Here is a 144,179-nt window from a genome sequence, read left to right as displayed (position 1 = left end):
AGAACATGCAAACTCCGCACAGAAAGGCCCTCGCCGGCCACGGGGCTCGAACCTGGACCCTCTTGCTGTGAGGCAACAGCGCTAACCACTACACCACCGTGCTGTCTCTCTCTCTCTCTCTATATATATATATATACACTAGTGCATCTCAAAAAATTAGAATACCATGAAAAAGTTCCTTTTTTCATAATTTAATTCAAAAAGGTAAACTTTCATATATTCTATATTCATTACATGTAAAGTAAAATATTTAAAGCCTTTTTTGTTTTAATTTTGATGATTATGGCTTATAGCTCATGAAAATCAGAAAGCCAGTATCTCAAATTATTAGAATATTCCCTAAGATCAATTAAAAAAAAAGGATTTACAATACAGAAATGTCCAACTTCTGAAAAGTATATTCATTTATACACTCAAAACTTGGTTGGGGCTCCTTTACCATAGATTACTGTATCAATGTGGTGTGGCATGGAGGTGATCAGTCTGTGGCACTGCTGAGGTGTTATTGAAGCCCAGGTTGCTTTGATAGTGGCCTTCAGCGTATCTGTATTTTTGGGCCGGGTGTTTCTCATCTTCCTCTTGACAATACCCCATAGATTCTCTATGGAGTTCAGGTCAGGCAAGTTGGCTGGCCAATCAAACACAGTAATATCATGGTCAGCAAACCATTTGGTAGTAGTTTTGGCACTGTGGGTAGGTGCTAAGTCCTGCTGGAAAAGGAAATCAGCATCTCCAAAAAGCTCGTCAGCAGATGGAAGCATGAAGTGCTCTAAAATCTCCTGGTAGATGGCTGTGTTGACTTTGGACTTGATAAAATACAGTGGACCAACACCAGCAGATGACATGGCACCCCAAATCATCACAGACTGTGGAAACTTCACACTGGGCTTCAAACACCTTGGATTCTGTGCCTCTCCACTCTTCTTCCAAACTCTAGAACCGTGATTTCCAAATTAAATGCAAAATGTACTTTCATCTGAAAAGAGGACTTTGGACCACTGAGCAACAGTCCATTTCTTTCTCTCCTTAGCCCAGGTAAGACACTTCTGACATTTGTCTCTGGCTCAGGAGTAGCTTGATATTAGGAATGTGAAAGTTGTATCCCCTTTCTTGAAGATGTCTGTTCGTGATGGGTCATGATACACTGACACCAGCCTCAGTCCACTCCCAAGTTCTTGAATCAACTTTTCTTGACAATCCTCTCAAGACTGCGGCCATCCCTGTTGCTTGTGCACCTTTTCCAGCCACCCTTTTCAGCAATGACCTTTTGTGACTTACCCTCCTTGTGGAGGGAATCAGTGATCATCTTCTGGACAACAGCCAAGTCAGCAGTCTTCCCCATGATTGTGGTTGTGTGTACTGAACTAGACCGAGATACACTGTGTTCATACTGTTTTACTCAAACTCAAAATGAAATATTCTAATATTTTGAGATGTTTTTTTATGCTTTTGTACTGTATGCCATACTGATTAAAATTAAAATAGAAAAATGCTTGAAACATTTTAGTTTATGTGTAATGAGTCTATAATATATAACATTTTCACTTTCTTAAATAACTGATGGAAAATATTGAACTTTTTCACAATATTCTAATTTTTTGAGATGCACTAGTATATATACGTATATATATCTATATATAAGAAATTGTTGCGGTTTTCTCTTTTTGTGATTAAAATTGAGTGATATGTTAAATATTGGGCGGCACGGTGGTGTAGTGGTTAGCACTGTCGCCTCACAGCAAGAATGTCCGGGTTCAAGCCCTGTGGCCGGCGAGGGCCTTTCTGTGCTGAGTTTGCATGTTCTCCCCGTGTCCGCGTGGGTTTCCTCCGGGTGCTCCGGTTCCCCCACAGTCCAAAGACATGCAGGTTAGGTTAACTGGTGACTCTAAATTGACCGTAGGTGTGAATGTGAGTGTGAATGGTTGTCTGTGTCTATGTGTCAGCCCTGTGATGACCTGGTGACTTGTCCAGGGTGTACCCCGCCTTTCGCCCATAGTCAGATGGGATAGGCTCCAGCTTGCCTGCGACCCTGTAGAACAGGATAAAGCGGCTAGAGATAATGAGATGAGATGTTAAATATTAAGTTATTACTGAAAAACTATTGATTAAAAAAACAAAGACACTGAGAAATGGTCCTATAAACAACTTTACCACTATAAAAGATTATCAGGACTACAAAAATGCAGAAAAATAGGCTTTACTTATCCAAATGCACCTGTTGGTTCAAAAGTTAAAGTGCATAGAACCTCACAGCACAACATGAAGTTACCTTAAAATATAATATAAATGCCTCAGCTTTCATGTAAGAAAAAAAAACTATTAATACTAATACTGCGTGCAGGCAGTCTCTCCTGAAGACTAAATTAAACAATAATTATAAACTAATAAAATAAATGGCTCAGGCTTCATAGAAGAAAAAAAAACAATTTGAACAGAATCTCACAGTATGATGCTGAAGCTGCCTAAACAATGGAAAATAACATACCATTTTGGCAAAAATGTTGGCATCCATTAATTTCTTGTATTAAGTAAAAAAAAAAATGTAAAGTGCACACAGTCCTTCACTGTAAACATAGTGTAATGGATTGGTAATTAATCAATATGTAGTAATAATTCAAAGTATAATCAGATACCCCTACACATTTTTTTTGTTATTCTTTTGATTGAATTCTTTCCTTACTAATATGACTAACAGACAATACCCCTTTCCAATGAGATTTAAGCTTTTCTTCGCTAGTTATATACCACACCTCTAGATGGCACTATGCCAGCAGTGATGGGGAGAAGCCTTGATTCTGACAGGGAGAAATCCAAATCATTAAAGGATTCGTCAGAACAACTTCTGTATAAACCTGTGTCCGGCTGTCTCCTTATTTTATCACTTATTTCAGGTGGGTAATCTCACTGAATACGACACGGGGTAACTGTTAAAGCATTTAGGAAGATGCAGAGACTGTGGTAAATGCATATCACGTTTGTGTAGTCATTATTTTGAAGTCCTATGAATGTTAATGTGCTAATGAATGCCCGCAAACGATGGTATGCTAGTACTTGGAACAAAAAAAAAAAAAACAGGTTTACTAAGGTGAACAAGAGAATCATTTTGAAGTTATTATTATTGCAACCTGCAGGAGTGTACCTGCTGGTGCCTAAACTTAACGAGTTGGAATGCCAAAAGTGTCATGTTTATTGCACCGTTCTAGCGCCAAATAATAAGAGTGCGTCACAGTTTTAAAATGGCGTCCCCCGTGAACTTTCATGCACGCCATGTATGATCAGTTGAAATGCTGTCTTTGTACAACATTGCAATGTTCTGAAAGCAAGAGTCACGCATTTCTTAGTGAAGAGTTAAACAATATTCCATGTTTTACTGCTCAGTTATTTGAATGGGTGTAATGTTACTGGTTTATGTTTGATGTGATGGCACTATTGGTCATATGTAAAAGCTAAGTTAGAGAATGATGTTAAAGGGAAATAAGACAGCAAGCCACAGGAATTTATTATTTCAGTTTATTATCTGATTTGCATATTCTAAAGAAGATGGGATCAACTTAAGTAGAGATTGTGCCCTTGTGAGGCTGTGTACTGAAGAATGGACTGATGATGAGGAAGAATGCTTGTTAAATTGATGAGTTATAGGGAGAAATCAAATGATTAAAGGATTCGTCAGAACAACTTCTGTATAAACCTGTGTCCGGCTGTCTCCTTATTTTATCACTTATTTCAGACAACCTGGCGGAGAGAGGTAACAATAACACACTTTCAGTAACAGAATTTAAGCCTATATAAACACTGACTCGCACATGCAGTGTTGCCAGATACTGCTGACATTTTCCTGCCCAAAATATGTTCAAAACCGCCAAAATGCACTTAAAACCTCCCAATCTGGCAACACTGCGCACATGCTGCTTCTCTTGAACGTATACACCGAAGTAAGGCAGAAGGTAGTTTGTCGACATCACCTCAAGACGACGCCGACGATTGGTCAAATTTGCGGGAAAGTTGCGGTGATTGGATATAATTGCAACACCGCCCTGAATTCATGGGGATTGGCTGAATTTGCGTTGAAGTTGCAAATCGCAACATCACAAAATCCTGGAGGGTCTGAAAAAGAAACACAGTAGTAACATGAGGAGAGATGAGGGACAAAAAAGAACACCCCCCCCCACTATGCTCCTGTCAGGAGTACAGTGTGGGAACATTTAAAAAACCTCCGCACATAAGCACACAATAATACAAGTACACTTTAAAACATGGGACTTGGGGGGGGAAGGGAGGGTGCAATCAGGGGTGGAGGGGAGGAGGTAGAGGTAACCCAGCGCAAGCAAGCAGCCGTCCGCTCCTGCAGCCATGAGGGCGCTGGTCACGCACCCGCTTGTCACACTGGGGATGAAAACGGCAATCGCGGAAAGTTGGACAAGGAATGCGAGAGCGTCTCCCAGCAGTGACCTTCAGGGGGAAATGTTGTCTTAGCAACAGCCTTAACCGAGGCCGGTGCTGTCTCAGGGAGCCGAATGTCAAGAAGATAGAAATTGTTTGGTCTTTCCAGATGCAGTCTTTGCACATCCACACCGCTCGTGCATATCTGTCCATTCTGTCGGTTCTGTTCAAATTGGTCTCCAAAATACTTATTCCTTGCAAAGCCGAAAGCTTCTCCAAGATAACAACCATATTGTGGTTCAAGTTCTGAATAGCCACAGTCTGAGTGCCGACAGCTTTGCCCACCGCTTCAATCATATCGGGCAGCTTTGTGGGGCTTTGAACAGCTGTCACCGTTGTCTGATTTCCTCGATATGCCAGGGCAATGCCTAATCCAATCAGCAAAAGTCCTGTAATCATGGTTCCGAATAGGTAGATATCTTCAGTGTCCTCCATAGAAAGAATCGCCAGGCACACAACCCGCCACCGCTCCCACGCGTCCATCGTGTAACCAGCCGCGAACGTTCCGGCAGGACTGGCGGGTTCCCCTGAACACAGACTTCTCGTCGAGAAAACTGTGTCCATTTCGTTAGGAGACCAGTTTATCAATTCCATGCTTTTTTTTTTAAGTTTAGAAAGTAATGCAGGGAGACTCTCTTCAAAAAGTACAGCAGACGAGACGAGACAAAGAAGCACAAGCAGGGAAAAAAAGGAGAGAGAGGGAGAGCAGAGAAAATGCAACCGCCTTCCATGGAAGCACGGAGAGAAAAATTATATTATATATAGATAGATATGAGATAATTATCTATTATATATAGATAGATTTTTTATATATATATATATATATATATATATATATATATATATATATTTTTTTTTTTTTTTTTAATTTTTATATATATATATTAAAAAAAATATAGGGGCGGCACGGTGGTGTAGTGGTTAGCGCTGTCGCCTCACAGCAAGAAGGTCCGGGTTCGAGCCCTGTGGCCGGCGAGGGCCTTTCTGTGTGGAGTTTGCATGTTCTCCCCGTGTCCGCGTGGGTTTCCTCCGGGTGCTCCGGTTTCTCCCCCAGTCCAAAGACATGCAGGTTAGGTTAACTGGTGACTCTAAATTGACTGTAGGTGTGAATGTGAGTGTCAGCCCTGTGATGACCTGGCGACTTATCCAGGGTGTACCCTGCCTTTCGCCCGTAGTCAGCTGGGATAGGCTCCAGCTTGCCTGCGACCCTGTAGAACAGGATAAAGCGGCTAGAGATGATGAGATGAGACACACGTGTGTGCGTGCGTGCGTGCGTGCTTTTCTTGCTACCTCAAAAACTTACAAAACATGCTGAAAGTTCAGCTTTAACATAATCATATAATTATATTCAAACTCACATTGTTGCATTTTAAAAATTGGAAAGAAAATAATAAAGGTTTTTCAGTACAGGTAAATGTGCATAATATGTAACATTACATTTTTACGTGAAAACAACCTAATTATTCAGGATTATTCCTTACTTCTGTTAAAGAAATTAATATTTTCACAATTGATCAATAAAGAGCGATCATTCTACATTAGACTGCAAAGTTATCTTATTACGTTAAATATTTTAGCAGATACATGTAATTTTGTATGAATAACATTATATGTATGTGTACATGTGAATAAAATATAATGTGATTGTGCTAAAAGGTCATTCTTATGCATGGTTGATTGCGTATGCTTAGTTTTTATTAGGGGGCCAGAACGTACTGTTAAGCTGGGCATACAGTGTGCGATTTTTTCAATCGCGGTATTCAGCTGCTGCTCACACTGTACGAGTGAATCACAGGGGTAAACAGCACGATTCCTGTTCTCACACTATACGATCAGATGCTCGGATGCGATCTGACTGCTCACACTGTACTTCGATACACGACTCGTCGGATTCTTGTATCTGGAACAGCAACGTGAAAAAGAAGAAGAAGAGGAAACCGGAAGTCTCTGTTTTCTCTTCCGTATCTGTGTTCGCGCATGTGTAGTGTGACAGGTTGAGGTAAATTGGCTCGTGACACTGCTTCAACAGTGCAATAGCCTCACAATGGGCGACCAGGATTTCAAACAGGTTTGATTTTCATCCGATCGATCGAGAGGAGGTCGTGAGGTGTTAATCGCTTGTCGTTACCCCATGTATACTACACGATCCGAGATGCACGATTGAGCCAAAACTCGGCCCAATCTCCAAAATAGTCGCACGAGTGAAAATCGTGTTAAAATCGGGCCAAAAATTGCACAGTGTATGCCCAGCTTTAGGGGTGGTGAGATTAAGATCCAGAAGCAGAACACACAGGCAGTCCAATAAATAATGAGATTTAATCCAGGGAAAGGGCGTGGCAAAAAAGGTAAACAAACAAATGGCAAAAATAGCCCAGGGCCCTGTACTACGAAGCGGGTTTTCTGGCTTACCAGGGTAACTTCGAGAGTAACTTGATCACGTGCAGCGTAACTTCCCGATTAACCCATACTACGAAAGTTGGCTATGTTCAAACCGAGGTATGCTGCCATGGCAACTTACGCTGCATCTCAAACCTGCTCGTCTCAGGTTATGTTCTTGGTTAACCCAAGGTTTTCGATTAACCACACCCTTTTTAAACACCACCTCTCCACTGACATTTCCTCTAGAGACAATGCCAGTGTACCTGGATGGCCCGTGCGATATCGGAGTGCAGATTAGAGATGGGATTTATGGCTCTTTGATGGGATCCGCATCTTTGTGATCCGTTCTTTGAAAAAAGCCGTTCAAAAGACTGGCTCATTTGGCTCTTTTTAAATATTTATTCAGTTTTAAGAAGACAGCATCTAAAGAAGCCAGATCCCTCTGCTTAGACAGTGACATCAATATTTCTGGACATACCTTTTATATAAAGCAACCTAGACTTACATTATTGTAACCCCTAAACACTCATAAATAACCATTAAAAAACAATGAGGGCTTCAATGAATGTCCATGCAGAACGGCTTTTCTGTAAAAAAAAAAAAAAGAACCCACTCAAGAACATAGTTACCAAGAACGCAAGAATATTTTGTAGAAAAACACTTGTTTTACAAAAATATTTAAGTCTGAGATACAAAATAGATACAACTACAATAAATATAACACAAGAACTAGTTATCACACAAGAACATTTTAATAGAAAAAAACAAACTTTCTATATTAAAAATATTGAAATTATAACAAAAATAGATACAACTAAACAGTCAGATAAATAGATAGTTATAACAAGAACACGATTATTTTAATAGGAAAAAACAAACTATTAATGCAAAAAATATATTAGAAAAATAGATACAACTAGACAAACAGATAAATAAATAAAATACACAAAAATAGAACAAACAAAATGACGATAGAATAAATTAAATGAACGTCCATGCAAAATAGTTTTCCCACAATATTATCATTAATATCACACAACATTATAAACTATATACAAAACAATTTGAACCATTAGGCAAACAGATAAAACTTGAATAAATAAAAGGCAAATGAATGCTTGCACGCGCGCGCACACACCATTATGAATGATGTTTTTATATTTCATTTTCACCTGTTGCCAGGTGCGTTTGGCACTGCTGTTGCCTCTGAAATGTTCACAGGACATACACCAACTTAGTCAAAGGGACTGAACAGTCAGTCATCCTAATTCATGTGACTCGTGCACATATCAGCTTAAGTAGGCTACTCCATGAATTTACCATACCAAATTTTATTCAGGATTTTTCGGACATTAAACAAGCTATATATGACTGGGGCCATGTCGAAGGACCATTTTCTGTGACTTGTGATTGATCATGAAGCTTTCTCTTATCCTATACTTCTGTTCTGGAACATGTAGAAGGGAGAATGTACAGTGGTGCTTGAAAGTTTGTGAACCCTTCATAATTTTCTATATTTCTGCATAAATATGACCGAAAACATCATCAGATTTTCTCACAAGTCTTAAAAGTAGATAAAGAGAACCCAGGTAAACAAATGAGACAAAAATATTATACTTGGTCATTTATTTATTGAGGAAAATGATCCAATATTACATATTTGTGTGTGGCAAAAGTATGTGAACCTTTGCTTTCAGTATCTGGTGTGACCCCCTTGTGCAGCAATAACTGCAACTAATGTTTCTGGTAACTGTTGATCAGTCCTGCACACCGGCTTGGAGGAATTTTAGCCCATTCCTCTGTACAGAACAGCTTCAACTCTGGGATGTTGGTGGGTTTCCTCACATGAACTGCTCGCTTCAGGTCCTTCCACAACATTTCGATTGGATTAAGGTCAGGACTTTGACTTGGCCATTCCAAAACATTAACTTTATTCTTCTTTAACCATTCTTTGGTAGAACGACTTGTGTGCTTAGGGTCGTTGTCTTGCTGCATGACCCACCTTCTCTTGAGATTCAGTTCATGGACAGATGTCCTGACATTTTCCTTTAGAATTAACTGGTATAATTCAGCAAGCATAATGATGGCAAGCCGTCCTGGCCCAGCTGCAGTAAAACAGGCCCAAACCATGATACTACCACCACCATGTTTCACAGATAGGATAAGGTTCTTATGCTGGAATGCAGCGTTTTCCTTTCTCCAAACATAACGCTTCTCATTTAAACCAAAAAGTTCTATTTTGGTCTTATCCGTCCACAAAACATTTTTCCAATAGCCTTCTGGCTTGTCCATGTGATCTTTAGCAAACTGTAGACGAGCAGCATTGTTCATTTTGGAGAGCAGTGGCTTTCTTCTTGCAACCCTGCCATGCACACCATTGTTGTTCAGTGTTCTCCTGATGGTGGACTCATGAACATTAACATTAGCCAATGTGAGAGAGGCCTTCAGTTGTTTAGAAGTTACCCTGGGGTCCTTTGTAACCTTGCCAACTATTACATGCCTTGCTCTTGGAGTGATCTTTGTTGATTGACCACTCCTGGGGAGGGTAACAATGGTCTTGAATTTCCTCCATTTGTACACAATCTGTCTGACTGTGGATTGGTGGAGTCCAAACTCTTTAGAGATGGTTTTGTAACCTTTTCCAACCTGATGAGCATCAACAACGCTTTTTCTGAGGTCCTCAGAAATCTCCTTGGTTCCTGCCATGATACACTTCCACAAACATGTGTTGTAAAGATCAGACTTTGATAGATCCCTGTTCTTTAAATAAAACAGGGTGCCCACTCGCACCTGATTGTCATCCCATTGATTTGAAAACACCTGACTCTAATTTCACCTTCAAATTAACTGCTAATCCTAGAGGTTCACATACTTTTGCCACTCACAGATATGTAATATTGGATCATTTTCCTCAATAAAAAAATGACCAAGTAAAATATTTTTGTCTCATTTGTTTAACTGGGTTCTCTTTATCTACTTTTAGGACTTGTGTGAAAATCTGATGATGTTTTAGGTCATATTCATGCAGAAATATAGAAAATTCTAAAGGGTTCACAAACTTTCAAGCACCACTGTACTTACGCATTTACCCGATCGGCAATTCGTTGCCAACATGCTTGCCGCTCCTTATTGGCAACCGCTGTGTTAGATTTTGCTCTTAATGTTGTTTTGAACTCCTCGTAGCTTTGCATTATGACAGCGCATTCTTCCTCCGTGAAGTACGGCGACCGTGCCATTGTGAACAGTGGTGATTTGCACTGATAACCTCCCCTTTAATGTGAACACGCATTAACCCTGATTAGGTTAACACAGGTTCAACAAATCAACTTCATAACTGGCGTCGTAGTACCGTTTAACCCCAAACAAGATAACCAGGTTTTGTCAACCCCGGTTTAGCGGGGGAACCCTGGGTTACTTCTGGGTAGGTTGACCTCCGTTCGTAGTACAGGGCCCTGGTGCAAAGAGACAAAAAACTTGACAAAAACACGAGACAGACAGGGACAAAAACTCTAGAGCCAGCGCTCGAAACTAACGGTGTCCCGACGTCCCGGGGACCATAAAAAATGTCATCGGGACACAAAATTATCATATCTGGGACAATGGAAAAAAATAGATCTAGAAAAAAAGTTCTACATTAATATTATTTACAAAGCCGTAAACCATACGTAGACATTCACCTAATTTGTCAATTTTAAAACGTTAACAGCGAAAAATACATTAATAGCTACACTTTCGATGCACCTGCATCAGTAGGCTACAGAGCAGCGCATTCTGTTCTAGAATCTTCGTCCGGAGTCCGCATTATATGGACTTGGAATGGAATTGCTACCGCACACGCTGCGCCGACTCTTGCCAGAACAAAAATGCTTAAGTGGTTGAAGCGGACCGCCCGCGGGGAAGAAACTGAAAGCCGAGACATAACGTCTCCGGGACCTTCAGGATCCAAAGTGTCATCGCCTGTCAATGTGGTAAGTTATTTGTGATTATTAGGTTATGACTTATGATGCTATGGTTAGGTAGGAACTACAGTGGATAGGGCTGGTCTGCAGGCAACGCTAGCAACTGAATGAACTTAATGAATACTGTTAGACACGTTATAAAATACAACAGGAATGATGTGGATGATATTGACGGAAGATACCGTTCAACAGAATAAGTGAGTTTTCTTGGTGTCTTTCTAGTTCAGAAAGTTTAGTCAGTCAGCAGCACAACTAGGCTAGGACCTGGCACTATGTTGATGTTGCTAACGTTTGCACCCACGTTTCGGCAGCGAAAGTTCATAAAAATGGATAACGGTAATGGATAACGCAAAGTTCATAAAAATGGATAACGGTAATGGATAACGCAAAGTTCATAAAAATGGATAACGGTAATGGATAACGGAAAGTTCATAAAAATGGATAACGGTAATGGATAACGGAAAGTTCATAAAAATGGATAACGTTAATGGTGAAAATTATAAGTTGGCCTTATAAATGCCAACAGATATTCAAGGTATAAGTAGATGAAATGAACATAAAAGGGGTCTTATTTTCAACTAAAGTGTACTGCAGATGTAGTGAGTTGAAACATTTTCTGAATGAGCTAGTTGGCCCCTTTAAATAAATGGGTATCTATTCATACAGTGAGATCACCAAAGTTTAATAAACTGAAAATGCAATAACTGTAATTTTGAAGTAGATGATGTATAGGACATGTCACTTGTGTTTTGTGACTTTTATTGTAAAAATGATATAAAGGGTTCAAAATCGCATAGTTACAAATATAATAGTAACTTCTTATGATATTAACCACTGGTTATTTCAGAGAGGAAAAAAAATGGGGACACTATTGCTTCCATTCGGGACAATACAACACAGAATTCGGGACCACTGGGGGGGACAAAGAAAAAAAGTTAATTTTGAGCCCTGTCTAGAGCAAAAAAAAAAAAACACAAATAAGAAAAAACCCTTGGAGCAAAAACCATGAACTAGAAAAAAAAACCTTAGTACAAAAACCATGAACTAGAAAAAAAACCCTTGGAGCAAAAACCATGAACTAGAAAAAAAAACCCTTAGAGCAAAAACCATGAACTAGAAAATAAAACCCTTAGTGCAAAAACCATGAACTAGAAAAATAGCTTGAGCATGAAACACAATAAAGGCACAGAAACAGATAGAATAGCAAAACGAAACGTTTTAGCAAAGTCAGGGTCTGAAAACGGCTTATTTGTACACAGCAAAGAGAACCAGGGCCCTGTACTACGAAGCGGATTTTCTGGCTTACCAGGGTAACTTCGAGAGTAACTTGATCACGTGCAGCGTAACTTCCCGATTAACCCATACTACGAAAGTTGGCTATGTTCAAACCGAGGTATGCTGCCATGGCAATTTACGCTGCATCTCAAACCTGCTCGTCTCAGGTTATGTTCTTGGTTAACCCGAGGTTTCCGATTAACCACACCCTTTTTAAACACCACCTCTCCACCGACATTTCCTCTAGAGACAATGCCAGCATACCTGGATGACCTGTGTGATATCTGAGCACAGATTAGAGATGGGATTTATGGCTCTTTGATGGGATCTGCATCTTTGTGATCTGTTCTTTGAAAAGAGCCGTTCAAAAGACTGGCTCGGTTGGCTCTTTTTAAATATTTATTCAGTTTTAAGAAGACAGCGTCTAAAGAAGCCAGATCCCTCTGCTTAGACAGTGACATCAATATTTCTGGACATGCCTTTTATATAAAGCAACCTAGACTTACATTATTGTAACCCCTAAACACTCATAAATAACCATTAAAAAACAATGAGGGCTTCAATGAATGTCCATGCAGAACGGCTTTTCTGTAAAAAAAAAAAGAACCCACTCAAGAACATAGTTACCAAGAATGCAAGAATATTTTATAGAAAAACACTTGTTTTACAAAAATATTTAAGTCTGAGATACAAAATAGATACAACTACAATAGGCAAGGCAAGTTTATTTATATAGCACATTTCATACACAGTGGCAGTTCAATGTGCTTTACAGAAGTAAAAGCAAAACAGTAAACAATAGAGAATAAAATTACATAAAATAAATGGCAAGAAATATAATAAGAATTAAACAATAGTAGAAATAAAATAATAAAATGAAGTAGAAGTTCAAATAGGCGGCATGGTGGTATAGTGGTTAGCGCTGTCGCCTCACAGCAAGAAGGTCCGGGTTCGAGCCCCGTGGCCGACGAGGGCCTTTCTGTGTGGAGTTTGCATGTTCTCCCCATGTCCACGTGGGTTTCCTCTGGGTGCTCCGGTTTCCCCCACAGTCCAAAGACATGCAGGTTAGGTTAACTGGTGACTCTAAATTGACCATAGGTGTGAGTGTGAATGGTTGTCTGTGTCTCTGTGTCAGCCCTGTGATGACCTGGCGACTTGTCCAGGGTGTACCCCGCCTTTCGCCCGTAGTCAGCTGGGATAGGCTCCAGCTTGCCTGCGACCCTGTAGAAGGATAAAGCGGCTAGAGATAATAATGAATGAGAAGTTCAAATAGGGGGAGAAAAAAAAAACAGCAGAATAAAATAGAATAAAAGTTAAGTAAATTTGAAACATGCAGAGACTGTAAAAGTTATAAAACATGTAAAGAAGACAATATTAATTATTTAACAGAAAGCATCTGAAAACAGCTTGGTCTTTAACCTAGATTTGAAGCTGCCAACAGCAGGAGCATTTTTAATGTCCTCTGGCAGTTGGTTCCATAGCTGCACTGCATAGTAGCTAAAAGCTGCTTCACCATACTTTGTTTTAACAACAGGTTTTAATAGTAAATTTTTCTGTTTCGATCTGGTAGATCTGATTGGGTTTGGCCGCTGCAACATATCAGAGAGGTAATTGGGCCCTGTACCCTTTAGAGATTTGTACACCAGCAGCAATGCTTTAAAGTCAATTCTGTAGCTTACTGGAAGCCAGTGAAGGGACCTTAGAATTGCAGTAATGTGCTCTGTTCTTTTTGTTCGTGTGAGAACCCTAGCCGCTGCATTTTGAACCAGCTGAAGTCGTTTGATGGTCTTTTTTGGCAGGCCTGTGAAAAGGCCATTGCAGTAATCAACCCTACTAGAGATGAAGGCATGTATCAGTTTTTCCAGATCATTTTTTGACATAAGTCCTCTTAGTTTGGAAATGTTTTTTAGGTGATAAAATGCCGTTTTAGTGATTGCTTTCATGTGACTGTCAAAGTTTAGCTCGCTGTCAATGAAAACACCAAGATTTTTAACCATTTCTTTAGTTTTAATCCCTTTTGTGTCAAGAATAGTGGTAATCCTGAGTCTTTCATCTTTTTTTCCAAATAGAATTATTTCTGTTTTATCTGTGTTCAGTTGAAGAAAATTTTGTGACATCCAGCTGTTGATTTGATCGATACACTGGTAGAGACATTCAAGGGGGGCATAATCATTAGGTGATAAAGCAAAATAAATTTAGGTGTCATCTGCATAGCAGTGATACAAAATTGAATTGTTATTGATAATTTGCCCAAGTGGGAGCATATAAAGGTTGAAAAGTAATGGTCCAAGAATCGACCCCTGGGGGACACCACAGGTCAAGGACATTGACGTTGAGGAACAATTTCCCATGGTAACAAAGAAGCTTCTATCTTTTAAGTATGAATTTAACCAATTGATAACTTTACCAGTCAATCCAACCCAGTGTTCAAGTCGATATAGCAGTATGTTGTGATCAACAGTATCAAAAGCTGCACTGAGGTCCAGTAATACCAGGACCGATGTTTTGCCTGCATCAGTATTAAGACGTATGTCATTTATAACTTTAATCAGCGCTGTTTCAGTGCTATGATTGGCACGAAATCCTGACTGAAAATTATCAAAACGGCTGTTTGATATCAAGAAGGCAGTTAATTGATTGAAGACAATTTTTTCAAGGATTTTCCCGATGAATGGTAAATTTGATATTGGCCTGTAGTTATTTAATACTGAAGGATCCAGATTATTATTTTTTTAAGTAGGGGCTTTACAACGGCTTTTTTCAGGGACACAGGAACAACGCCAGTCTCTAGGAATGTATTTATAATTTGAAGCACATCTGTAATTATAAGATGAAGAACAGACTTAAAAAAGTTGGTGGGCAGAATGTCCAATTCAGATGTTGAGGAACTGAGATTTTGTACAGTTTTTTCAAGAGTCTCATAATCAATTAAACAAAATTCTGACATTGTGTTGAAGTTATCTATCTGTGTCATTGGTGATTGCAGTTTTTAAATTTTTTGCAACTGAGATATATTATGAGCAATATTCTGCCGTATTTTATTAATTTTACCTATGAAAAAGGATGCAAACTCATTGCATTTATTAACTGAGAGAAGTTCAGGTGCTAATTGTGGTGGGGGATTAGTTAGCTTCTCTACTGTTGAAAATAGCACACGGGCCTTGTTCATATTCCTGTTGATGATGTTGGAGAAGAAAGACTGTCTTGCTTTACGAATTTCATAATTATAATTACAAAGCATCTCTTTATGGATTTGATAATGGATGTGAAGTTTAGATTTGCGCCATTTTCTTTCAGTCTTTCTACATTCTCTCTTTAGCAGTTTAACAGCTGGGTACTGCTTCCATGGTGCTTTCTGCTTATCATTGACTCTTTTGATTTTGAATGGAGCAATATCATCCATAATTTGGGTCATATTTAAATTAAAAATTTCCAGTAAATCATCTACAGAGTCTGACATTTTGGTTGAGTTCTGAGAGAGTGCTTGCTCAAAGAGAGCACATGTGTTGTCTTTTATGACACTCCTACCCATAGTCGTTGAGCTGTTCTAAATGTGAGGAGACATAGAAACATCAGAGAAAACACAAAAATGATCAGATAAGGCCAGGTCAACAACAGTAGTAGAAACAGTAAGACCCTTTGTGATGACGAGGTCAAGGGTATGACCACGAGAGTGGGTCGGCCCCTGTACATGTTGTACTAGGTTGAAGTTGTCAATAAGTGCAAGTAGTTCTTTGGCATAAATGTTATCAGTATTATCTACATGCAAGTTAAAATCCCCAGATATAATAAGACAATCAAACTCTAAGCAAATGACTGACAACAGTTCACCAAACTCTTCAAGAAAGACTTTGGCTGAATGTCTCGGAGGCCTATAAATAGTTAATAATAATATGTTAGGAGAGCATGTAACAAGTGCACATAAGTGTTCAAAGGACGTAAAATCACCAAGTGAGGATTGTTTACATTGAAAAGAGACTTTGAATATATTTGCGATCCCTCCACCTTTTCCCTGTCGGGTAACATTCATAAAATTAAAATTTGGGGGAGCTGCTTCAATAAGGGTGGTAGCACTATTTGCTTGATCCAGTCAAGTTTCAGTTAGAAGCAAAAAATCAAGATTGTGTTTGCAGATAAGATCATTAATTAAAAATGACTTGTTTAAAAGTGATCTAACGTTCAGAAGAGCTAGCTTTACAGAAAGTCTAGAAGTAATATCTGCTTGTGCACTCTGATGTTGTTTTAAAACAGGAAGGAGACTAGATTGGTTTACCCCCTGGGTTAAATGTGCTCTATGTTTTCTATTTCTTATCAACACAGGAATAGAGAATGGCATAGGCATATTGGGTCCCAGCTGGTTTTCAAAACTACACCCATTTGCAGGGACCCAGAGTACATCAAACAAGACTTTCTAAATGTTCCATTTGGTTTGAGGGTGAAAGGATTGGAGATGACATGTATCTTTTGGATGGTGAAAAAGATTTGTAGCCAGCTGAAAGTCCTGGGCGAACACAATTTTGATGAACTGGGTACACTGCTTGTCGCGACAGATTTGGGCTGGAAAAAGAGAGTGTAGCCATTGGGAGCAATTTTTTCATACTATTTGGGAAATCCATGTGGGTGGGAGATGGAGATGGCGCAGTGAAGTCAGAAGAGCGAGAAATTGGTGAGTTCTTTGTATGGCAGTTTGTCTCTGATTTTTGGCAGTCTGTCTTTGAATCTTGGCAGTCTGGCAGGTCAGATGTCTGTGTGTCCTTGATGACGACTTGCAAAGATGATTGTTTTGGCTTTGCAGAGGTATTGTTTTTTGTAACTGTCAGTCTGCGACATCTTATCAACTGTTTTCCTCAATGCTGGCTGAGAAAAGATTGCAAGTCTGTAATGGTCTACTAAGACTTTGGCTCCAATCCAGCTGAGTTCAGTGCTATTTGGCTTGTAGAATTCTCTGCGATTCCAGAAAAGGTTAAAATTGTCTATGAAGTTCATACCAAATGAAGAACAAGTTTTTCCAAGCCAGGTGTTAAGACTGAAGAGTCGAGAAAAAGCAAAACTTCCTCTCGCTGGGAGTGGGCCACTAATAAAAGATTGTATTCCAGTCTTATAGAGCTCAGAAAAAAGTTTTCTGAAATCATCTTGGACAAACAGCTGTTCTCTGAAAACATCATTTGTTCCCACATGCACAACAATACGTTTGATGGTTTTATGCTCGGACATGAGTTTCAAAATGCTGTCTTTGGTGTCAGAGATGGATGCATTTGGAAGGCAGCAAATAATCATCCCATGACCTTTTAATTGTCTTACAGTGGAATCACCAAGAACAAGGGTTGTGGGATCAGGTGGTGTTACGAGCTGCTTTTTGCCTCTTCCCACAGCTCTTCGATCTTGGTGCGATCTCTTTTTACGGTGTGTTTGTCCGCTTGAAAAATCCTCTTCCACATCCCTGAGGCATTCAAATTTGTTCTGAAGCCTTATGGGCTGTGGATTTTCCATAGGATTGTAAATCCTATTGTAATTTGTAGAAAGAGCTGGTGTTGAAGTAATTACTCTTCTGTTTTTATTTTTGGGCTTGCCACCCATCATTTGCCAGTTTTCTATACTCACATTTTGCCCAGCTTGATCGATGAATTCATCCACTCGATCTGCAATGCCATCGGTCTGTCGGAGTGCAATCTCTGCATTCTCAGCCACTGTTTCTGTACTCCTTTCCTGAGATATCGCTTTTAATTTGTCCGTCTTTGGCAGAGCATCAATCTTTGATTCCAGGATAGAAATCCTCTGTTCTAGTTCCATGCATTTTCTGCAGGATTTTTTGCCCCCTGGCATTTTGTTTTAAAAGCTAACTTATCTTATAAAGATGAAAAATAAAATGAAAAAATAGTGGAAATTAAATGAGAAAGTAAAGTATAGAAATAAAGATCAAGAAAGCAGGAGCAAAGCAAAGAAGCGTCCTACTCGCTTGAGTAGGAGGAGCAAAAAAAAAAAAAATACTATAAATATAACACAAGAACTAGTTATCACACAAGAACATTTTAATAGAAAAAAACAAACTTTCTATATTAAAAATATTGAAATTGTAACAAAAATAGATACAACTAAACAGTCAGATAAATAGATAAAGTTATAACAAGAACACAAGATTATTTTAATAGGAAAAAACAAACTATTAATGCAAAAAATATATATTATTATTAGAAAAATAGATACTAGACAAACAGATAAATAAATAAAATACACAAAAATAGAACAAACAAAATGACGATAGAATAAATTAAATGAACGTCCATGCAAAGTAGTTTTCCCACAATATTATCATTAATATCACACAACAACATTATAAAAAAACTATATACAAAACAATTTGAACTTTTAGGCAAACAGATAAAACTTGAATAAATAAAAGGCAAATGCTGTTTAGCCTACTTCTTGTCCTTGGGCAAAAGCTTTTTCATCTGAAACACAGTACAGAAAATGAACGACAGAAAGAACGGCTCCCCCAGCTCAAGACTCGAGAGTCACAACACTAGCGCAGATTGTGAGGGGCTCTCTCCGGAGGGCGAGGGTATTTAGAGACCGCCAGAATCCGTTGGCATACCCGGACGATGTTCTTCATGAACGATATAGATTCTCAGCTGAGGGAATTCATTACCTTTGCCAGCTGATCGAGGCAGACGTCTGCAATGTAACCCGCCGAAGCCAGGCCCTCACAATCGAGCAAATTATGTGCTTGTCATTGCGTTACTTTGCCAGTGGACAATATATGTATTCCATCGGTGATGCTGAAAACCTCAGTAAGAACACTGTATGTCGTATGATTCGCAAAGTGGCGCTTGCCCTAACCAAACTAATATCAAATTGTGTCTGTTTGCCTACTCTCCGAGACAATTGTGACTGACAGTTGATATGACTAACAAAATATACAGGTTTCCCAAGAGTAATAGGAGCCATTGACTGCACTCACATCCGAATCAGTGCACCCCTGGGAGAGCATGAGGGGGATTATGTGAATAGAAAATCCTTCCATAGCATCAACGTACAGGTAAAAGGTCTACTTCATATAGGCCCACATTCAAATAAGTCATGTCCATACCTCAAATCAACCTGTCAGTACTGGTCCCATTTTGCGTTAGGTGATGTCAATTTTTCAGGCAGTAACACAAAATAAAGAAAAGCCAAAATCACCACTCATTCCTACTGTATTTATTTATTCAAGTTCTCCCGTTCCTGAAAAGAAAAGACAGAAAAGCCAGCCAAATGAATGCTTGCTTGCACGCGCGCACGCACACACACACTTACCATTATGAATGATGTTTTTATATTTCATTTTCACCTGTTGCCAGGTGCGTTTGGCACTGCTGTTGCCTCTGAAATGCTCACAGGACATACACCAACTTAGTCAAAGGGACTGAACAGTCAGTCATCCTAATTCATGTGACTCTGTGCACATATCAGCTTAAGTAGGCTACTCCATGAATTTACCATACCAAATTTTATTCAGGATTTTTCGGACATTAAACAAGCTATATATGACTGGGGCCATGTCGAAGGACCATTTTCTGTGACTTGTGATTGATCATGAAGCTTTCTCTCATCCTATACTTCTGTTCTGGAACATGTAGAAGGGAGAATGTACTTACGCATTTACCCGATCGGCAATTCGTTGCCAACATGCTTGCCGCTCCTTATTGGCAGCCGCTGTGTTAGATTTTGCTCTTAATGTTGTTTTGAACTCCTCGTAGCTTTGCATTGACAGCGCATTCTTCCTCCGTGAAGTACGGCGACCGTGCCATTGTGAACAGTGGTGATTTGCGCTGATAACCTCCCCTTTAATGTGAACGCGCATTAACCCTGATTAGGTTAACACAGGTTCAACAAATCAACTTCATAACTGGCGTCGTAGTACCGTTTAACCCCAAACAAGATAACCAGGTTTTGTCAACCCCGGTTTAGCGGGGGAACCCTGGGTTACTTCTGGGTAGGTTGACCTCCGTTCGTAGTACAGGGCCCAGGACGTGAAATGCAGGCTAGATGGAATTCCCATCCCGGATCCGGATTAGCGCTGACCTGGGAGATAAGTAATCTCCGGAGTGGAAGTCCGGACGGAGCATGACAGTTTTGTCTAACTTGGGTTATCTTATTGCTTTTATTCTGTTATGTGTCTGTTGTATTTGCACTGAATGGAGCTACACTCCTAATTACGTTGTTGACAATAAAGCCATTTTGAGTCTCATTTTAATTCTGATTCTAATTCTGATTCAGTTGCCCCGAGCAACAGGCTCATTCATGTGAACACTGGTTTCTACGGAACTAAAGTGAGTACAACGAGTTTGTTTGGACTTCACACAACAGTGAAAAAGCAAACATGGACAAGTCGCCAGCTGCAAATAAAAGATTCGAGTTTAAAGCTGAAAAGATGAGGAAAGCGCTCTTTTTGACCGCGCCATATGTTTTTCCCATAATGTCCGTAAAGTGATCCTTCAGTGACACCTTTAGATGAATCACAAATTGCTCTGTACTCGCTGTAGAGGTTAGGTGTGCTGCGGATCCTAAACGATAAATACTATTACTAATAATAATAATCATAATTTCACACGTTGTGTAGTGCACTTCGTGTGGAATTTGGGATTCAATGCTGTAGTAACATTGTGGGAGAAATTTAAGGTTTAAAGTCTCACTTGTGCATTTTACTAACTCCCAGAGAGCTCATTAAAATATATGCCATCACCGCCTGAGTCATTTAGTTTGTTAAAGTAACTTTGCTTGTTTCATATAGGTAATGTGTGTTATTTGATTACTGTAGCCTCATCAATCCGGACTAGTTCAATATATCCAATACTGAAGTACGTTTCAGTTCGGGGGGGAATTGCCAAACCATTATTTCTCCCTCTGCGGCAGAAATAATATCATTTCAATAATATTATTAAAAATAATTCATATTTTTTTTCGCAGTCCAAATCCTGCGCTCTGATTGGCTGGCGAGTGGGTATGGACCCCGGTTACGGACCTCTGGTGACTCGCTCATTCAAAACAACAAACATAGTAGTATTTTTTGTCAACATTTATCTTTTTTTATAAGATTTATTTATAAGATTATCAAAAATTGTATAAAATTTTGCCAGCATTTCTCAGGAGAATAACATTAATTTTACATCATGGATAGCGACAAAGACAGCATTCACGGCAAAAGTGAGTTTTACTACCCTGAGGAAGAAGAAATAAAATTAAAGCCGCTAGCGGCCTTGACGGGCCCTCGCACGTGTGGTTCCGCAACCCAGGACATCCCGCCACCCAACAAAATAGTCACATGTCATATATTCATCAAATGTTCATCAGACAGGCCCATAACGGATAAAGAGTATCAGAATCAGAGTCATATTACAAGATATCGAGTTCAACATTCAGCAATATCCTACAGATATCAAATTCAGCATTCAGTAATATCTTGGCATATTATATGTTATAATATTTCAACATATTACAATATATCAAAAATCATTGTGCATTTTGTCTGCAACAAAATGACCAGTCTGCAGCTTCTCAACCCATTCAAGCAGCCTGTGATGCACTGTGCATTCTGACACTTTTCTATCATAGCCAGCATTAAAACTTTCAGCAATTTGTGCTACAGTAGCTCTTCTGTGGTTCACCAGTTGCCCTTCCTTGGACCACTTCCTGATAGATAATAATCACTGCATACCAAGAACACCTCCATGACCTACAATTTTGGAGAGATTTTGACCCAGCCATCTAGCCAGTGCAATTTGGCCCCTGTCAAAATGCTAAGATCCTTATGCTTGCCCATTTTTCTGTTTCCAACACATCAACCTTGAGAACTGACTGTTCACTTACTGTCTAATATATCCCAGGTGTCATTGTAACAATATAATCATTGTTGTTCACTTTACATCTCATCTCAGTGCCTTTATAGTTCACTGTTTTGAATCCCACAAAGGCAGTCATCCTCCATTAAAGGACCCGTTGTAGGAATTCAGTTTTATCTGCGCTTTTTGGATCCATCCACCTTCAGCCCACTTGAATACCCATCTATTCATCTTCCACTAAATGGCCTTAAGAGAGAGAAACCACAAGGCAATGATGTATATATCTCCCTTTCATGTATCTCCCTTTCACTCTCCCACTTCTCCATAAATTAATCACATAATCAAGGGGTGGGTGCTTCGGTTCTTATACAGACCTTCTAATAGAAACAGTCTTTGCTGCTGCTGTCCCTGCTTTAGCCTTTCCATGTAGGTACATGGAAAGACAGGAAGGTGAGCTCTCCCTGCCTCAAGGCTTTCCATGTAGGCATGCGGAAGGGCAGGGAGGTCCCTTAATCCAGCATTTCTCAACCATTTGGCTGCAGCCCATTAGTGGGCCGTGAAGCACCATCTAGGGGGCCACATTTTTTTTTCCAAGTTGAAGCTAAGTTTTAGGGTACAGTTGCTGGGTTGCATCTGGCGTCACACTCGCCTCATTAAGCTACGGTCACACTACAGCTTGCGATGCTTTGCGATGGGTTATCGATGAAAATGAGGCATTTTGGTGGCAATGCATGGCAGTAACGGCCACTCCGGAGAGTATGGCGAGGTATAGTCTATGTTGTTCATTCACAGTTAGTTGTTGCAGCTCCTCATATCGCTGAACAAGCCGATTCGCGATTTGCATGTGCGGCCGCAGTTAGGGCAGGCTGTTCCTCCTGGAAGAGTTGGTCTGCTTGGGGCTTGCTGCCTTGCTTTTCGGGCCTGTCTCTTTCGAACAGCATCGTCTATACGTTCGGATTCAAAGGTCTCGACTATTTTGGCTGTTGCCTGGCACCAGGAGGAGCGGTCTGAGGTGAGACTTTCAAAGTCATTTGGCTCGACTTTTCCTTTTTTGAGGTATAATTTCAGAGTGTCTTTGTATCTCTTCTTTTGACCTCCCTGAGAGCGAGTTCCCACCTCAAGCTCTCCAAAGAAGATTTGTTTCGGGAGACGTGTGTCATCCATTCTGGCACAGTGCCCTGCCCAGCGTAGCTGGTTCTTCATGACCATGGATTCAATGCTGGTACTCTTTGCTTCTTCCAGCACGCTGACATTTGTCCGATAGTCTTTCCAGGAGATCCCAAGAATTCTTCATAGGGAGCGTTGGTGAAATTGCTCCAGGGTTTTGAGGTGTCTGCATGGCAATGCATGGCAATATACAGGTGAACTAAAAGTCATGGTCACACAATAGGTGAACACTTGACTGTCACGCCTTTGCACACTTGAGCCTGGTGCAGCTTGAGCGGCCGCGTGCACTCACGGAGCACGTTGTGAACACACTTGGGACCCAGTCATTATGGAGAATACCTGATACTGATTTGAGCGTAATCGCCATGCACAGACATGGAAGCTGTTTTCACAGAGGCTTTGCGAAGGATTATCATTATCACTGTCTCGTTTGTTTCTAGCCATGTTTATAACTGTTTTAAAATACTCTGCTTTCTGTTTTTCTTTTGAAAAAAAAAATGGTAAGATAGCTCTGGACACTTACAGTAATGCATTTATGCCTGAGGACTACAGTTGTCATGAACAGTTTTGCACTCAAGTTTCCATCAATGAATAGTTTATAACCTCAACAAAACAGACTTCATGTTAAAACTATAATGAAGTTCCATGGTTACACAGTTATACTGTGTGATTATATAGGACACAGTTATAGAAGTTAATTATTTATAATCATGCTATCTGTTATCACCCAGATGAGGATGGGTTCCCTTTTGAGTCTGGTTCCTCTCGAGGTTTCTTCCTCGCATCATCGCCATAGGCTTCCTCACTGGGGATAAATTAGGGATAAAATTAGCTCACGTTTAAAGTCTTTAATTTTCTGTAAAGCTGCTTTGCAACAGTGTCTGTTGTTAAAAGTGCTATACAAATAAACTTGACTTGACTTAAATATCACACCTGCTAATCAACACTCTTTCTGCACTTAGATCCATCTACTGCCATCTGTCTTGTAGTGTCCTGATCCCCAGCTCTTTAACCCAGCCACATATAAAAAGTTGTATGCCCTCCATGCTCTTCCAGATTTTCATCTGTTTATCCATGTAGAACTATGTCTGCAGCACCAGGTAGTTTGAGATGTTGGGGAAATCAATAGATGGATAATTTTCCAACTCGTAGGAAAAATCCTTCTTTGTTAGTGTGTAAGGATCTATCCCATTGAGTGGTTTCTATATCCACTTCTTTTGAGTGTACTTCTTGGTTTTAATAATTTGCTTGTTTTCTGTACACAAACATGACACTAAGTTCTTGTGTCAATGGACCAGACTCCACTTTTGGGTCATTAATCCCTTTTGACTGAGAATGCCCTGCATGCATGTTTTTATGTTGGCTTCTGAAACATCCATGCAGTTTTAATAAATATGTACAATTTTAAATACCTACAATTAAAAACAGTCCATTTGTATTGCATTTATTTAATTCCTGGGCTCCCATCTGTAACAGGGAGTGATGTTGCATCCCATTAAAACACATTACAATAGATTATTAGATCCTAATATAATAGATAAGCCAAGATAATTGGGGATCTTTTTTAATGGGCCCTGACTTGTTACAAGTATGAATACTGTACCGGTAGGTGGACCTTGAGGCAGAAAAGGTTGAGAACCCCTGCCTTAATCAATTCTATTTCCATGTTCAATTGCCATTTCAATTAATTCACTACTTCTCCATATTTTTAAAACATTAAAAACTGATAGGGATAAGGAAGGCACATCAATTTTACAATACAGCCCCACTCTGTATAATTTTATAAGACCAGTTTATTGTAGATTTTATAGCTTGTGTTTCAGTGCAAATTAAGGCAGGTTTCTTTATTTTCTTTGAAATGCTGTCATGTCTTAAAACCCTCTACAGGACTTTAAAGAAGAACCTCAGACCACTCGAAAAATCCCACATGTGGAAGCCAGTGAGCATCGGGAAAATAATGTGTACAGGAAGCCTAGACAACAGCTCACGCAGAACAAGAGCTTAGATCCGTCTTTGACATGGAAGATCCTCGGCATGACATCCCCTCAGAAGTGAGTGACAGTCCCCACTGTATTTATTTATTTATTTATTTATTTCTTCCTGTCTGTCTGTCTATTTGCCTTTCTTTCTTTCTTTCTTTCTTTCTTTCTTTCTTTCTTTCTTTCTTTCTTTCTTTCTTTCTTTCTTCCATCCATCCATCCATCCATCCATCTCGTGACATTCATACTTATTGACATCCTCTGTGTGTGTGTGTGTGTGTGTGTGTGTGTGTGTGTGTGTGTAACAGGAGTCTAGGTGGAGGAACAGGAACTGAAGGCTTTAGTGTGAGCTCCTCTGAGAGTGAGGATGATGAACAGACTGAGAGACAAGGGGAGAACCTCACTGACGTTCCCTCTGAGTACTGGCACATTCAGAAACTAGTCAAATACCTACGTAGTGGATGTTCATTATGTCTAACTATTACAAATATTTTAAGTTCGTTTCTTAGACAAGGATATTTTTTAATCTTGTTACCTTGTTGACAGTTTCGGCGAGAATCTCCCGCCTTCTTCAGAAACAGTCACCAGATGTCGAGTGGTGACGTGCCTTATCAGCTGATGTTGCGTGCAGGAGGCATGAACGTCCCGCCCAATTTGACAGGTAGTCCACGCCTCCTGCTGTCAGGTCGCTCCTCCAGGACGGCGCTCCAGGTGTGCGACAGTGCATACGCTCCCTCGTCCCGGTTCATCGTCCTCTGCGCCCGCTTGCGTATCTCCACTGCCTCTAAAATCCAACGCTGGAATCTATTTTCTTCAGCGCGAATGACTCTGGCCTCTTCCCAATTCATTATGTGATTTTGCCGTTTGCAGTGGTCTGAAATGGCTGATTTTAGGTTTTCTTGGTTTGCTTTTTCTTTTTCGGATCTTGTGAGTCTTCTTGTTGTTTCTTTTTCACATTCTAATTGGTGTTCTTTCCTTCGAGTATGGAAGCATCTGCCCGTTTCACCAATATAGACTTTATTACATGAACGGCAAGGGATTTCATAGATGACGTTGCATTTATTGTCCAGTTGTATTTTGTCTTTGGGGTGAACTAGCAGCTGTCGGAGGTTCTTGTATGGTTTGACCGGGGTGTTGATGTGGTATTTCCTCATGGATCGTTGGATGCATTCTGTGACTCCTTTTATGTATGGTAGTGTGACAAAGCCTCGGTTTGTTTTTTCGGTGTTTTTTTTTCTTGTTGTTTATTTTCTTTTATTTGTGTCTGTAATTTCCCTTTCCGAATTGCCCACGGTGGATATTGGCAGTTTTTTAATGCCTGTTGGATGTGTTGTTCCTCCTCCTGTCTGTCTTTCTCCTCCGTAATGTTCTGTGCTCGGTCGTATAGTGTTCTGATTACTGACATTTTGTGTGCGATGGGATGTTCAGATGTCCAGAGAAGATATTGGTCGGTGTGTGTAGGTTTTCTGTATGTTGTAATTCTAATGTTCCCTTCTTCTGTGTGGTGCAGGAGGCGGGACGTTCACGCCTCCTGCACGCAACATCAGCTGATAAGGCACGTCACCACTCGACATCTGGTGACTGTTTCTGAAGAAGGCGGGAGATTCTCGCCGAAACTGTCAACAAGGTAACAAGATTAAAATATATCCTTGTCTAAGAAACGAACTTAAAATATTAGTCAAATACCTCAAGGTGTATACACACACACACACCTCCTTTAAAGCAAATTTAATGTCTGTAAACCACACTCTTTTCCTTGTACAAAGCAACAATCATTATGTTGCTTGACCATGTGTTTTCGAACCATACCTGATCCAAAAGGCCATAAAGTGATGGAAAATCAATAAGATCAGCCGATTTTCACGGAATCTGCCGAGAGTGATCCGGAAGGTCCAAAAGGGGTGTGTGATGTCGCACGTGTAACAAAGATCCTGGTATCAATTTCGTTCATGTGCACAGCAGTGGTTAGACCAGTCTTGATATGGAATCACGTTTTGGAGAGAATTTTGACAGTGATTGGGATTCTTATATGTCGGATGAAGGGGCAGAAGGTTATCAAGGATATTCGAGAGAAAATGGTTATCTTTTCAAGCCCCCAAGATGAGAAACTGCCAGTTCGCTCAGTTCACAACAGTCCCACTCACCGCCAATAGTGCACCACCAGCCAGAGAGAACTGGAAAAACAGATTGGTTTGTGGATTTTTATTCTAAGCTGGCCACTGCAAAATATAGGGAAAATATTTATCTGGACAGTACCTCGATAAATGCAGAAATATAATCTTTAAAAAGTACATTTAATCAGTGTAATTACTAAAAGAAAAAATGAAGTGGGCGATAATAGGGGAATCAACAAACTGTCCAAATGTCAGATCAAATGTCATTTATTAAACAAGTGTTGCCAGGCAAAACAAACCTCGCCTGGTAGCACTTATGATGAATATGAAGGAAGATATTGTGAAAAAAAATTGGTACCCTATGGGTACATGTGGCTACTGCTTATAAATAAAATTGTTTTCTGATACCATGTCCATACAGTAAATATAGCATATATATTTACTCTATGAGGCAGTAGCCACGAAAAATGAAGCGTAATCCAAAAATGAACAATTTAAAAATCACAGAAGTAAAATATACCAAGTGTCTGTACTTTATATTATTCTACTCTTACCTCTTACAGTTTTCGAAACTGAAACCTCCGAACCAAGGCTGACATACACACACTGTCGCCATGACTGAAACTCTTATTTCCCGGAAATGGCCCGGTGCTAGAGCTCAGTGGAACGCACTTTGCCTCTGTAATAAGCATAAACATGTCTGAAAGCGATTTCTTTAGTCCATTTATTTCGAATGGTGAACCGAATTGTATACACTCACCAGCTATTTTAATCAGAACACGTGTATGCGCATGTGCAGTGCGCAACTGTTACACTCTTACAGCACAATGACATAGTGGCTAGCACCTCTATATGAGGAAGTAGCCACAACAAAAATGATTTTGACCTTTCTGGTGACCTTGACTGGATGACCCTCAAAACGTTGGAGGTTCTATTTGAGATCAATGTCCATCTATCCTGAAAGTTTCATGAAGATTGGTCGAGCTGTTTTCCTGTATATCATTAACAAAGAAACCAGACCGAAAACAATACCTTGCCCCCTGGTGGACTCTATCCCGGGTGAGGTAATAAATGGGTTTCTTTTTCTCATCTCATCTCATTATCTGTAGCCGCTTTATCCTGTTCTACAGGGTCGCAGGCAAGCTGGAGCCTATCCCAGCTGACTACGGGCGAAAGGCGGGGTACACCCTGGACAAGTCGCCAGGTCATCACAGGGCTGACACATAGACACAGACAACCATTCACACTCACATTCACACCTACGGTCAATTTAGAGTCACCAGTTAACCTAACCTGCATGTCTTTGGACTGTGGGGGAAACCGGAGCACCCGGAGGAAACCCACGCGGACACGGGGAGAACATGCAAACTCCACACAGAAAGGCCCTCGCCGGCCCCGGGGCTCGAACCCGGACCTTCTTGCTGTGAGGCGACAGCGCTAACCACTACACCACCGTGCCGCCCGGGTTTCTTTTTTGTTCCAGTAATTCCTATGTGGTCGTTCTAGTGGTGATGAACACTTTACGAATCAGATTTATTATTAGTAGGTGACACGAAATCTGCCCGCTTTGTTTGCACAAACCTCACCCACTGTCACTTTATATTAGTGTCATTTCTTGGAAATTCGTGAACTGAATGCCCTGTTGTATATGGATTTGAACATCCAAACAGCACAGCGCTTTCCCATTGTTATTTTTGTAAGATTCCAACAATAATATTGAATTTCAATGAGTAAATAAGCATAGAGTCATATGAATGGAAATTACCTAGATAACCGGGGTTCCACGTGTGACGTAATGCAAGATTAGCCCTGAGGCAAGGCTGCCTTTTTCTGGCATCTGGATGCTGCAATTTATCAATAGTTTTGTGCTTGATAATAAAATAACAAAGAATTTATATTATTTTCCCCTTGCTTTATTAATCCATTTTGGTTGTTACTAATGATGTGTATTCATTTTAAAGCATTACAATACAGCATTACATACACTTTAACCCGGTAAAATAACAAACCCAGTTCACTTCATCATGTGAAAAAGCCCATGTAAAGGCTTGAGTGCCGTGAGCTGATTGTCATCTCATCTCATTATCTCTAGCCGCTTTATCCTTCTACAGGGTCGCAGGCAAGCTGGAGCCTATCCCAGCTGACTACGGGCGAAAGGCGGGGTACACCCTGGACAAGTCGCCAGGTCATCACAGGGCTGACACATAGACACAGACAACCATTCACACTCACATTCACACCTATGGTCAATTTAGAGTCACCAGTTAACCTAACCTGCATGTCTTTGGACTTGTGGGGGAAACCGGAGCACCCGGAGGAAACCCACGCGGACACGGGGAGAACATGCAAACTCCACACAGAAAGGCCCTCGCCAGCCCCGGGGCTCGAACCCAGGACCTTCTTGCTGTGAGGCGACAGCGCTAACCACTACACCACCGTGCCGCCTGAGCTGATTGTATGTGACATATTTCCTTTTAAAACAAGAAGTCAGGAAGGGAGCATTGAAGTTACTCTCATTACTCAACAAGTTCTTATGTCACTTGCAGTTTGTCTCTTGTGGGCGTGGTCTGTTTAGCTCTTAGTGAACACTGCAGTGTACAGTTGGGTCAAGGAATTCACTGGAGTGTTTACATCTGTCACTTTACCACATCATATCTCATTTGAAGAAACTTCAAAATCAAATATGTCACCATTCTAAGAATCTCAAATGATTGCCTTTCTCTTGCTCATGTCAATGTAGGCCAGTGGATCCAGTAAAGTGACCCGTAAAGAACCTGTTTGTAAGGGCTTTGGAAATGTAACATCATAAATAACTACAATAACGTGAAGGACCTCCATTGCACTTTAAGACTTAAAAAAAAAAAAACCTTAAAATTCCAAACAAGGCAACTGTTAAAAATACAAGACAAACCCAGAGAACAAAAACGGAGGATTTAGCGTGGCATGCAGGCAAAGGGCAAAGCGCTAACACCAACAAGACCTCACAAAGAAATGGAGAGACCATTTATGTGTGTGTGTGTGTATATATATATATATATATACACACAGCCTAATTACAAACAAGACTTGGGTGAAGCTAACAAGATACGGGTGCAAAGTATTACAGACTCTAACAGCAAGCCGGAGCACAGTGCAGCAGCCATGTTTTATTACACTGTGCACTGTCTCGTGCTGAGAAGTGATTCATTTTGCCCTGCGTCATGCGTATTTTACGCAATTTTAAAATAAATGATGCAGATGTTTTGCTTGTGGTGCGTATTTTTGACGCAAGGTCACACTCGGAACATCCTCGAGTTACTTCTCTTCATTCAGGATATAGAGCGAAGGGATGTAGCTCGAGGTTGTTCCGAGTGGCAAGGTCCTAACGACGCTATATTTTTCTCGTTCAACGTGACTGAACTGTTATTATAATGCTTCATTTATCGACTACTATAGTCTTTTTTACTTGGCGGGCCTACATTTAGCTTCGTTTAATTCCGTCAGCAACGTGTCGGCAGTTTCATTGGCTGGAAAGCTTCGGCATATGCAAATCCTTTCCAGCCTCGATTTGAAGCAAGTGAAAATAGCTCTCTCATACTAATCGATAAAATTTATGTTTGCCAAAGCATTTCTTTGCGGTAATAAAAGATCGATCTAAATTTGTTTCTACTTACCAAACATATGAATAGCGCCTATCAAATGGGAAATTCAGTTAAAGTTTTGCTATGGTATTCAGTAAAAAGGTTTAGAAATTTAGGAAATATGAATTAATAGTAGAAAAATTCATTGGATGATAAAAAAAGACTGACCAATCGAGATCGAGTTAACAGAAACACTAGGCGGAAGTAGCATCGGTCAACGATAAGGAGTGTTTACATTAACAACGCTACTGCAGTACATTTGAAAACGCATTTAATGTGAAAATCATGCCAAATAAACGCATGAAAGTGCAAAGCAAATTGATTTCTTTGTGGGGTCCGGGAGCAAGTACGTCAAGCACAGACTCGAGTACGATTGACGATGATACAGCGGGCAAGACTGAAACAGAGAGTGAGAGTGAAACTCAAAGTGATGCTGGGAAACCTGGGGTAACAAAGTTGAAAATAAAACGTAAATTCAACAGGAAATGGATGGCAACCTACACGTGGCTCAGGTATGAAAGTGATGAGATGGGGGGATATATGGACTGTCACCTGTGCACTGATAACAACAAGCGAAATGCAGAAACAGACTAACCATTGAAAAGCAACATCACTTGATGAACATAAAAACAAGCATCCTTACTAAGTCAGACATGATTGAGATGAGTCTGGATCACTTGAAAAAAAAAACAAGCAAAGAAGAATTTTCTCAGTGAAGAAATGTTACAGTAGCTAAACCATAAACATGATAAATGTCATTATTAATTGTGAAAAAGTTAATCTTGTCTGATGTCACAAAAGTCAAGTGCCAAAGATATTGACAGTTTTTTTTTTTATGTTTTATTTGAATTCTATTCAAAACAGCCATAATAACTATTCTGTTTAATTCCATACTTTTTTCTTTTTTTTATTCTGAAATTTTTTGTTATTGTTTGCTTAGATGAATAGCTCACACAATTGTTCACATGTTGGAATTAAATGATTTAAGTGTGAACAATGATAACTATTGTGTTTTTTGTTTTCAAAGTGTGTATTGTAATTTTGACTCACTTTGGAAATTTTTGACTCACTGATTTAATATGTGGTGAGTCAGTTTGACTCATAGTCATTAGGAGCAAAATGAATCACTGGCTGAGTCAGGATTTTTGTCCATATTGAGGTGCTGAGAATGACCTCATTGTGCCTGCGTGTTTAGTGTGTACAGATATTCCTGACAGGAAAGAGTAAAAAAAAAAGCCTACCCACATCACTTCTCCAATCCCAATTCCAAAAAAAAGTTGGGACACTGTATAATCACATTAAGGGTTTAAACTGAAGCTGTATCATTTTAAGAAAAACAATTAGGCAATTTTGAATTTGATGGCAGCAACATGTCTCAAAAAAGTTGGGACAAGGCCAAGTTTACTACTGTGTAGCATCCCCTCTTCTTTTAACAACAGTCCGTAAATGTCTGGGAACTAAGGAGACCAATTGCTGGAGTTTTGGGACAGGAATGTTGTCCCATTCTTGCCTGGTATAGGGTTCCGGCTGCTCAACAGTCCTGGGTCGTCTTTGTCGTATTTTTAATTTCATGATGCACCAAATGTTTTCAATTGGTGAAAGGTCTGGTCTGCGGGCAGGCCACTTCAGCACCCTTACTCTTCTACTAGGTCAAGGTCTCAAGGTCAAGGCTTTTTTTATTTGTCATTTCAACCATATACTGTTGGTACAGTACACAGTTAAAATGAAATAACATTTCTCTAGGACCATGGTGCTACATTAACCATCACAGGACTACAATCTACAATACTACATAAAGGGCAAGAGTGCAACAAGAGAAACACTGCAGACAATAAACTACACAAACAACATAAAGTGCAGACACAAAGTGCAGAGTTGAGTGTGAATATTGAGGTAGTATATGAAAAGGGAATAAATAAATAAATGTAAACCTTGTAAATGTGAAATACATTGTAAAGTAATAGTATTATTGTCCACTGTGCAAAGATTGCAGTGTGAGTGGTGTGTTCAAAAGTCAGTGTGTATCAGTCCAGTTCCTCAGAGTTGGAGTCCGATGGCATATGGAAAGAAACTGTTACAGAGCCTGGCTGTGAAGGCCCAAATGCTTTGGTACCGTTTTCCAGATGGCAGGAGAGTGAAGAGATTGTGTGAAGGGTATGTAGGGTTGGCCACAATGCTCGTAGCTTTCTGGATGCAGTGTGTGGTGTAAATGTCCATGATGGAGGGAAGAGAGACTCCAATGATCATCTCCGCTGTCCTCACAATCCACTGTAGGGTCTTGCAATCTGAGACAGTGCCATTCCCAAACCAGACTGTGATGCAGCTGCTCAGAATGCTCTCAATAGTCCCTCTGTAGAATATAGTGAGGGTGGGTGATGGGAGATGGGTTTTCATCAGCCTCTGGAAGTAGAGATGCTGCTGGGCTTTCTTGGCTATGGAGCTCTTGTTGAGGGACCAGGTGAGGTTCTCTGCCAGATGAACACCAAGGAATTTAGTGTTCTTGACATTCTCCATGAGTGAGCTGTCAGTGTACACTGGGGAGTGGTCACTCTGTGTTCTTCTGAAGTCAACAACCATCTCTTTTGTTTTGTCCACATTCAGACACAGGTTGTTGACTCTGCACCAGTCCAATAGCCGTTGCACCTCCTCTCTGTATACTGACTCATTGTTCTTACTGATGAGACCAACCGCAATTGTGTCATTAGCAAACTTCATGTGGTTCGAGCTGTGAGTTGCTGCACAGTTGTGAGTCAACAGAGTGAACAGCAGTGGACTGAGCACACAGCCCTGGGGGGGGCGGGGGGCCAGTGCTCAGTATGGTAGTGCTGAAAGTTCTGCTCCCAATTCGGATTGACTGAGGTCTCTCAGTCAGGAAATCCAGAATCCAGTTGAAGAGGTAGGTGTTCAGGCCCAGCAGGCTCTGCTTTCCAGTTAGCTGCTGAGGGATGATTGTGTTGAATGCTGAACTGAAGTCTATGAACAGCATTCAAACATATGTGTCCTTCTTGTCCAGGTGGCTAAGGAGTTTGCATGTTCTCCCCGTGTCTGCGTGGGCTTCCTCCAGGTGCTCCGGTTTCCCCCACAGTCCAAACCTGTATATACCTTTCAGCATTGATGGTGCCTTTCCAGATGTGCAAGCTGTCCATGCCACAGGCACTAATGCACCGTCATACCATCAGAGATGTAGGCTTTTGAACCGAACGCTGATAACAAGGCAGATGGTTCCTCTCCTTTTTAGTCTGGAGGACGGGCGGCATCCATGGTTTCCAAAAAGAATTTCAAATTTCAGTTCATCTGACCACAGAGGTTTTCCACTTTGCCTCAGTCCATTTTAAATGAGCTTTGGCCCAGAGAAGATGGTGGCATTTCTGGATCATGTTCACATATGGCTTCTTCTTTTGCATGATAGAGCTTGAACCTGCATTTGTGGATGGCACAGAGAACTGTGTTCACATAAAGTGATTTCTGGAAGTGTTCCTGAGCCCATGCAGTGATTTCCATTGGAGAATCATGCCTGCTTTTAATGCAGTACCGCCTGAGGGCCCAAAGATCATGGGCATCCAATATTGATTTTTGGCCTTGTTCCTTGTGCACAGAGGTTTCTCCAGATTTTTGGAATCTTTTGATTATGTTATGTTCTGTAGATGATGAGATATTCAAAGTCTTTGCAATTTTACATTGAGGAGCATCCCAACTTTTTTGGAATTGGAGTTGTCGTTTTATAGCTTATTTTATACCACACCTTTGTGTTGTTGAATTCTCAATTCTGATTGGTCAGTAATTTTCCATTACAGTAGCACAGACAGTAGTGCAGCTATGAATCACAGGCTTCTATCAATACCCTTGGTCTATATTAATACATTGTCATTTTAAATAATATAGTTACAGCTCGGTTAAAAAATCGTTAACATGATTAAGTTTTTGGGGCGGCACGGTGGTGTAGTGGTTAGCACCATCACCTCACAGCAAGAAGGTCCGGGTTCGAGCCCCGTGGCCGGCGAGGGCCTTTCTGTGTGGAGTTTGCATGTTCTCCCTGTGTCTGTGTGGGTTTCCTCCGGGTGCTCCGGTTTCCCCCACAGTCCAAAGACATGCAGGTTAGGTTAACTGGTGACTCTAAATTGACTGTAGGTGTGAATGGTTGTCTGTGTCTATGTGTCAGCCCTGTGATGACCTGTCGACTTGTCCAGGGTGTACCCCACCTTTTGCCCGTAGTCAGCTGGGATAGGCTCCAGCTTGCCTGCGACCCTGTAGAACAGGATAAAGCAGCTAGAGATAATGAGATGAGATGATCAAGTTTTCTGTAAGGAGAAGTGTGTTTATTTACCATTGATGGAAGGAGTCTCTAGTTTTGGCACTTTGTAACATTCAGAGGTAAAGAAAACAACTGTTTATAGCTGCTATCATGTAAGAAAGAATAGGAACTAACTTGTTTTAAGGACTTACTACAATAAGCATGTAACGATATACCATACATACAGTATGCTGAAAATCTATGCTAAGTGTACTTCATGGGCTGTGTACTGATTCACTCGACAGAGAATGTTTATACAGGTTTTACAAGTATCACACAATAGAATAAATCAGTATTATTAGAAATAGATGAATTTGTGACTTATATAAATGAGTTAATATTTGACTTTGAATCTGAATATTTGAACAATAACTGACTTTTTTTTTTTGTGTGTGTGTGCTTATGGCGTACAGGTGCATGGCATCCTTATATAAAGAGTCAGACTGGTCCACCAAACTGGCCGCTGTGAAGGAGAATATCATTAAAAGGCTTGATGGGCCTGCAGTAAGCTGGTCGGATGCTTGGAAAAAACTGAACAAATACTATGACCAGAATGACAACTTCCGGGTGCTCCGGTTTCCCCCACAGTCCAAAGACATGCAGGTTAGGTTAACTGGTGACTCTAAATTGACCGTAGGTGCAAATGTGAGTGTGAATGGTTGTCTGTGTCTATGTGTCAGCCCTGTGATGACCTGGCGACTTGTCCAGGGTGTACCCCGCCTTTCGCCCGTAGTCAGCTGGGATAGGCTCCAGCTTGCCTGCGACCCTGTAGAAGGAAAAAGCGGCTCGAGATAATGAGATGAGATGAATACCAGCCTGTACTTTTGTTAAGTACAGTATATGCTTCACACTTATGACACTGGTTTGAAAACACACTACAAATGATACTGTGCCCAGATTTTCTGTGAGATGCTAATTAATATTCACAACTAAAATTAATCTGTGAGTCAATATAAATTGTGCATATTTTAATGTGTAGATTGATGAAAACACTGTAAGCGGTCAGAGAGAGAGAGAATCACAGCAAAGACCCGTATCCCATCTACACTGTGATTGACAAGCAGTGCAAAAAGAAGAAACTGAACCGAGGTTTGTGCAGATGCAGGGGCGATTCTAGCATCTGATCTTTGGGGGTGCTTAGCCCCCAGAGCTGACAGAGGCACCTGGCTTGAACGACAGTGTTTCCATGTTTATTCCGCATTTAGACTAGACTTAACTAGACAAGAAGACTAGACTAGACAAGACTAGACTTATGTAATGTTTTAACAGAAGCTGACCCAATAAACTATGATATCTACACATTTACAACCACTGACACAAATATTTACGTTATATTTTTAACTAAACAAGACCTACTACTGCATTTGTAATGTTGAAGCTATTCATTTTGAACAGTGGTAATTGTTAATTAATGTGTTATTGTGTAATAAGTGTGTATTATTATGATTTTACATTAGTTTATATTTTTTGTTATATTTGTTATATTTTGGTAGTGTTCTTTTGATAGTCATTTGTTTAATTGTTTGCTTCGTGCATGTACGTTTCACACTCACTGTCCCCCCAGACAATGACCAGGGTTTGGATTTGTGAATGATAAGCAAACGTAAACGCTATGTTACATTAAATAAAATTGACTAACACACGGTGGTCTAGCACCGTAGCACGTGTACAGCTCTGCACAAAAGTATCTTGATATGGATGATAAATGTCGTTTTTATCATTCTGTTCATAGACCAGGGAACATCAATATTGCATTATGCATATTATTGTGTTGTGTTTAACAATTGTAACTCCAGTCCGTACCTTCACATCTCACTATGCCAGTAATACTCAGGTGCTACTTCGAGTTCCTCATCAGCGTGGAATCCAGTTAAAAAAAATACCATGTCGTAGCAAGCACTCGCACGGACAGGCAACCCAATCAGAGGGGACGCAAGGAGGAGAGGTATTTTACTGGTCATAGAACTATCACGTAACAGGTGAATTCAAGAACACACACACGCCCGCGCACACATTCATTGCGCAGTGCGCAAGGGCACTTATTTCTGAAAATTACGTCCAAAATCAGTGTTTTTGAGGGTGCTGAGCTAGGGGGTGCTGAGCTCGTTTTTGGGGGTGCTTGAGCACCCCCAAAAATAGGCTAAACACGCCCCTGTGCAGATGTCTGGTTTGAGGTTGCGCCTCATGAAGCTGGCTACTCCCTCACTGGTGCGTTTGTGGACTCTGTCTATTTTGGGAGTCGGTTTGAAGGACGTTTAGTGAAAAAACAACCTGAGATTGACATGCTGTATCTGCAAGGTATCTGTCATTTCCAGACAACAGAGACTCCAATAACAGTCCATTGTTATCACAACACGATATACTATATCCTCAGAATGATTATTTCTCAGTAGTAATTTGCCTCCAAATACCTTAAAATCTAGCGTAGATTTTTTTTCTTTTTTATTTGACTCTAATCCACTTTTCACTGGTTTGATACAGTGAAATGTATTTTAGAGTCACAGAAAAGGAGTTTTAAGTTAACACATAAGTGAAGCCTATGGCCGAAAGTTTAGAGACATTGAACTGTGACTGAAAGGATGCTGGATTGATTCCCTGGACCAGCAGGAAACATCCTGTTTGAGGATGATGATAGTATTATTTAATAATACTTAGTATTATTTACTATTAACTGCTCCCTGGGTGTTATTGCTGTCCACTGCTCCTTGATCACTACAGCATGGGTTAAATGCAGAGGATGACATTTGCAGTGGTGATCTGCTCATTATGGTGTACAAAAAATCAGTACTTTTTTATTGAAATGTTTTTGCCAGTGTTTCTCTCTGTATATTTGGAACAGACTAAATTCAGACATGAAGATCCACACACAACACATGAAAAATACCAAGCAAGTAAAAAAAAATAAAAATCCTCTCGAGTAAACTACAGACCTGTGCTACTGACCATTATCTCTTCCTCCAGTTGTTTTTACTCACATTAATATTCATAAATGCACGGTCAACTCTTAATGCACTCCCGTGTCCATTTCCCCTCAAATCTAAGAGAACCAACAGCACAGAGGCTGATGTAAACTAACACATAATGAAAAGAGAGAACTGAATCTCATCTCATCATCTCTAGTCACTTTATCCTGTTCTGCAGGGTCGCAGGCAAGCTGGAGCCTATCCCAGCTGACTACGGGCGAAAGGCGGGGTACACCCTGGACAAGTCGCCAGGTCATCACAGGGCTGACACATACACAGACAACCACTCACATTCACACCTATGGTCAATTTAGAGTCACCAGTTAACCTACTAACCTGCATGTCTTTGGACTGTGGGGGAAACCAGAGCACCCGGAGGAAACCCTCACAGACAACATACAAACTCCGCACAGAAAGGCCCTCGCCGGCCACGGGGCTTGAACCCGGACCTTCTTGCTGTGAGGCGACAGCGCCAACCACTACACCACCGTGCCACCAGAGAACTGAATAGAAAATAAATTTATTTTAGCCTGTTGTCAGTTTCTGACCAAAAAAAAAAGGTAATAAAATCATGTCTGTGAAGGTTCTCTGTTTTCTTCAGGTTCTTCATAAGGTCCTATGCAGGGTCTTAAAAAAAATATTTGATCAATCATTCCCTCCTGTTAAATGTTAACCAATGGCAGTTAGAAGTTTTCATGATAATTTATTTTTATTATTCACTAATCTTTTTTTTTCTTACCCCTACCTACAGGTTTGACAAGATGGTATGGACTTCTTTATCGTAAATGAAAAAGCTCTTCCAAACTGATGCATGGTAAAAATGGAGTCATGGACATTACTCCCTGCTTCCCCAAACCGTTCCTTTCTTAAGCCACTTCTGTATGACAGCTTCTTTCCATTCAATGAGTCTGACTCAGATGATTGTCCTCGAAACATCTCTCATGATGCCTTTGATCAGACAAGCTCTGTGGTTATCACCTTTTGTGTACTTTGTGGTGTGTGCTGTTGGACTCTGTGGCAATGCACTGGTCATGTATGTAATCCTTTGGTACGCTAAGATGAAGACTGTCACCAACATCTATATCCTTAATCTGGCTGTTGCTGATGTCCTGTGCATGCTTAGCTTGCCCTTTATTGCAATTCTGCTAGCATTGATTCACTGGCCTTTTGGTGCTGCCATTTGCCGAATTGTCCTTACCATGGACTCGTTAAACCAGTTCACCAGCATTTTCTTCCTGACTGTGATGAGCATTGACCGGTATCTTGCAGTGGTACATCCAATCAAGTCCACTAAATGGCGCAAGCCACGAGTAGCCAAAACTATCAGCCTTGCAATGTGGGGGGTATCACTGCTGGTTAATTTGCCCATTATGATTTTTAGTGGTCTGAACACTAATAAGAATGAAGCATGGATGTGTACTATGCTGTGGCCAGAACCTCAAAATACCTACGAAACTGCGTTCATCTTCTGTACATTTCTCTTGGGCTTCTTTCTGCCACTTATTGTTATTTGCCTGTGCTACCTGTTCATTGTGATCAAGATGAAGTCCTCAGGTGTGAGGGTTTGCTCCAGCAAGCGAAAGCACTCTGAGCGCAAAGTGACCCGCATGGTATCCATTGTGGTGGTTGTGTTTGTGCTCTGCTGGCTACCGTTCTACATGTTTAATGTAGCATCTGTAACTGGCACACTCATCCCTACACCAGTGCTGAAAAGCACCTTTGATTTCGTCGTGGTACTGGGATATGCTAACAGCTGTGCCAACCCCATTCTCTATGCATTTTTGTCGGATAATTTCAAGAAGAGTTTCCAAAATGTTCTGTGCCTCAGGAGAGTGGGCGGCCTGGATGAAATTGAACATAGTGACAGCTGGCTGGACAGGACACGGATGGTCAATGACATCATCACAGAGACTCAAAATGCTGCCCTGCTTAATGGTGATCTGCAGACAAGCATCTAGGAATGGTCAGGAGATCTGGAGTTACACCCAAATGATAACCATGACTACTATAAAGGATAGAAGATCACAATACTTCAGTCTCAGAAATTTCACCGTACTTGATTTCGAGAGACCCAATAAAATGTACAGGAATGGTTAACCCATAAGTAACATGTTTAAATCTGTTCAAATGCCCAAAATCCATTTACAATATTGACTATGAAGAGGGATGATATTCAGTTTGAAAAGGACTACTACTCTTTTTTTCTGAACATATTTGTGAACATATTTTGATGAGACCTGAATGTTCTAGGTCTCAGAGAAGTGATGAGTTTAGGTTGTGAGACTGATTTTTAAATTACAATCATGAAGATACATTTAGAATACCATTCAACCACTGTAGATAACCACATTTGTATGTATTGTGTTTCTGTGCAAAACATCCATAACTGTTACTGTTTATTCATATCTATTGCTGAAAAAAGGTCATTATTCTCATAAGGTAACCAGAAATTAGCTTTAAATGGGCACAATTTTGGCTGACAAAAACTCTTAGTTATGATGTTAATACTTCACGATAGAAGGAACACCAAAGAGACAGAAGTCTAAAATCAAGAATAATGTTGTTGAAACATATGTAATATGTTTCATAATTACACATGTAATCTTAATAATGTGTAATAAACCTGAATAATAAAATGAAAAATCTATTACTCTTCTCAGCTCATTATAACGTTCTCCCTGTGTCTGCATGGGTTTCCTCAGGGTTTCCCCCACACTGTAAAAAAAATCCGTTGTTTTTACGGAAAAACACTGGCAGCTGTGGTTGCCAGAATAATCCTGTTAAAAATACAGTGAAATGTAAACATTACAGAATAACTTGTACATTTCACTGGGAATCCATGTACAATTAATGATAACAATGTAAATTTTACAGGTATTCAATGTACAATAATCAATACATAACTGTTAATTTTACGGATATTCATTGTACAATAAACAATGATTCAAAATGGTTACAAGGAATGATCTAGTAGACAGATATTTTTGGGGGGGGGGCTTTTTTCACCTTCATTGGATAGGACAGTGTAGAGACAGGAAATGAGCTGAAGAGGGATTGGGAAATGACCTTGGGTTGGAATCGAACCCAGGTCCCTGGATTCATGGTATGGCGCCTTAGTCAACTGAGCGATGACGGTGGCCATGTTTTTATTTTTTTAACAGGGCAATGATGTAATTTTAACTATCACATTCTGTTTTAATATTACAGTTTGTCTGTGTTTAAACTACAACAATTTGTAAATTCTACAAAAAAAATGATCAATTCAAGTTTGTGTTTAAATTAGTAGTTTGAATTTTTTGTCGGATCGGATCTTCTCAATTTTGTCATTAAAAAAATTCATGAAATCGTTGCTACTACATACTACAGGTATGCATGCGTCTATAGTGCATTTATTCCTGGCTAATTTTGCTCCAGTATTAAATAGGAAACTCAGATTATTTTTGTTATCTTCTATTAGGGAGGAGAGATATGTTGATCTTGCAGCACTAAGAGCTTTTCTATACTTCAGGAAGCTCCCCTTCCACACTAATTTGAACACTACCAATTTTGTTTGACACCATTTACATTCCAATTTTCGAGTGGTCTGTTTTAATGTGCAAGTGTCATCATTATACCAGGGTGCTAATTTTTTGTCTCTGACCATTTTCCTTTTAAGAGGAGCTACATTATCTAAGGTATGGTGGAATGTTGACTCTAAGCATTCAGCTGCCTGATCAAGTTCTGCAGGGGCTGACAGTGACCCAATCAAAGTTGATAACACTGGGAGATCATTTATAAAGCTCTGTGCAGTAGTTGACATGAATGTACGTTTAATACAGTAGCGTGGTGAGGTGCATATATTATTACTCAGACATAGTTTGAATGAGATGAGATAATGATCTGAGATAACTTCAGACTGTGGAAGTATGACTATATTTTCTACGTTCAACCCGACTGTTAGTTTTAGATCGAGGGTGTGACCACCGTTATGGGTCGGTCCTATGACATTCTGCTTAATCCCGACTGAATCTAAAATGGACACAAACGCTGTTTTTAAAGGGTCTTCTGGGTTATCAAAGTGAATATTAAAATCTCCGACAACTAAAGCTTTGTCTAGGGAAATAACCAAATCTGAGATAAAATCTGCAAATTCAGAAAGAAACTCAGAATATGGCCCTGGGGGCCTGTAAATAATAAGTAATGGAATTAACTGGGTAGACTTATTTTTCGAGGCTACATACATTATACGAGTATGAAGAACTTCAAATGTATTAAATTTATAACCAGGTTTTTTTGTGTTACACCTAGATAATTATTATAAATAACCGCAACGCCTCCTCCTCTGCCAGTTAGACGAGGCTGGTGTATATAACTGTATCCAGGAGGACTCGCTTCATTTAATGCTATATATTCATTTGGCTTAATCCATGTTTCAGTTAAACAAAGTACATTAAACTCCTGATCAGTAATGAGTTTATTAACCATTAGCACTTTAGATGTAAGAGATCTAATATTTAATAGCCCCACCTTTAGATCAAAGGTGCTGGCAGCAGCTGTACAGTCAGTATGATCTAATTTTATATTGATGAGGTTACTGGAACAAACTCTCTGAATATTTCTACCTTTTTGTTGAGCTCAGGGAACAGACACAGTCTCGATGTAGTGGTCCCTGAGTGACGACTCTGTGCAGCTAGCAGACAGTCGGTTTAGCCTGTTCGTCTGCTCCCTGGCCTTGGCTCTGGATTGTCAGAAATTAACTAGGCCTGTTCTGAGACTATTACCTATGCTGCAGGAAACGAGAGCAGCACCTTCCCGAGTGGGATGGATACCATCCCGCCCTAACAGGCCAGCAGTGCCCTCAAAATTAGCCCAATTATCTTTAAAGCCCACATTGTTTTCAGAGCACCACCTGGACAGCCAGCAGTTCAGCGACCATAACATGCTGTAAGCTACATCGCCACACCACATTGGGATGGGGCCAGAGCATACTACAGAATCGGACATCGCCTTCACTAATTTAAACACCTCTACAAAGTTACTCTTAGTAACCTCAGACTGATGAAGGCGTATATCATTAGCTCCTGCATGGATAACTATCTTTGGGAAACCTGTGCTTGCCTTGGACCCTAAGATTACCTGCTATGTCCAGCGCCCTGGCTCCCGGTATACACCTGACTAAAACTGCTGGTGCCCCTAAAGGCTGAGCTAATTCCACATGCCGTATGATAGAGTCCCCTATAACCAGAGCTCTTTCAGGTTTCTCAGTGGGTACATCACTAAGGAGAGCAAACCTGTTCGACACATGACGCGGAGAGGAGTGGTGCTCCCGTGGGCGAGCCTCAGCGGTAGCTTTGGCTCTACGCTTATGTTGCCGAGCTGTCACCCATTCGCCCCGCCGTAAGGGCTCTAATGCCGGAGTTGGGGGATTACAAACTCCACCTAGGGCATCCAGACTTTCCTTTACAGAAACTACACTGTTCTCATTATCACTGACCTTCTCTAAAGCCTGGACACACGCTTCTAGCACTGCAATCTTCTCTGTCAGAGAGCTAACTAATCTGCACTTATCACAAATAAAGCTATCGCTAGCAATGGAGGAAGAATGACTAAACATCCTGCACTCAGCACACTGAACAGGCTGAAGGTGTGCCATGATGAAAAGATTCACGTACATTAATCAAAGATCTGTTGATATTAAAGCAGATCCGATGTGGATGGCCTCCACTTGTGGTCTTTACACAGGAGGAGAAAAAAAAAGAAAAAGAAAGCTTCCGGTCTTGGCGTTCTTCCGAAAAAAAGAAAAAACATGGAAAAAGAAAAGCGAAAGTGGAAAGTACAAAAAGGAAAGCGACAGTACAATAAAAATGATGATACTGGAAAATTATTTGTAGAAAAATTTTTTAAAAAGATTAGTAATTAATGCCAACACTTGCGGGAAAAAAGGACTCGTCGCAAACAACTCAGGAACCAGGAAGTGCGTAGCACAGTACTGCAGCCAGTAAAGTCAGACAAAAAAAAGTCAGACAAGTTGGTTAGAATCTAACGTCTGGTCTGGTGATCAAACCTTCTCAGATATAGGGTCGTCTTGCTGCCGTCCAAAATAGTCCGCCATTCGTCCCTGGCGACCATCGTGACGGACGATCCGAACTTTATTTTGGTGATTTTCTGAGATTTTTTTCTTCGTAGTTTGGCTTTCGCCATTTCCACCAACAGAACTTTGTTTCATCATCACATTCAAGAGAACATAAAGTTAAAGACAAGCAGGTGATAAATGCAGACGCAAAAAAAGAAACAAAATATTTGAGTCTTGCAGGTTCTCTCGCGGGTATCATTAATAGCACCATCTGTATGCTTTATCGGTAACTGCTAAGACATTGGGTGGGCTCAAGTGTGTACCCCACGGCGTACTGAATTCCGCTCAATTCATATGCGCACTTGATCTGTGCGCGCATGCCTCCGGCATTCACTCCAATCCCCCCGTTACGCTGATCGGTGTACCGACCGGGGAATTGGCATATACCGTGGGGTACACACTTGAGTCCACCCATACAATGTCAGACACACAAAAAGCAGAAAGTCAACTATTAATTTTCATCAACATAAACGTATCAAGTTATATATTGTTTTAAATAATCATGTGTAATAAGGGCGGGCGGGAAATTTTTATGTTGTCAGCGGGAGGATTTTCTGAATGTTTCCTAAAGCGGGAGATCTCCCGCCCACAGCAGGAGAGTTGGAGCCTCTGCTATTGTTAGTAAATATGAGTCAGAGTTGCATTCGCATACAAATCTGCCTCTTTCTGTTTCTCCGAGTGTGTGTGTGTGTGTGTGTGTGTGTGTGTGTGAGCGAGAGAGAGAGAGAGGTTTTTTTTTTTTTATATGGCATGCTTCTCAGTTCCAAGGTTTCAATGTTTAGGCTATAAAGGAGCAGGGAAAAGATGTGTGCGCTGGAGCGAGACTCATCATGCAAGATTGCATGATAGCATAATTAAGAATATCATGCATTTATTCTTAATTATGCTATTCTTGAGTCTCCCCTCAGTTTAATGATTCATGGTAAGGGAGCACTCCTACACTGGGGATCCCAGACCCCCACTTGTCTTTTCATCCAGACAGTTGATGAGAATTCAGAGGATGTATGACATCAGGATCACAACAGTATGGAGGTAAATTACGACTAGTTGCATATTATTGTCCTGTAGCAGCAAGACTACCACAATGTCTCAGAGCTGTTGTCACAGTTGAAAAGGCCATAGTAGCCTCATGAGGCATAGTGGGCTATTCAGAGTTATAGCTTCACATGCTGTTTCTGCTTTTCTTCTACAACAAAAACATCTCATTTGCCAGCAGCTTGCTGGCTCAGACACAATGCTGTGTTACTTGAAATGACAGAACAGTTTCACTGTGATATTAATCTTAAACTCTGCAATGCTGTTACCCACTGAGGATGACAGTGAACCTCACTATTGTTACATTCAGAACCAAATCCAAATCACGACCATTGTTTAAAGTCATATAGACAAAACGTCTAAAAGATACAACATGTTTTAGCTGCAGGGAGCTAGTCGATATTGCTATTTTCCTAATAGGTGAAATCAGCTTCCCATAGTGAGAAAGAATTTCCATCAGGACCTCGTCCTTTACAAAAGGGGGGACATTGGAGATAATCACTTTCTTAGAAGGGGCCGCTAAAGGGAGCACTTGGGTGAATGCACCGTCAATTACAACACCATTTTCAACCATGGCGTTTGCCAGATCCACCGTCTCCAAAAACAAAACCACAGCACTATTCATCCGAGCGGCAGAAATTATTTTATCGTGTCCAGCAACCTCCCCTACAGCCAAACTGCAATCTTGGACACTGGCGCTGGAGTTTATTTTAACCCGATGATGCCGCATTAAAGACTCAAACTTTTCTCTGCCCGAGGCCTCCATGCTTCCAGCAAGGCAGGACCTCGGCAAGAAAAAAAGCACACTCCACACAAACACCTAACGTTCAACAAATACACACAATACAGCACACAAACAAAGACAAAGACAAACAAAACATGAAAAAGAGTTAGAAAATGCGAGAAGGATCACAGATCCCGGCACAGCGGCCACACTCAGCACCACTCACTCAGGCTCCGCCCGCTCACCCACACGCACGCGCAGAGAGAGAGAGAGAGAGAGAGAGGAAGGGGGGAGAAAAGGGGGGGGTGTAAGGGGGGTAAGGTGCACAGTCTGAGGTGTATGTATTGTGTTACACATTATGGAGTGAGGTATTGCACATATAAAGTATTGCACAGAGACAGTCACATTATAAATTATTGCACGAGAGAGTCACATTATAAGATAAAATATTACACATTTATGAAGTATTGCAAGGTAAGGTAAGGTGCACAGACTTGGTGTATGTGCTGTGTGTAAGGTGCACAGTCCTGAGGTGTATGTGTTGTGTGTAAGGTGCACAGTCCTGAGGTGTATATGTTGTGTGTAAGGTGCACAGTCCTGAGGCGAATGTGTTGCATTTCACATTATGGACTGTGGTATTGCACATTATAAAAGTATTGCATAGAGAGTCATCTTATAAAGTACTGCACATTATAAATTAGTAATATAGTAAAATAAATAGACTATAAAGTCAGAGCATATCCGAGTTCAGGGCGGTTATGGTTTTTGGAAAGAAGCTGTTTTTTAATCGATTTGTCTTTGTCCTGATGCACCTGTAGCACCTCCCTGAGGGCAACAGGTCGAACAGATCAAAGCCAGGATGGGAGCTGTCCTTGATAATATTCTTAGCTCTGCTAAGGCAGCGGGAGGTGTAAATGTCCATCAGGGAGGGGAGAGGGCAGCCAATGATCTTCTGTGCTGCCTTAACTACCCTCTGGAGCCTCTCCCTGTCTACAGCAGTGCAGCTGCCATACCATACTGTAATACAGTATGTCAGTATACTCTTGATGGATGAGCGGTAGAAGGTCAGCAGCAGGTTGGAGTTTATGTTGCACTTCCTGAGGACTCTCAGGAATTGTAGCCGCTGCTGAGCCTTCTTAATGACTGCTGTGATGTTTGCTGACCAGGAGATGTCGGCGGAGATGAGGACGCCGAGAAACCGGAAGGTGTGGACCCTCTCCACATACACATTGTTGATGTAGAGGGGGGCTAGGTCGGTGCTGTGCTTCCTGAAGTCAACAATGAGCTCTTTGGTTTTCTTGATGTTCAGAGCGAGGTTATTTTCTGAACACCAGGCTCCAAACTTCAGGACCTCCTCTCTGTAGGCTGCCTCGTCTCCCTTTGAGATGAGTACGACCACTGTGGTGTCGTCAGCAAACTTGACGATAAGGTTGTTGTTGTTGTGGGTCGGACTACAGTCGTGGGTGTAGAGGCAGTACAGGAGGGGGCTCAGCACACAGCCCTGTGGAGAGCCAGTGCTCAATGTGTGGGTGGAGGAGAAGTGGGGGCCAAGTCTCACAGTCTGGGGCTAGTTAGTAAGAAAGTCCTTTAACCAGGTACATGTGAGAGGGGGGAGGCCAAGAGTGTCCAGTTTTCTAATAAGGATGTCCGGGATTATTGTATTAAAAGCTGAACTGTAATCCACAAAGAGTATGCAGATGTAGCTCTGGTGCTGCCCCAGGTGATTTAGCGCAGAGTGGAGAGCTACGGCAATGGCGTCCTCTGTGGATCTGTTTGTGTGATATGCGAACTGGTAGGGGTCGAAGTCTGGGGGGAGGTGGTCCTTGATGTGCTGAAGAACTAGTCTCTTGAAGCACTTCATGATTACCGGGGTGAGGGCCACAGGACGGTAATCATTCAGGCTGGTGACGGGAGACTTCTTCGGCACTGGGATTATTGTTGCAGATTTTAGGCAGGGCGGGATGACTGCCTGAGCCAGGGAGAGGTTAAAGATCCTGGTGAAGGTAGGGGCGAGCTGGTGGGCGCACACTCTGAGCACCTTACCAGGTACACCATCTGGGCCGGCAGCTTTCTTGGGTTTCACTGCCCGGAGCACCCGTCTGACATCGTGCTCCTGTACAGTGAATGGAGTGGTGTAGGAACTGTATGGGGGTGGGGGCAGGGCAGGAGCAGATGAATGCTGCTAAGATGTTTCAAAGTGAGCAAAGAAGCGATTTAGCTCCTCTGCTCATGGCGCACTCCAGTCTCCTGTTGGCACATCACAGTCTCTGAAGTTTGTGATGTCCTGAATGCCCTGCCACACCTCCCGTGTGTTGTTGCTGGACAGGTGGGACTCTATGCGCAGCCTGTGGTCTGCCTTGTCTTTATTTATTCCTCTTTTCAGATCATCTCGAGCAGCTCTGTACAGAGCTCTATCACCTGACCTGAAAGCAGCATCGCAAGCCCTGAGGAGTGAGCGGACCTGGCTGGTCATCCAGGGTTTCTTGTTTGGGAAGACCTGGATGTTTTTATCCACCGTCACATTCTAAAGTTCATGAGCCCTTTAGAATTTTCTATATTTCTGCATAAATATGACCTAAAACATCATCAGATTTTCAGACAAGTCCTAAAAGTAGATAAAGAGAACCCAGTTAAACAAATGAGAGAAAAATATTATACTTGGTCATTTATTTATTGAGGAAAATTATCCAATATTACATATTTGTGAGCAGCAAAAGTATGCGAACCTTGAGGATTAGCAGTTAATTTGAAGGTGAAATTAGTCAGATGTTTTCAATCAATGGGATGACAATCAGGTGTGAGTGGGCACCCTGTTTTATTTAAAGAACAGGGATCTGTCAAAGCCTGATCTTCACAGCACATGTTTGTGGAAGTGTATCATGGCACAAACAAAGGAGATTTCTGAGGACCTCAGAAAAAGTGTTGTTGATGCTCATCAGGCTGGAAAAGGTTACAAAACCATCTCTAAAGAGTTTGGACTCCACCAATCCATTCAGACAGATTGTGTACAAACAGAGGAAATTCAAGACCATTGTTACCCTCCCCAGGAGTGGTCGACCAACAAAGATCACTCCAAGAGCAAGGCGTGTAATAGTCGACGAGGTCACAAAAGACCCCAGGGTAACTTCAGGAGAACACTGAACAACAATGGTGTGCATGGCAGGGTTGCAAGGAGAAAGCCACTGCTCTCCAAAAAGAACATTGCTACTCATCTGCAAGTTTGTTAAAGATCACGTGGACAAGCTTTTTGGAAAAATGCTTTGTGGACGGATGATACCAAAATAGAACTTTTTGGTTTAAATAAGAAGCATTATGTTTTTTTTTTGTGGCCCCTGTCCACTGGGGTATTGAGGAGGCTGTCCGATGAGCCCAACGCCAGGACCCCGGTCCTGGGACAGGGCCACCGGGCCTCTTGTACGTCCCACATCAAGCCCGGGCCAAGGTTCTCCAGTGGGGTCACTCTTCCCCTCTCACCGCCCACCCGGGAGCTCGGAGGACCCTGGACTTCCTGAAAAGACGCTTCTGGTGGCCTAACATGGAGAAGGAAGTAAGGTCATTTGTCCTGTCCTGTGAGGTTTGCACCAGAACCAAGAACCCATGACAGCATCCCCAGGGTCTCCTGCATCCTCTGACCATTCCCCGGCATCCCTGGTCCCACGTGGCAGTCGACTTCATCACGGGTCTCCCTGAGTCTCAAGGTAACACGGTCATTTTGGTCATAGTTGACAGATTCTACAAGGCCTGCCGCTTCATACCACTGTGCAAACTCCCCTCTGCTCTTGAAACAGCGAAACTTATGTTTAATCATGTCTTCCGAGTCTTTGGTCTCCCACAGGACATCGTCTCAGACCGAGGGCCCCAGTTCTCCTCCCAAGTGTGGCACGGGTTCTGCAAGGTCATCGGAGCCACTGCCAGCCTCTCCTCTGGGTTTCACCCACAGTCCAATGGTCAGACGGAGAGGCTCAACCAGGACCTGGAAACCACCCTGCGAGGCCTGGCTATGGATAACCCGACATCGTGGAGCATCTGGCTGCCATGGGCTGAGTACGCCCACAACACCCTGCAGTCATCGGCCACCAAGCTGTCACCATTCCAGTGCCAATTCGGGTTCCAGCCACCTCTGTTCCCGGACCAGGAGGAGGACACGGGGGTGCCCTCAGTCAACCAATATGTGAGACGGTGTCGCAATACCTGGAGCAAGGTCAGGAAGACCCTCATACAGACCTCCAGAACCAACCAGACTCAGGCCAACCGCCATAGAAGACCTGCCCACGCTTTCCGCCCTGGGCAGCGGGTTTGGCTGTCCACGAAGGACCTTCCGCTGCGGGTGGAGAACCGCAAGCTTGCTCCTCGCTACATTGGCCCCTTCAAGGTGGTGCGCAGGGTGAACCCTGTCTCCTACCGGCTCCAGTTGCCCCGGACTCTGAGGATCAACCCCACTTTCCATGTTTCCCTGTTGCGGCCCGTACTGACGTCTACGTATGCCCCTGCCCCTAGGAACCCCCCACCCCCCCGCATCTTCCAGGGTCAGACTGTGTTCACTGTGCATCGCCTGCTTGACTCCCGCCGGGTCTGCGGCGGGCTGCAATATCTGGTGGACTGGGAGGGCTATGGTCCTGAGGAGCGCTGCTGGGTTCCTGCTCGGGATGTCCTAGATAAAGAACTGTGTCGGGACTTCCATTCGGCCCATCCAGATTGCCCTGGGAACGTCAGGAGACGCTCCTAGGGGGGGGGTCCTGTTAGGACTGGGACTGTTTTGGCCTCTAGAGGCCGCTGTTATTTCCTTTTCGTGTCATGTTTGTTTTGGCCTCTAGAGGCCGCCACTGTTCCTGTGTTTTGTGTTTGGGTTAATTGCCTGTTTAGTCCTGATTATTTTCACCTGTGTTCAATTTAGTTTGTGTATTTATACCCCCTGAGTTCAGTCCTCTTGTCACGGATTCTTTGTGCTGTTATGTTTATTTCCAGTTTCCTCTGTACTGTGTTCTTTGTTTTGCACTTTGCTTTTCTTTTGGATTTAGTAGTGACTGTGTTTTTGGATCTTCTGAGCTTTTGCATTTTTGCCTTTTCCTTTTTGGACTTTGAACTTTTGGATATTTTATTTTTCCCTTTGTCTTCCCAGTGTTGGATTATACTCTTTGTTTTGTTTTGTTTTTTTGCCCTGGATTGTATATAGTGTATATAGTATAAATAAACCTTTTGATACTTTTTCTACTTCCGCCTCACGCCTCTGCATTTGAGTCATCCCCCTGGTGGCCTAGTGGGGGTTTGCTGGATTATCACACCAACGAACCAGGTTTGTATCCCAGCAAAACCCTAACAGACAATTTGCAAGTAATTGTAATGGACGCTGTAGGAGAGAGGAATAACGTGGTGGGAGAGATAAAAAGTGAGTAACAAAGACCCTAAATATGTTTAGAACTGCAAATGAGCTTTCTTCTTTTTTTTATTTTGCCATTGAAATAGGCCATCACGTCTCAAAATAACTTAATGACATTAGTCAATTTTTTTTTTTTTTATATAGCGCCAAATCATAATACAGTTATCTCAAGGCACTTTCCACGTTACATAAATCAATTTTGTCCTGTATTGTTAAATGTTAGAATATCAAATAGAATCAAAAGACTGTTATGTAGGGTGGAATTGTTAGCTCTACATCCAACCCTCCTCCTTTATTCGGGCTTGGGACCGGCAAAGTGACCCAAAAAAGACATTCTGGCAGAGTCACTTCGTTTTTTTTTTTTTTTTTTGGGGGGGGGTTCTTAAGTTTATGCTCCACTTAGGAGCCTACAAGTCATAACATAACATTTTTTTCTATCTTAACATGACAACATTAACAATCTTAATGGACCAAAAATAGACAATAGAAAAAACTGCCAATGGCAATGTAAGTAATGATGCTAACTAGTCTGGCCCTAATTCACATTCATTGTTTGTTTTTGTTTTTTTCAGACCCTCCCTCCACACACAAGCTGTGCTGGCTCACAGAAAGAGTAGGTCATCCTCATTATGGTCAAGCCTTCCTATGGCAGGTTCAGCAACTGAGGAAGCTGACTTAAATGAGTAAGCAGCTGATGTGCCAAAGAGCTGCAAAACATCATCAGGCAGCTTGTGCTCATAGCAAGCCTCACCAGACAGCTTCAGACCAAATTGGACATACAGTACAGGATGGAGTTAAGGGTCTGCAAAGACATCCGATTTCTAAGTTTGCTTTTTACCACACTCATCTGGCTGAATAATCTCTTGATTTCAGCATTCGAGTGTGGCAAAGACAACATAGACACAGCAGCCATGGCAAGTTCCTGAAACGGGTTGATATCAGCTGCATCCCTGAACTTCCGAATCTCACTCCAGAAGCCCACTGTGTTTTTTGTTTCACCCCACTTACTAAGATGGATGACACACCATTGCTGGACAATCTTGTCTATCTGTGCAGGAGAGTAGCCAAGGAGCTTGGCTATTTTTTCTATTTCTCCCAGGCTCTTATTGTGCTTGAGAGTTTCCTCTACATTGAAAACTGACATATACTGCAATGCTTCAATGTTGTCTGGCAGTCTCACCCTCAACTCATTAGTGAGGGAGATGGTGAAGGCTACACACCACTTTTGGACATTGTCCTTCTCCTCAGGTGCAAGATGGAGCTCAGCTGCCTTTGACTCAAAAAGGTAACCAAGGTACGGTTTGGGACTGATGTATCCATCAATTGGCTCTTTGAGTACATCAATATTTGCCAGTGGATTCAGCACCCTGTTACTCACAGACTTTATCAGGCTAACCAAGCTGTCAAGAAGTTTAAGAGGATCTACCTGCTCTCCCTCAAAAGCCTTGATGGCCAACTGTACCTCACCCAGCACTGACTTCAAAAAAGTCAGATACAAGATGTTTTGAGGATCATTGTACGTGGAGTATAAAACCTCAGCCATGTATCAGTGTTCACTGGACTTGGTGACTGCAAAATGCAGTTTAAGTGCCTCCCACTGGTCCAAAATGTGTGAAACCGCTGGTTCAATGGAGAGCCAACGTGTTGCACACACCTTGGTTATTTGTAAGGGTTTCTCCCCACAGTTGATGGTCTCATATAGTGCTTTGTAGGCCTCCCTGCACTTTGGAGACACTGAAAACCAGTTATAAGTCTCCCATACCAAGTACTCCACACTACGGGGGATGATGCCATTGGAAGCATGGCTCACAGCAAGCTGCAGGGAGTGACATACACAGCGAATAAGAACCAGATCTTTAAGGCCATACTCCTCCTTCAGCACTTTATGAACCCCATTGTTAATCCACGTCATAACAGAGGCATTGTCAGTCCCTATCCCCAGGAGTTTCTCTTTTTTTAATACAACACTTCTCCAGGAAAGCCACAACAGCTTGGGCTATAGATCTGGCATCTCCTCTTTCCAACTCAACTAGCCCCAGAAATGTTGAGACAATTGTGTTTTTGGTGTCACTGAAGTACCTTATCACAACCCCAAAGTACTTAGAAACACTTAGATCCGTGGAGTCATCGAAGAGGACGCTGAAACACTGGTCACCCACATCTGCAACCAACTTTTTTTTAGAAAGTATGGTGCTAGAACACCATTAATCATTTCCGTGCACTTTGTCCTGTGCATTTTGAAGTGAGTAGCAGCAGTGGAGTCTGAGAAAGCAGCTTTACATGCTTCCCCAATGTGATCACATGCCAGCAGGGAACAGTGTTCAACAATAGCTAATGCCATGGTGGCTTCAGCCTTTTTTGCAGAGTCAATTTTTTTTACACATTAATGGCAGCTTGCTTTGGGTGGAACTGTTATAAGGCTTTGCCTTTTAAGTATGTTTTTGAGTTGCCATGTGGGTTTTTTTTTTATGTTACAAAGTTTGGCGTAGAAATCAGCCTTACAATACAGGCAGTATGCCCATGCATCATCCCCAATAAACTGTTTTAACCAGCCTTTGAATTCAGGGTTTGATTCCTACTCCTTTCTGTTTTTCTGAGTGTACAGTTTAGACTGAGACATGATGAGCTAGCTAGATGTTCAGCTGATGTCAGAGGCACACACAGTGGACGAGGTGAGTAAGTGACTGAGGCTGTGTGAGTAAAATGCAGTGATTTATTTTAGTGTGACAGTGAAAAAACATTTACATTTACATCCCGCTCTCTAAGCCAGGGCGGGAATAGCGGTGGCTTTGCACATGCGCGATTCATTCGAAGTCTGGAGCGGAGCAGAGTGGAGAGGAGAGCAGAGCAGAGCCCTGCCCCCACCACTCCTCTCCGCTCTGACTGCAGCTGTGACTGCTGTGCTGCATGAGGCCGCTGTGACACTGACTGCCTGTGCATGCTGTGGGGCGGCGGAGGGGCTCGCGGCAGCACCTGCTGCTCATTGAGGACAGTACCTGCAGAAACATATGTGCTTTCACATCAGAGTCTCCAAAACACCAGAAAAGTCTCCAATAACACCAGTAAAAGTCGCTAGATTTGTCGTTAGTCGCTTTTGGAAAAAAAAGTCGCCAAGAGGATTTGTAAAATCACCAGATTTAAGCGAGAAAGTCGGCAAGTTGGCAACACTAGTGAGGGCCTTGAGCAGCTCTTTCATCAACAGACAGCTGCACACCCACACTGCAAGAGGGAGCACTACTACAGGTCCTTTTTCCCAATGGCAGCCAAACTTCTGAAAAGCAGCACATCACAACAACTGCTGTTTGTTCTGTTTGTATGTATATATATATATATATATATATATATATATATATATATATATATATATATATATATAATGAATGAGAGTGTGTGTGTGTGTGTGTGGGGTCCAACGTTGTCATAGCCAGGGGTGGCAGTGGGGATAAGCTCCCACTGCCTATAATGTGCTCCCATATGGCATATGGCACGTGTCTCAAATAGCCTCTGACAACCAAGTCCAACTCTGAGCCTGCTCGTGTGGCTTGGCCTTTAATCCCAGCGGACCTGCTGGCCAAAGGCGGATAGGCAAAGGCGGATCTCTGGCGCCTTAAAACCAGTTGCTTCGGGTAGGTAGAGCTCATTGGCCCAGGAAGGCAGTCTGTTTAGGAGAAGGAAACTCTGATCTCAAACCTCCGCTGCCTTGTGGTCATATCCAGCCATGGAAAAGGCTTTAGGAGTAAACCTCGAGGAAAAATCCGGAGTGGAGCCCCTATTGCAATAGGATCGTCAATCATGACTTCCTTCCGGCAGCTCCTGCGGCCAAGCTGGTGCCAAACGTACTGCTTTGCTTTCCGTTGGACCACACCAGCGAGGCGGAGAGGGGGATTCTGGTGTCTGGGCAGCCCTGAGTCTCCATACACCTTGCCCAGTTCTGCGCCCCCAGAGACGTCATTTCGGTGTTGCTGTAAGCAGCAAAAACAACATGGGAGGCAGCAGTCTAGGAGTTATAAGTGCCGCCCGATTGGCATAGGGCAGGGCACTATGGGTTGCCTCCGTCAGTGGGAGGGATCATTGCAGTCCCACTGGTCAGCTACCACCTGCCTTAAAGCCGGGCAGCTCCCGGCCAGTAAGGCACCGACCCACCTCAGTCTGCCTGCTTCAATGGGTGCTTGGAGCTTAAAGAACCTTCACAACAAGCAGGCTGCATCACTGCACCATGCAAAAAAATAAGAAGAAAGAAGAAACTGCCAGCCCTGTGACTCGCGAGCTGGAACATCAGGACCATGTGTCCTGGCCTGTTTGTTGACTTGCGCCAAATCAGCAACTCAAGGAAAATGGCTGTCATCGACACCAAACTCTCAAGACTGAACATGGACATAGCTGCTCTTCAAGAGACCAGGCTAGCAGAAAGTGGCACATTGCATGAGAAGGACTATTCCTTCTTCTGGCAGAGTAGAGCTGACGATGAAATACAACTGCACGGTGTGGGATTTGCTGTCAAGAACAGCCTGCTGTCCTCTGTTGAACCATCATCAGATGGCACTTAACGCATCCTCACCTTGCGACTCTCCACTTCCATGGGCTTCAAGATCATCTTCAGCATCTATGCCCCAACTCTCTGCTCTGCTCTGGAGGTCAAAGATAAGTTTTATGAAGACCTGTATGCTGCCATAGGTAAGGTACCAGACTCTGAGCACTTGTTCCTGCTTGGAGACTTCAACACCAGAGTGGGTGGAGACTACGACTCATGGCCCAACTGCCTTGGACACTTTGGCATTGGCAAGATGAACGAAAGTGGTCAAAGGCTGCTGGAATTCTGTTCCTATTGCAAGCTCTCTATCACCAATATGCTCTTCAATGTCAAGCCACACCACTGAGTGTCCTGGATGCATCTAAGGTCTCATCAATGGCACCAGCTGGACTTGATCCTCATCAGGAGAGCCCAGCTGATGAGCATACTCACCACACGCAGCTACCACAGTGCAGACTGTGATACAGACCACACACTGGTGTGCAGTAAGGCATGCTTTCTGCCAAAGAAATTCCACCACTCCAAGCATTCTGGCCCTCCATGCATCAACACTGTAATGGTGTCTGACCCTGAACTCTGCACTCAGTTTGCTGACACTGTTGAAAAAGTCCTAGAGGACCAACCAGCAATTGGGACTGCTGAAGAAAGATGGAACCTTCTATGGGATGCCATCCACAGCATAGCCCTGTCTATATTTGGCAAGAGTGAATGACGAAACCCAGACTGGTTTGATGAGAGTCTCTGAGATGAAACCCATCATCGACGTGAAGTGTGAAGCCCTGACAAACTACAAGAGGGAGCCATCAGCTAAGTGGGAATGCCATCAGCATATTCCCACTGTCCAACAGGCTGCTGACAGTGGGAATATGTGTGGAGTGTACGAAGGAATGAAGAAAGCTTTCGGATCTAGTGCAAGGAAAACAGCTCTCCTGAAGTCATCCATGGGTGAGACCATTACAAACCGCAATGAACAGATGGAACGATGGGCATAATCCTATCAAGAACTGTACTCGAGAGAGAATGTAGTCACAGAGCCAGCCCTTGACAGCATTCGCAGCCTACCAGTCATGGAGGAGCTCGATGTACCACCAACATATAAAGAGCTCAGCAAAGCCACCGACTCCCTCACACTTGGCAAGGTCCAGGAAGTGATGACATTCCAGCAGAAGTGCTACTGTGTGCCAAGTCCACCCTACTACTGCACCTTCATGAGCTCCTCTGTCAGTATTGGGAAGAAGGATGCTCCATGACATGCATGATGCAAACATCATCACACTTTACAAGACCAAAGAGGACCACAGCGATTGTAACAACTATCGTGGGATATCACTGCTGAGCATCACAGGGAAGGCGTTCATCTGGGTAGCCCTGAAGAGACTGTAGCAACTCACTGACCGAGTCTATCCTGAGTCACAGTGCAGCTTCAGAGCACAGCAATCCACCATCAACATGATTTTCACTCTGAGACAGCTGCAGGAGAAGTGCCAGGAAGAAAAGTAGCCCCTGCACATTGTCTTCATTGACCTACGTAACTAAGGCATTTGACCTCGTAAGTAGAAAGGGTCTCTTCAAGTTCCTCGATAAGATAGGATGCCCGCAAAAACTGCTGAATGTGATATCATTGTTCCGTGAGGACATAAAGGGTACAATGCAGTTCAACAGGTCATCATCCACTCCCTTTCCCATCAGCAGTGGAGTGAAGCAAGGCTGTGTCCTTGCTCCCACTCTCTTCGGCGGCATCTTTTTGCTGCTGCTATCACACGTCTTCAGCTCATCAGAAGACGGGGTGTGTATTTGCATGATTTTATGCATTATGCTGCTGGCAAGGGATTGGCTGATTAGATAATTGTATAAAACAGCATGTGTATGCGTGTACCTAATAAAGTGGCCGGTGAGTGTATACTTTTCACATGACAGCAAATACTTAGGGATTCTCTTCAGTCTGCCATTACTGGGTTAAGTGGTATGGTTCGGTTCATTGAGCAAGCTTTGTTAACATGTAGAAGTTTTATTAGGCCTTAAACTAGTCCAAAGTTAAATGTTTAAAGCTAACAGTGGTACATACGTGCTGCATTCATGGCTGCTGTAATAGCTCATATGACCCAGTTATTCATAGCTTTCACAGCATTCCCATAGCTAGAGAGCATGAAGACCACCAAAAGAAAAAAAACGAGCAGTCTGCAGTTTATTAGTGGTGTGTATGTTCTAACCCTCATCCTATGGTCATGAGCTTTGGGTAGTGACCTAAAGGATGAGATCATGAATAGAAGTAGCTGAAATGAGCTTTCTCTGTAGGGTGGCTGGGTTTACCCTTAGAAATAGGTTGAGGGGTTCAGACATCTGGAGGGATCTCAGAGTAAAGCCCCTGCTCCTTCATGTCCAAAGAAGTCAGCTGAGGTGGCTCAGGCATTAGGATGGGATCTCTCTGGGTGCCTTCCTTTGGAGGTTTTCCGGGTATGTCCTACTGGGAGGAGACCTCGGGGTAGACCCAGAACATGCTGGAGAGATTATATATCTCATCTGGCCTGGGAGTGCCTTGGGATCCCCCAGGAGGAACTGGAAAGCATTGTGGGGGAGAGGAACACCTGGAAGACCCTGCTTAGCCTGCTGCCACCACGACCCATCTTCAGATAAGAAGAAGAAAATGGATAGATGGATGGATGGATGGTATGTATTTTAAATAAATAACTAAGCAGCAAAATGTGCCATCCTATCCTATAATATTGTGTAATCATCACTTCTCTGCTCAGTGTTTTCATTGTAATCTCAATTTATTATTGCTCATTCATGTTGCAACGGAACGTTGAATGTTTACTCATCCAGAGGGACTTTTTTGTCAAATAATTTATTATCTCTGTTGAATCACATCCAGTCAGTAACTGACTACAGGCCAATACCCCCACCGTGTGAGGACAGCACAGACTTCCTAAACTCACTTAACACCTTCTTCAGCTGGTTTGAAGAAAACAACACCACCAGACCAACAAAAAACCCACACTGCTCAGACAATGTAACACTTCACCTGGACCCTGCTGACGTGCGGAGGACCCTTCATAAGGTGAACCCCAGGAAAGCTACTGGTCCTGACAATATACCTGGGCGTGTGCTTAGAGACTGTGCTGACTCACTTACAGATGTTCTCACAGATATCTTCAACACCTCTCTGAGCCAAGCCATCTTACCAGCATGCTTCAAAGCCACCACCATCATACCGCTACCCAAGAAATTCCCAGCCACAACATTGAACGACTACTGGCCCATAGCACTCACTCCCATCATAATGAAGTGCTTTGAAAGGCTGGTCAAGGGCCATATAGCATCCTGCCTACCCACCACATTTAACCCATTCCAGTTTGCATACCATCCCAAACGCTCCACTGATGACGTCATAGCAACAGCACTTCACATCAGCCTGGCTCATCTGGAAAACAAAAACAGTTACATGCGGATGCTGTTCATCGACTTCAGCTCTGCCTTCAACACAGTCATCCCACAACACCGGTGAATAAACTCAGTGCTATAGGCATCAGCACCCTGCTATGCAACTGGCTACTGGACTTTCTCACCAACAGACCACAGACAGTAAGAGTTGGCAAAAACTCCTCAGAGACCACCATCATGAACACTGGGGTCCCCCAGGGATGTGTGCTGAGTCCTCTGCTGTTCACACTGATGACCCATGACTGTTGTGCCAGACACAACTCGAACCACATCATCAAGTTTGCAGATGACACAACAGTGGTGGGCCTCATCAGCAACGATGACGACTCAGCCTACAGAGAGGAGGTACACCAACTCATCAACTGGTGTGACATAAACAATCTACACCTCAATGTCAATAAAACAAAGGAAATAACTGTGGACTTCAGGAAAAATCACGTCACACAGACCCCTCACCATCAATGGCAGTGCTGTGGAATCAGTGAAAAGCACCAAGTTCCTGGGGGTGCACATCACAGATGACCTGACATCAGGGGCGCAGATACGTTTTTTGAACTGGGGGGGACAAAAAACTGGGGGGGACAAAGCTGCCAGCAAACCAACCCCAACCCCGATATGCCTGTCAAACTTGTTGTGGGTTACCGTTGCAACCAAGCTTGAGCTCGCAACCTGTGCAGTCTGCGCAGCTCAACCAACCGAATATCAGTCTTTGTTTTATGTGAGTTGTTACAACTATGTATACACTGCTGTGCACCTCAATAAACCGAATGGTAATTAGTCTTTTGATTTTTCCGTGAGGTTTGCCTTATGCAAAGTGGGGGGGACCGAACGAAGTGAATTTAAATCTGGGTGGGACGAATCCCCCCCGTCCCACTCTCTATCTGCGCCCATGCCTGACATGGACAACTAACACCACCTCCCTTGTCAAGAAAGCACAGCAATGCCTCCACTTCCTACACAGGATGAGAAGAGCCGACCTCCCCCCTTCTGCACTCACCACCTTCTACAGGGGTGCCATTGAGAGCATCCTCACCAGCAGTCTCTCAGTCTGGTACGTCAGCTGCCCTGTTGCTGACCAGAAGGCCCTACAGAGGGTGGTGAGGACAGCAGAGAAGATCACCAGATCAGCCCAACCATCCATTCAGGACCTATACTCATCCCGCTGTCGCAAAAGAGCCATCAATATCATTAAATACCCCACCCACCCTGCACACAAACTGTTTACCCTCCTACCATCTGGCAAGCGCTACAGCAGCATGCATTGCAGGACTTCCAGACTCAGCAACAGCTTTTTCCTACAGGCCATCAGACTGCTCAACTCACTCATGAAAACTCCAAGAACATATCCCCCCACACACAAAAGACCAGCAACTGTCAAACAGTATACTCAATGTCTATACAATGCTCTTTATAGGCACATATGCCAATATTCTTTTTTTGCACAAGAACATACAAGTTTGCAATACTTATTTATCTCCATGCTGCTATTCTGCACTTTACCATACTGCACCTTGTATTATTGTACCCTTGTACTATTGCACCCCAGTAACATACCTCAAACTGACTACATTTCTGGACTACATTTCTGGAACTACAATTCTGGACTATATTACCTCAAACTTGTCTACATTTCTGGAACTACAATTCTGGACTACATTACGTCAAACTTGACAACATTTCTGGATCACAGTGAATATTCTGGTAACTGTATGCTCACTGTCTGTCAATATGTTGTGTTAATTTGTTTATCTGTTGATGTCTGTGTGCACTTTTATGTTTAGTTGTGTGTCAGTTTTTTTAATACTGTGCATTTGGAGTTTGGGGAAACGCAATTTCAATCCTCTGTGTAATTCTGTTACATGGTCTGATTGACAATAAAGTTCACTTTGACTTTGATATGAGGACAGGAAAGTTTGTATATTTACTCTGTGTGGGTGTGTTGTGTTAGTTCCACCTATGTTTCTCTGGAATTCTACACACACACACACACACACACACACACATTTACCGGCCACTTTAATAGGAACTTGTTCTTGATTTGAAGATTCCTGTTCTTGGCTGGCAGTAGTGGATTCCAATGTGGTCTTCTGCTGCTGCATGCTGAGATGCTTTTCTGCTCACCATGGTTGTAACAAGTGATTATATGAGTTACTATATCCTTCCTGGTAGCTTAAACCAATCTGGCCATTTTCTTCTGACCCCATTTATCAACAAGGTGTTTCCACCCACAGATTTTTTGTTCGTTTGTTTATCAAACCATTTTTTGTGATGGCAAAAAGTGAGGGATTCCCTTTGGTCTGCCATTACTGGGATCAGGCTGTGTAGTTTGGTTCACTTAGCAAACTTTGTGAACGTGTATAAACTTTTATAAGGCCTTAAACTAGTCCAAAGTTAAATATTTAAAGCAAAAAAAATAAAGACCTAGTGGTCATCCTGACAAAATAGAGTCTGCTGAGACCATTTAATTCGTCAAATGTATTTTAAATAAATAAACAATTAGTCAGCAAATAATATTGTGTAAGCATCACCTCTCTGCTCAGTGTTTTCATTGAAATCTATATCTATTATCACTCATTCATGTTGTAATGGAACATTGAATGTTTACTGATCCAGAGGGACTTGTTTGTCAAATAATTTTCAAAGTCACACAAACACTGTTCGTTATTACTTATGAATCAAGACTAACAAGTCAATTCAAGTCAACTTTATTGTCAAAATATACACACACACACACACACACACATAAATTGGTGCAAATAAACAAACAGTCAAGGGCACTTGAGGTATAGCAGGTAAACATGAAATAAGCAGTATAAACAAACTAGCAGCTGTTAAGGTGAGGTAGTGCGGAATAGTGCAAATGAGTGAGGTAAAGTGAGATGTGCGGTCCCTGAGTTCAGTGTGTTAATGAACTTTGAGATGTATGTATGTGTGTGTGTTTGGCGGGGGGGGGGGGGGGGGGGGGGGGTTCTGTGAGGATGACATGTCAGATGCTGAAGGGGGGCAGGGGGATGTGCAAGCAGAACCTGTGGAAGGGGGCAGAGGGGGGAGGAGGGGCAGAACAGGGAGGGAGTTGAGCCTCCTGACCGCCTGGTGAAAGAAACTGTTCTTGAGCCTGCTGGTTTTGGCCCGGAGACTCCGCAGTCTCCTCCCCGACGGCAGCAGACTGAAGAGGTTGTGATATGTGTGGGTGGGGTCACCTGCAATTCTGATGGCTTTGCGGGTGAGGCAGGAGTTATAAATATCCATCAGAGAAGGGAGAGAGACACCAATAATCCTCTCAGCTGCTCTCACGATGCGCTGCAGAGTCTTGCAGCAGGACACGGTGCCGGCACCGTACCACACCGTGATGCAGCTGGTCAGGATGATCTCAATGGTGCCTCTGTAGAAAGTGTGTATGATGGGGGCTGGGGCTCTTGCTCTCCTCAGTTTGCGGAGGAAGTACAGACGCTGTTGGGCTTTTTTGGCTAGTGATGCAGTGTTGTTGCGCCAGGACAGGTAGTTTTAATTTTCAAGTGAAAATTACTAACAATAGTAATTATTACAGGCATAGGACTAGTCTATGATGATCAGTGATGTCTGTAAAGTGAAAATTACTACTGCAGAGGCTCCAACTTGGGAAACTGCAAAGAGGGAGATTCTCCCTCTCTGCGAGTAGCTCGGAGGGAGACAAGTTTGAGCGCCGTAGGCGCGAAGGCAAATTATATATATATATATATATATATATATATGAATGATTAACCACATTTTGTGTCAATTTCGTGTCAATTAAATATTATTAATACCAGCTAGTGGCCTAGTGGTAGCGTGTCCACCTCTCGATCGGGAGTCCTATTCACGGTCGGGTCATACCAAAGACCATCACAAAAATGGTACCTACTACCATATGGCAAGGCATGCTGCAATACAGATGCGAGTGGGAAGTTAAACTCTCGTGGTTACCAGAGGACTAGCCCCCCACTGTAACCCTAGCTATGTAATAGGCGAGAGGCCGAGGGCTGCGGAAACGGAGATTGGCGCCGCCCGATGCGCCACACGGCACGGGAAGGACTTTAACTTTTTAAATCTTATTAATAGTAACAGATCTAGATAAATCCAGTGAGTATAGACCAAACTTTAATATGCCTAAAGTCAATGTTAATGTCAATAATGACTATTATAAATTGCCAGTGGGAGACCCTGTAATGATAATGTTCTTCTAATAATCATCTACTTCTAACTCTAAGTTAGTAAAGTCAAGTCAAGTTTATTTGTATGGCGCTTTTAACAATAAACATTGTCACAAAGCAGCTTTACAGAATTTGAACGACTTAAAACATGAGCTAATTTTATCCCAAATCTATCCCCAATGAGCAAGCCTGTGGCGATGGTGGCAAGGAAAAACTCCCTCAGACCACATGAGGAAGAAACCTCGAGAGGAACCAGACTCAAAAGGGAACCCATCCTCATTTGGGCAACAACAAACAGCATGACTATAATATTAACAGTTTTAACATGAAGTCAGTTGTATTGATGTTATAAACTCTTCATTGATGGAAACTTGAGTGCAAAACTGTTCATGACAACTGCAGTCCTAAAATTAGGAAGTCAACTGTAGTCCTCAGCCACAAAAGCATTACTGTAAGAGTCCAGAACGTTCCCCAGGTGTGACTTTCAGATGTCCTCATGTGATGAAACTCCAACCAGACACAGAACACCAGGATGGATCAAGCAGATCCAAGGAGCAGAAGAGATCAGCATCTCGATTCCAGGACCAACATGTAACTCAGAGCTACAGATTTGCGGGGGAGGGGGAGAGAGAGACAGAAAACACAGGTTGTTAGGTCTGCCCAATGTCACCTGAATAAGTAGGAACAGTATATATATTGCCCTGAGTACAAGCAGGGACTCCGGCAACTAACTCTGGCAGCATAACTAAAAGGGGAGAGCCAGAAGGTAACACAGGCATGAGGGAGCCCTGGGACGTAAAGCAGCCAGCCACTACACCATCAACAAACTCGAGTGAGCAAGCGAGTGGGGACTGACAGCGTCCCTACATCCCAGTTTACCAAAACACTCTATGTCTGAGGACCCTCCAGATCTACACCTTTACCTTATAAACACCATTAACAAAAGGCTTGACTAAACAGATAGGATTTCAGCCTAGACTTAAACACTGAGACTATGTCTGATTCCCGAACACTACTTGGAAGGCTGTTCCATAACTGTGGGGCTTTGTAAGAAAAGGCTCTGCCCCCTGATGTAGCCTTCACTATACGAGGTACCAGCAGATAGCCTGCACCTTTTGATCTAAGTAGGCATGGCGGGTCATTGAGGAGCAAGAAGTTCACTCAGGTACTGTGGTGCAAGACCATTCAGTGCTTTAAAGGTCAATAGTAGTACTTTATAATCAATATGAAATTTGACTGGGAGCCAATGCATTGTGGATAAGACAGGGGTAATGTGGTCATATTTTCTAGTTCTAGTTAGGACTCTAGCTGCTGCATTTTGAACTAACTGGAGCTTGTTTATGCCCTTATTGGAACATCCAGACAGTAAAGCATTATGATAATCCAACCCGGAGGTAACGAACGCATGAACTAGCTTTTCCGTGTCACGTAGTGACATTAAGTTTCTTATCTTAGCAATATTTCTGGATGAAAGAAAGCTATCCGGGTAATGTTATCAATGTGAGTTTCGAATGAAAGACTGGGGTCAATAATCACTCTGAGGTCTTTTACTGCTGCACGTGAAGAAACAGAAAGGCCATCCAGAATTACTGTGTAATCAGAAAACTTACTTCTAGCTGCATGTGGTCCTAGTACAAGTACTTCAGTCTTGTCAGAGTTAAGCAGAAGGAAGTTAATAAGCATCCAATGTCTAATGTCCTTTACACATTCCTCAATTCTATTAAGCTGGTGTCTCTCGTCAGGTTTTGCAGAAACATACAACTGTGTGTCATCAGCATAACAGTGGAAACTAATACAATGTTTGCGAATAATATCACCCAGAGGTAACATATTGTAGCGCGGATAAAGTGTGGGTGGAGCAAGAGGACGGCAGGACAACGTTTAGAGGCAGAGAAGGCTTATTTATTTTCCCAACTTTTCAGTCTAAGCAGCGTAAGCCCAAATACACACACACACACTCTCTGCATCTGCTCCCGGGTTGTGCTCCCTCTGCTCTCTCTCTGCCTCCTTAAATAGGGAGCGGTTACTGGGAAAACACACACAAAACACAGGTTAACTACCATCAGGTGTAGCGATTCTGCCACTCACCTTCCCTGGCTCCACCCTCCTGTCACAGACAGGCGCTTGACCACGCCCCCGCTGCCACATACCCCCACCGCCCGACTCAGGCCGGGAGCCCATCCGGCCCGCAGCCGACTCCCCCCCCCCCCTTGACGGGAGAGGAAGTCCGCCACGACCATCTGCGCCCCCGGCCTGTGGACCACCTTGAAGTTGAAGGGTTGGAGTGCCAGATACCAACGGGTGATCCGCGCGTTGGCATCCTTCATGCGGTGGAGCCACTGGAGGGGCGCGTGGTCCGAACAGAACAGAGGGTGAAAGGGCGCCCCAGCAGGTTGTAACGGAGGGCGAGGACCGCCCACTTGATCGCCAGGCACTCTTTCTCAATCGTGCTGTAGCGCCCCTCATGCACTGACAGCTTCCGGCTGATGTATAGGACCGGGCGGTCCTCCCCCTCCACCTGCTGGGACAAAACGGCCCCCAGCCCTCTGTCCGACGCATCCGTCTGTAACATAAAAGGGAGAGAGAAGTCAGGGGAGTGTTAAAGTGGCCCCCCCACACAGTGCAGCCTTTACCTCAGAGAAAGCCCGCTGGCACTGCTCCGTCCACTCGACCGGATCTGGTGCCCCCTTTTTAGTGAGGTCAGTCAGCGGGCTGGTGACATCCGAATAATTAGGTATAAACCTACGATAGTAGCCAGCCAGCCCCAGGAACTGTCTCACCCCCTTTTTGGTCTTGGGCCTCGGGCAGGCCGCAATCACTGCTGTCTTATTAATTTGGGGACGCACCTGCCCGTTGCCCAAGTGGAAGCCCAGATACCGTACTTCCACCCGCCCAATCGCACACTTCTTTGGGTTGGCAGTGAGTCCCGCCCACCTCAGCGACCTAAGGACGGCCCTCAGGTGTTGCAGGTGCCGCTGCCAGTCATTACTATAAATGATAATGTCGTCTAGGTAAGTGGCCGCATAGGTGGCGTGGGGCCGGAGGACCCGTTCCATCAGCCGCTGAAATGTAGCGGGCGCCCCAAACAGCCCAAACGGAAGTGTGACGAACTGGTGTAAGCTGAACAGTGTGGAAAAGGCCGTTTTCTCCCGGGATAATGGTGTCAAGGGGATCTGCCAATATCCCTTCGTCAAATCCAGTGTCGAGTAAAAGCGAGCCGTGCCTAGTCGATCGAGCAGCTCATCAATACGAGGCATTGGGTACGCGTCGAATTTAGACACCGCGTTGACTTTTCTATAGTCCACACAGAACCGGACCGAGCCGTCGGCCTTGGGAACCAAGACCACCGGGCTTCTCCAGTCACTGTGGGACTCCTCGACGATGCCCATTTCAAGCATGGCTTGAAGTTCTTCCCGAACCACCTTTTTTTTGTGTTCGGGTAATCTATAAGGACGGCTACGCACTACCACCCCCGGGGGCGTCTCTATGTGGTGTTCTATGAGGTTAGTGCGACCGGGCAGGGGCGAGAACACTTCCGAAAACTCGGCCTGCAACTGGGCGACCTCCGTGAGTTGGGTCGGGGAGAGGTGGTGTCCACAGGGGACCGGAGAGGTACGTGATGCCAATGTCCCTTTTTGAACCTCCGGCCCCAGCTCCGCCTTCTCTGGAACTACCGACACCAATGCCACGGGGACCTCCTCGTTCCAGAGTTTCAGCAGATTGAGATGGTAGATCTGTAGTGCCCCCTCCCTGTCCATTTGCCTAACCTCATAGTCGACATCCCCGACTCACCGTGTGACCTCAAAGGGTCCTTGCCACTTGGCGATTAATTTGGAGCTCGACGTGGGCAACAGGACGAGTACCTTATCTCCCGGAGTGAACTCTCTAAGGCGCGTGCCCTTGTTGTACAGGCGGGCTTGCCATTCCTGGGCCTGCCGCAAATTCTCCTGAGTTAGGTGGGTGAGCGTGTGGAGTTTTGTGCACAGATCCATAACGTACTGAATTTCGTTTTTGCTCTGTGAAGGTCCCTCCTCCCAATTTTCCCGCAGTACATCTAAGATGCCCCGCGGCTTACGCCCATATAATAATTCAAATGGGGAGAACCCCATGGAGGCTTGGGGGACCTCTCGCACTGCAAACAACAAGGGTTCGAGCCACTTATCCCAGTTACGTGCGTCCTCACTTACGAATTTTTTGATAATATTCTTGAGGGTGTGATTGAACCGTTCAACTAAACCGTCCGTCTGTGGGTGATAAACGCTGGTGCGGATCGGCTTAATACCCAGTAGCCCATACAGTTCGCTCAGTGTTCGTGACATAAACGAGGTGCCTTGGTCAGTCAGAATCTCTTTCGGGGTTCCAACCCGGGAGATGACGTGGAAGAGGGCCTCTGCAATACCACGTGCTGAGATATTGCGAAGAGGCACCGCTTCCGGGTATCGCGTTGCATAGTCCACCAGAACCAATATAAAGCGGTACCCTCGTGTTGACCGATCTAATGGCCCGACGAGATCCATCCCAATTCTTTCGAACGGGGTCTCGATTAATGGTATGGGGCGCAAGAGCGCTTTTGGAATGGCCGCTGGATTTACTAACTGGCATTCGCGGCACGCCGTACACCACTTACGGACGTCGCCGCGAATCCCCGGCCAATAGAATCGGGCCATTATCCAGGCTAGTGTCTTATCCTGCCCGAGGTGTCCAGCCATGGGATTAAAGTGAGCCGCCTGGAATACCGATTCCCGGCGGCTCTTTGGAATTAACAACTGGGTGAATTGCTCTTTCGTCTGAGTGTCCTGTGTCACTCAGTATAACCTATCCTTCAAAATGGAAAAATAGGGGAAGGACGGGGTGGCGTTCAGCTGGAGCGTTTGACCATCGATTACTCTCACTTGGTCAAACGCGTGTCGCAGAGTCTCGTCTCGCGATTGTTCCAGTGGGAAATCCACGAGGGATTCCCCACTAGAAAGAGGAGGGGCCGGCGGCTCCTCACTCTGTCGCGGAGATGACGTAGACGGCTCTGCGACCGCAGCTCCAGCCAACGCGGCACCGGGACCTTCCCCTGTCAACTGGCAGGACCCACTCTTTACTAGGCGTGCCATTAAACCCCGAAATCCTGGCCAATCAGTCCCCAAGATCAAAGAGTGGGTAAGGCGAGGATTAACCGCCGCCTTCACTATAGATTTTTCCCCACTGAAATATATGTGGACCGACACCAATGGGTAGCTGTGAACATCCCTGTGCACACACAACACCTTCACCCCCTGTGCTCCCCCCAATGCCTCGTCTTGCACCAGGCTTTGGTGGCTCGAGGTCTGATTGCAACCCGAATCCACCATCGCCTGATATGTAGCCCCTTGTACACTTACCGGTATGCCATACGCTCCGGCCCGATCGAGGGCAGCTTCTGGCACATCGGGGATCCGCACCACCGCCCCCACCTCCATCGCTGCGCACTGTTGCTGCAGGTGGCCCGGTTCCCCGCAGCGCCAGCAAACCGGCCTGGGCCTTCCCTCTGCAGCTGTGTTCTGGGGCTCACTCACCTGAGGGGGGGGAGAGACAGACACAGAAGGGAGAAATGGGAGGGCACCATGGGTGCGGCGGGCCGGCTGGGGTGGAGCCGGCCCCCACCTCCGTGGTGGGGGAATGGGGCGAGGACGGGACACGGAAAGGGGGGAAAAAGAGAGAGAGAAGAGGAGAGAGAAGACGACGTCGTTAGCCGTCCTGCCACCGGAACAGCTGCCAAATGATCCTCCGCCAGTCCTACGGCCTGATCCAGCGACGCCGGGCAGTGGCACTGGACCCACTCCGCGGTTCCGGCTGGTAAGCGGGCGATGAATTGCTCCAGCGCCACCTGATCGATGATTCCCTCGGCGTCGCGATCGTCGGCCCTCAGCCACCGCCAGCAGGCGTTCCGGAGCTGCTGGCCGAACGCGAACGGGCTGCCGACTTCCTCCATCCACAGTGCGCGGAAGCGCTGGTGCTGCTGCTCGGGCGTGCGCCCCACGCGCTGGAGAACGGCCCGGCGAAGGTCGGCGTAGGCCAGCCGGCGGTCGGCGGGGAGCTGTAGTGCGGCCAGCTGCGCCTCTCCCATCAGGAGGGGGAGGAGGCACGCCACGCGCTGCTCCATCGGCCACCCCGAGGCTTCGGCGACCTGCTCGAACAAGGTGATAAAAGCCTCGGGGTTGTCCTGCGGGCCCATCTTTGTCAAGGTGAGGGGAGACAGGCCCGCGGCCGGGGCACTGGTGGACCCCGCCGACACGAGGAGACGCCGGAACGCCTCTCGATCTTCCTGCTGGGCCAGCACCAGGGCTTTGAAGCGGCGCTTCTGCTCCTTTCGGAGCGTGGTGCTGGCTCTGCTGAGCCGTGGCGAGGGCGTGGACCAAGTCCGCGAATGGGGAGGATTCCATGGGGCTGCAAAGCTGGTGCTCCACCTTTCCCAGGTTTCGGCACCACTGTAGCGCGGATAAAGTGTGGGTGGAGCACAGAGGACGGCAGGACGTTTAGAGGCAGAGAAGGCTTATTTATTTTCCCAACTTTTCAGTCTAAGCAGCATAAGCCCAAATACACACACACACACACACACACTCTCTGCATCTGCTCCCGGGTTGCGCTCCCTCTGCTCTCTCTCTGCCTCCTTAAATAGGGAGCGGTTACTGGGAAAACACACACAAAACACAGGTTAACTACCGTCAGGTGTAGCAATTCTGCCACTCACCTTCCCTGGCTCCGCCCTCCTGTCACAGATCGGCGCTTGACCACGCCCCTGCTGCCACACATATATAAAGAAAAAAGCAGTGGACCCAAGACAGAACCTTGTGGAGCACCAAACTTTACCTCAGTACGTCTAGAAATATCACCATTTATATCAACATACTGATAGCGATCAGTTAAATAAGAGCTGAGCCAGGAGAGGGCCATTCCCTTAACTCCCACAACATTTTCTAGTCTATCCAGAAGAATGGAATGATCAGTGGTATCAAATGCTGCACCAAGGTCAAGCAACACAAGCAGCGAGACACAGCCCTGATCAGATGCCAACAGTAGGTCATTTACCACTTTAACCAAAGCTGTCTCTGTGCTATGATTAGGTCTAAATCCTGACTGATACATTTCATGGGTGCTATTCCTATGTAAATATGAGCATAACTGTTGTGCCACAGCTTTTTCAAGGATCTTGGAGATAAAGGGGAGGTTTGATATTGGCCGGTAATTGGACAGCTGACAGGGATCAAGGTCAGGTTTTTTAAAAACCCACGGTTTTTTTTTTTCTGCTAGTTTAAAGGATTTGGGTACATAGCCAATCATAAGAGAAGAATTTATTATTTTTAGAAGCGGTTCAATTATTTCAGGTATTATCTGTTTGAATAGACATGTAGGCAAGGGATCAAGTACGCAAGTTGAGGCTTTTGATGCCGAGATTAATGAAAGTAATTCAGTTTCTTTTAGGGGAGTAAAACATTCTAATTGATGATCTGATACAGTTATATTGTTAACTACAGGGTCACTTACATTGTCTGACCTTAAATTAGTAGTTTGAATTTTTTGTCGGATTGGATCTTCTCAATTTTGTCATTAAAAAAATTCATGAAATTGTTGCTACTACATACTACAGGTATGCATGTGTCTATAGTGGATTTATTCCTGGCTAATTTTGCTCCAGTATTAAATAGGAAACTCAGATTATTTTTGTTATCTTCTATTAGGGAGGAGAGATATGTTGATCTCGCAGCACTAAGAGCTTTTCTATACTTCAGGAAGCTCCCCTTCCACACTAATTTGAACACTACCAATTTTGTTTGACACCATTTACATTCCAATTTTCGAGTGGTCTGTTTTAATGTGCGAGTGTCATCATTATACCATGGTGCTAATTTTTTGTCTCTGACCATTTTCCTTTTAAGAGGAGCTACATTATCTAAGGTATGGAGCGCTCTGGCTTGCTCCCCCTCAAATTAAGCAGCGCGCTCCGGCTTGCTCCCGGAGCGCTCCGGCCGAGGTTCCGGAGCGCGCTCCGGCTTGCTCCCCCTCATATTAAGCAGCGCGCTCCGGCTTGCTCCCAGAGTGCTCCGGGAGCAAGCCGGAGCGCACTGCTTAATTTGAGGGGGAGCAAGCCGGAACGCGCTCCGGCAGCTATTTACACTGGATCCAGTGTAAATAGCTGCCGGATCATAATTACAGTAAACTAGTAAATACAGTAAAGGAAAAACTTGAGACTGAAAGGTTTTAACAGTCATCCAAATGACTGAACGTAAACATTGCTACAGTAACATACCAGCTATGATGTTGTTGACATTAGCTAGTGCTAACAGCTAGTTGCTAGTACACTGCTATAATACAGACACCGACCCTAATAATACAGTTCTTGGTCATTGCCTGGTAACAGCAAATTTATAACGGGCCATGTCTCAACAGACTAAGAAGTTATTTCAATGACATTTACTAACATTTTCTTTATCCTGAGGACCGAAAGTAAATGAAAATGTGAACAAACCTTAGCTGTAATAAGATGGCGACCACCGGCTCCAGGGACGACCCGCTGATGTAGGCATGTTACCTAGCCTGACACAAAATATTTGTAGGTATCCAAACTCTTATACGCTTTCAGATCAATACCTGTGTATGGCGATGGATTTTTAACGACATAGGTATACAGATCATGTGGGCCGAAGTCAGGTAAAGACGAGGGCTTCGTGTACTTCCGTACGTTGTAACAACCTCTGCCTTTGAAAATGCCATAGTTGTTTTCTGAAGTTTATTCCTGTCGAAGCATTCTGGCAGATTTCTCTGGTCTTTCAGTGTAATGCCTAGATCAACCACATATTGGAGTGGCGCTGTTGCGCTAAATGGCCTCCCCACTTTTGTATAAAGACGAAGAAGATGCCGGTTTATTGGTGAAGCTAAGTATCCAGTTAGATGTCTCTGGAGAACTTTCCCCGTGTGTTTTTTTTTTTGTCGCCAGTTGTCATGATGCCGTTGTCCTGGGGCCAACCGCTTCTCTGGGGATTATGCAGTATTAAAAAAAAAAACTAACCGATAATTCTGTTGTCTGCCTGGAATACGGATTATACCAGAGGAGGAAAGTTGTTGCTTGCTGCTGAAATCCTGGACTGGAGTAAGCTATGCTACGGATTTGGTAGGCTTTTTGACACTGACTGGCGTTAACACTGACTATTTTTCTTCATTTTTATTGTTGCTCCGTCTTTGAAGAGTTGACTTGCGGGGGAGTTGAGTAATTTCTACTGATTGTGGATGTAAAGACTGTGTCTGTGTGGAATGACTGTGTTTATTACGAAACGGATTTTTGGGTGAAGGACTGAATTGTATTGCTGTGAACTGGACGAACTTTTGGGTGAACTGAACAATATATTGCAAGCGTGAAATTGGGTTGCTTGCTGAGTATTCTTTCCTTGTTTATGTATTATCATTGTGTGTTGTCTTGCAAATTTCTGAATTGTTGATAAAAAAAAGGGTACATGTGCATTTCCTGCTATTTAAGCTGTATGCATTCATACATGTAATCTTGTGACGGTTTTCCGACCTGATGTGACTGAAACTCACTTTCTAAAAAAAAAATTATTGGCAGTTTTAAGCTGCCTGGCACCCCGGCAAACTTTTAATACGGGAAAACCGTTACATAAAATGGCACCCCAGATAATTTAACCCACTTGGTGAAGGAAATTATATTGCAATGTTTATTTTTTTAGTTTACCAGCACTATTCTGTATATTTCAGTATATTACTTTTTTTTCAGTGGCTATCTCAGTGAGTAGCATGCCCAAATGGCTTCCAAAATGGGGTCTGTCACTCAAAGCAGCCAAGTTGCAGCTCAAGCCCCACAATTTCAGGGCTCTATTGTGCCACCTATTTTGTATCAATTACCTATTGTTCAACACTCATCTACTGCTCATCAGCCATCTGAGTTTCAATTACCATCCGCTACTCACCATGTACTCCGGGCCCCTATACCTACCTCCCTATCTTCTATTCCAGCTTTAGAAAAACAAACCATTCAACCGCCACTTTCTCAACAATCACCGCTTGTAGCTGGAGCAACTGTTGGGAATGGTCGCTATGCTACCAATCACTCTGTTGTGGATATGGAATTGCTGGATGAGCATGATACATCGATGCACTTTACAACTTCGGCCTTACCTACGTCTCAGCACTCTTCTACTGTTAACTTCCCTACAGCACAAAACTCTTTTTCGAATTTCAGTGTACAATTGCTTTTGGATGCATGTACACAACAAATTGCGAACATGTCTGCAAAAGTGGCCGAGGAGATGAAACAGCAACTGGATTATGTAAGGACAGAAATTACAGCAACCTTGAATTGGCGTTTGAAACACCATCATACTGAAGTTCTTAAAGACTTTAATATGGTGCTTGCACCTTTATCCACATCATTACAGGAGATTCACTCAGGCCTTCATGATTGTTCGAGACAACTCAGTTCACTATCAATGAATGCGAGTTCCTGGAGCCCCCTGCAGGCTAACCTTGGGCACTGTACACAACGCCTGGAAGGGTTGGCCCTGGATATTGCTCAGCTCAAGTCTACAATTAAAATGGGGGAAAAAACGCATGTGTCAGTGCAGACAAATTTTTCCGCACCATGTATATTCACAACGGATGACCAATCACCAGGGAGTCAGCCCCTACAGTCTACCATGCATTCATTTCCTTCATGTTGCCCTTCTGATGACTCCATCACAACTAAGGCACCGCGAGGGCCTTATGTTGGGAAGAAACCAATTAAAATTCAATTCCCTTGTTTTGGAAGAACAGAAGACACCTCAGATCCGCTATTGTATCTTGAAAAGTGCCATGATTATTTGGTATATATCTGTGAAGATACTCAGTCGTCCAGGTACATAGTAATCTGTGGTTGGTAGAAGAGAGCAACTGGACTTGCTTGAAAAGTCTTGAAGACGTTTTGCCTCTCGTCCGAAAGGCATCATCAGTTCTGTCTGTCTAATAGGGAGTATCAAGTACTTATCCTCTCATGGATCATAATAGAATCCAAATCAGAATGCTGATGGCTGCATTGAAGGTGGCTGATAGAAGGTGCCACTATCAGCCACCTTCAATGCAGCCATCAGCATTCTGATTTGGATTCTATTATGATCCATGAGAGGATAAGTACTTGATACTCCCTATTAGACAGACAGAACTGATGATGCCTTTCGGACGAGAGGCGAAACGTCTTCAAGACTTTTCAAGCAAGTCCAGTTGCTCTCTTCTACCAACCACAGATTACTATGTACCTGGACGACTGAGTATCTTCACAGATATGTTTCTACACACTTTGGGATGAGTTCCCTTCGACTAGTGCGGGAGTATGAGAGGACTTCCAGAAAACTGGCAGACATCTTAGCCAGAGAGGATCGTTCAATTTTGTCAGCCTGGAACGACCATCACTGAACAGAGGTGGGGGTCTATGACATCTATCAGCCACCTTCAATGCAGCCATCAGCATTCTGATTTGGATTCTATTATGATCCATGAGAGGATAAGTACTTGATACTCCCTATTAGACAGACAGAACTGATGATGCCTTTCGGACGAGAGGCGAAACGTCTTCAAGACTTTTCAAGCAAGTCCAGTTGCTCTCTTCTACCAACCACATGATTATTTGGCTTTACATCCCCTTTCTGATGGGGAATTGCTTGCCACACTGAGGAATGTCCTACATGGAACTGCAAGAGATTGGTGGGATGTTGCTAGGGTCGAGATTGCAACGTGGAGAGTTTTTGAGCGCAAATTTTTGTCTGCATTTCTCTCGGAGGATTATGAGGATGAACTTGCAGAGAGAGTGCGAACCCGTATTCAACGGGATGATGAGACTATTCGAGACTTTGCCTATATGTATCGTGCATTGTGTAAGCGTTGGAAGCCCGCAATTGGGGAGCAGGAAATCATTAAGTTGATCCTAAAAAACATTAACCCTCAATTTGCGAGTCAGTTGCGAAGTAACGGTGTTAAATCGGTGGATGACTTGGTCCGCCTGGGACAACAACTAGAGAGAGACAAGGAAAATCAGCGACAATATGAGCAAAAGGTTCAGTCTGCTCGTCAGCCCAGGTTACATAACCCTGTACCGAGTTTGCCACCCACGGCTAAATCATCCCAGCCCTTCTGTTGGCGGTGTAAAGGGACACACTCCCCTGTCTCTTGTTCCCAAATGATTCCTAGTCATAAAAAGTCTTTTAAGTCCCCTCCACCCCAACCTGGCCCGAGTGCTCCTGACACGCAAACTGCTGTTTCAGTGGGTCACGACAGTATCACAGATGACTCCCCTCCATCTGGGGCTTGGACTATGCCGTTGCAGTTAATGGTCCCATTGACAATTGGATCCTGGAAGGGCCCGGCAATTCTGGACACTGGGTCATCCTATACCCTGCTTAATGAAAAGCTGTGGCTTAATGTGCGTAAGCCAGGTGATGAGCTCAAACCGTGGATGACAGGCCCTATTTATCTGGCAGATGGTGGTGCCCGTGAACCCCTGGGGTGGGGTGAAGTGGAATTGATGGTGCAGTCTGTTCCAGTTACTCTGCCGGTGGCAGTTCTCAGTGCACAGACACTTGCTTTTCCTGCTGTCCTTGGGCTGGATTATATTTTCTTTACTGGCCTGCAAGTGGATGTCAGGAACAATGTGTACTGGTTTGAACATCATGAAAGGTTTCCCTTTCAGAGGGAAGGTGCCTCACTCAAAGGGTGGCACCCCTCCGTTGCACTCTTTTCAGCCATGGCACCATATCCTTTGTTTGCTGATGAAACGGATCTACTTAGCATTGCCTGCCATGATGCTTGTCTTGAAGGGGGGGAGAGACAACAGCTAATGTCGCAGTTGAATCAGAACCATGATGTGTGTACCAATGCTTTGGGTCAAACCAATGTGCTAAGCCACAAAATTTACGTCACGCAAAACATTCCAATTAGGCAAAAGCCTTACCGTGTTTCTCCGGTGAAACAAAAAATCATGGAAGACCTCATTAGGGAAATGTTGGAGGCAGGTGTCATTGAGCCTTCATCTTCGGCATGGGCGTCACCGGTAGTTCTAATACCCAAGAAGACTGGTGGATACCGATTCTGTGTGGATTACAGAAAATTGAATTCAGTCACTCACACCGATGCCTATCCCATCCCAACAATCCAGGAAATTCTTGAGTCCCTTAGTGGAGCGGTGGTCTTTTCCACTCTTGACCTCAACAGCGGGTATTGGCAAGTCCGAATGGATGGAAGTTCTCAGGATAAAACGGCCTTCATAGCCCGCTGTGGTCTCTACCATTTTAAGGTTATGCCTTTTGGACTCAAGAACGCCCCGGCTAGCTTCCAGCAATTAATGGAGAGAGTGTTGGGTGAACTGCGAGGGAAAATATGCTTTGTTTACCTGGATGATATAATAATATACTCACCCTCCATAGAGCAGCATTTTTTGGACATCCAGGCTGTCCTTGATAAACTGCGAGAAGCCCACCTCACAGTGAATATGAAAAAAACTCACTTTTTCCGTCCCTCTTTGAAGTTTCTTGGGCATGTAGTGTCCTCAACTGGCATTGCCGTTGATCCTGCCAAGACCCAGGCTGTCCAGGAATTTCCTGTTCCTAGGAACCTGAAAGAACTTCAGAGGTTTCTTGGAATGGCTGGTTGATACCATCGTTTTGTACCCAATTTTTCACAGCTTGCAGAGCCTTTAAATGCACTTAAGAGGAAGGGCGTGAAATTTTTCTGGACCCCCCAGTGCAAGGCCTCCTTTGATGCCCTAAAACAGCATCTGGTCTCTCCACCCATCCTGGGTCACCTCAACCTCAGTCTGCCATTCACTGTGTATACTGATGCAAGCGATGTTGGTCTGGGGGGCGTGCTTGTGCAGCGCACAGGATTAGGAACAGAAGAGGCCTTTGCTAGCCGAGCCTTAAATGCAGCTTAACGTAATTACTCAGCCACGGAAAAGGAGTGTTTGGCAGTGGTATGGGCCCTTGAAAAGTGGAGATATTATCTGGAGGGCAGACATTTCATTGTGGTAAAGGATCATTCATCTCTCATCTGGGTCTTTAAGACCCAAAAACCAAGCACCCGTCTCATTCGTTGGGCTCTGAGACTGCAAGAATTCTCCTTCACTGTGGAATACCGGAAAGGAAAGTATAACACCGTACCTGATGCCCTCTCCAGAGCTCCAGTTACACAGCTTGAGCTAACTGCCCTGACATGCGCTGCAGTCAGTCCTGCAGTGAAGAAGGACCGAGAGGAGCTGCCTATAACTGATGATGTCCTTTGGTGAGCCCAACAAACTGATCCAGAGATCATGAAAGTTTATGATGAAATCTCGACCTCTGGGGATGTGGCTGTTAGCCGTGTCACAAGATTTACTATCATTGAGGATAAAGTGTTCCGGGTGGCCACCTTACCTCACAAAACACTGTACCAAGCCTACATTCCAGAGGGCCTTAGACTCCAGCTCCTTGAGTTTTTTCATGCAAACCCCTTGTCTGGCCACTTGGGGCGGTTCAAGACCTGCAAGCGACTACAGGCTCTGGCGTATTGGCCCAATCTTAGTGTTGAGGTGAAAAAGTTTGTCCAGGATTGCCACATCTGTCAGCTGTACAAACCTGAATGTAGGCGCCCCCGTGGAAAACTTGAGCAAACCATTGTCAGCCGGCCCTGGGAGATGTTAGGTGTGGACTTGATGGGTCCTTTACCCAGGAGTTCAGCCAACAATATCCACCTAGTGGTTTTTGTGGACTACTACTCCCGTTGGGTGGAGTTTTTCCCTCTTCGTGCCGCCACAGCAGAGACGGTGTCTCGGGTTCTTATAAAAGAGATTTTGACTCGCTGGGGCGTTCCGGACTACATTCTGTCAGACCAAGGGTCTCAATTTGTCTCTGACCTTTTCCAAAATGTCTGCCATCAGTGGGGATTTCTGCACAAAATGACAACGGCATATCATCCCCAGACCAACATGACGGAGAGAGTAAATCGCACATTAAAGACCATGATCTCCTCTTATGTCGGCAACCACCACAAGCAATGGGATAAACATCTCCATGAATTTCGGTTTGCATTAAAAACTGCAGTTAGTGAGTCTACAGGAGTGACCCCTGCAGAAGCTAACCTCAATCGGCTACTCCATGGACCCCTGGATATGTTGTTGCAGCCTCTGGGAAGCAGCACTCCTGCATGTCCTCCGGATAATCCAATCTATAAAAAGGTTGCAGAAATGAGCCAGATGAAAAGCTATGTGGATCAGAAGCTAATTAAGGCTCGGGAGAAACAAAAGGCTCATTATGATAAATCTAGGAGGGATGTGCTCTATGAGGAACAGGATCGAGTCTGGATGCGTTCACATCCCTATTCCAAGGCAGAAAAAGCCTTCTCTGCCAAATTAGCACCCAAATGGCAAGGACCTTATCGCATTGTAAGGCGATTAAGCCCTCTCAACTATGAGATTGTTTTGGAAGAAACTGGTGAAGATCTCAGAGTGACGCATGTGTCCCGCTTGAAACCTTGTTATCCTACTGCTAAAGAAATGGAAAAAAAATCAGCGAACCAAATTGTTGCAGCTCTTTATGGAAGAAAGTGAGGACGAAGAGTTTCTTGGATTCAATTCCACTCAGGTTGATGATGTTAAAGATTCTTTTCAACTAGGTCCTCCTCTCTCTAAGTTTGCTGATCCTATGACAAAAAATTATCTTACTGACAGGAAACGGGTATGGGAAATTCTTGCGGAGAGCAGTGACGATGAAGACTTTTTGGGATTTCTGAGCGAGGACCTTGATTAACACGCCTTACCATATGGTGCGCCTTTTTCCAGGAGGGGAGGAATGTAACAACCTCTGCCTTTGAAAATGCCATAGTTGTTTTCTGAAGTTTATTCCTGTCGAAGCATTCTGGCAGATTTCTCTGGTCTTTCAGTGTAATGCCTAGATCAACCACATATTGGAGTGGCGCTGTTGCGCTAAATGGCCTCCCCACTTTTGTATAAAGACGAAGAAGATGCCGGTTTATTGGTGAAGCTAAGTATCCAGTTAGATGTCTCTGGAGAACTTTCCCCGTGTGTTTTTTTTTTTTTTGTCGCCAGTTGTCATGATGCCGTTGTCCTGGGGCCAACCGCTTCTCTGGGGATTATGCAGTATTAAAAAAAAAAAAAACTAACCGATAATTCTGTTGTCTGCCTGGAATACGGATTATACCAGAGGAGGAAAGTTGTTGCTTGCTGCTGAAATCCTGGACTGGAGTAAGCTATGCTACGGATTTGGTAGGCTTTTTGACACTGACTGGCGTTAACACTGACTATTTTTCTTCATTTTTATTGTTGCTCCGTCTTTGAAGAGTTGACTTGCGGGGGGGTTGAGTAATTTCTACTGATTGTGGATGTAAAGACTGTGTCTGTGTGGAATGACTGTGTTTATTACGAAACGGATTTTTGGGTGAAGGACTGAATTGTATTGCTGTGAACTGGACGAACTTTTGGGTGAACTGAACAATATATTGCAAGCGTGAAATTGGGTTGCTTGCTGAGTATTCTTTCCTTGTTTATGTATTATCATTGTGTGTTGTCTTGCAAATTTCTGAATTGTTGATAAAAAAAAAAGGGTACATGTGCATTTCCTGCTATTTAAGCTGTATGCATTCATACATGTAATCTTGTGACGGTTTTCCGACCTGATGTGACTGAAAGTCACTTTCTAAAAAAAAAATTATTGGCAGTTTTAAGCTGCCTGGCACCCCGGCAAACTTTTAATACGGGAAAACCGTTACAACGTCAGTGAACAATCCTGGTGGAAGCAGGTAAACGTCGTTCTCCAAGCCTGCTAACCTCAATTTTTGCAAATACCTCTCCCTCTGCTCACCCTGTAAATGCCCTATGTCACTGGATAGTGAAGGTGTTTTCTGCATCTCGCTCCTTTTTCTTTTATGTTTTTCATTTGTCGCCTTCCTCGCATTCAAACTGATTCGAGCCGTGACGTCCAAAATGGCAGCCTCACATGACTTGGTCACGTGGGTGAAAAACCTCAATAGAGTGCTCTGAGATGATGCTAAAAATAGTAACACTGCAGTCTGCGCGGCCATCTTGGAAGTCACTTGCTCCAGAGCGCTCATAGAGTACACATCATAGAGTACACATTCACCGATTCGTTTCCGCGTTAGAGGGCTTAGAAGCTTGGATTTTTTAAGTATTTAGACATCTGAAGTGATGGAGCACTACTGTGAAAGTTTGGATAAGCAGGCACGGGAGCGTTATGCTGAGAAGGTACGTTTCATTGGGAATGTAGATCCATACACTGTTAGTGAGAAGGAATGGAAAGCTGACCCCAGCTTGTTGCCGCATGTGACATACATCGATCTTGTGAACTATCTAGTGTTTCACCCAAGTCCATTTTGTGAACTAAAGGATTTCCTGAACTATAAGAGTATGGAAGCCAAAATCTAAATAATGTTTGAAAAACTATTATAATTATTATCAATTATTTTAGTCAGTGAATAAAATGTAGGCCTAGTATGTAACTTGTACTAACAGCATGTGTACATAAACATTACTAGGCCTAGATCTTAAATGCCATTTGATGCAATAATGCACTGCAGTAGACATAAGCTACCTAATGTGACAAATATATCCATTAATCATTGCTGAAAGTACATAGAAAAGATAAGTTTGTATCGCATTTATTTTAGTAACTATGAAATTCAAGACAATTTAACCTACCTGTCACAAAGTGATCAGAACAAATCCGGATACAGTCAAGTTGTCCTAAATTTGATCGGTTAATGGCAGCCATCCACTGTCGTCTCCTCCGCTCGCTTTTCTCCTGTGCTGCAATTCCCTGGTTAGTCACGACTTTAGGGAGTCTGTGGAAGCTTTTGCCACCCTTTTCCCCCCGGCTACTACAGCCAACAATGACACATGTATTCGGCATTGTCACCCCTTTTTGCTTCGCTGAACAACAACAATGCACTGACACAGCGACCTTTGACTTCCAATATGGCCGCCGCTGGGTTCGCGCTGACCTCAAAGCACTCTATAGAGGGCTACTGCATGACGTCACCACGCCGCGAGATCTTGTTAGGCGCCATATTGGAAGACCAAGTACATGCACTCACAATATAAAACAAAGTACGAGCGAGAGTAAAGTGACACGATGGATGATAATTCGGGTTATGTGAGTACATTACCAGCTGCAGAAAGGGCACAGTATGTGGAGAAACTGGCTGTGATTGATGGGTTTGACCCATATGATAAGACTCGCGGCAAGGGAGAATGGAAACATAAGGAGGACCTGACACCAATTCTGCCATCTGTTTGCTACCCAGACATTGTAAACTATTTGTTGTTTACACCCAGTGCCTACACTGCTGATGACTTGAAAGCCTACAAAGGGCTACAGGCTTACAATTATGTTGTTAGTGGCTTGGTTCATGATATTACAGCTGTTATTAAGAATAACCTACACATAGTTATGGTCAAGGTAATCTTGTTGATATTTATCTTTTAATAATATCTTTTCAGTTGAAAAATTAATACTTTTTGTTACTATTAAGGTATCCATAATTTAGGTTAATTTATCCAAATTATACATATTTATGATATATGCCTACACAACAACTATGCTTTATTTATATAATAGGAGGGAGAGCAAGCCCCAAACCATCCTAAATTATTATTATTATTATTATTAGGGCCCGAGCCTTAGGGCCCGAGCCCGAATGGGCGAAGGCCCTATTGTTCTTGTAAGAGTTCACTATTATTTATTCTTCCGTCTTCTTCTTCTTCTTCTTCTTCTTTATTTTTCTCAGCTGTTGGGCCATTTTCGGGGCGCTTGCCATGGACGAAAACGCACGAAATTTGGCACCAGTTCCGAGAATTGCCACCGCTACTCAGAACCAGAAGCCCAAACTTGGCCGGGGCTCAGGGCCTCTATAGCGCCCCCTAAGTCGTTGTGATTTTGGCCTCCCGCATTAAGGTGCCTGGTTGCCATGTAGTTTGTAGTAGTGGCATGCCATTTGGTACGCATATGTATCTCACTAAGCCGGACAAAAATGTAATGCCAATGCATTAGCCACGCCCAACAGGAAGTGAGGTAATTTCACTTTTGTGCGAAATGCATGGCCACGAAGACGGCGCAACTCCTCCTAGACCGTTCATAGGAATGTCACCAAAATTGATACACATCATCTACAGACATGGCTGACAAAAGTTACTAAATACGTTTCACGTAGCATAAACCGTTCAGAAGTTATACGTCAATCAATTTTCACTTCAAAATTTTACATGCTAAAAAATTCATAAATCTTCTAATTGCTCAAAACTGCTCATACTTCACACGCAAATCACTCATTGGGCTTCTGACATGTTACCCAATTTCTGTGATATTTCGCCACTGGGGGCGCTATTTTTGGGCAAAAAATCCAATCTTTCCTCAAATTTGGTCAAACTTCACGGCCACCCTCTTACTACCTCCCATGTCATGTATACCACATTTTGGGAATTTTCGTCCATGGGGGGCGCTGTTTTTGGCCGACGCCATTTCTCCAAAATGGGTTTTTGGTAAATAATTCCATAATGCTTTTCCTTCACACCACTACCTTGTGATAGTACGTTGCTGTTGTGGACACTTATTTTTCCATCTCATAATCGCTCATGTACAGCATAGCGCCACCTACTGACATGGGAAAAACCAAAAAATTTATTCTTCAAAAATCTATGTCTCATCTTCTATTTACTCAGTTGTCATCAAACTTCATACGCAAACTCTTCATAGCTCACCTGACATATACGCCAAACTTTGTGCACTTTCGCCACTGGGGGTGCTGGTTATGGCAAAAATGATATTGCAGCTTCTGACTTATCAATCTTGGCAAGCAAACTCTTGACAAGACCCTTATTGGGGCGCTTGCCATGGTCGACAACACTCGAAATTTTGCCCCTTTTTCTTGGACTGCCACCGCTACTGAGAACCAGAAGCCCAGATCTAGGCGGGCCTCAGGGCCTCTATAGCGCCCCCTAACGTGTTGTGATTTTTGCCTCTCACATTAAGGTGCCTGGTTGCCATGTAGTTTGTAGTAGTGGCATGCCCTTTGGTACGCATATGTATCTCACTAAGCCGGACAAAAATGTAATGCCAATGCATTAGCCCCGCCCAACAGGAAGTGAGGTAATTTCACTTTTGTGCGAAATGCATGGCCACGAAGACGGCGCAACTCCTCCTAGACCGTTCATAGGAACGTCACCAAAATTGATACACATCATCTACAGACATGGCTGACACAAGTTGCTAAATACGTTTCACGTAGGGTAAACCGTTCAGAAGTTATACGTCAATCAATTTTCAATGCAGAATTTTACATGCTTAAAAATTCATAACAAATCTTCTAATTGCTCAAAACTGCTCATACTTCACACGCAAATCACTCATTGGGCTTCTGACATGTTACCCAATTTCTGTGATGTTTCGCCACTGGGGGCGCTATTTTTGGGCAAAAAATCCAATCTTTCCTCAAATTTGGTCAAACTTCACGGCCACCCTCTTACTACCTCCCATGTCATGTATACCACATTTTGGGAATTTTCGTCCATGGGGGGCGCTGTTTTTGGCCGACGCAATTGCTCCAAAACGGGTTTTTGGTGAATAATTCCATAATGCTTTTCCTTCACACCACTACCTTGTGATAGTACATTGCTGTTGTAGACACTTATTTTTCCAACTCATAATCGCTCATGTACAGCATAGCGCCACCTACTGACATGGGAAAAACCAAAAAATTTATTCTTCAAAAATCTATATCTCATCTTCTATTTACTCAATTGTCATCAAACTTCATACGCAAACTTTTCACAGCTCACCTGACATTTACGCCAAATTCTGTGCACTTTCGCCACTGGGGGCGCTATTTTTGGGCAAGAAATCCAATCTTTCCTCAAATTTGGTCAAACTTCACGGCCACCCTCTTACTACCTCCCATGTCATGTATACCACATTTTGGGAATTTTTGTCCATGGGGGGGCGCTGTTTTTGGCCGAAGCAATTGCTCCAAAACGGGTTTTTGGTTAATTCCATAATGCTTTTCCTTCACACCACTACCTTGTGATAGTACGTTGCTGTTGTAGACACTTATTTTTCCACCTCATAATCGCTCATGTACAGCATAGCGCCACCTACTGACATGGGAAAAACCAAAAAATTTATTCTTCAAAAATCTATATCTCATCTTCTATTTACTCAATTGTCATCAAACTTCATACGCAAACTCTTCATAGCTCACCTGACATATACGCCAAATTTTGTGCACTTTCACCCCTGGGGGTGCTGGTTATGGCTAAAATGATATTGCAGCTTCTGATTTGTCACACTTGGCAAGCAAACTCTTTACAAGACCCTTATTGGGGCGCTTGCCATGGTCGACAACGCACGAAATTTGGCTCCTTTTTCTTAGACTGCCACCGCTACTGAGAGCCAGAAGCCCAGATCCAGGCGGGCCTCAGGGCCTCTATAGCGCCCCCCGAGCACCGTACAGTGCGAGACCCTATTGTTGCCATGTGTCCATTTCTGTGCTTTGTCGCCATTGTGGGAGTAATGTCTCTTGCCGAAGAAGCTCTGGAAGGTCTTTCGCGGGGACGCATGCCCCCGCCCCCCTTGGCCGCTGGCGCGAGGGCCCGTCGAGGCCGCTTGCGGCTTTAATTATTATTATTATTATTATTATTAAATTGTAGAAGTCTGGGAGGCTTGCTCCTCATACAGTTATCAACTTGGGGCCAATTTAGCATGTTTTAAATATGAATTTCTTGCGTTTGCTTACCTCAAAGTGTCCGCAGATCATGCACAGACTTATCCATTATATCCACAGTTTTTTGCCAAGTCTCACACAGGTTTCTTTCAAGTCTACTGTTGGGCCAATAAATCATAAATAAAACAGCTCAGATTTGTTTGTTTAAGTCGTTTGCCACTCCACTTTATTCTCGTGGGTTCACATACCGCTGCCATTATTTCCCCCTAATCACGAGTTTGTTGGTCTTCCAAAATGGCGCAGGGTCTGTTTACTTCCGGTTTCGGGTGACGTCAGTGAAATCCCTCTATACCTGAAGTTGGTCAGTTCTTGTAGCTCAGTTGTAATTAAGGGTTTGCAGCAGTGTTACACACACACACACACACACACAAGTGTAACATGCAGCAAAAGCCATCATGCGTCACGTTTGCTGTGGGCACAAAACCCTGTATAATTTAAATAACAAACCAAATATGGTGCCGCAATGCATAGGACACAAACTCAAGACGCCTCTCAAATGTGCAGACCACATTACATTACATTGAGCAAACGCTTTTGTGTGTGCGTGTGCGTGCGAGAAAGAGGAGAGAACAGAAAAGCAGAACAATCCAAACAACTTCAAAACGGATGTACGTTTGATTGTGTGTATGAACCGAATGAATTCCCAAGATTATTGTGGTCGTGGTGGTCAATTGGTCAAGTTGAAATGGTTCAGTCTCACCTCTCGCGTTAGGTGATCACCACTACACACTGACGGTGAGTTTGTGTTGGGGCAGGGGCGTATCAAGCTTTCCAAAAGTGGGGGTGTTCTGGAATGGGGAAGCCATATCATTAGAAATCGGTTTATGGCTATATACATGCCCGGCGTGTACACTGTGATGTACTGTCAATGACCGATATGGAACTTTTTCATACCCATGGTCCATGGATGCAAATGAAAGGGAGGACAGCAGAAAGCCTATAAATCCAGTTGACTCCAGCCAAGTTCTGCATTTCATGCAGAGATCTATCATGTTGGGTTTTGGTGTTGTTACTGCCAGGGCTATGCAATTATTCAGTAAGTGAAGGCAAAAAGTATTGAGTGATAATTCTAGGTAACAGGATACTGTTCTATAACAGAGATGTCAGTATTGCTGCCTACACTGGTATACACTGATATAAACAAAACCAAAAACTTCACATAGCCCAAGAAGTCATACACAGTGTATAGATCATACACCATCATGCATAACAGTTTGGACTGGGATTGCTTTGTGTGAGCAGGAGGCATGGCTAATCAGTTCATGTTGGAGAAGCGCAGCATCCTGGAAGGACCTCTTTAGTATAGCATTCAAATAAGACGGGGCAGTTCCTGCTTTTATTGTCTTTAATTATTCAAACTCGTGTACAAAACTTGTTTGCATCATGCATTACATCAGGTTTAATGCATAAAATTTGAAAATGATGCAATAGACTACACATAACAAACACTTAATGGCCAAATAACATTACTGTACAACAATTATTGAACATTCATTTGATTTGAAATGCCTTTAAATCTCAATTGAAAAACTCTTCTAAAAAGTAATAAGCAGTTATAATGCATGAAAAGTAGACTTGGTACAAACACGCACACTCGTAATAAAAAACTTACCTCAACTAACTTTACAACTAGTAACTACTATTAACACAATCTTTTAGGGCATGGCACCTGGGACAACTGTTTGAACGACGGCATCGCAAGCGCTTTGAGAAGGGTCTGTCTGCAGAGCCGCAGAGCCAGGCACAGTAAGCACCGCATGCGACGTCAAACCTGGAACAGTGAATCAGGAGCGGTAAAACTGGTGTTGGCTCTGCAGCTCTGCAGACAGATACTGTATTATTGAGCGCTTTTGGCACGCTACGCAAACTGGCTATTATGTTCACGCAACTGCTGATTGGTCGGGTGAGAAAAACTGTTTTGAGTCCATTGCGTGGCTGTTTTTTGTCTAACATTATGGCAATAGTTTACTTCCTTGTTACACATTTTACAGTAGCTGTATAATTTTCATAATGATGTCATTTTAATCTGACAAAAGTGCGGGGGATGAAATTGTGTTTCAACAAAAGTGGGGGGGATGAAACGTACGCATCCCCCGCGGGTGATATGCCCCTGTGTAATGTCATACGCCCATTCCGGAAGAAAAGGAAAGAGGAGGAGGAGAAACAAGCAAAAGAAAAAGGTATGCTTTATGAATCAATTTCAGTGAGTGACATGAATTAGTGCCCTAATTAGCCTTATATTATTGATGCTTGCTAAGTCGGACGACCTGGCCTGGCCTGCCCCCCAACACGAAATTAATTTCAGCATAACGATTAGGCTTTGCAACAAAACGTTTAAAGTTATTGCTGTCATTGCCTTGGATTAACATTGGGCTCTGTATCAGCCAACAGAATGTTAACAGCTTTACATGGTCGTTTAAACATTTCTCGTCGTGTGTTGTACATCGCGGACACGGCCCATTATAAATTTGCTGTTACCAGAATGGCAATGATCAAGTCGTAATGTATTACTTAAGACTCTGTGTAATGTCATAGTAGTGTAGTACTATGGTAGTAAAGTCTTTTTGATGACTAGTACAACGCTCCGCTGGCGGGATTGTGCATATTATGGGGCTACGACAAGTTAGGCGCGCACACACACACACACACACACACACACACACACACACACAGAAACACTAATGCCTATATCCCAATGTTTATTTCAAATTAAAAATGTCAGCTTATGCAGTGACACAGGACAACTGTGCTGTTGCTGCTTCCATTGCGAGACTAGCTTAGTGTCTGGTGACAGAAAATGCATGTATTTAATTGCCATTTGGCATGTTTCAATTTCTTGTGTTAGAGTGATATTGTAGCCTGACATTATTTTCATGGTCATTTATTTAAATTGCCATTCCATTGTAATTTCAGGGGCTCTTTTCAAGTATTTTGGAGGATCTTCCTCTACCCCTGAGGACAAGGCACCTACCTCCTCCCCCACTCACCAGGAAGTGGAACCGCTGCCTACCTCCTCCTCATCAGCACAAGCCCCTTCTGCTGAAATGGTCTCAAGCCAGGATATTGAAGACCTATTTGCCTCTGCATCCACTACTCAGCTGTCAGGTGGGGTTTTGTGTGTGTGTGTGTGTGTGTGTGTGTGTGTGCGTGTGTGTGTGTGTGTACCCATGCATGCCAGCTGGAATACTGGAATATAATTGCAATCAATGTCGTATGTTTTTATTATTATTATTATTATTATTATTTATGATGTATTTATTTATTAAGTGTAATGTAATATATGATTTCTGAGGTGTATGTGTTACTTACACTGTTATTATGTACTTTTAATAATGTATCACTATCTTATGTTTGTTAGAAATGGCTGGAGCTAAACAACCACCCAGCCCCACTGCTGAGGAAGAGCCCATGTCACCCTACCATGCTGCTGAGCCCCCATCCAGCCCCACTGCTGAGGGTGAGCCTCTGTCAACAGACCCTGCTTCATGGCCCTCACCTCTGACTGACAGCATGCGCACTGAACTTGTTCGCCGACGACCTAGTAAGTTGCCACCTGCCTTTATCTTCCGCAGGAATGAGAGTGATGAGAGAAGTTGCCACCACCATTATTTTTCAAAAACATTAGTTAGTGGCGAAAAGATGACAAGAAGTTGGCTCATTTATTCCATGGGAAACAATAGCCTGTTTTGTTTTTGCTGCACACTGTTCTCAAAGAGGAGCTTTCAATTAACAAGTGTCGGCATGTCCGATGGGAAGCATGCCAGCACATACTTAACTTCACACGAGAACAGCCCCGAACACCTCAACTGCATGATGGCGTGGAAGGAACTAGCAGTGAGGATAAGGAAGGGGGAAACCATTGACAAACAGGAAATGGCACTTTTGGATGCAGAAAGGGCAAGATGGAGAGCAGTCCTTACCCGTCTGATTGCTATTGTGCAGTCATTGGCTGTTTGAAATCTTGCTCTGAGGGAGCACACGGAAACACTGCATACTCCCTCAAATGGCAACTTTCTTAAAGAGGTTGAACTTATGGCAAAGTTTGACCCTATAATGAAAGACCACCTGAACCGCATTGAGAGAGGAGCAAGCCACAACAGCTACCTAGAAAGCCATGTCCAGAACGAGATTATTGGTTTGCTAAGTGACAACATTATGTCTGCCATCGTGGCAGACATCAGAAAAGCCAAATTTTTCTCCATCATTTTGGACTGCACACCAGACATCAGCCACATCGAACAGTTATCGGTGGTGATTAGGGTGGTGCTGATGGGCACACCACAGATTATGGAGCACTTTCTTGGATTTTTGGAGGCAGAGGAGTCCACAGGGCAGCACTTGGCATCAATGGTCCTCAACAGACTCGAAGAACTGGGCATACCTTTTCAAGATTGCAGAGGACAGTCATATGACAATGGGGCCAACATGAGGGGCAAATCAAAGGGAGTACAAGCCAGGCTCCTAGAGAAGAACCCCAGGGCTCTTTTTGTGCCATGTGGGGCACACACATTGAATTTGGTGTTGTGCGATGCTGCGAAGGGCTCTACTGATGCCATGAGCTACTTCGGTGTCCTGCAGAAGCTGTATACTCTGTTCTCAGGCTCAACTCAAAGGTGGGCGGAACTGAAAAAACATGTCACAATCACCTTGAAGATGTGGGCAGACACGTGGTGGGAGAGCAAAATAAAGAGTGTTGAGCCCATGCAATATCAGGGAGCTGCTGTGAGAGAGGCTTTGTTGGAGCTGCAGAACAACACCAAAGACCCTGTTATAAGGGCAGAGGCTCAATCATTGTCTGAGGAGGTGGGGTCATACAGATTCAGCATCTGCACTGTTGTCTGGTATGACATACTGTCCACAACGCAGCATGTCAGCAAACTGATGCAGTCTCCCAACATGCAGGTGGACCTGGCTGTCAGTCTTTTGAAGAAGGCAGAGCAAAGTCTCCAGAGCTACAGGGCAAGTGGCTTCGTGGCAGCACAGATTGCAGCCAAAGACATTTGTGAAGCAATGAATGTGGAGGCTGTTTTGAAACAAAAGAGACTGAGGACCACAAAGCGGCACTTCTCATATGAATCTCATGATGAACCCTTCAGTGACGTATTGAAGAAGCTGGAGGTTGGCTTTTTCAAATGTGGTTGTGGATGCAGCCCTGGCAGCCATTAAAGAAAGATTTTCCACATTGGAAAATGTGGGAAACAGATTTGGCATTTTAACAGCTTTTGAAAATCTGTCAAATGAGGAGCTGGCAGGCAAGTGTGAGGCACTAGCCACCACCTTACATTTTGGAGGGCACTTTCATTTGAACAGCAAAGAGCTCGTGCAGGAGATCAGGAACTTTCCTGACTTGCCGTCAGCAACTGTGACCCCCCCTTGAGCTGATCACATTCATGCACGAGAAGGAGCTATCAGAGATCTACCCCAATTTCTGGACTGGACTCAGAATTGCTGCCACTCTGCCTGTCACTGTGGCTCAGACAGAGAGGAGCTTCTCGAAGCTAAAACTGATCAAGACTTACCTACCTGTAAGGTCAACAATGTCACAGGAACGGTTCAGTGGCCTTGCTGTGATCAGCATAAACCAAACCTTAGGGGAACAAATCTCATATGAAGACATTGTGGAAGAATTTGCATCAAGGAAGGCCAGAAAAGCCAACGTTTAGGTTGTGCTTTCACTTTTGCATCCTGAATATAATTGCCACTTAAATGTATATAGACTGTTTTCCTCTTACTTCTTTTGCACGTCTTGTTATTTATGACAAATTATAGTGGTTTGCCATTTTTGCCACTTTAAAGAGTGTTAACTTCTTCATTTGTTACTTCTTGTTATTTATGATACACAATAGTGTTTATTTCTTCTTATGTGTACAGTAATATGTACAGGATTTACCTCTTCTCTGTCATTAGTTCATTTATTTATGATACATGATTGCGTTTTACCATTTTTGCCACTTTAATGTATAGTATTTTTAGATCTTTTGTCAATTCATGTTATTCTGTAATTGTGATTGTTTAACTGTTTAGCTTCTTTTGTTATTTATATGGTGCGGCTTTAATGGAGGTTTAAGTCTTCTTGTTAATAATAATGGTGAATGGTACTCTATGATAATTCATTGTGCACTCTGTTGGTAAAACTGACTGACTTGTGCAATATTTTGACCATCGGGTGGTGCTGTAGTGCAGTTGTGCTTTCTTAAATAGCTGTGGATAGCTGTAATGCGAAGTCATTGAGTCTTTTTGTTTACTGTTTATCTTTTATTGTTTATCTTTGTATTTTTTATTGCACTAGTCATTAAAACTGGAAATTTGTTCTTGAAAATAGCTGTTGTGAGTTTGTGTATGGGGTCGTGTGTGTTCTTAGTGTTTTCTTAGGTGGTGGGTGGGAGGTGGTTGTCGGGTTGGGCCGGGGGGGCGCCAGCAGGGGGTTTCGCCCGGGGAGTAAATCACTCTAGGATCGCCACTGACCATACCTTAGATAATGTAGCTCCTCTTAAAAGGAAAATGGTCAGAGACAAAAAAATTAGCACCCTGGTATAATGATGACACTCGCACATTAAAACAGACCACTCGAAAATTGGAATGTAAATGGTGTCAAACAAAATTGGTAGTGTTCAAATTAGTGTGGAAGGGGAGCTTCCTGAAGTATAGAAAAGCTCTTAGTGCTGCAAGATCAACATATCTCTCCTCCCTAATAGAAGATAACAAAAATAATCCGAGTTTCCTATTTAATACTGGAGCAAAATTAGCCAGGAATAAATCCACTATAGACACATGCATACCTGTAGTATGTAGTAGCAACGATTTCATGAATTTTTTTAATGACAAAATTGAGAAGATCCGATCCGACAAAAAATTCAAACTACTAATTTAAGGTCAGACAATGTAAGTGACCCTGTAGTTAACAATATAACTGTATCAGATCATCAATTAGAATGTTTTACTCCCCTAAAAGAAACTGAATTACTTTCATTAATCTCGGCATCAAAAGCCTCAACTTGCGTACATGGTCGTAACTACCATTGAGGACACCGAGGTCATGTCCTCGGTATTTTTTTCAGAAATTTAAAATTGGTCTACGCTGAATTCGAGCAGTGATCAATGTAAAACGCAGCGTCCACATCCACATATCATCTGTATTTCCCCCCAATAAAATTCACATTTGTCTAATGTCATCTGAAATCTCTCAGCCTCTATCTCTATCGCTGCCGTGTCTAACGCAGCGTCACGCGACGTAGCCTATACTAGTGTCGGCCGGGGAAGTTGGGTTTTGGATAAAACAGGCAGGGTGTAGTCTACGCTCTATCACATACACCTACCTAACCTAACGTAGGCTAATAGTCACATCGCATTATAGAGCTTTACCTGAGCGCAAAATGAAAATGTTGCAACAAACTAAATTAAGGTTTGGACAGCCAACAGAAGAGCAGGGAAAGAGAAGGAGGGAAGGTGAGAAAATATTGTCAGTGCAGTGGCAGACCGTTCAGCGGTGTCATGCCAACTTTCCAAGGGGAAACGTTTCATTGTCATTGCCTATTACATTTTAGTTAGCATTTCGAGAAACATTCAAAACTACGTTGTCACAGGCAGCCCTGTGCAGGGCTGAGTAAACGGGCTTGTTCGAGTAACTCTCTCTCTCTTTCTCTCTCACTCACTCACACAGACACACAGACACACACACACACACACACACACACACACACACAAATAATACACGCTCACACACTCTCTCTAATACATAGTCTTCACACAGAACTAATAGCCCTACATTCTAATGTAATTTAAGATAATGAAATGTAAATAATGCCAATACTTCAGGTAGCTGAGCGGTCTGTGTATCATCCGATCATTCAAGTATTCCATTCAATCTGGAAAACGAAAAAACAATAAAACCACTCGATATTTCGTTTTCCTGTTTTTCTGTATAACCAAAAAATGAGGGATTGGTGTTTTGTTTTCCTTTTTCCAACTCAAAACAGAACAAATAATAAACAGGGAAACCAAAACGAAATAATAACTAATTTACGATTATACGAGCAACTTAACTTTCATTTTAGATAAAACTAAATTCATTTGTATTTATGTCAGTCTCAATAATTAGTTCTTATTCATGCATTATAATTTTTTGCGCTCATTCAGGCTCCTTTTACTGGAAGCAAAACTCTAGGAAGATCATGGCTGTTCCCGAGTCTGACTTTCAAGCTGTCCAGCAAAAGAAGCGGAGAATCTCGTAAGTTGGAGTGCCAGTGACTTGTTACTCCTCCTCATATTTTCCTCCTGACATGAGTCATCGTAAAATGCTAAGCATGTCCTCTAATAAAAAGCAAAGTTGGTCTGACACAATATGTTGAAAGCGACAAAATGAATGCCATGTTATTGTTATCATTATTTATTATTACTATTATATTGAGATAATAATAATTAAGAGATCATCAGCTTAACATTAACAGCTTAATATATTAAATGAATAGGATGTATGAATAAATTACTTGATATATGGTCTGTGTACAGGGCCGTAACCAGGATTTTTCAAATACCGAGGTCAAGCATGGCTGACACCCCCCCCCTCCCCCCGGCACAACTTAAATAAATAAATAACAAACCAAGGATAGATTTGGTGGTGGACACATTTATTTTAACAATTCTACAATTGTGGCACCATAACTGTGGTGTTTTATCTGACATAAAAGTAGAAAGGTAGTGAACTCTTGAACTGAGTATACATACCTAAAGTACCAGTTACCTAAAGTATTGGCATTATTTACATTGCAGCATACACATGACAGAAGGGTGTGAACTGCTGAATTGTAAGCTTTAGTATTACACCTTATAATAATAGTGTGAGTGTGTGTGTGAGAGAGAGCGTGAGAGAGTTTGTGTGTTATTTGTGGGTGTCTGTATGTGTAGAGACATTCTGAGCAGTAATGTAAAGGCATCAGTCTATCTGGCTGTCTTGAATTGAGATCCATTTGCATGCATTCTCTGAAACAGAGTGTTCTCACCATTACCTGTAATGTAAGTTTGGCTCATAACACATTTACTTCAACAATTCTAAAACTGTGCCATCATAACTGTGGAGTTTTGTCTGACATAAAAGTCAAAACTGAACTGAACTGAGTGTATTGCTCATTTCCATTCAATCTGGAAAACGAAAAAAAAAAAAAAACCACTCAATATTTCGTTTTCCTGTTTTTCTGTATGACCAAAAAATGAGGGATTGGTGTTTGTTTTCCTTTTTTCAACTCAAAACAGAACAAATAATAAACAGGGAAACCAAAACGAAATAACTCTAATTTACGATTATTGATTTTCTCTATTCCCCATGCTACATTAGCCTTCCCATGATCCTCAGCGACAGTCCATCATCATCTCTGCATCTATGAAACAGAAAAATTGCATGTGCATGTATATATGGTCCGTGTATCATCCGATCATTCAAGTATTCCATTCAATCTGGAAAACGAAAAACAAAAAAAAACACTCAATATTTCGTTTTCCTGTTTTTCTGTATGACCAAAAAATGAGGGATTGGTGTTTGTTTTCTTTTTTCCAACTCAAAACAGAACAAATAATAAACAGGGAAACCAAAATGAAATAATAACTCTAATTTACGATTATTGATTTTCTCTATTCCCCACGCTACATTAGCCTTCCCATGATCCTCAGCGACAGTCCATCATCATCTCTGCGTCTATGAAACAGAAAAATTGCATGTGCATGTATATATCAAGTAATTTATTTATACATCCTATTCATTTAATATATTAAGCTGTTAATGTTAAGCTGATGATATCTTAATTATTATTATCTCAATATAATAGTAATCTGTACCCGAGTTGAGGGGGGATGGGGGGATGCCATCCCCCCGGAATAAAAAATGGTCAAAATCATCCCCCCTCTAAAACGGGCATCCCCCCTCCCTTCCCTTGAGCAATTTTATCAATAAATGTGGCCATTACTTCTATTTAACATTGGAATTAGAAATGCCATTCCACGTAGCTTTGCTGAAACTGAGCATACAGTAAGCCACCGCGAGAGAGGGCGCGCGCAAGCGAAGCGTTTGAGGAGGTGACATTCAGTTGGGGTTCCGTTATTTTTTATTTCATTCGGCATCAGTGACAGCAGCGGATTGCAGCATCATGGCCAAGCGGAGTGGACAGCAAGACCTAAGCAAGTTCGGATTTAAGATCGCAAGAAAAAAACATTTCAGGAGGTACAGTAAGTCAAGAGTTACGAATATCAGTCACACTTTCTGTGAGCCCACTATCACGCTGTAAAGTTACCGATATGTGGGCGGCGGATAACAACACAGCTATCATAATGAATGTTAGTTTGGAGTCTAGCCAGCTATCGATAGCTTACTCAGGTTCATGTTAGCTTTGATTTCTTGTATAAGGCCATTAATTTAATCAGCCTGGACGTTCGTTTGTTATTCTTCAGGCAACAAAAAGTGTTATTCAAGACAGGAAGGCTAAAATAAACGACACTAGCAGTTTTGAAGGCTTCATTGCCTCATTAGAGAGCTGGTCACAACATGTAAGGCAGAGCAGGATTGGTGTAGGACTCGACAAAGTGTCTGCTAAAATGCAGCTTTCTTTTTCTTCATCAAAGGCTCTTCTGTCTCCTCAATGGGCCTTTTCCCCTTTCCAAAGAAACTTTCCAAAGATGCCTGCTTTTAACTCATTTTGCTAGCTTGTATCCAGTATGTATCAAAGTGCTGGTATGTATCGAAGCAGCTCCTTGGTAACCAAACGATTTAAAAGGAGCCTACCATGACTATGAAGTTGCACTTCAAATTGCACTAGTCATGGTAGGCTCCTTTTAAATCGTTTGGTAAATAATTTATTAAAACCTCAGCAGGCAATGTAAATGAACAACTGAATCTTTTCATATCAAGTCAATAGAATTTTTATTCAAAGCTGAACATTGTGAACATTGAATTAAATACAGAGGTAGGTAGGGAACCAAGAAGCTAAAACAAGCATCAGTAAATTGTAAATCTTCAGCTCTTCAGCTGTTGGTTCTCCTGCTTGCTCCTGTATTGTCTCACACTCCGGGTCCTCCAGCTCCTGCCGCACTATGCTGCAGTTGCTGCTGACTGTCATCTGGAATAAAGAGCAGTGGATAAGATAATTTAATTAAATATAATTATAATGTTATTTCTGATTTATTTATTATCTGAACGAGGATTTGAGCTTTGAAAAATGACCAGATAATTTCTGTAACGTTGATTCCCGCTGTTATCTAGGTCACGTGACACCTTAACGTTGACAGTTAAGGTGTCAAGCTTAAGCTTGCCTACACGTCTATTCAAACAGATAATACCTGAAGTAATTGAACCGCTTCTAAAAATAATAAATTCTTCTCTTACGATTGGCTATGTACCCAAATCCTTTAAACTAGCAGTTATCAAACCCTGATTAAAAAAACTGACCTTGATCCCTGTCAGCTGTCCAATTATCGGCCAATATCAAACCTCCCCTTTATCTCCAAGATCCTTGAAAAAGCTGTGGCACAGCAGTTATGCTCATATTTACATAGGAATAACACCCATGAAATGTATCAGTCAGGATTTAGACCTAATCATAGCACAGAAACAGCTTTGGTTAAAGTGGTAAACGACCTACTGTTGGCATCTGATCAGGGCTGTGTCTCGCTGCTTGTGTTGCTTGACCTTGGTGCAGCATTTGATACCACTGATCATTCCATTCTTCTGGATAGACTAGAAAATGTTGTGGGAGTTAAGGGAACGGCCCTCTCCTGGCTCAGCTCTTATTTAACTGATCGCTATCAGTATGTTGATATAAATGGTGATATTTCTAGACGTACTGAGGTAAAGTTTGGTGTTCCACAAGGTTCTGTCTTGGGTCCACTGCTTTTTTCTTTACATATGTTACCTCTGGGTGATATTATTCATAAACATTGTATTAGTTTCCACTGTTATGCTGATGACACACAGTTGTATGTTTCTGCAAAAGCTGACGAGAGACACCAGCTTAATAGAATTGAGGAATGTGTAAAGGACATTAGACACTGGATGCTTATTAACTTCCTTCTGCTTAACTCTGACAAGACTGAAGTACTTGTACTAGGACCACATGCAGCTAGAAGTAAGTTTTCTGATTACACAGTAATTCTGGATGGCCTTTCTGTTTCTTCACGTGCAGCAGTAAAAGACCTCGGAGTGATTATTGACCCCAGTCTTTCATTCGAAACTCACATTGATAACATCACCCGGATAGCTTTCTTTCATCCAGAAATATTGCTAAGATAAGAAATTTAATGTCACTACGTGACACGGAAAAACTAGTTCATGCGTTCGTTACTTCCGGGTTGGATTATCATAATGCTTTACTGTCTGGATGTTCCAATAAGTGCATAAACAAGCTCCAGTTAGTTCAAAATGCAGCAGCAAGAGTCGTAACTAGAACTAGAAAATATGACCACATCACCCCGTCTTATCCACAATGCATTGGCTCCCAGTCAAATTTCGTATTGATTATAAAGTACTACTATTGACCTTTAAAGCACTGAATGGTCTTGCACCACAGTACCTGAGTGAACTTCTGCTCCTCAATGACCCGCCATGCCTACTTAGATCAAAAGGTGCAGGCTATCTGCTGGTACCTCGTATAGTAAAGGCTACATCAGGGGGCAGAGCCTTTTCTTACAAAGCCCCACAGTTATGGAACAGCCTTCCAAGTAGTGTTCGGGAATCAGACACAGTCTCAGTGTTTAAGTCTAGGCTGAAATCCTATCTGTTTAGTCAAGCCTTTTGTTAATGGTGTTTATAAGGTAAAGGTGTAGATCTGGAGGGTCCTCAGACATAGTGTTTTTTGGTAAACTGAGATGTATGGATGCTGTCAGTCCCCACTCGCTTGCTCACTCGAGTTTGTTGACGGTGTAGTGGCTGGCTGCTTTATGTCCCAGGGCTCCCTGCTTGTACTCAGTGCAATATATATACTGTTCCTACTTATTCAGGTGACATTGGGCATACCTAACAACCTGTGTTTTCTCCCCCCCCCCCCAAATCTGTCCCTCTGAGTTACATGTTGGTCCTGGAATCGAGATGCTGACCTCTTCTGCTCCTTGGATCTGCTTGATCTATCCTGGTGACCTGTGTCTGGTTGGAGTCTCATCACATGAGGACAGTTGAAAGTCACACCTGGAGAACGTTCCGAGAATCTCCCTCTTTGCAGTTTCCCAAGTTGGAGCCTCTGCAGTAGTAATTTTCACTTTACAGACATCACTGATCATCATAGACTAGTCCGATGCCTGTAATAATTACTATTGTTAGTAATTTTCACTTGAAAATTAAAACTACCTGTCCTGGCGCAACAACACTGCATCACTAGCCAAAAAAGCCCAACAGCGTCTGTACTTCCTCCGCAAACTGAGGAGAGCAAGAGCCCCGGCCCCCATCATACAAACTTTCTACAGAGGCACCATCGAGAACATCCTGACCAGCTGCATCACGGTGTGGTACAGCACTGACACCGTGTCCTGCTGCAAGACTCTGCAGCGCATCATGAGAGCAGCTGAGAGGATTATTGGTGTCTCTCTCCCTTCTCTGATGGATATTTATAACTCCCGCCTCACCCGCAAAGCCATCAGAATTGCAGGTGACCCCACCCACACATATCACAACCTCTTCAGTCTGCTGCCGTCGGGGAGGAGACTGCGGAGTCTCCGGGCCAAAACCAGCAGGCTCAAGAACAGTTTCTTTCACCAGGCGGTCAGGAGGCTCAACTCCCTCCCCCCTCTGCCCCCTGCCACAGATTCTGCTTGCACATCCCCCTGCCCCCCTTCAGCATCTGACATGTCATCCTCACAGACACCCCCCCCCCCCCCCCCAAACACACACACACATACATCTCAACGTTCATTAACACACTGAACTCAGGGACCGCACATCTCACTTTACCTCGCTCATTTGCACTATTCCTCACTACCTCACCTTAACAGCTGCTAGTTTGTTTATACTGCTTATTTCATTTTTACCTGCTATACCTCAAGTGCCCTTGACTGTTTGTTTATTTGCACCAATTTACGTGTGTGTGTGTATATATATATATATATATATGTATATATATATATATATGTACATATATATATATATATATGAGTGTTTAGTCTATGTCTAGTTCTTATCTAGAGTGTTTATACTGTTTATATTGTTTGTTTGAGTGTTTAGTCTATGTCTAGTTCTTATCTAGTGTTTATACTGTTTATATTGTCTGTTTATGAGTGTTTAGTCTTTGTCTAGTTCTTATCTAGAGTGTTTATACTGTTTATATTGGTTTTTTTTCAATTATTCTATTTTTATTTTTATTTATTGCATTGCCTGTTTGCACCGTGGGTCAGAGAGGACTGAAATTTCATCTGTGCTGTATGTTGAGCATGTAGAGCATATTTGACAATAAAGTTGACTTGACTTGACTTGACTTGTTAGTCTTGATTCACAAGTAATAACGAACAGTGTTTGTTTGACTTTGAAAATTATTTGACAAACAAGTCCCTCTGGATCAGTAAACATTCAACGTTCCATTACAACATGAATGAGCGATAACAGATATAGATTTCATTGAAAACACTGAGCAGAGAGATGATGCTTACACAATATTATAGGATAGGATTACACAGTTTGCTGACTAGTTGTTTATTTATTTAAAATACATTTGACGAATTAAATGGTCTCAGCAGACTCTATTTTGTCAGGATGACCGCTAGGTCTTTTTTTTTTTGCTTTAAATATTTAACTTTGGACTAGTTTAAGGCCTTATAAAAGTTTATACACATTAACAAAGTTTGCTAAGTGAACCAAACTACACAGCCTGATCCCAGTAATGGCAGCCCAAAGGGAATCCCTCACTTTTTGCCATCACAAAGAATGGTTTGATAAACAAATGAACAAAAAATTTGTGGGTGGAAACACCTTGTTGATAAAAGGGGTCAGAAGAAAATGGCCAGATTGGTTTAAAGGGGAACAGAGGGCAATATATAGAGTAAATATAACAATAAAACACACATTAACGAACCTTATTCAAGACTTACAAAAGTTTTTTCTTCTAAGGTTGGAAAGTTATAGTGTTTTGAAAGTAGCTCGAGCAAATTATTTCCGCAGTTTGAACAGCCCGCCATGATATTAATTTTATCCAATCAGAATGCACGTTCATTTTCTCTGTGTAACACTCATGACGTATGTATGTGCCCAGTTGTGTTGGCTCATTGAGGTTGGGAATAGCACGTGTGAAATACCTGTTTCTGCCTCTTGCGACGATTTCGCAAGTCCACGGGTGGCGCCTATCTCATTGCAGCAAATAAATTCTGCTGGACTCGTGAGCAACTCCACGTTACATTTTCCTCACGAGCACCATGCCGTGTCACCTGCACACAGACGCTCTGCCCCACGTTTGCCATGCCCATGGTCAGCATCAGTCTCATCCTTGCCGTCATCCGAGCTTTCTTCTCTTATTTCATCACCCGAGTCGAGAGTACCTCTCCTAGCTATTTTAAGTTTGTTTCTTAAGACAAGGATTTTTTAAGATGTTACCTTGTTGACAGTTTCGGCGAGAATCTTCCGCCTTCTTCAAAACAGTCACCAGATGTGTCCTGGAGGAGCGACCTGACAGCAGGAGGCGTGAACTACCTGTCAAATTGGGCGGGACGTTCACGCCTCCGTAGCGTAACATCAGCTGATAAGGCACGCCACCACTCGACATCTGGTGACTGTTTTGAAGAAGGCGGAAGATTCTCGCCGAAACTGTCAACAAGGTAATATCTTAAAAATATCCTTGTCTTAAGAAACGAACTTAAAATAGCTTTAATAGTTAGACATAATGAACTTCCACTACATAGTACCTCTCCTAGGTTCAGACTGGTACCCTTCTGAGCCATAGCCTGCTTGCAGTGTGTCTTGCGGGATCTCTTCGTATGATTCGACAGAGCTGTCGCTTTCACTTGATGCGCCCGACGCCATGATTACACGCTTATCTCCTCTATTTCGGAGAGTTCCACTAGTGCAGTGGGTAGCGCTGACGTCACGGTCTTTTAAAAATGGCGACTCTTGTGCGGTTTAGCGTATAAAGTATTATATTTACAATTACCAAGATATTTCGTTGTTTTCTAGTATATAAATTTGATAGAATACTTAATAATACGTTACTTTGTCACATCAGCAACTGTATATATTATATTTGGTACCCCTTTAAGCTGCCAGGAAGGATATAGTAACTCATATATACCGCATCACTGGCCAAAAAAGCCCAACAGCGTCTGTACTTCCTCCGCAAACTGAGGAGAGCAAGAGCCCCGGCCCCCATCATGCACACTTTCTACAGAGGCACCATCGAGAACATCCTGACCAGCTGCATCACCGTGTGGTACGGCGCCTGCACCATGTCCTGCTGCAAGACTCTGCAGCGCATCGTGAGAGCAGCTGAGAGGATCATTGGTGTCTCTCTCCCTTCTCTAATGGATATTTATAACTCCCACCTCATCCGCACGCCATCAGAATTGCAGGTGACCCCACCCACACATCTCACAACCTCTTCAGTCTGCTGCCGTCAGGGAGGAGACTGCGGAGTCTCCGGGCCAAAACCAGCAGGCTCAAGAACAGTTTCTTTCACCAGGCGGTCAGGAGGCTCAACTCCCTCCCTGTTCTGCCCCTCCTCCCCCCTCTGCCCCCTGCCACAGATTCTGCTTGCACACCCCCCTGCCCCCCTTCAGCATCTGACGTGTCATCCTCACAGTCCCCCCCCCCCCCCCCAAACACACACACACACATACATACATCTCAACGTTCATTATCACACTGAACTCAGGGACCGCACATCTCACTTTACCTCGCTCATTTGCACTATTCCGCACTACCTCACCTTAACAGCTGCTAGTTTGTTTATACTGCTTATTTCATGTTTACCTGCTATACCTCAAGTGCCCTTGACTGTTTGTTTATTTGCACCAATTTACGTGTGTGTGTGTGTGTATATATATATGTATGTATATATGAGTGTTTAGTCTATGTCTAGTTCTTATCTAGAGTGTTTATACTGTTTATATTGTTTGAGTGTTTAATCTATGTCTAGTTCTTATCTACAGGGAGTGCAGAATTATTAGGCAAGTTGTATTTTTGAGGATTAGTTTTATTATTGAAAAACAACTATGTTCTTGATGAACCCAAAAGACTCATAAATATCAAAGCTGAGTATTTTTGGAAGTTGGAGTAGGGCTTTCTTAGTTTTAGCTATCTTAGGAGGATATCTGTGTGTGCAGGTGACTATAACTGTGCATAATTATTAGGCAACTTAACAAAAAACAAACATATACCCATTTCACTCATTTATTTTCACCAGGGAAACCAATATAACAACTCAACATTCACTAATATACATTGCTGGCATTCAAAAAAAAAAACAAATCAGTGACTAATATAGCCGCCTTTCTTTACAAGGACACTCAAAAGCCTGCCATCCATGGATTCGGTCAGTGTTTTGATCTGTTTGCGATCAACATTGCGTGCAGCAGCAACCACAGCCTCCCAGACACTGTTCAGAGATGTGTACTGTTTCCCCTCCTTGTAGATCTCACATTTGATGAGGGACCACAGGTTTTCTATGGGGTTCAGATCAGGTGAACAAGGAGGCCACGTCATTAATCTTTCTTCCTTTAGACCCTTTCTGGCCAGCCATGCTGTGGAGTACTTGGATGCGTGTGATGGAGCATTGTCCTGCATGAAAATCATGTTTTTCTTGAAGGATGCTGACTTCTTCCTGTACCACTGCTTGAAGAAGGTGTCTTCCAAAAACTGACAATAGGACTGGGAGTTGAGCTTGACGCCATCCTCAACCCGAAAAGGTCCCACAAGCTCATCTTTGATGATACCAGCCCATACCAGTACCCCACCTCCACCTTGCTGGCGTCTGAGTCGGACTGGAGCTCTCTGCCCTTTGCTGATCCAGCCACGAGCCCATCCATCTGGCCCATCAAGAGTCATTCTCATTTCATCTGTCCATAAGACCTTAGAAAAATCAGTCTTGTGATACTTCTTGGCCCAGTCTTGACGTTTCATCTTGTGTGTCTTGTTCAGTGGTGGTCGTTTTTCAGCCTTTGTTACCTTGGCCGTGTCCCTGAGTATTGCACACCTTGTGCTTTTTGACACTCCAGTGATGTTGCAGCTCTGAAATATGGCAAAACTGGTGGCGAGTGGCATCTTGGCAGCTTCACGCTTGACTTTCCTCAGTTCACGGGCAGTTAGTTTGCGCCTTTTTTTTTCAACGCGCTTCTTGCGACCCTGTTGACTATTTTGAATGAAGCGCTTGATTGTTCGATGGTCACACTTCAAAAGCTGGGCAATTTTAAGAGTGCTCCATCCCTTTGCAATATATGTCACTATTTTTGACTTTTCTGAGTCCGTCAAATCCCTCTTCTGACCCATTTTGCCAAAGGAAAGGAAGTTGCCTAATAATTTTGCACACCTGATATAGGGTGTTGATGTCATTAGACCAGACCCCTTTTCATTACAGAGATGCACATCACCTGGTATGCTTAATTGGTAGGAGGCTTTCAAGCCTATGCAGCTTGGAGTAGGCCAACATGCATAGAGAGGGTAATGTGGTCAACATACTCATTTGCCTAATAATTCTGCACTCCCTGTAGTGTTTATACTGTTTATATTGTCTGTTTATGAGTGTTTAGTCTTTGTCTAGTTCTTATCTAGAGTGTTTATACTGTTTAAATTGTGTTTTTTTCAATTATTCTATTTTTATTTATTGCATTGCCTGTTTGCACCGTAGGTCAGAGAGGACTGAAATTTCATCTGTGCTGTATGTCGAGCATGTAGAGCAGGGGTGTCAAACCTAATCCATAAAGGGCCTTGTGGCTGCAGGTTTTCATTCCAGCCATGCAGCAGCACACCTGACTTGGCTCATTCAATCAACTGAACTGTCTTCACACAGTCAAATACTTGCAGCCACACCCACCCTTGATTAAAGGGTGGGTGTGTCAGTTGATTGAATAAGCCAAATCAGGGTGCTGCTGCATGGCTGGAATGAAAACCTGCAGCCACACGGCCCTTTATGGATCAGGTTTGACACCCCTGATGTAGAGCATATTTGACAATAAAGTTGACTTGACTTGTTAGTCTTGATTCACAAGTAATAACGAACAGTGTCTGTGTGACTTTGAAAATTATTTGACAGACAAGTCCCTCTGGATCAGTAAACATTCAACGTTCCATTACAACATGAATGAGCGATAATAGATATAGATTTCAATGAAAACACTGAGCAGAGAAGTGATGCTTACACAATATTATAGGATAGGATTACACAGTTTGCTGACTAGTTGTTTATTTATTTAAAATACATTTGACAAATTAAATGGTCTCAGCAGACTCTATTTTGTCAGGATGACCACTAGGTCTTTTTTTTTTTTTTGCTTTAAATATTTAACTTTGGACTAGTTTAAGGCCTTATAAAAGTTTATACACGTTAACAAAGTTTGCTAAGTGAACCAAACTACACAGCCTGATCCCAGTAATGGCAGACCAAAGGGAATCCCTCACTTTTTGCCATCACAAAGAATGGTTTGATAAACAAATGAACAAAAAATCTGTGGGTGGAAACACCTTGTTGATAAAAGGGGTCAGAAGAAAATGGCCAGATTGGTTTAAGCTGACAGGAAGGATATAGTAACTCATATAATCACTTGTTACAACCATGGTGAGCAGAAAAGCATCTCAGCATGCAACAGCAGAAGACCACATTGGAATCCACTACTGCCAGCCAAGAACAGGAATCTTCAAATCAAGAACAAGTTCCTATTAAAGTGGCCGGTAAATGTGTGTGTGTGTGTGTGTGTAGAATTCCAGAGAAGCATAGGTGGAACTAACACAACACACCCACACAGAGTAAATATACAAACTTTCCTGTCCTCATATCAAAGTCAAAGTGAACTTTATTGTCAATCAGACCATGTAACAGAATTACACAGAGGATTGAAATTGCGTTTCCCCAAACTCCAAATGCGCAGTATTAAAAAACTGACACACAACTAAACATAAAAGTGCACACAGACATCAAAAGATAAACAAATGAACACAACATATAGACAGACAGTGAGCATACAGTTACCAGAATATTCACTGTGATCCAGAAATGTTGTCAAGTTTGAGGTAATGTAGTCCAGAATTGTAGTTCCAGAAATGTAGTCCAGAAATGTAGTCAGTTTGAGGTACGGTAGCTGCTCTAAAACATTCCAAACCTGATTTTACACATTTCATTAGGTTACATAGAGTGTATGATTGAATACATAGTGTATGATTGAAGTTTATAATTTTACACAACACTAGTCTGTAGCATTATGAGCTGTCCTTTCAGATTACTAAAAAATAAAAACCAATGCCTAATGCTGGGTTAGGGGAATTTAACTACTCACCTCTCTTACATCACTTTGCATCACTTCAGTGGTATACTACTTAATGACTTCATGAAAATGCTGGTAGATGTAGTCATCATTTAATTGTGTTATTCTTTTTTATATCTTTCAGTTAAAAACAATGTCTCTCTGGAGGATATTCTTGTTTTCCTCACTGGATGTGACAGTGTTCCAGCACTGGGCTTCTCTCCAAAGCCAAGCCTTGAGTTCATTACTCATTCCTGATTTCCACAGGCAAATACTTGTGAAAATATTCTTCGCATTCCAGTTCATGCTGAATACACTGCTTTCAAATCTGACATGGATTTTGCCATACACAATTCACCAGGGTTTGGAAGAGCGTGAGGTGTAATATTATGGAGGGCTTTTAGAGCTTGAGTTATGATGAAGATGTTTGCTTGTTTTTCAAAAATAATTGCTGCTATTTCATTTTGTTTTACCTATAGACAGTATTTACTTGAATGAGGGCATGAAGAAATACAGTATAAGTAGAAATGTTCTTTGTTACTTTTGAAGATATATTTCAAACCATGGTTTTGTGTTTTCACATTTAATAATGTGCACTTGGTGAACTTTTATGTTGACAGTGTCATTTACCTACAGCCTCTGATATGACACAAAGCAGCAATTGAGTGATTCTCTCTAAAGGTTATGGTAAGGCCTTCTTAATAAATGGCTGTGTTCCTACTGGTGGACTGGTTCATTGTCATTTTAGTGTCTACGGGATATGTGCTTCACAGACTTTTTTCGGTTGGAAAAACTGTACGCAAAACGACACAAAAGTTCATCTTCATCAATAGGGTTAAATTAATACATTATGTATAATAATATGTAACATAATCATGTGTGGACAGTAACAGAGTACATTCACCCAAGGATTGTTCTTAAATACAGATTTCAGGTCCTTTACTTGAGTATTTGCATTGTATGACACTTATATACTTTTACTTAACTAAAATAATTGAATACTTCATCCACAACTGAATATAATATACATGGCACATATATATATGGTGATATATTTTGTTATGAAAGAAAAGTATATTATAAGCATTTTTCCTAGTCCTAGGACCTGTACACTTTTGTCCATTAGCATGCCTTAAATGGTACAACTGAAAGATTAGTCATTTCAAACTAAGATTTGAAACCAAATAACAGTGTTCAATTTTGCGATATTTCTCAAAATGACTTGTTAATATCTGAGTCTATATGTGACAATGTTTGACACCACAATAGTATAACAACTGAATTGCTCAAGCTAGCAGACTATCTCTCAAGCAGGTCACATGCTCTGACAAAAAGTTCAATTCCGTGATTTCCATCATCAGTGAAGGGGTTGATTGGCCTTAAAGCAATAGTTCGGGATTTTTGACATGAATCTGTATGGCATCCCCGTCAACAGTGTCGTGCAAATACACTGACTTACCCCCGACAGCATCCTGTGAGTCCAGTTCTTGTCTAGTTTTGGTCCAGACGAAAGTAGTCCAGCAAGTTTGTTGGGGTCACGAAAGTAAAATGTTTTTCTTCTCAAAACAGTATGTGTTCAAAAGAGTGATATATTTGCATCACAAAACCGTTGCCAAATAAAAAGTCAGACCTCGCAATTATTTGGCGCTATATTTTGTCTCCCTCGGTATCACTGCGCGCTGTCATGTTGACATCTGCGCAGGAATCAACACCTTTCCCATTGTTTGGCAGTGATTAGGAGTTCAGATCAGCAGCGCTAACAAGCTGCGGCTCCAGCTTCACCTTCTTCCACTTCTCTGTCCACCCTTTCTCTCTCTGCCCATTCTAACTCCATCTGGCAAATTTCTTCATCTGTATATTCGGGTTCATAAAGATATCCCTTTGGCTGTGAGATGAAGTCAATGTTTTCAACGTCGCTGTCGTAGTCAGACATGTTGTCGCTAACTTTGCTAGCAGTAAACAATGAATGAAACAGCCGTGGCTGTCACCTGGCGGCAGTGCGCAGTGATAAGAAGGGAGAGAAAATAGTGCCAAGCGATTTCGAGGTCTGACTTTTTATTTGGCAACGGTTTTGTGATGCAAATATATCACTCTTTTGAACACATACTGTTTTGAGACAAAAAACATTTTACTTTCGTGACCCCAACAAACTTTCCGGACTACTTTCGTCTGGACCAAAACTGGACAAGAACTGGACTCACAGGATGCTGTCAGGGGTAAGTCAGTGTGTTTGCACGACACTATTGATAGGGATGCCATACAAATTCATGTAAAAAATCCCGAACTATCCCTTTAACTCCACGTTCCACTGGTGATCATAAGGGGGTTGCACAGGCACATGATTGAGTGGCCTTTGATGCTGAGGAAGTTGGAGCATTCCAATTGTCCACAGTTGCAGTGGGGACCGACTCTCCATTGTTCTCAAGCTGTGGTTATTCCACTGGTTCACAAACTCATCCACAGATCTGTTTATTCTAGGATGATAAACATGGTGAAGAGCTGTAATGTGAAGAGGGTCAGTGCTGTCTAAAAGTCCGGAATTTTCCATAAAGAGGAAAAGGTCTTTATAGCATCCTGACACAACCCTGTTTACTTCTGCCCACAATCTTTCGATTCTTTGATTATGCATGCTACGTCCAACCATGAAACTTCCTCTGTTTGTTCCTCGATTCTGAATCATGAACCATGCAACATCAATGTTCTCGCTACCAGCATCTCCCCTGACATGATGTGGCAGTCCAAATACATCAACAGCACCCTGGAAAAGATGCAAGGCAGTCGATGCTCGGTTGTCTGTACAACATCTCAGGAAGGTAATGCAGCGACTGTAGCCATCAACTGCTCCGTGATACACAAATCCCCATGGATTTAACTTGTGGTTTGTGTCAATATGCCTTAAATAAGAAGAAATATGTTATTATTATTATTATTATTATTATTATGGTAATAAACCACAATGGATGTACATAAAAATGTAACTTAATTTACTTTGCTGTACAACTATTTCTACTTGGTAATAACGGTGTTCCAACCCCCCCCCCCCACACACACAAGTCCTCTGCAGGGGGCACAGATTCGACTCCTGTGGCCATTTGCTGTGCGTCTCACCCTCTTCCTGTCTCCTCTACAGCTGCCCTATCAAGTAAAAGCAAAAAGCCCCAACCCAAAAAAATGAAAAAGAAAAAAATTATTCCAACCCCAGAGATTGTGGAAATGTTTACATTTTTAAACAGTACTGCACATTTTCATGTATATTTTACATACATAATGTAGTTTTGGCCCTCCTAAATGCTTGTATCAATCTTAATGAATTGCGTCATTGACCAGCTAAAACAACACATACCACACTTGATTTGGGGCAGAGACATTGTAGATCCTCTGTTGAATTGCCCTCCATCCTCTCAAGGCTCGCCCCACTGGATCTACTGTTCTTAAACGCTCTCGTACCCGCAAACACTGAACTTTGATTCCTCTTCCTCTCAAACTACCAGTGACATAGGTCTCTCCAGAACCGGGGGTTTGTCTGAGAATCTCAGCAATAAGTCGATCTAGATCAACATTTGTAATGTCAGTGAAACTCCCATAGTCCACCAGACCAAGTTGTGTCCTGTGGTTGTACAGTGTTCGGATGTTTACAGACAGCATCCGAGATATGGCCATCCAGCTAAATCCTAGGTCCCGCACGTGAATCAGCTGAGCAGCTGGTATGTTGTACCTTCAAATGAAATAAAAAAACAAATCTGTTACTGTGTCATTTCACGTAGTGTGAATAAATTGTCTTATTACTTTGCAGCCTATAATCATATTTAGGTAATAATCAATTATAATAAGTTTGTAACTGTTTTATAGTAACATGTATTGAGTAGAGATTACTCTTGGTCTGCATCAGCCTCCATCCCCATACATTTTTTTTTATTATTTTAACATTACTGACCTTGGCCTTCCTCTCTGAGATGCAGAATGTGTGCCCATGCCATGCGCTTGTCCATTAGCGTTCAGCTGGAATGTTACAGTATATCCACCAACATCTCCCTTACAGACTCGTAAATTCCTTCCAGAATGACGCATAATGTTCTTTCAGCAAAGTTTTGTTGAACATTATTACTCACAAGCTCTATGAATGTTGCAATAATGTACATATGATCCTCAAGGTGACGCGATACAGTCTCCAAACTGTTAGTGTCATTTGGAGTACAACCTATAGCAAAAAAGTTTTCCAGTTCAGCAAAATACTGGAAATTTTCAATTGATGCCATTTTGTAAAGCCAGTGAATTCAGAAGGCTAACACTTTGATGAAAAGGATACAAGATTCATTCTATATATTCAAAGTTTCATTCAATACATCCAAAGTTTCATTCCATATATTCAGGGTTTCATTCCATATATTCAAAGTTTCATTCCATATATTCAAAGTTTCATTCCATATATTCAGGGTTTCATTCCATATATTCAAAGTTTCATTCCATATATTCAGGGTTTCATTCCATATATTCAAAGTTTCATTCCATATATTCAAAGATTAATTTCCTGAACGGCATGCCATTTATATATATATATATATATATATATATATATATATATATATATATATATATTATGATATTAGAAAAATGCTATTATGTCTTCATTTACAGCTTAAGGGACTTGATAAACATTATTTATTTTCTTTTTCAGTTTCCCACATACTACTCTGACAGTGCCAGCTAAAGCAAAGACAGTCTTGGTCAGGTCTAGCTTGTTGGTCATATCAGTAATGTTTTCTCTTATACATGGATTAAAGCAAAAAAAAAAAATCATCTGACTGAAAAAAAAAAGCTCCATGTCGTTGGCCCCTACCACATCAGCGATGCGTCAAATTTTAATCGCCGTGTTGTCCATTATCCCCTAGGCCCCTACTTATAGTACATTTACATAATTTTAACAAATGACTAAAGCTAAGGCAAGACTTTACCATTGTCATTACTGGCTATTCATGATGAAACATCAAGTTTTCAGCGCAAAGTGCAAATTTATTTCAACAATACTTTAGTAATGCACAACAGTGGTTAAGAGAAAAATGCAAGTGCAGTCGAACTTGAACCATGCTTTCAAAGGAGTGGAACAGAAAGAAAAATAAGAAAATCTGTTGAAATAAAGCCAGGAAACAAGAAAAGTAAAGTGAAAGTTCACTTTTTCTGCTTCTTCGCAGTGAAGCCAAAGGCATCTAGTTTGGCAACACCTGATGCCTGTTTTTGTTTCTTTTTCCTTGGCACAGCAGCAGGAGCTTGCCATTATCGCCCATGTCATTTCGCCAAGCCCATCTCCACTTATTCTTTACTGTTTTGTCGATGTCTGACACATCTGTGCCTTCATTTAAAAGAAGCGCGTCCATGCTGGCAAAACCGAAAGTAATTTGACGCGCTCTAGTGATGGAAATCGAAGGGCCTATGTCAGGTGAAATATGGCCGAGTTGAGGGGGGATGTGGGGGGAGGCATCCCCCTTCTGAAATAAAAATCTCAAATCATCCCCCTTATAAAACGGCCATCCCCCATCACATCCCTTGGGCCATTTTACTAATTAATGTGGAAATTAACCTACTATTATTTTAACAAATATTACTACCATTTCAACATTAGAGGCTTTGCGCAGTGATAGCCTACATGTAGCCGGATAAAAAAGATGCATATTTATTTATTTATTCGGTTGCACCTCTCATTCACACCTATACGGAGGTTTCAGTCACTGAAAACAGCAACTTTTGCAAACTCTGGGCAGAGTGGAGATTTCTGAAAACTCCATCTTCAGACACGCATGTAAATCGGGAAAACGAAGCAGCAGTGGGCGAGAGGGCGCGCGCGAATATAATGAGTCACAGGTGTGAATCTTTCACCGAATGCCAATTGTGCCGGTTCTTCATGAAATCGCACGCGCATGCACAAATTCATTCGGTTAACTTTCAAATAACTGTTCTTGTGCACTTGTGACACCGGAGCCACTTTCCTGAATTTTGAGCTTCGGAGTGTTCGCTTCTTTATCTATTTAATCAATGAATTTATTTGTCACATACATTAAATTACTAATGTAAACCATTAGTAGCCTATTTAAGCAATAGCTGTTTTCTCCACTGTTTTCCGACCTTTTGTGCTTAGTGAATGAGACACTTCATTACACTCCACTGACCGACTTCCAATTCCGGACTTTTTTGAAAATGTAAAATATAGGCCTACGAGATGTTTTTTGGGACTTAATTCGCATTGGTCCTTCACTATTAATTTTTGAGACTGACAAGGCAGTAAATACCGTGGAATTATTTTCTCCTTACTGTGAAGTTTGGCATCTTAAACAAGTGTCAGGAAATCTTGCAGCCTGACTCTGCAGCCTCCAATGTTTAAGCGAACTGCTGAAACCATAATGTTTAAAGATTAAATCGTAGGCTAATCAAACCAAAGAAAAACACAGCCTTTCCAGAACATTGTCTGCCGAAGCCTGTTTAACCTACAAAAGGCTTAATAGCATAGGTCTTGCTGCGGCTTCAACAGGGCTGTTTAGATTTTTCACCTGATCACCTTTCAATAGGCAAATATCATCTCATCTCATCTCATTATCTCTAGCCGCTTTATCCTGTTCTACAGGGTCGCAGGCAAGCTGGAGCCTATCCCAGCTGACTACGGGCGAAAGGCGGGGTACACTCTGGACAAGTCGCCAGGTCATCACAGGGCTGCAAATATCATTAATAATAATAATAATAATAATAATAATAATAGCCCTAGTATTAGTAGTAGGCAAGTAGTTGCCTAGTAGTAGGACAGCCAGATTGTTTCATCAGTGGAGCCGCCGTTAAAAGGAAACTGATGCGGAACGCCGCGGCTCGCCTCGGGGTGAATCGCGTCCCGAGGCGCGGGGCTGGCCCGCCCTGGCAGCGCTGGTTCGTTGGGGAGAGGGCAGAGGTCGCTGGCTGCCAAGTTTGGAGAGGCTGGGACCTCCCGTGGCCGAGTTACGAGCGTGCAAAGTCGGGCTGGAGCCGCCGATAGAAACGAAACTCAAGCTGAGCACCGCGGCTCGCTGCCTACACCGAGCCTCCCCAGGACTAGACAGTAACGTAGGCTGTATTTAATTATTTAGGCCTATCTAGCGCAACAACTTATTCCTTTACATATACTCAAACATAGCACAAGAAAGGGTTCAACAACAGGCAATCACAGCAGCTTGGTGAAGTTCTAAATCACATCGGTGTCAGACCTATGGGCCTACCCCCCTTTTTTCCTCGGATCTGCATCACTCTCATTATTGATCTTTAGCGCTCCCAGCTGATGGAAATCCGTCGTAGCGACAGAAAACTTTAATCCATGCTTATAAAAAAGTTGCCTTTCAGGACAACAGATCCTCTTGGAAAGGTACAACCACAGTCATCTTTTATGGTCTCATCTAGCTCAACCAGGCCATCGCTTGTCACCTTCAAGAGACAGGACTCATCATCAGGGTCACCTCCTGCTGCAAATGCCACCACACTTCTCTTGACAGCAATGCCTGCAATTTTTCTGGTGTTTTTGGAAGGGCTTGAACTGTTCTTCTTGCTCCTCCTACTCAAGCGAGTAGGACGCTTCTTTGCTTTGCTCCTGCTTTCTTAATCTTTATTTCTATACTTTACTTTCTCATTGACTTTCCACTATTTTATTCTTTTTAAAAATTTTTTATCTTTATAAGCTTTTAATTTAATTTTAATTTAATTTCCACTTTTTTTTTTAAATGCCAGGAAGCAAAAAATCCTGCAGAAAATGCATGGAATTAGAACAGAGGATTTCTATTCTGGAATCAAAGATTAATGCTCTGCCAAAGACGGACGAATTAAAAGCGATATCTCAGGAAAGGAGTACTGAAACAGTGGCTGAGAATGCAGAGATTGCGCTCCGACAGACTGAGGACATTGCAGACCAAGTGGAAGAATTCATAACTCAACCTGTAAGTACTGTGTGGCAGCGGGGGCGTGGTCAAGCGCCGGTCTGTGACAGGAGGGCGGAGTCAGGGAAGGTAAGTGGCAGAATCACGTCACCTGAGAGCAATTAACCTGTGTTTGTGTGTCTTCCCAGTGACTGCGCCCTATATCAGGAGGGAGAGCGAGAGCAGAAGCAGCTCATCCCTGAACCAGACGCCGGTTGTGTATGTGTGTCTGTGCGAGTGACTAATGCTAAACTGAAAAGTGTGGCAATAAAGCCAGATTATAAAACCTGATCTCTGTCCTGCCGTCCTCTGTGCTCCACCCACACGTAGGGAGTCTTACAGTGGTGCCGAAACCCGGGACAGTGGAGCACCAAACCAGCAGCCCCATGGAATCCTCCCTGTTCGCCGATCTGGTCCACGCCCTCGCCACGGCTCAGCAAAGCCAGCACCAGGCACTCGTCACACTCCGAAAGGAGCAGGAGCAGCGCTTCGAAGCCCTGGTGCTGGCCCAGCAGGAAGATCGCGAGGCGTTCCGGCATCTCCTCGCGTCGGCGGGGTCCACCAGCGCTCCGGCCGCGGGCCCATCTCCCCTCGTTGTCACCAAGATGGGCCCGCAGGACGACCCCGAGGCGTTCATCACGTTGTTTGAACAGGTCGCCGAAGCCTCGGGGTGGCCAATGGAGCAGCGCGCGGCGCGCCTCCTCCCCCTGCTCACGGGAGAGGCACAGCTGGCCACGCTACAGCTCCCCGCCGACCGCCGGCTGGCCTACGCGGACCTCCGCCGGGCCGTCCTCCAGCGCGTGGGGCACACACTGGAGCAACAGCGCCAGCGCTTCCGCGCGCTGCGACTGGAGGAAGTCGGCCGGCCGTTCGCGTTCGGCCAGCAGCTCCGGGACGCCTGCTGGCGGTGGCTGAGGACCAACAATCGCGACGCCGAGGGAATCGTCGACCAGGTGGTACTGGAACAGTTCGTCGCCCGCTTACCAGCCGGAACCGCGGAGTGGGTCCAGTGCCACCGCCCGGCGTCGCTGGATCAGGCAGTCGAGCTGGCGGAGGATCATCTGGCGGCTGTCCCGGCGGCAGGACAGCAGATGGCACCGTCTCTTCTCTCCTCTTCTCTCTCTCTCTCTCTCCCTCTCGTCCTGTGTCTCGTCCTCGCCCCATTCCCCCACCGCGGAGGCGGGGGCCGGCACCACCCCAGCCGGCCCGCCGCACCCGCGGTGCCCTCCTGTTTCTCCCTTCTGTGTCTGTCTCTCCCCCACCTCAGGTGAGTGAGCCCCAGATCACCGGTGCAAAGGGAAAGCCCGGGCCGGTTTGCTGGCGCTGCGGGGAGCCGGGCCACCTTCATCAGCAGTGCACAGCAATGGAAGTGGGCGCGGTGGTTCGGATCCCCGACGCGCCAGAGGCCGCCCTCGATCGGGCCGGAGCGTATCGCATACCGGTGAGTATCCAAGGGGCTACACATCAGGCGTTGGTGGATTCTGGTTGTAATCAAACCTCAATTCGCCAAAGCCTGGTTCAAAACGAGGCATTGGGGGGAGCACAATTGGTGAAGGTGTTATGTGTGCACGGGGATGTTCACCGCTACCCTTTAGTGTCGGTCCACATTATTTTCAGAGGGGAAAAATTTATAGTGAAGGCGGCGGTTAATCCTCGCCTTACCCACTTGTTAATTTTGGTGACTGATTGGCCGGGATTTCGGGGTTTAATGACACGCCTAGTAGAGAGTGGGTCCTGCCATTTGACAGGTGGAGGTCCCGGTGTTGCTTTGGCGGGAGCAGCTGTCACAGAGCCGTCTACGTCATCTCCGCGTCAGAGTGAGGAGCCACCGGCTCCTCCTCTCTCTATTGGGGAATCCCTCGCGGATTTCCCATTAGAGCAGTCGCGAGACGAGACTCTGCGGCATGCGTTTGACCAAGTGAGAGTAATCGATGGTCAAACGCTCCAGCCGAACGCCACCCTGTCCTTCCCCTACTTCGCGATTATGAAGGATAGATTATACCGAGTAACGCAGGACACTCAAACTAAAGAGCGAGTCACGCAGCTTTTAATTCCGAAAAGCCGCCGGGAATTGGTATTCCAGGCGGCTCACTTTAATCCCATGGCCGGACACTTGGGGCAGGATAAAACACTAGCCCGAATAATGGCCCGATTCTATTGGCCGGGGATTCGCGGCGATGTCCGTAGGTGGTGTACGGCATGCCGCGAATGCCAGTTAGTAAACCCAGCGGCCATTCCAAAAGCGCCTTTGCGCCCTCTTCTGTTAATCGAGACCCCGTTTGAGAGAATTGGGATGGATCTCGTCGGGCCATTAGATCGGTCAGCACGAGGGTACCGCTTTATATTAGTTCTGGTGGACTATGCAACGCGATACCCGGAAGCCGTGCCTCTGCGCAATATCTCAGCACGCAGTATTGCAGAGGCACTCTTCCGCGTCATCTCCCGAGTTGGAATCCCGAAAGAGATTCTGACTGATCAAGGCACTACGTTTATGTCACGAACACTGCGCGAACTGTATGGGTTATTGGGGATTAAACCGATCCGCACCAGAGTGTATCACCCACAAACAGACGGTTTAGTAGAACAATTCAACCGCACCCTCAAAAATATTATTAAGAAATTCGTAAGTGAGGACGCACGTAATTGGGATAAGTGGCTCGAACCCTTGCTGTTCTCAGTGCGAGAGGTCCCCCAAGCCTCCACGGGGTTCTCCCCGTTCGAATTATTATATGGGCGTAAGCCGCGCGGCATCCTGGACGTGCTGCGGGAAAATTGGGAGGAGGGACCTTCACAAAGTAAGAACGAAATTCAGTACGTTATGGACCTGCGCGCAAAACTCCACACGCTCACCCACCTAACTCAGGAGAATTTGCGGCAGGCCCAGGAACGGCAAGCCCGCCTGTACAACAAGGGTACGCGCCTTAGAGAGTTCACTCTGGGAGATAAGGTACTCGTTCTGTTGCCCACGTCGAGCTCCAAATTGATCGCCAAGTGGCAAGGACCCTTTGAGGTCACACGGCGAGTCGGGGACGTCGACTATGAGGTGAGGCGAACGGACAGGGGTGGGGCGCTACAGATTTACCACCTCAATCTGCTTAAACTCTGGAACGAGGAGGTCCCCGTGGCGTTGGTGTCGGTAGTTCCGGAGAAGGCGGAGCTGGGGCCGGAGGTTCAAAAGGGGACATTGGCATCACGTACCTCTCCGGTCCCCTGTGGAGACCACCTCTCCCCGACCCAACTCACGGAGGTTGCCCAGTTGCAGACCGAGTTTTCGGATGTGTTCTCGCCCCTGCCTGGTCGCACTAACCTCAAAGAGCACCACATAGAGACGCCCCCGGGGGTGGTAGTGCGTAGCCGCCCTTACAGGCTACCCGAACACAAAAAAAAGGTGGTTCGGGAAGAACTTCAGACCATGCTCGAAATGGGCATCGTCGAGGAGTCCCACAGTAACTGGAGCAGCCCGGTGGTCTTGGTACCCAAGGCCGACGGGTCGGTCCGGTTCTGTGTGGACTATAGAAAAGTCAACGCGGTGTCTAAATTCGACGCGTACCCAATGCCTCGTATTGATGAGTTGCTCGATCGACTCGGCACTGCTCGCTTTTATTCGACACTGGATTTGACGAAGGGATATTGGCAGATCCCCTTGACTCCACTATCCCGAGAAAAAACGGCCTTTTCCACTCCGTTTGGTTTACACCAATTCGTCACCCTTCTGTTTGAGCTGTTTGGGGCGCCCGCGACGTTTCAGCAGCTGATGGACCGAGTCCTCCGCCCTCACGCCACGTATGCGGCAGCGTATTTAGATGACATAATCATCTATAGCAATGACTGGCAGCGGCACCTCGAACATCTGAGGGCCGTCCTTAGGTCGCTGAGGCGAGCGGGGCTCACAGCCAACCCAAAGAAGTGTGCGATTGGGCGGGTGGAAGTACGGTATCTGGGCTTCCACTTGGGCAACGGGCAGGTGCGTCCCCAAATTAATAAGACGGCAGCAATTGCAGCCTGCCCGAGGCCCAAGACCAAAAAGGGGGTGAGACAGTTCCTGGGGCTGGCTGGCTATTATCGCAGGTTTATACCTAATTATTCGGACGTCACCAGCCCGCTGACTGATCTCACTAAAAAGGGGGCACCAGATCCAGTCCAGTGGATGGAGCAGTGCCAGCGGGCTTTCTCAGAGGTAAAGGCTGCACTGTGTGGGGGGCCACTTCTACACTCCCCTGACTTTTCTCTCCCCTTTATGTTGCAGACCGATGCGTCGGACAGAGGGCTGGGGGCGGTTTTGTCCCAGGAGGTGGAGGGGGAGGACCGCCCTGTCCTGTATATCAGCAGGAAGCTGTTGGTGCGTGAGGAGCGCTACAGCACCATAGAGAAAGAGTGTCTGGCCATCAAGTGGGCGGTTCTCGCCCTCCGGTACTACCTGCTGGGGCGCCCTTTCACCCTCTGTTCGGACCACGCGCCCCTCCAGTGGCTCCACCGCATGAAAGATGCCAACGCGCGGATCACCCGTTGGTATCTGGCGCTCCAACCCTTTAATTTCAAGGTGGTCCACAGGCCGGGGGCACAGATGGTCGTGGCGGACTTCCTCTCCCGTCAAGGGGGGGGGGGGGGGAGTCGGCTGCAGGCCGGACGGCTGCCCGGCCTGAGTCGGGCGGTGGGGGTATGTGGCAGCGGGGGCGTGGTCAAGCGCCGGTCTGTGACAGGAGGGCGGAGTCAGGGAAGGTAAGTGGCAGAATCACGTCACCTGAGAGCAATTAACCTGTGTTTGTGTGTCTTCCCAGTGACTGCGCCCTATATCAGGAGGGAGAGCGAGAGCAGAAGCAGCTCATCCCTGAACCAGACGCCGGTTGTGTGTGTGTGTCTGTGCGAGTGACTAATGCTAAACTGAAAAGTGTGGCAATAAAGCCAGATTATAAAACCTGATCTCTGTCCTGCCGTCCTCTGTGCTCCACCCACACATAGGGAGTCTTACATACTGAAAACTGGCAAATGATGGGTGCTAAGCCAAAAAACAAAAACAGAAGAGTAATTACTTCAACACCAGCTCGTTCTACAAATTACAATAGGATCTAAAATCCTATGGAAAATCCACAGCCTATAAGGCTTCAGAACAAATTTGAATGCCTCAGGGATGTGGAAGAGGATTTGTCAAGCGGACAAACACATAGTAAAAAGAGATGGCACCAAGATCGAAGAGCTGTGAGAAGAGGCAAAAAGCAGCTCGTAACACCACCTGATCCCACAACCCTTGTTCTTGGTGATTCCACTGTAAGACAATTAAAAGGTTATGAGATGATTATTTGTTGTCTTCCAAATGCATCCATCTCTGACACCAAAGACAGCATTTTGAAACTCATGTCCGAGCATAAAACTATTAAACGTATCGTTGTGCATGTGGGAGCAAACGATGTTTTCAGAGAACAGCTGTTTGTCCAAGATGATTTCAGAAAACTTTTTTCTGAGCTCTATAAGACTGGAATTCAATCTTTTATCAGTGGCCCACTCCCAGCGAGAGGAAGTTTTGCTTTTTCTCGACTCTTCAGTCTTAACACCTGGCTTGGAAAAACTTGTTCTTCATTTGGTATGAATTTCATAGACAATTTTAACCTTTATTGGAATCGCAAAGAATTTTACAAGCCAAATAACACTGAACTCAGCTGGATTGGAGCCAAAGTCTTAGCAGACCACTACAAACTTGCAATCTTTTCTCAGCCAGCACCGAGGAAAACAGTTGATAAGATGTCGCAGACTGACATAGTTACAAAGCCTAAACAATCATCTTTGCAAGTCGTCATCAAGGACACACAAACATCTGACTTGCAGGCCTCCCAACATTCAAGGACAGACGACTCCACTTCTCCTCGGATGGATTTCCCAAATAGCATGAAAAAACTGCTCCCAATGGCTACACTTTCCTTTTCCAGCCCAAATCTGTCGCGACAAGCAGTGTATCCAGTACATCAAAATTGTGTTCGTCCAGGACTTTCAGCTGGCTACAAATCTTTTTCACCATCCAAAAGATACATGTCATCTCCAGTCCTTTCACCCTCAAACCAAATGGAACATTTAGAAAGTCTTGTTTGATGTAGTCTGGGTCCCTGCAAATGGATGTAATGTTGAAAAAAAGTTGGGACCCGATGTTGACACTATTCCTGTGTTGATAAGAAACAGAAAACATAGAGCACATTTAACCCTGGGGGTGAACCAATCTAATCTCCTTCCTGTTTTAAAATAGCATCAAAGTGCACAACCAAATATAGCTTCTAGAATTTCTGTAAAGCTAGCTCTTCTGAACATTAGATCACTTTTAAACAAGTCATTTTTAATTAATGATCTTATTTGTAAACACAATCTTGATTTTTTGCTTCTAACTGAAACCTGGCTGGATCAAGCAAATAGTGCTACCACCCTTATCGAAGCAGCTCCCCCAAATTTTAATTTTTTGAATGTTACCCGACAAGGGAAAGGTGGAGGGATCGCAAATATATTCAAAGTCTCTTTTCAATGTAAACAATCCTCACTTGGTGATTTTACGTCCTTTGAACACTTATGTGCACTTGTTACATGCTCTCCTAACATATTATTATTAACTATTTATAGGCCTCCGAGATATTCAGCCAAAGTCTTTCTTGAAGAGTTTGGTGAACTGTTATCAGTCATTTGCTTAGAGTTTGATTGTCTTATTATATCTGGGGATTTTAACTTGCATGTAGATAATACTGATAACATTTATGCCAAAGAACTATTTGCAATTATTGATAACTTTAACCTGGTACAACATGTACAGGGACCGACCCACTCTCGTGGTCATACTCTTGACCTCGTCATCACAAAGGGTCTTACTGTTTCTTATACTGTTGTTGACCTGGCATTATCTGATCATTTCTGTGTTTTCTTTGAAGTTTCTATGTCTCCTCACATTCAGAATAGCTCAACGACTATAGGTAGGAGAGTCATAAACGACAACACGTGTTCTTTTTGAGCAAGCTCTCTTACAGAACTCAACCAAAATGTCAGACTCTGTAGATGATTTACTGGAATTTTTTAATTTAAATATGACCCAAATTATGGATGATATTGCTCCATTCAAAATAAAAAGAGTCAATGATAAGCAGAAAGCACCATGGAAGCAGTACCCGGCTGTTAAACTGCTAAAGAGAGAATGTAGAAAGACTGAAAGAAAATGGCACAAATCTAAACTTCAAATCCATTATCAAATCCATAAAGAGATGCTTTGTAATTATAATTATGAAATTCGTAAAGCAAGACAGTCTTTCTTCTCCAAAATCATCAGCAGGAATATGAACAATGCCCGTGTGCTATTTTCAACAGTAGAGAAGCTAACTAATGCCCCACCACAATTAGCACCTGAACTTCTATCAGTTAATAAATGCAATGAGTTTGCATCTTTTTTCAAAGGTAAAATTGATAAAATAAGGCAGAATATTTCTCATAATATATCTCAGTTGCAAAAAATTGAAAAACTGCAATCACCAATGACACAGATAGATAACTTTAACACAATGTCAGAATTTTGTTTAATTGATTATGAGACTCTTGAAAAAACTGTACAAAATCTCAGTTCTTCAACATCTGAATTGGACATTCTGCCCACCAACTTTTTTAAGTCTGTTCTTCATCTTATAATTACAGATGTGCTTCAAATTATAAATACATCCTTGGAGACTGGCGTTGTTCCTGTGTCCCTAAAAAAAGCTGTTGTAAAGCCCCTTCTTAAAAAAAATAATCTGGATCCTTCAGTGTTAAATAACTACAGGCCAATATCAAATCTACCATTCATCGGGAAAATCCTGGAAAAAATTGTCTTCAATCAATTAACTGCCTTCTTGATATCAAACAGCCGTTTTGATAATTTTCAGTCAGGATTTCGTGTCAATCATAGCACTGAAACAGCGTTGATTAAAGTTATAAATGACACACGTCTTAATACTGATGCAGGCAAAACATCGGTCCTGGTATTACTGGACCTCAGTGCAGCTTTTGATACTGTTGATCACAACATACTGCTATATCGACTTGAACACTGGGTTGGATTGACTGGTAAAGTTATCAATTGGTTAAAATCATACTTAAAAGATAGAAGCTTCTTTGTTACCCTGGGAAATTGTTCCTCAACGTCAATGCCCTTGACCTGTGGTGTCCCCCAGGGGTTGATTCTTGGACCATTACTTTTCAACCTTTATATGCTCCCACTTGGGCAAATTATCAATAAAAATTCAATTTTGTATCACTGCTATGCAGATGATACCCAAATTTATTTTGCTCTATCACCAAATGACTATGCCCCCCTTGAATGTCTCTCCCAGTGCATCGATCAAATCAATAGCTGGATGTCACAAAATTTTCTTCAGTTGAACACAGATAAAACAGAAGTAATTCTATTTGGAAAAAAAGATGAAAGACTCAGGATTACCACTATTCTTGACACAAAAGGGATTAAAACTAAAGAAATGGTTAAAAATCTTGGTGTTTTCATTGACAGCGAGCTAAACTTTGACAGTCACATGAAAGCAATCACTAAAACGGCATTTTATCACCTAAAAAACATTTCCAAACTAAGAGGACTTATGTCAAAAAATGATCTGGAAAAACTAATACATGCCTTCATCTCTAGTAGGGTTGATTACTGCAATGGCCTTTTCACAGGCCTGCCAAAAAAGACCATCAAACGACTTCAGCTGGTTCAAAATGCAGCGGCGAGGGTTCTCACACGAACAAAAAGAACAGAGCACATTACCCCAATTCTAAGGTCCCTTCACTGGCTTCCAGTAAGCTACAGAATTGACTTTAAAGCATTGCTGCTGGTGTATAAATCTCTAAATGGTACAGGGCCCAATTACCTCTCTGATATGTTGCAGCGGCCTAACCCAATCAGATCTACCAGATCGCAACAGAAAAATTTACTATTAAAACCAGTTGTTAAAACAAAGTGTGGTGAAGCAGCTTTTAGCTACTATGCAGTGCAGCTATGGAACCAACTGCCAGAGGACATTAAAAATGCTCCTGCTGTTGGCAGCTTCAAATCTAGGTTAAAGACCTGTTTTCAGATGCTTTCTGTTAAATAATTAATATTTTTACATTTTTTATAATCTTTACTTTCTCTGCATGTTTTAAATTTACTTTAATTTTATTCTATTTTATTCCGCTGGTTTCTTTTTCTTTTTCTCTTTTTGGCATTTTATTATTTTAGTTCTACTGTTGTTTAATTCTTATTATTTTCTTTTAATTAATCGTTTTAGATTAAAAATAAAATTATTTTATGTAATTTTATTTCTCTATTGTTTACTGTTTTTGTTTTTGGTTCTGTAAAGCACATTGAACTGCCATTGTGTATGAAATGTGCTATATAAATAAACTTGCCTTGCCTTGCCTTGTTTTCCTTAATGCGCAAGATTGTGACATTCTATTCTTGAAAGTAGCGGTGGTAGCAGACATATTTCCTTCGAAATGTGTGGAATTTTCTTCAGGTTCATGTCGCAATTCTTCTTTCCTCTCTCATACATCTGACCATTGCTCTTGTTTATTGCTGTATCTTTCCCTCTTCTCCTCAGCATAATTGTCTCCTTCCCATTTTTGTTGTTTTGGGATATCTGCTGTGATATATTTTTGCTGCTGTGATTCCCGTGTCACATGCTTCAGCCCTGTCTTTACTTTTCTCCTTTCTTGAACTTGGACAAGAAAGGAGAAAAGTAAAATGAATAACTTTGTTATTCACAATATTCAATGTACTTCAGGCCACACTGCAATTCTGTTGTGAAATCAAGTGTAATGTAACACAACACTGTAACGTGATGGTTCATTCCCTGAACCTCTCAGTTCTTCTAAAATTTGTTGAGAATATGTAGACTTTGATCAAGTGCGTGATTTTCTCAGTAAGCCCTCAACATTCATCAAAACACCCCGCATATAACCAGGGAAGACTACCCAGTCTTCCAGCACAATTTCATGAACAAACAGAAAGAGAACTTTAGTGAAATGTTGCTTCATTTGGCTTTACATTTGATTGTTCATGTGTATGTAATCTGATGCTTTGATAAATACAAAAGACAGAGAGAATATTTCCGTAATGGTTTATTGATAGTTTTGCTGCTTTTGATACCCAGAACTCTACAAATGTTAGGAAAACTGAGAAGTTCAGGGAATGAACCATCATGTTACAATGTTTTCGCACTCAACATGTAACACTGTCCAAGATATGGACTGAAATATAGGTACGTAATAATCTCATCTCATCTCATTATCTCTAGCCGCTTTATCCTGTTCTACAGGGTCGCAGGCAAGCTGGAGCCTATCCCAGCTGACTACGGGCGAAAGGCGGGGTACACCCTGTACCAGTCACCAGGTCATCACAGGGCTGACACATAGACAACCATTCACACTCACGCCTACGGTCAATTTAGAGTCACCAGTTAAACTAACCTGCATGTCTTTGGACTGTGGGGGAAACCGGAGCACCTGGAGGAAACCCACGCGGACACGGGGAGAACATGCAAACTCCACACAGAAAGGCCCTCGCCAGCCACGGGGCTCGAACCCAGAACCTTCTTGCTGTGAGGCGACAGCGCTAACCACTACACCACCGTGCCGCCACGTAATAATGAGTTTTGATTGAAATAATGATATATTAAATTGGTTTCTGAAACAAATACTTGATCATAATTCGGTTGTTTCTTAACTTTCTGGAAATATTGTTCTACATTTTCGTAATGGTGATGAACTTTCCTTGGACTAGTTGACTCACTACAGGGCCTTCGCTGGCATTTGCTAACTGCTCTATTGTATTAAGTGAGTACTTGGATGGGTTGCAGCATTACACAACCATACAACGCCAGCCTAATATATATATATATATATATATATATATATATATATATATATATATATATATATATATTAGGGCTGTCAATCGATTAAAAAAAATTAACTAATTAATCGCGATTAATCTATCAATAAATTAATTGCATTTTTCTACTTAAGACTGAATATTTATTTATCTAAAATCATCAAATTAATTAAACACAGAGAAAGTATATTTAAATTCAAAAACCATTTTAATGGCTTAAGGTGCACATATGCACAGTGCAAATACAAAAAAGAATGAGCAAAGATATTGTTGAAAGTTCAGAACATTGAACATTTTTCACTCCATAGACATAATTTACTTAGTCCTTCTTTACACTCAGCCAGTTACTGAGGCAGACCAGTTTGTTTATGTTATCGGGGGACAAAGAAGCTCGCTTCTTTTGAATGATGTGGCCTGAGAGTGAGAACAACCTCTCACAAGGCACTGTAGTTGCAGGGGTTGACAGGTACTTGCGTGCAATGGGTGCCAGACTGGCATGTGCTCCCTCTCTCTTTGACCACCATTGTAGTGGACACCCCTCTATGTCCATTTTTGGCTCTGCTTTGTAGCGATCCAGACAATGCTCTATGGACTCCTCCTCGTCATCTGTATCTGAATCAGAAGAACCCAGCAAGATGGACGTCCTCCTCTTCTTTGGTGACGGCTCCTCTGTTGTCTTAGCAGGTGGTTGTTGTGCACGTGTCTCTCTCATCATCAGATCATGTACTGAAGCCCATACCTCACTCCTTTCATCTTTTGGAAGGCACTTAAGGTCTTTAAACCTAGGGTCAAGGGCAGTAGTGATCTTCAGCCATTTGAGGTTGGTGCTATCCTTCCGTTGAGCTAGGTCTGTGGTAAAGGCCTTCTTGAACCTCAGAACATAAACTGGATCATCGTCTGAGGGCTCCATAACTCTGAACAAGTGGCATAAGGCTGGCAAGACCACTGAACAGGAGACATACTGCTCTCCCCCCAGCAGTTCAGTCACATATCTGCAATGGAAAGCACAAGGTGTTAGACATTTCAGTAAATCTTTATTAGCAACACCGAGAACGTGTGCACGTACACACACACACACACACACACACAGGTGAAAGAGAGAGGGAGCGAGAGAACAACAACATACACACACACATATACACACACACACAGGTGAAAGAGAGAAGGGGAGAGAGGGAGAGAGAGAAAACGGTACACAGGAGATAGGGAGAAAGAAAGAGAGGGAGGAAAAACAATAAATAAATAACTTACTTGCAAGGTTCAAGTAGTTCCTCCAGCTTTTGCAGTTTGGCAAGCTCCTGGTCAGTCAACATGGCAACCTTGCTCTTTTGCTGCGCCAGGGTAGTGGTCAGTGGAGATTTGTTTCTCTGGATCCTCTTTACCATCTCCAGCGTAGAATTCCATCTTGTTGGAACGTCCTGAGCAAGTGATTCTTGCTTAAGTCCGTGTGCAACTTGCTGTTCGTTTAATTCCTGAGCGTTAGATGGACTATGCTTAAAGTGCCCGACAATCTTGTGACATTTGGCCAGAACACTTTCAAATCCACTGTCTTTAAGTGAGACTGTGACCTCTCAATTACGTTCATTATGTCTTATATTAGATATGGTTAGTTTTTTCTTTTTTATCAGACATCTAGTTTTAGGTTTGTTTACCTGGCATGTTTCGATGTACGTAACTGTCATCTTCCTCAGAGTGTCACCGGATGTTGTTGGTGACGCATCTTATCGAAACATGTCGAAACATCTCGTCTCGTCTCGTCTTCTTCCGCTTATCCGGGACCGGGTCGCGGAGGCAGCAGTCTAAGCATGGAAGCCCAAACTTCCCTTTCCCCAGACACCTCGGCCAGCTCCTCGGGAAGAACACCGAGGCGTTCCCAGGCCAGCCGAGAGACATAGTCCCTCCAGCGTGTCCTGGGTCTTCCCCGGGGCCTCCTCCCGGGGGGACATGCCTGGAACACCTCCCCAGGGAGGCGTCCAGGAGGCATCCGAAAAAGATGCCCAAGCCACCTCAGCTGGTTCCTCTCGATGTGGAGGAGCAGCGGCTCTACTCCGAGCTCCTCCCGAGTGACTGTGCTTCTCACCCTATCTCTAAGGGAGCGCCCAGCCACCCTGCGAAGGAAACTCATTTCAGCCGCTTGTATCCGCGATCTTGTTCTTTCTGTCATTACCCAAAGCTCATGACCATAGGTGAGAGCATGACCTCACCTCATGACCATGTTTCGACATGACCTCCTGTGGGTTCACCACCCACAGAGGTAGCAGTAGGGGTTTGGTGCAGTGTGGATTGGGTGGCAGTCGAAGGCAGGGGCCTCGACGACCTGATCCCCGGACACAGTGGCTGGCTGTTGGGACATGGAATGTCACTTCGCTGGGGGGGAAGGAGCCTGAGCTTGTGCGGGAGGTTGAGAGGTACCGGCTAGAGATAGTCGGGCTCACCTCCACGCACAGCTTGGGCTCTGGAACCCAGCTCCTCGAGAGGGGCTGGACTTTCCACTTCTCTGGAATCGCCCGTGGTGAGCGGCGGCGGGCTGGTGTGGGCTTGCTTATAGCTCCCCAGCTCAGCCGCCATGTGTTGGAGTTTACCCCAGTGAACGAGAGGGTCGCCTCTCTGCGCCTTCGGACTGGGGAGAGGGCTCTTGCTGTTGTTTGTGCCTACGGGCCAAATAGCAGTATAGAGTATCCGGCCTTCTTGGAGTCCCTGGGAGAGGTACTGAGGGGTGCTCAGACTGGGGACTCCATTGTGCTACTGGGGGACTTCAATGCTCACGTGGGCGACGACAGTGACACCTGGAGGGGCGTGGTTGGGAGGAACGGCCTCCCCGATCTGAACCCGAGTGGTGTTTTGTTATTGGACTTCTGTGCTAGTCACGGTTTGTCCATAACGAACACCATGTCCGAGCATAGGGGTGTCCATAAGTGCACGTGGCACCAGGACACCTTAGGTCGGAGGTCAATGATCGACTTTGTAGTCGTTTCATCTGATCTCCGGCCCTATGTCTTGGACACTCGGGTGAAGAGAGGGGCTGAGCTGTCAACTGATCACCACCTGGTGGTGAGTTGGATCCGCTGGCGGAGGAGGAAGCTGGACAGACCTGGCAGGCCCAAACGTATGGTGAGGGTCTGCTGGGAACGTCTGGCCGAGCACTCTGTTGGGGAGGTCTTTAACTCCCACCTCCGGGAGAGCTTTTCCCAGCTTCCGAGGGAGGTGGGGGACATTGAGTCTGAGTGGACCATGTTCTCTACCTCCATTGTGGACGCAGCTGTTCGGAGCTGTGGCCGCAAGGTCTCCGGTGCCTGTCGTGGTGGCAATCCCCGAACCCGGTGGTGGACACCGGAAGTAAGGGATGCCGTCAAACTGAAGAAGGAGTCCTATCGGGCCATGTTGACCTCCAGGACTCCTGAGGCAGCTGACGGGTATCGGCAGGCCAGGCGTGCTGCAGCTCGGGCAGTTGCGGAGGCAAAAACTCGGAACTGGGAGGAGTTCGGGGAGGCCATGGAGAAGGACTATCGGTCGGCCTCGAAGAAATTCTGGCAAACCATCCGGCGCCTCAGGAGGGGGACGCAGTACTCTGCCAACACTGTTTACAGTGCGGATGGGGAGCTGTTGACCTCGACTGGGGACATTGTCGGGCGGTGGAAGGAATACTTTGAGGATCTCCTCAATCCCACCGTCATGTCTTCCACTGAGGAGACTGAGGCTGATGACTCAGAGGTGGACTCGTCCATTACCCAAGCCAAAGTCACTGAGGTGGTTTGCAAGCTCCTCGGTGGCAAGGCACCGGGGGTGGATGAGATCCGCCCTGAGTATCTCAAGTCTCTGGATGTTGTGGGGCTGTCTTGGTTGACACGCCTCTGCAACATCGCGTGGCAGTCGGGGACAGTGCCTCTGGAGTGGCAGACTGGGGTGGTGGTCCCTCTTTTTAAGAAAGGGGACCGGAGAGTGTGCTCCAATTATAGGGGAATCACACTTCTCAGCCTCCCAGGGAAAGTTTACTCCAGGGTACTGGAGAGGAGAATTCGACCAATAGTTGAACCTCGGATCCAGGAGGAACAATGCGGTTTTCGTCCTGGTCGCGGAACACTGGACCAGCTCTATACCCTTCATAGGGTGCTCGAGGGTTCATGGGAGTTTGCCCAACCAGTCCACATGTGCTTTGTGGATCTGGAGAAGGCATTCGACCGTGTCCCCCGTGGTATTCTGTGGGGGGTGCTTCGGGAGTATGGGGTTCGGGGCTCTTTGCTAAGGGCTGTCCGGTCCCTGTACGAACGGAGCAGGAGTCTGGTTCGCATTGCCGGCAGTAAGTCAGACCTGTTCCCAGTGCATGTTGGACTCCGGCAGGGCTGCCCTTTGTCACCGGTTCTGTTCATAATTTTTATGGACAGAATTTCCAGGCGCAGCCAGGGGCCGGAAGGAATCCTGTTTGGGAACCACAGGATTTCATCTCTGCTTTTTGTGGATGATGTTGTCCTGTTGGCTTCTTCAAACCAGGACCTTCAGCATGCACTGGGGCGGTTTGCAGTCGAGTGTGAAGCGGCTGGGATGAGAATCAGCACCTCCATGTCCGAGGCCATGGTTCTCGACCGGAAAAGGGTGGCTTGCCCTCTCCAGGTTGGTGGAGAAGTCCTGCCTCAAGTGGAGGAGTTTAAGTATCTCGGGAACATTTACCTGACATGTCGAAACATGTCAGGTAAATAAACCTAAAACTAGATGTCTGATAAAAAAGAAAAAACTAACCATATGAGACTGTGACTGTTCTTTGCAGACAGTGGGCCATGCAAGGCAGGTGTTCAAATGGAAGTAGCCTCGAAGCAGCAACCATGTTATGAACGCTGTCAGTGCCGAGTGTGGTCAACTTTTCCTTCATTTCCCATTCATTTGCAACATCCAGAAAATGGTTAGCACATGCCTCGGCATAATGTCGCTCCTCGGTTTTACTCACAGTAAGTGCAAACGACTGCAGAGTCCAGTCTTGATCAATGAAACATGCTGTGATGCCCAAATAATTATCGTTGTTGATAGACGTCCAATGGTCACCCGTGAGAGCAATGTGCTTTGCTTGCGCAAGCATGTTCATCCGCTGTGCCCTCTCATCCTCACACAAAGTGTGTATTCTTGACACGATGGTTCCTCTCGAGGGTAAATTATAAGAGGTATCTCCCGATGCAACACGAATTACTTCTCTCAGTCCATCATCCTCTACTGTGCTAACTGGGCGGCAGCTTTTAACTATCCAAGTAACCAAGGAATTGGTTAACTTTTCACTTACAGGTTTCGTTATTCACCCACGAGTGCCACACACCTGTAGTGTAGACTGGCGAGGTCAAGTGGAGGTAATTTCAGCAGGGTGTTTTGCTTTGAGGTGATACGCTAAAGACGTGTTACTTCTGTGGTAATTAAATTCGGCTTTGCAAACTGTGCAAATTGCCTTAGTTTTGTCCAACGAGCCGTCGGGCAACTTTTTAAAATGAAACTTTCCCCCTAAAAGTTCGCCCTTATCCATCTTTCCGCCATAGACTCTCCTTTAGTTAGGATAGCTGTTTCTGCCTGGTTTTCCCGCACACATAACCAAAGGTTATGGGTCAGCCACCACCGGAAGTAAACAAAACCACGTTAATTGCATTAATTTTTTTTAATGCATTAAATGTTTAAAATTAATCACCAAAATTAACGCGTTAACTTTGACAGCACTAATATATATAAGGGCTTGAAATTTATATATTTTTTCACCAGCCAGCCGGACTAGTTATCTTCCAAAGTAACTAGCCAAACAGAAACTCAACTAGCCAAAATTTGTTGATGTATGAATTTTACTTCTGTCAAAAATAACGCAAAAGAGAGTAGTTACCATTGTTCATGACTAATGTGCATTTATTTCAAGACCCGAGTATTTTGATACTGTTGTTAAATACATAAATGAGAACAACACAGAGCACCATAATATAATATCAACAAATAATAATATATTGGAAAACTTGGCAACTTGGTGTATGAGTATTGAAAACAAATATACTGACTATCATGACTATAGCACCCAGAATATGTCCAACATGCTTTGTAGTGCTGCTGCCTTTCGTGATGACAGGTTGTTGTTTTTTTGCACACTTTACAAATTGGCATTTGCTGTTCCACGTCCTCCTCGCGATATCCAAAAAAATGTCAGATGACTGACCCCTTACTAGTTCTTTTAGGAACCAATTCGTCTGCTTCCATTTTTAATTTGTCGCTGAAATTGACAGAGCTTACACGGTACCCTATGCAACACCAGTGATTGCACGAACTGAGTCAGCACTGTAAACCGAAACTAGGAAATCTTCCCGCAAGTTCCTTTCAGCACAGAGATGTAGCCCGGGATTGGTTGGCGAGTGCGTGACGTTATTGTTTTTTTTTTTTTTACCCTTAGGCAGCCTCTCACGTTACTGCCTGATGGACAGGGAGAAAACCACCGGAAAAGGTTTTAAACCAGGGGTGTCCAAACTGATCCATAAAGGGCCGTGTGGCTGCAGGTTTTCATTCCAGCCATGCAGCAGCACACCTGACTTGGCTCATTCAATCAACTGAACTGTCTTCACACAGTCAAATACTTGCAGCCACACCCACCCTTGATTAAAGGGTGGGTGTGTCAGTTGATTGAATAAGCCAAATCAGGTGTGCTGCTGCATGGCTGGAATGAAAACCTGCAGCCACACGGCCCTTTATGGATCAGTTTGGACACCCCTGTTTTAAACAAACGCAACAAACACGAAACAAATGCAAGTCGGCAGATGACCATAAAATACTCGATAACTACAATATAATAATTTTATGTATCTCACACAGAATTTTCGGAGATATATCGAGTATATTCGATATATCGCACAGCCCTAGTCTGAATCTTCGCTTCATATATATTTTTTATTTTCAACTAGCCAGCCGGGCTGCCTAGTGACAGGAATTACCCACCAAATGACAAATTAAGTCGCCTCGGGTGACCAGACCACCGCGAATTTCGAGCCCTGATATATATATATATATATATATATATATATATATATATATATATATACACTAGTGCCTCTCAAAAAATTTGAATACCATGAAAAAGTTCCTTTTTTCATAATTTAATTCAAAAAGGTAAACTTTCATATATTCTATATTCATTACATGTAAAGTAAAATATTTAAAGCCTTTTTGTTTTAATTTTGATGATTATGGCTTATAGCTCATGAAAATCAGAAATCCAGTATCTCAAATTATTAGAATATTCCCTAAGATCAATCAAAAAAAGGATTTACAATACAGAAATGTCCAACTTCTGAAAAGTATATTCATTTATACACTCAATACTTGGTTGGGGCTCCTTTACCATGGATTACTGTATCAATGTGGTGTGGCATGGAGGTGATCAGTCTGTGGCACTGCTGAGGTGTTATTGAAGCCCAGGTTGCTTTGATAGTGGCCTTCAGTGTATCTGTATTTTTGAGTCGGGTGTTTCTCATCTTCCTCTTGACAATACCCCATAGATTCTCTATGGAGTTCAGGTCAGGCAAGTTGGCTGGCCAATCAAACACAGTAATATCATGGTCAGCAAACCATTTGGTAGTAGTTTTGGCACTGTGGGTAGGTGCTAAGTCCTGCTGGAAAAGGAAATCAGCATCTCCAAAAAGCTCGTCAGCAGATGGAAGCATGAAGTGCTCTAAAATCTCCTGGTAGATGGCTGTGTTGACTTTGGACTTGATAAAATACAGTGGACCAACACCAGCAGATGACATGGCACCCCAAATCATCACAAACTGTGGAAACTTCACACTGGGCTTCAAACACCTTGGATTCTGTGCCTCTCCACTCTTCCTCCAGACTCTAGAACCATGATTTCCAAATTAAATGCAAAATGTACTTTCATCTGAAAAGAGGACTTTGGACCACTGAGCAACAGTCAATTTCTTTCTCTCCTTAGCCCAGATAAGACACTTCTGACATTTGTCTCTGGCTCAGGAGTAGCTTGATATTAGGAATGTAAAAGTTGTATCCCCTTTCTTAAAGATGTCTGTTCGTGATGGGTCTTGATACACTGACACCAGCCTCAGTCCACTCCCAAGTTCTTGAATCAACTTTTCTTGACAATCCTCTCAAGACTGCGGCCATCCCTGTTGCTTGTGCACCTTTTCCAGCCACCCTTTTCAGCAATGACCTTTTGTGGCTTACCCTCCTTGTGGAGGAAATCAGTGATCATCTTCTGGACAACAGCCAAGTCATCAGTCTTCCCAATGATTGTGGTTGTGTGTACCAGGGATCCCAGACGTCCGCTATTTAGCGGAATTCCGCTATTTTCTAGCGAAAGTGTTTTTTTTTTTTAATCTCTTGTATATCCATTAAAAATATGTTTAAGCAAAATGACCAGCAGAATACGTTCTGATTTGGTTTGCTTGTTTAGCGATGTTTTCGTCGACTTTGTTTGTTCTCGTTGACATTCGGGAACACTCGGAAGTTAAATTGATGTAAATACCGTGAGCAGTGTTGCCAGATTGCGCGGTTCTCCGCCCAGTTGGGGAGTTTCAAGTGCATTTTGGCGGGTTTTGAACATATTTTGGGCTGGAAAACGTCAGGAGTATCTGGCAACACTGACCGTGAGACTGTACGCGATAGAACAAGAAAACAATATGGCTGCGCCCATTTGCTAGAAAACATGTTTTAACACCGTTCGTGCTTTTGTTTCTAATGCGTTGAACTTAATTCAAAGCACTGCAGGAACATCAAAAAAGCAGAAGAAAGATCAGAGAAACAAAAGCAGAGAAAACTGGAGGAAAGACAGAATGCACCCCAGAAAAGAGCATTAAATTCCTTTGCAGTGAAACCTTTCAAAAAGAGAGGTTTAAATCAAATATCTCCAGTATTTGCTGTACATATGTATATATCTAATATTACTGAATCATTGATTTCTGCTCATATTCATGATTTTTGAAAAATGAATGCGGCTTATATTAGACTAGTTTTGACATTAACTTGAAACAAAAAAAATAAACAAATGAGATGAACTATGGATACTATTGTTATAACAAAATCAGTGGAATATTTAGGCAAGTATATTCTTCAAAGCTACATTTTCGTCTAATTTTTATTTTTATTTTTTGCCACTGATGTCATTGATTACAAAATATGGCATCAAATAGATACACATTATGGTTAAATTCTGTTGCTTTTCTATGTTAAATCTATGTAAAAAAAAATGTGTTCTATAGCATCTTTAAATGTTAAAATCTCAACAGCTTCAGGCAGCCCCCTTGACCCCTGCTGATAGTTTCTCATCTCATCTCATTATCTCTAGCCGCTTTATCCTTCTACAGGGTCGCAGGCAAGCTGAAGCCTATCCCAGCTGACTACGGGCGAAAGGCGGGGTACACCCTGGACAAGTCGCCAGGTCATCACAGGGCTGACACATAGACACAGACAACCATTCACACTCACATTCACACCTACAGTCAATTTAGAGTCACCAGTTAACCTAACCTGCATGTCTTTGGACTGTGGGGGAAACCGGAGCACCCGGAGGAAACCCACATGGACACGGGGAGAACATGCAAACTCCGTACAGAAAGGCCCTTGCCGGCCACGGGGCTCGAACCCGGACCTTCTTCCTGTGAGGCGACAGCGCTAACCACTAGCCTACACCACCGTGCCGCCCGGTGATAGTTTCTTACATTCCTCTATTTTTTTCAATTACTGCTGGGATCCCTGGTGTACTGAACTAGACCGAGAGATACACTGTGTTCATACTGTTTTACTCAAACTCGAAATGAAATATTCTAATATTATGAGATTTTTTTTTATGTTTTTGTACTGTATGCCATACTGATTAAAATTAAAATAGAAAATTGCTTGAAACATTTTAGTTTATGTGTAATGAGTCTATAATATATAACATTTTCACTTTCTTAAATAACTGATGGAAAATATTGAACTTTTTCACAATATTCTAATTTTTTGAGATGCACTAGTATATATATATATATATATATATATATATATATATATATATATATACACACACACACACACACACACACACACACACATATATATATATATATATATATATATATATATATATATATATATATATATAAGAAATTGTTGCGATTTTCTCTTTTTGTGATTAAAATTGAGTGATATGTTAAATATTGGGCGGCACGGTGGTGTAGTGGTTAGCACTGTCGCCTCACAGCAAGAATGTCCGGGTTCGAGCCCCGTGGCCGGCGAGGGCCTTTCTGTGCGGAGTTTGCATGTTCTCCCCATGTCCGTGTGGGTTTCCTCCAGGTGCTCCGGTTTCCCCCACAGTCCAAAGACATGCAGGTTAGGTTAACTGGTGACTCTAAATTGACCGCAGGTGTGAGTGTGAATGGTTGTCTGTGTCTATGTGTCAGCCCTGTGATGACCTGGCGACTTGTCCAGAGTGTACCCCGCCTTTCACCCGTAGTCAGCTGGGATAGGCTCCAACTTGCCTGCGACCCTGTAGAACAGGATAAAGCGGCTAGAGATAATGAGATGAGATGTTAAATATTAAGTTATTACTGAAAAACTATTGATTAAAAAAACAAAGACACTGAGAAATGGTCTTATAAACAACTTTACCACTATAAAAGATTACCAGGACTACAAAAATGCAGAAAAATATGCTTTACTTATCCAAATGCACCTGTTGGTTCAAAAGTTAAAGTGCATAGAACCTCACAGCACAACATGAAGTTACCTTAAAATATAATATAAATGCCTCAGCTTTCATGTAAGAAAAAAAAACTATTAATACTAATACTGCGTGCAGGCAGTCTCTCCTGAAGACTAAATTAAACAATAATTATAAACTAATAAAATAAATGGCTCAGGCTTCATAGAAGAAAAAAAAACAATTTGAACAGAATCTCACAGTATGATGCTGAAGCTGCCTAAACAATGGAAAATAACATACCATTTTGGCAAAAATGGTATCCATTAATTTCTTGTATTAAGTTAAAAAAAATGTAAAGTGCACACAGTCCTTCACTGTAAACATAACACACTTTCAGTAACAGAATTTAAGCCTATATAAACACTGACTCGCACATGCAGTGTTGCCAGATACTGCTGACATTTTCCTGCCCAAAATATGTTCAAAACCCGCCAAAATGCACTTAAAACAGCCCAATCTGGCAACACTGCGCACATGCTGCTTCTCTTGAACGTATACACAGAAGTAAGGCGGAAGGTAGTTTGTCGACATTACCTCAAGACGACGCCAGCAATTGCTCAAATTTGCGAGAAAGTTGTGGTGATTGGATATAATTGCAACACCGCCCTGAATTCGCGGGGATTGGCTGAATTTGTGTTGAACTTGCAAATCGCAACACCGCGAAATCCTGGAGGGTCTGAAAAAGAAATACAGTAGTAACATGAGGAGAGATGAGGGAAAAAAAAGAACACCCCCCACTATGTTCCTGTCAGGAGTACAGTGTGGGAACATTTAAAAAACCTTCGCACATAAGCACACAATAACACAAGTACACTTTAAAACATGGGACTTGAGAGGGGGAAAGGGGGGAAGGGAGGGGGCAATCAGGGGTGGGGGGTAAGGGGGAGGGGAGGAGGTAGAGGTAACCCAGCGCAAGCAAGCAGCCGTCCGCTCCTGAAGCCATGAGGGCGCTGGTCACGCACCTGCTTGTCACACTGGGGATGAAAACGGCGATCACGGAAAGTTGGACAAGGAATGCGAGAGCGTCTCCCAGCAGTGACCTTCAGGGGGAAATGTTGTCTCAGCAGAAGCCTTAACCAAGGCCGGTGCTGTCTCAGGGAGCCAAATGTCGATAAGATAGAAATTGTCTGGTCTTTCCAGATGCAGTCTTTGCACCTCCACACTGCTCGTGCATATCTGTCCATTCCGTCCGTTCTGTTCAACTTGGTCTCCGAAATACTTATTCCTTGCAAAGCCGAAAGCTTCTCAAAGATAACAACCATATTGTGGTTCAAGTTCTGAATAGCCACAGTCTGAGTGCCAACAGCTTTGCCCACCGCTTCAATCATATCGGGCAGCTTTGTGGGGCTTTGAATAGCTGTCACCATTGTCTGATTTCCTCGATATGCCAGGGCAATGCCTAATCCAATCAGCAAAAGTCCTGTAATCATGGTTCCGAATAGGTAGATATCTTCAATGTCCTCCATAGAAAGAATCGCCAGGCACACAACCCGCCACCGATCCCACGCGTCCATCGTGTAACCAGCCGCGAATGTTCCGGCAGGACTGGCGGGTTCCCCCGAACCCAGACTTCTCGTCGAGAAAACTGTGTCAATTTGATTAGGAGACCAGTTTATCAATTCCATGCTTTTTTTTAAAGTTTAGAAAGTAATGCGGGGAGACTCTCTTCAAAAAGTACAGCAGACAAGACGAGACAAAGAAGCACAAGCAGGGAAAAAAAGGAGGGAGAGGGACAGCAGAGAAAATGTGACCGCCTTCCGTGGAAGCACAGAGAGAAAAATTATATTATATATAGATAGATATAATTATCTATTATATATAGATAGATAATATATATATATATATATATATATATATATATATATATATATATATAATATAGGGGTGGCATGGTAGTGTAGTGGTTAGCGCTGTCGCCTCACAGCAAGAAGGTCCGGGTTCGAGCCCCGTGGCCGGCAAGGGCCCTTCTGTGTGGAGTTTGCATGTTCTCCCCGTGTCCGCATGGGTTTCCTCCGGGTGCTCCGGTTTCTCCCCCAGTCCAAAGACATGCAGGTTAGGTTAACTGGTGAGTCTAAATTGACCGTAGGTGTGAATGTGAGTGTGAATGGTTGTCTGTGTCTATGTGTCAGCCCTGTGATGACATGGCGACTTATCCAGGGTGTACCCCGCCTTTCGCCCGTAGCCAGCTGGGATAGGCTCCAGCTTGCCTGCGACCCTGTAGAACAGGATAAAGCGGCTAGAGATAATGAGATGATATATATATATGTGAAAGAAAAAATTTTTTTTTATATATATATATATATATATATATATATATATTAAATTATATCTCATATCCTCTCTAGCCACTTTATAAATATATATATATATATATATATATATATATATATATATACACACACACACACACACATGTATGCATGTATGTATGTATGTGTGTGCGCGCGCGTTTTTCTTGCTACCTCAAAAACTTACAAAACATGCTGAAAGTTCAGCTTTAACATAATCATATAATTATATTCAAACTCACATTGTTGCATTTTGAAAATTATATAACTGGAAAGAAAATAATAAAGGTTTTTCAGTACAGGTAAATGTGCATAATATGTAACATTACATTTTTACATGAAAACAACTTAATTATTCAGAATTATTCCTTACTTCTATTAAAGAAATTAATATTTTCACAATTGATCAATAACGAGCGATCATTTCTACATTAGACTGCAAAGTTATCTTATTACGTTAAATATTTTAGCAGATACATGTAATTTTGTATGAATAACATTATATGTATGCGTACATGTGAATAAAATGTAATGTGATTGTGCTAAAAGGTCATTCTTATGCATGGTTGATTGCATATGCTTAGTTTTTATTAGGGGGCCAGAACGTACTGTTAGGGGTGGTGAGATTAGGATCCAGAAGCAGAACATACAGGCAGTAAGCCAATAAATAATGAGATTTAATCCAGGGAAAGGGCGTGGCAAAAAAGGTAAACAAACAAATGGCAAAAATAGCCCAGGTACAAAGAGACAAAAAACTTGACAAAAACGCGAGACAGACAGGGACAAAAACACTAGAGTAAAAAACCATAAACAAGAAAATCCCTTAGTGCAAAAACCATGAACTAGAAAAAAAAAACCTTAGTGCAAAAACCATGAACTAGAAAAATAGCTTGAGCATGACGCACAGAAACGGATAACACAGCAAAACGAACCGTTTTAGCAAAGTCAGGGTCTGAGAACGGCTTATTTATACACAGCAGAGAGAACCAGGAAGTGAAATGCAGGCTAGATGGAATTCCCGTCCCAGATCCGGATTAGTGCTGACCTGGGAGATAAGTAATCTCCGGAGAGGAAGTCCGGACGGAGCATGACAGTTTTAATGTCTAACTTGGGTTATCTTATTGCTTTTATTCTGTTATGTGTCTGTTATATTTGCACTGAATGGAGCTACACTGCTAATTACGTTGTTGACAATAAAGCCATTTTGAGTCTCATTTTAATTCTGATTCTAATTCTGATTCAGTTGCCCCGAGCAACAGGCTCATTCATGCGAACACTAGTTTCTACGGAACTAAAGTGAGTGCAACGAGTTTGTCTGGACTTCACACTACAGCAAAAAAGCAAACATGGACAAGTCGCCAGCTGCAAATAAAAGATTCGAGTTTAAAGCTGAAAAGGTGAGGAAAGCGCTCTTTTTGACCGCGCCATATGTTTTTCCCATAATGTCCGTAAAGTGATCCTTCAGTGACACTCAGATGAATCACAAATTGCTCTGTACTCGCTGTAGAGGTTAGGTGTGCTGCGGATCCTAAACAATAAATACTATTACTAATAATAATAATCATAATTTCACACGTTGTGTAGTGCACTTCGTGTGGAATTTGGGATTCAATGCTGTAGTAACGTTGTGGGAGAAATTTAAGGTTTAAAGTCTCTCACTTGTGCATTTTACTAACTCCCAGAGAGCTCATTAAAATATATGCCATCACCGCCTGAGTCATTTAGTTTGTTAATTAAAGTAACTTTGCTTGTTTCATATAGGTAATGTGTGTTATTTGATTACTGTAGCCTCACCAATCCGGACTAGTTCAATATATCTAATACTGAAGTACGTTTCAGTTCGGGGGGGAATTGCCGAACCATTATTTCTCCCTCTGCGGCAGAAATAATATCTCATCTCATCTCATTATCTCTAGCCGCTTTATCCTTCTACAGGGCTGCAGGCAAGCTGGAGCCTATCCCAGCTGACTACGGGCAAAAGGCGGGGTACACCCTGGACAAGTCGCCAGGCCATCACAGGGCTGACACATAGACACAGGCAACCATTCACACTCACATTCACACCTACGGTCAATTTAGAGTCACCAGTTAACCTAACCTGCATGTCTTTGGACTGTGGGGGAAACCGGAGCACCCGGAGGAAACCCAGATCAGAATCAGAATCAGAGTCATATTACAAGATATCGAGTTCAACATTCAGCAATATCCTACAGATATCAAATTCAGCATTCAGTAATATCTTGGCATATTATATGTCATAATATTTCAACAGATTACAATATATCAAAAATCATTGTGCATTTTGTCTGCAACAAAATGCACAATGATAGAAGGTCACTATTATTGTGTGTGTGTGTGTGTGTGTGTGTGTGTGTTCGATTATTTGGTCCGCACCAGGCAGTAAAATTATTACATTGTAGCATACAGACTGCGTGTGGTCCACGTTCACACATGCAAAAGGATCAATGCATCGGAATCATATTACAAGATATCAAGTTCAACATTCAGCAATATCTTGGCATATTATATGTTATAATATTTCAACATATTACAACATATCAAAAATTCCTTAGCAATTCAACTTCAGCAATATCTTGGCATCATGTTTGCCAAATTTGACATGAATTTGATGAACCGTCTAGGAGGAGTACGTTAAAAATGACCATGTGTAATTTCACTCCAAATGGCCTTATGACATCATCATTCCAAAGTTCTACCCATTCATTTCAATGGGAAATGGAAAAAGGGGTGCTATGAAGTCCCTGGGCCATGCTCGGGGCCAAAAGTCTGTGGCTGAGTAGCAAGGACAATGACTGATCTGTGTATCAAATTTCATGAGTTTTCATGCATGGAAAATGCCTCAAATAAGGCCAAACACAGCAGAATAATAATAATAATAATAATAATAATCCTTCGAAAAACAATAGGGTCTCGCACCGAACGGTGCTCGGGCCCTAATAATAATAATAATAATCCTTCAAAAAACAATAGGGTCTTCACACCGTTCGGTGCTCGGGCCCTAATAATCCTTCGAAAAACAATAGGGTCTTGCACCGAATGGTGCTCGGGCCCTAATAAAATATTTCAGGAGAAAGCTAAAACCTGTAATTTGCTAACGCCGAGCAAAAACATGGCTGAATCCTGAATGACTCAATTTTGTATAAATAGGGGACTACATAGGCACCAAAATGTAGTTTTTTTTTCCTGCCATGGAAGTGCATTTGTATACCGAGGAGGAAGCAATTTGCATTATAGCTGTGAATGAGGATTCAAAATGGCGGCTCGGCTTGGTTTTCCCTTTCGGGTACTCTCATTTTCTGTTAGAATTTGGTAAAGAAAAAAAATAAATATATTATTTCTCAGGCGAATATCATTAATTTTACATTATGGATAGCGATAACGACAGTGTTCACAGCGAAAGCGAGTTTTACTACCCTGAGAAAGACAAAATGAAAACATTTCAGGAGAAAGCTAAAAACCTCTAACTTGCTAACAGTTTGATCTCATTCGTTAATGACGCCCATTTTGGACCATGTTATCCTCATACATAATATTACATTAGGTAAAAACTTTAAACCAGTACAATCTCTTCTTCAAAGTTTCACTAAATGTATTTATTTATGCAATATAAAGGTCATAATACTGTATGACTTTGGTCGAGCAAAAACATGGCTGAATCCTGAATGACTCAATTTTGTATAAATAGGGGACTACATAGGTGGCAAAATGTAGTTTTTTTCCTGCCATGGAAGTGCACTTGTATACCGAGGCAGAAGCCATTTGCATTACAGCCATGAATGAGGATTGAAAATGGCAGCTCGGCTCGGTTTTCCCTTTTGGGCGCTCTCGTTTTCTGTTAGAATTTGGTAAAGAAAAAAATAAATATATTATTTACCAGCTTAAGGTCGGCCCATATGGTGAAATACTGTGACCTCGGCCTTGAATACTGACCTTGGCCCAGAGGGCCTCGCTCAGTACTTTCAAGACCTCTGTCACGGTATTTCACGATACGGACCTCCCAGTTGGTAAATAATATATGTATACATTTTGAAATAATTTTAAAGTTTTGAGTCTTGTTTGTAAGTGAGCAGGTGAAGTCTAAAATCTAATCACGTGGTACATTGTGTGAAATCAGATTATTTACAAAATACAAATGTTAGCTCCTGCTGCATGTTGGAACATACAAGTACAAATGCAGAATTATTATTTTTTAAAACTTGTATAAGTGTTAAAAGTTATAGATAGATAGATAGATAGATAGATAGATAGATAGATAGATAGATAGATAGATAGATAGATAGATAGATAAGGGCATTTGGTAGAGCTCATACCTCCGCCAAACCAAATCTAATCAATTGTTCCTTGGCCAATGGCCCACCTTTCCTCAAAATTTCACCAAAACCTGTTCACTACTTTTTGAGTTACATTGGGAACAAACAACCAAACAGAGGCAGCAAAGTTGGCAGAGGTAAATATTCCTACCAGAGATTAAAACATGCTTTGATAATTAGGGCCTCTTTACTGTAGGTTCAGTTTGTATCTCTTTGGAAACTGTCCTTGGCTCTTTGTCTACCATTCACACTATCCTTCCGTTCAATCTGGGGTTGTATTTCCTCTTGTGGCCACATCCAGTGAGGTTGGCTGCAGTCCCATGGACCTTAAACCTTTTCACGATATTTGCAACTGTAGTCACAAGAACATCAAGTTGCTTGGTCTTCTCTTCTGCCTTTGCCTTGAAAATGCTTGTCTATAATTACCTGTATGTCTGTAGTGTCTGTAATGTCTGAAGTAGAAATCAATGTATGGGCTCAGGAACACTTCAGAAAACCATCGTCTGTGAAAGCAGTTCATAACTGCATCCACAAATGCAAGTTAAAACCATAAACAATATCCAGAAATACCATCACCTTCTCTGGGCCTGGGCTGTTTTACAATGGACTGAGGCAAAGTGGAAAATTGTTCCAAGGTCTGATGAATCAAAAGTAGAAATTCTTTTGAGAACTCATGGACACCATGTCCTCCAGGCTAAAGAGGAGAAGGACCATCTGGTTTGTTATCAGTGTACAGTTCAAAAGCCAGCATCTGTGATGGTATGAGGGTGCATTAGTGCACATGACATGGGTAGCTTGTACATCTGGGAAGGCATCATTAACACTGAATGATATATACACGTTTCAGAACAATATGCTGACATCCAGACAAAATCTTTTTCAGGGAAAGCCGTCCTTCTTTCAGCAAGACAATGTCAAACCTCTTTCTGCACATATTAAAACTGCATGGCTCTGTAGTAAAATAGTCCGGGTGCTAAACTGGCCTGCCTGCAGTTCAGACCTGTCCTCCATTTAAAACATTTGGCACATTATGTAGTACAAAATACGACAAAGGAGACCCCAAACTGTTGAGCAACTGAAATTATATATCAGGCAAGAATGGGACAACATTTCACTGTCAAAACTGCAGCAATTGGTCTCCTCAGTTCCCAAACATTTACAGAGTGTTGTTAAAAGTAGAGGTGATGCAACACAATGGTAAACATGCCCCTGGACAAACTTTTTTGAAATGTGTTGCTGCCATCAAATTCCAAAGGAGCATATATTTTTCAAAAAACAATACAATTTCTCTGTTTCAACATTTGATATGTTGTATTTTCAATGAAATATAGGGTTTCCATGATTTACACATTATCACATTGTTTTTATTTACTGTTTACACAGCGCCCCAACTTTTCTGGTATTGGGGTTGTAAAAGAAAATGGGATTCACCAGTCCAGTCCACCTTCTTCCATTGCTCCATGGTCCAGTTCTGATGCTCACATACCTATTGTAGGCACTTTCTTTGGTGCACAGTGTGGGTGCTCTGACCAGTCTGCAGCTCCTCAACCCATTCAAGCAACCTGTGCACTGTGCATTCTGACACCTTTCTATCATAGCCAGCATTAAAACCTTCAGCAATTTGTGCTACAGTAGCTCTTCTGTGGTTCACCAGTTGTCCTTCCTTGGACCACTTCCTGATAGATAATAATCACTGCATACCAAGAACACCTCCATGACCTACAATTTTGGAGATATTTTGACCCAGCCATCTAGCCAATGCAATTTGGCCCTTGTCAAAATGCTAAGATCCTTATGCTTGCCCATTTTTCTTTTTCCAACACATCAACCTTGAGAACTGACTGTTCACTTACTGTCTAATATATCCCAGGTGTCATTGTAACAATATAATCATTGTTGTTCACTTCACATCTCAGTGCCTTTATAGTTCACTGTTTTGAATCCCGCAAAGGCAGTCATCCTCCATTAAAGGACCCGTTGTAGGAATTCAGTTTTACCTGCGCTTTTTGGATCCATCCACCTTCAGCTCACTTGAATACCCATCTATTCATCTGTGCACTGAGAGAGAAACCACAAGGCAATGATGTATATCTCACTTTCATATATCTTCCTTTCATATATCTCCCTTTCATTCTCCCACTTCTACATAAATTAATCACACAATCAAGGGGTGGGTGCTTTGGTTCTTATACAGACCTTCTAATAGAAACAGTCTTTGCTGCTGCTCTCCCTGCTTTAGCCTTTCCATGTAGGTACATGGAAAGACAGGAAGGTGAGCTCTCCCTGCCTCAAGGCTTTCCATGTAGGCATGCGGAAGGGCAGGGAGGTCCCTTAATCCAGCATTTCTCAACCATTAGGCTGCAGCCCATTAGTGGGCTGCGAAGCACCATCTACTGGGCCACATTTTTTTTTCCAAGTTGAAGCTAAGTTTTAGGGTACAGTTGCTGGGTTGCATCTGACGTCACACTCGCCTCATTAAGCTACGGTCACACTACAGCTTG

The 144,179-nt window shown here is 43.1% G+C and overlaps 3 protein-coding genes, 1 long non-coding RNA gene and 1 pseudogene across 6 annotated transcripts; 2 read left to right on the top strand and 3 right to left on the bottom strand.

Annotated features, from left to right (window-relative positions):
• The first annotated feature begins 2,803 nt into the window (after positions 1-2,803).
• On the top strand, positions 2,804-40,622 carry LOC132898098 (somatostatin receptor type 2-like; annotated as a pseudogene).
• A 38,650-nt stretch (positions 40,623-79,272) lies between these two features.
• On the top strand, positions 79,273-91,062 carry LOC132898096 (zinc finger MYM-type protein 1-like). The gene is made up of 3 exons (XM_060939485.1): positions 79,273-79,655; positions 88,094-88,285; positions 88,539-91,062. The coding sequence occupies exon 3, from the start codon at positions 89,213-89,215 to the stop codon at positions 90,344-90,346; it is 1,134 nt and encodes a 377-aa protein (XP_060795468.1). The 5' UTR covers positions 79,273-79,655; positions 88,094-88,285; positions 88,539-89,212; the 3' UTR covers positions 90,347-91,062.
• A 5,049-nt stretch (positions 91,063-96,111) lies between these two features.
• On the bottom strand, positions 96,112-106,041 carry LOC132897521 (uncharacterized). The gene is made up of 3 exons (XR_009656340.1): positions 105,614-106,041; positions 105,310-105,439; positions 96,112-96,282 (listed from the first exon to the last, which is right to left on the bottom strand). It is a non-coding gene; the product is annotated as an uncharacterized LOC132897521 (long non-coding RNA).
• Positions 106,042-107,842: 1,801 nt separating this feature from the next.
• LOC132897518 (uncharacterized) lies at positions 107,843-138,306 on the bottom strand. 3 transcript variants are annotated; one of them, XM_060938783.1, is made up of 5 exons: positions 137,957-138,306; positions 135,594-135,735; positions 109,515-109,778; positions 108,924-109,295; positions 107,843-108,474 (listed from the first exon to the last, which is right to left on the bottom strand). In XM_060938783.1, exons 3-5 carry the CDS (start codon positions 109,646-109,648, stop codon positions 107,865-107,867), a joined length of 1,116 nt encoding a protein of 371 aa, XP_060794766.1. In that variant the 5' UTR covers positions 109,649-109,778; positions 135,594-135,735; positions 137,957-138,306; the 3' UTR covers positions 107,843-107,864. The 3 variants fall into 3 exon arrangements, with proteins under 3 accessions (XP_060794766.1, XP_060794767.1, XP_060794768.1); XM_060938784.1 differs by lacking the exon at positions 137,957-138,306 and adding an exon at positions 136,022-136,876; XM_060938785.1 differs by lacking the exons at positions 107,843-108,474; positions 108,924-109,295; positions 137,957-138,306 and adding an exon at positions 136,022-136,876 and having other exon boundaries at positions 109,363-109,778.
• LOC132897519 (uncharacterized) lies at positions 124,579-125,978 on the bottom strand. Its single transcript, XM_060938786.1, has 2 exons — positions 125,612-125,978; positions 124,579-125,352 (listed from the first exon to the last, which is right to left on the bottom strand). The coding sequence occupies exons 1-2, from the start codon at positions 125,743-125,745 to the stop codon at positions 124,680-124,682; spliced, it is 807 nt and encodes a 268-aa protein (XP_060794769.1). The 5' UTR covers positions 125,746-125,978; the 3' UTR covers positions 124,579-124,679.
• Positions 138,307-144,179: the final 5,873 nt, after the last annotated feature.

Source organism: Neoarius graeffei, chromosome 14 (genome assembly GCF_027579695.1).
Source record: "Neoarius graeffei isolate fNeoGra1 chromosome 14, fNeoGra1.pri, whole genome shotgun sequence".
Classification (NCBI taxonomy): Eukaryota; Metazoa; Chordata; class Actinopteri; order Siluriformes; family Ariidae; genus Neoarius; species Neoarius graeffei.
Note: the sequence above shows the minus strand (reverse complement) of the source record. Positions and strands in the feature narration are given on the sequence as shown.

Coding starts and splice junctions, on each gene's coding strand:
- LOC132898096 (XM_060939485.1), top strand. CDS start 89,213: ATGGCAAAGTTTGACCCTATAATGAAAGACCACCTGAACCGCATTGAG.
- LOC132897518 (XM_060938783.1), bottom strand. CDS start 109,648: ATGCGTCATTCTGGAAGGAATTTACGAGTCTGTAAGGGAGATGTTGGT. Junction 109,296..109,514: donor TCTCAGAGAGGAAGGCCAAG/GTCAGTAATGTT, acceptor TTTCATTTGAAG/GTACAACATACCAGCTGCTC. Junction 108,475..108,923: donor TCTGCCCCAAATCAAGTGTG/GTATGTGTTGTT, acceptor TTCTTATTTAAG/GCATATTGACACAAACCACA.
- LOC132897519 (XM_060938786.1), bottom strand. CDS start 125,745: ATGGTAAAGAGGATCCAGAGAAACAAATCTCCACTGACCACTACCCTG. Junction 125,353..125,611: donor GAACTACTTGAACCTTGCAA/GTAAGTTATTTA, acceptor TTTCCATTGCAG/ATATGTGACTGAACTGCTGG.